The sequence below is a fragment of the Sardina pilchardus genome, chromosome 2, assembly GCF_963854185.1.
Source record: "Sardina pilchardus chromosome 2, fSarPil1.1, whole genome shotgun sequence".
In the NCBI taxonomy this organism is placed as follows: domain Eukaryota; kingdom Metazoa; phylum Chordata; class Actinopteri; order Clupeiformes; family Clupeidae; genus Sardina; species Sardina pilchardus.
In genome coordinates, this window is record NC_084995.1 from 28,594,532 (window position 1) to 28,734,372 (window position 139,841).

The 139,841-nt window shown below is 41.5% G+C and overlaps 14 protein-coding genes across 20 annotated transcripts in view; 12 read left to right on the forward strand and 2 right to left on the reverse strand.

Annotated features, from left to right (window-relative positions):
* Window positions 1-2,626: 2,626 nt before the first annotated feature.
* On the forward strand, window positions 2,627-11,967 carry mffb (mitochondrial fission factor b). Its single transcript, XM_062524821.1, has 7 exons — window positions 2,627-2,992; window positions 3,871-4,078; window positions 5,101-5,270; window positions 5,633-5,721; window positions 7,596-7,760; window positions 11,061-11,145; window positions 11,226-11,967. The coding sequence occupies exons 2-7, from the start codon at window positions 3,871-3,873 to the stop codon at window positions 11,355-11,357; spliced, it is 849 nt and encodes a 282-aa protein (XP_062380805.1). The 5' UTR covers window positions 2,627-2,992; the 3' UTR covers window positions 11,358-11,967.
* A 231-nt stretch (window positions 11,968-12,198) lies between these two features.
* Window positions 12,199-20,554, forward strand: zgc:110269 (probable flap endonuclease 1 homolog). The gene is made up of 12 exons (XM_062524834.1): window positions 12,199-12,374; window positions 12,648-12,723; window positions 12,859-12,961; window positions 13,091-13,151; window positions 13,470-13,531; window positions 13,730-13,866; window positions 14,495-14,555; window positions 14,677-14,808; window positions 14,945-15,093; window positions 15,270-15,411; window positions 15,492-15,581; window positions 20,480-20,554. Exons 1-11 carry the CDS (start codon window positions 12,293-12,295, stop codon window positions 15,540-15,542), a joined length of 1,056 nt encoding a protein of 351 aa, XP_062380818.1. The 5' UTR covers window positions 12,199-12,292; the 3' UTR covers window positions 15,543-15,581; window positions 20,480-20,554.
* Window positions 20,555-20,783: 229 nt separating this feature from the next.
* agfg1b (ArfGAP with FG repeats 1b) lies at window positions 20,784-27,842 on the forward strand. 3 transcript variants are annotated; one of them, XM_062524845.1, is made up of 12 exons: window positions 20,784-21,109; window positions 21,625-21,718; window positions 21,928-22,043; window positions 22,152-22,290; window positions 22,603-22,750; window positions 23,119-23,241; window positions 23,774-23,918; window positions 24,474-24,553; window positions 25,329-25,424; window positions 25,725-25,877; window positions 26,812-26,906; window positions 27,015-27,842. In XM_062524845.1, exons 1-12 carry the CDS (start codon window positions 20,943-20,945, stop codon window positions 27,072-27,074), a joined length of 1,416 nt encoding a protein of 471 aa, XP_062380829.1. In that variant the 5' UTR covers window positions 20,784-20,942; the 3' UTR covers window positions 27,075-27,842. The 3 variants fall into 3 exon arrangements, with proteins under 3 accessions (XP_062380829.1, XP_062380838.1, XP_062380844.1); XM_062524854.1 differs by having other exon boundaries at window positions 25,740-25,877; XM_062524860.1 differs by having other exon boundaries at window positions 21,071-21,109; window positions 21,966-22,043.
* Window positions 27,843-28,431: 589 nt separating this feature from the next.
* On the forward strand, window positions 28,432-31,386 carry fbxo36b (F-box protein 36b). Its single transcript, XM_062524871.1, has 4 exons — window positions 28,432-28,527; window positions 28,737-28,839; window positions 29,001-29,173; window positions 30,954-31,386. The coding sequence occupies exons 1-4, from the start codon at window positions 28,432-28,434 to the stop codon at window positions 31,209-31,211; spliced, it is 630 nt and encodes a 209-aa protein (XP_062380855.1). The 3' UTR covers window positions 31,212-31,386.
* Window positions 31,387-32,760: 1,374 nt separating this feature from the next.
* Window positions 32,761-34,885, forward strand: LOC134069029 (olfactory receptor 13D1). Its single transcript, XM_062524882.1, has 2 exons — window positions 32,761-33,129; window positions 33,620-34,885. Exons 1-2 carry the CDS (start codon window positions 33,099-33,101, stop codon window positions 34,537-34,539), a joined length of 951 nt encoding a protein of 316 aa, XP_062380866.1. The 5' UTR covers window positions 32,761-33,098; the 3' UTR covers window positions 34,540-34,885.
* Window positions 34,886-40,574: 5,689 nt separating this feature from the next.
* Window positions 40,575-44,853, reverse strand: LOC134099041 (transmembrane protein 255B-like). Its single transcript, XM_062551724.1, has 7 exons — window positions 44,790-44,853; window positions 43,924-44,057; window positions 42,240-42,329; window positions 41,711-41,791; window positions 41,525-41,610; window positions 40,982-41,141; window positions 40,575-40,778 (listed from the first exon to the last, which is right to left on the reverse strand). The coding sequence occupies exons 1-7, from the start codon at window positions 44,851-44,853 to the stop codon at window positions 40,575-40,577; spliced, it is 819 nt and encodes a 272-aa protein (XP_062407708.1).
* Window positions 44,854-53,078: 8,225 nt separating this feature from the next.
* On the forward strand, window positions 53,079-59,204 carry grk7a (G protein-coupled receptor kinase 7a). Its single transcript, XM_062555664.1, has 4 exons — window positions 53,079-53,681; window positions 53,966-54,403; window positions 57,952-58,232; window positions 58,865-59,204. The coding sequence occupies exons 1-4, from the start codon at window positions 53,079-53,081 to the stop codon at window positions 59,202-59,204; spliced, it is 1,662 nt and encodes a 553-aa protein (XP_062411648.1).
* A 2,933-nt stretch (window positions 59,205-62,137) lies between these two features.
* atp1b3a (ATPase Na+/K+ transporting subunit beta 3a) lies at window positions 62,138-69,253 on the reverse strand. The gene is made up of 7 exons (XM_062524890.1): window positions 69,010-69,253; window positions 67,694-67,822; window positions 67,410-67,508; window positions 65,927-66,117; window positions 65,755-65,805; window positions 62,873-62,959; window positions 62,138-62,657 (listed from the first exon to the last, which is right to left on the reverse strand). Exons 1-7 carry the CDS (start codon window positions 69,122-69,124, stop codon window positions 62,490-62,492), a joined length of 840 nt encoding a protein of 279 aa, XP_062380874.1. The 5' UTR covers window positions 69,125-69,253; the 3' UTR covers window positions 62,138-62,489.
* A 4,433-nt stretch (window positions 69,254-73,686) lies between these two features.
* LOC134069048 (uncharacterized) lies at window positions 73,687-78,239 on the forward strand. Its single transcript, XM_062524899.1, has 6 exons — window positions 73,687-74,125; window positions 74,227-74,412; window positions 74,514-74,780; window positions 75,071-75,154; window positions 75,284-75,313; window positions 77,575-78,239. Exons 1-6 carry the CDS (start codon window positions 74,050-74,052, stop codon window positions 77,682-77,684), a joined length of 753 nt encoding a protein of 250 aa, XP_062380883.1. The 5' UTR covers window positions 73,687-74,049; the 3' UTR covers window positions 77,685-78,239.
* Window positions 78,240-80,629: 2,390 nt separating this feature from the next.
* xrn1 (5'-3' exoribonuclease 1) lies at window positions 80,630-103,810 on the forward strand. Of its 3 annotated transcripts, none has more exons than XM_062524909.1 (42): window positions 80,630-80,828; window positions 82,099-82,331; window positions 82,496-82,593; window positions 83,134-83,243; window positions 83,334-83,444; window positions 83,552-83,637; window positions 84,312-84,399; window positions 84,856-85,024; window positions 85,411-85,478; window positions 85,565-85,696; window positions 86,083-86,152; window positions 86,295-86,400; window positions 86,520-86,609; window positions 87,482-87,638; window positions 87,996-88,115; window positions 88,752-88,921; window positions 89,238-89,355; window positions 89,511-89,606; window positions 90,063-90,166; window positions 90,354-90,488; window positions 90,612-90,774; window positions 90,896-91,009; window positions 91,248-91,346; window positions 91,478-91,593; window positions 91,983-92,129; window positions 92,269-92,358; window positions 92,652-92,787; window positions 93,281-93,337; window positions 93,824-93,956; window positions 94,344-94,413; window positions 94,736-94,928; window positions 95,083-95,184; window positions 95,296-95,388; window positions 95,646-95,744; window positions 97,109-97,186; window positions 97,305-97,436; window positions 97,645-97,786; window positions 100,578-100,753; window positions 101,128-101,241; window positions 101,476-101,578; window positions 101,798-101,955; window positions 102,293-103,810. In XM_062524909.1, the coding sequence occupies exons 1-42, from the start codon at window positions 80,754-80,756 to the stop codon at window positions 102,584-102,586; spliced, it is 5,145 nt and encodes a 1,714-aa protein (XP_062380893.1). In that variant the 5' UTR covers window positions 80,630-80,753; the 3' UTR covers window positions 102,587-103,810. The 3 variants fall into 3 exon arrangements, with proteins under 3 accessions (XP_062380893.1, XP_062380902.1, XP_062380910.1); XM_062524918.1 differs by having other exon boundaries at window positions 95,086-95,184; XM_062524926.1 differs by lacking the exons at window positions 97,109-97,186; window positions 97,305-97,436; window positions 97,645-97,786; ... (3 more) ...; window positions 101,798-101,955; window positions 102,293-103,810 and adding an exon at window positions 96,239-96,875.
* A 354-nt stretch (window positions 103,811-104,164) lies between these two features.
* gk5 (glycerol kinase 5) lies at window positions 104,165-115,301 on the forward strand. Of its 2 annotated transcripts, XM_062524938.1 has the most exons (16): window positions 104,167-104,707; window positions 104,899-104,992; window positions 105,093-105,168; window positions 105,393-105,486; window positions 105,649-105,780; window positions 106,053-106,128; window positions 107,476-107,537; window positions 109,841-109,914; window positions 110,012-110,072; window positions 110,205-110,331; window positions 110,462-110,566; window positions 110,768-110,862; window positions 111,136-111,239; window positions 111,378-111,437; window positions 111,644-111,777; window positions 112,115-115,301. In XM_062524938.1, the coding sequence occupies exons 1-16, from the start codon at window positions 104,582-104,584 to the stop codon at window positions 112,261-112,263; spliced, it is 1,569 nt and encodes a 522-aa protein (XP_062380922.1). In that variant the 5' UTR covers window positions 104,167-104,581; the 3' UTR covers window positions 112,264-115,301. The 2 variants fall into 2 exon arrangements, with proteins under 2 accessions (XP_062380928.1, XP_062380922.1); XM_062524944.1 differs by lacking the exon at window positions 112,115-115,301 and having other exon boundaries at window positions 104,165-104,707; window positions 111,540-111,649.
* A 441-nt stretch (window positions 115,302-115,742) lies between these two features.
* ppp1r7 (protein phosphatase 1, regulatory (inhibitor) subunit 7) lies at window positions 115,743-121,189 on the forward strand. The gene is made up of 10 exons (XM_062524954.1): window positions 115,743-115,856; window positions 116,686-116,778; window positions 116,864-116,919; window positions 117,027-117,092; window positions 117,178-117,308; window positions 117,570-117,732; window positions 118,623-118,739; window positions 118,832-118,936; window positions 119,389-119,475; window positions 119,639-121,189. Exons 1-10 carry the CDS (start codon window positions 115,748-115,750, stop codon window positions 119,813-119,815), a joined length of 1,104 nt encoding a protein of 367 aa, XP_062380938.1. The 5' UTR covers window positions 115,743-115,747; the 3' UTR covers window positions 119,816-121,189.
* A 336-nt stretch (window positions 121,190-121,525) lies between these two features.
* On the forward strand, window positions 121,526-127,806 carry ubxn7 (UBX domain protein 7). 2 transcript variants are annotated; one of them, XM_062524965.1, is made up of 11 exons: window positions 121,526-121,639; window positions 122,780-122,936; window positions 123,117-123,184; window positions 123,270-123,335; window positions 123,443-123,558; window positions 123,840-123,986; window positions 124,113-124,203; window positions 124,383-124,510; window positions 125,504-125,987; window positions 126,162-126,241; window positions 127,030-127,806. In XM_062524965.1, the coding sequence occupies exons 1-11, from the start codon at window positions 121,570-121,572 to the stop codon at window positions 127,189-127,191; spliced, it is 1,569 nt and encodes a 522-aa protein (XP_062380949.1). In that variant the 5' UTR covers window positions 121,526-121,569; the 3' UTR covers window positions 127,192-127,806. The 2 variants fall into 2 exon arrangements, with proteins under 2 accessions (XP_062380949.1, XP_062380955.1); XM_062524971.1 differs by having other exon boundaries at window positions 123,446-123,558.
* Window positions 127,807-137,518: 9,712 nt separating this feature from the next.
* The window catches only part of tfa (transferrin-a), a 7,032-nt gene continuing 4,709 nt past the window's right edge, over window positions 137,519-139,841 (forward strand). The window contains exons 1-6 of the mRNA XM_062524983.1: window positions 137,519-137,667; window positions 137,805-137,953; window positions 138,128-138,230; window positions 138,328-138,519; window positions 139,390-139,519; window positions 139,631-139,686. Coding sequence (XP_062380967.1) covers window positions 137,628-137,667; window positions 137,805-137,953; window positions 138,128-138,230; window positions 138,328-138,519; window positions 139,390-139,519; window positions 139,631-139,686 — 670 coding nt within the window. The 5' untranslated portion in view covers window positions 137,519-137,627. The remainder of the gene's footprint in view (window positions 137,668-137,804; window positions 137,954-138,127; window positions 138,231-138,327; window positions 138,520-139,389; window positions 139,520-139,630; window positions 139,687-139,841) is intronic.

Consider the following 139,841-nt stretch of genomic DNA (forward strand, 5'->3'; position numbering starts at 1 on the left):
TGTGTGTGTGTGTGTGTGTGTGTGTGTGTGTGTGTGTGTGTGTGTGTTCAGGTGGGGGGGGGGGGGGGGGGTTGCTTTTCGGTGGTGCTGGAGGGGGGTTCTGCGGAAGGGGCTGCTTTTATTATTGCACTGGCGGCGAACTGGGGTGCTTAACCTCTCTTTTTGGAGTGTGTGTGTGGTTTGCTGAGCACACACAAAAGCCAGCAGTTCACTAGGAGTCAAAACCACACACAATGGAGGGGCCTGACCTCTCACCGATGCCTTTGTGTCTACCTAAAAGGAACAGTTTAGAGTCAATGGCATAGGTCAATGCACTTAGTTAATGACAGACAGGGGGTGTTTGTGTAAGTGATTTGGGTGGGGGAGGGGAGAAAACTGTATAGCCATGATGTTCATTTAGGAGAGAGCTGACAAAGTATGTGCAATGATAACTTGTGGAGCTGACAAACAGGGTGAGGCTCATGACGAGTATTCAGTATTTTCTTAGTTGCTCACCATCCTCCAAAGGTCTGATCATCACTCCTGAATGGCTTCAGGTTACAGAGGCACCTTGTAGAGGGACAGATAGGTAAGGATGGGCAGTGTTGTGGAAGGGCCAAATTCTTAGGATGACAGGCGATCATTAAAGTTTCAAAGCACCTTATTTCCACTTCTGTGCCTCACTACCAAAGTGGGGCAGCAACCTCCTCAGTTTGGACAGTGAGTGCAGTCCTGTAACAAAGATCACGTATTGCAAAAAAAATAAGGTACCGGTCTGTACACTGATGTAAAATGCTCCTAAAGTGTGTCTGTCACTCTCTTTCGAATACGTACGGGGCTTTTTTTGTCATTGAACATGTATTGGCATTTTGTCCAAATGACGTGCATAAAAATATCTTCCAAATTATGACCATGCTCCTCATCATGATCACACAGCCCATTGCTCAACCACCTCCCCTTCATCAAAGCCAACACACACCCCTGGTGACCGCAGAGCAACCCCACCCTAGACAGCCATAGAGCAGAGGTGAAAATTGGGGTCTAGGGCGAGTAATCCCTCTAACGGCAGCTGACTGAAGCTAACGGTTTAACCCCTTGTAAGCCATTAAAGGCAGGAAAGTCCCAGATCTGTGTATAACAATCCCTGACCTCTAGCCATGCTCCATGGTTGACATAGAAAGGATGAACCTCTTATCTGAGAGATTTTGTTAACCTTCACTGGATGCTCCCTTTGACATAGCCTACATGCATTCTGACTAATACATAGATGTTATTTTTTAATCAAAAATGAGAATTTCCCACTCTCATACTAAACAAAGCTAGAACATAACCTATGCTGGAATGAAGGTGAATATATCAGAGGAGTACATTATGTAAAGCATATCTATCTATCTATCTATCTATCTATCTATATATCTATCTATCTATCTATCTATCTATCTATCTATCTATCTATCTATCTGCCACCTTGTAGACTGCTAGGTGCAGACAGCCCCGCTCTGTAGTCAGAGCTGTATATATGCTATTTAGCGCCATCTGCTGTTGACATTGCAGGTAGCCAACTTAATTTATTTGAACGGAGGGAACATTTAATTCATTCAAAACATGTTGTAATAAAACACGTTTAACAGGTTACCAAATATTCCTGAAAAGACGGTGGAGTTGTGGAGTTAGACCCCGAAACAGGACAACAATATCGGGGGCGGGGGTGTCAAAGGGATAGATGATGCAAAGAGTTCCCCACATTGCTTAATGCATCCCTCGAGTGAAGAGGTGGACAAGCCCCAGAAAGTAAAGCCCTCCGCGCATAGACATGAGTGCGGTGCATTTGATTACCTGAGTTAATCTTTTTAAACACAGCTTGTGTTTCGTCGAGCTCTTTTGTCAGCGCTACTCAATAAAATCGCAATCAGCGGCCCCTATTTGCGGAGAGCTTTGATGTCATGTTATGTGGTTGATTGCCTGTGCTCCTAGAGGTGATAGCTGATTTACCGTCTGAAGTTGTGCTAAATAGGATCGGCTAATTTTGTGAATAGTTTGCACAAATATGTGTAGGCCTACCTTTCTGAGTGAGTTACGCGACATCAGAGAGGGTTTTGTTCGGAATGTTTGCCTTGAGAGTTTCCATGAAGTACTTGGAAATAGCTTAAACAAGGGCCTGCATCAGCAAACAGCGGTGCATGTTTCAAAGACATGTTTTTACTTTTCACAATTATATTTTCTGGCTGACGAGTTCAGCTACGGTAATTAGACTCAGTGGTTAAAAATGGTTGGAATTATGTGGTAGGGCAGTTCGGGGGACAGCACTTTTGGCCTAGAATGGGTTTGGTTTGAAGACAATTGGTTTTGACAGTTGTTGGTTTACAAACAGGGACGTTTCAATTATTATGTCAAGCACATCGAACACCATTTTAAGCCATAGCCTTTAAGTTGTATTGAAGTCCTTTTAAAAACTGACGCTATCACAACAGAATACAAACTGCCTGGAGAAATCAACACTTGCGTTTTTCCCATAGGGGTTTTCCCTGCGCAACCAGGGATGATTGGTTACTTTATTACCAGTCTCGAATGTAGAGGATGCAGCGGAAATTACCCGCGCAATGCGATTGGTGCATTAGTTAGCCAATTAGAATCCGCGCCTTGAAATGTTGATGTTTAGCAACATTTTAGTTATTTCCTTAGCAACATAGGCTTAGATTGTTGTCATGCACAGCTCATGGTGCCATTTATGATTACTGGAAGGTGGTAATATTTTCAGCTTTGAATTAACAATAGTTCTGGTACCGTAGATAGCTAAGCATCCAAGGACGTAGCACTGTCAACCAAGCTAATATATAGTGTGTGCCAAGATTCAACGTCAGCTAGCTAACCAACCAAGTCTACCATAACGAAGCTGAAATGCCATCTACCAGTGTTTCTGATTTGTTAAAGACGACACTGGTATAGCAATCGTTTTGAGTAGCTAAATTGGTCGCCAGATGTAAGAAGAACGCGACGCTGTCTTCAGAATTAAGTAAGTGTCACCTTTGCCAATGCTAACTTAACGTTACATCAAACGTTAACGTTATGTGTTTTCGCAATGGCGCCTCATTCATAATGTTAGCTCCCAAGTTAGCATGTCTCATTCAATAGACTCGGTTTCAACTCGATAACGTTATAGACTTTAGGCTCGTTTCAAGTTTTCTCTCGGTCACACAAATTTGCCAATAAGATAGTGTACGTAAGATAGTGATATATCTATATATCTATACATGTATTGTACAAATATTGCATGACTATCACAGGGAGCTAGTTGGTGAGATATCTAAAGATAACATAAGTTAACGTGAGCCGCCATCAGTCTAGTAGTGCTAAGCTGTATTATTAAAGTTACTGTGCAACAACGTTAAGTGGCGATAACAACAACTGGTGTTATATGGTGGACTCCATGTTTCGTGAACAATGTTATAAAACTTGAGTGGATGATGTAAAACTTTACTGAATAACGTTGTATTGTGTACCGTTGTTTTTGGTGTAAGACACCGTTCACGATATAGCAATCGGACAAATGTTAATGTTCAGTTAGAGATGATATTTGTGTCACTCGTCTTGTCTCAGTTTTTTAATGCCATCTATCAATGGAAGGCCTCTTCTCAAATTCGCCTAAATTAGGCAGCTCGTCAGCTACGGCAAAGACCATGAGGCTGCAGTACTTTGGCTGTAGCCTAAGTGTAGACGTGATAAACCTGTTTACGCCCACAGATAGCAAGTGTATTGGTTTACATTACTTTACTACGCTTGTTGTGTCGTATGCATCGCACGTGGTAACGTTAATGTTTGATCCCCTTTAAACAAAATTACTTATAGCTGTTGTTGTCACTTTGGGTAACAATTTCCATTTTTTCTTGACAGATGAGTGAAACGGCATACTCACCCTCTACCGATATGGTAGAAATGAATCGCATCCATTATGAGTTAGAGTACACGGAAGGCATCAGTCAGCGTATGCGCATCCCAGACAGACTCAAAGTTGCTGCTGGTGCGATGGAGGACCATCCTGCCCCTCTCCCCGATGTCCCTCTCCCCATGATGCATGTTCCAGAGAGGATAGTTGTGGCAGGTATGCAAGTAACTTCATGGCATGTGTCCCAATAATTGGTTTAAGTTTTTTTGTTGGGGACAACCAGATAACTGAAATGGTTTTATTTGTTTCCAGTGTTCGCATGAGAGCTTGGGCCCAGTGCTCAAGTTGCCCAAGTTTTGTCTAAAGAGAACACACTGACCTTAAAGATTGCATTTCACCTGTGATATGTAAGCATTTTGTTGGTATGATTTTGACAGTCATTGTGTTTTTGCCATTTGCGGGACAGCCATTCCAAGCTTTTTTCATTGCATATCTCCTCTTACCCTGTCAATGTCCAGTTCATATTTGAAACCCTCTGAAGCCATTAAACCCTCTGAAGCCAGATGTCTACGTCAATGCTAAGAGCAGTCACATGTATTGTAATGTAATAGTGGATCTCTGAGTAGGGCTGGGCAATTCATTGAAAATATATCAAAATGAACTTTTAGAATCTCTCTGGACCTAGTATTACTTATGTCAATTAATTGGTTACATTCACTAATGTACTGTATGTGTTACTGTCCTCTGCAAGTGGGAACTTACTTGTTGCCGATGTTGAGTACACATACCCATTGGAGCCACAGACGCTCATCGACGGGCCAGATGTTATCAGACTTCTGACCGTCTGCTAGGTCTGAGTTCACCTCAGTTCAAAACTGGCAGCACAATGGCAAACTGGATAACTACTTGTTGGAGGACTAGTAAATCATTCCTTAATTGTAATTAAGTTAAAACTTTGAAATAATCGTGATTTAAATTTGTAGACATGTTATCCCAGCCCTATCTCTCAGGTTGTCGATGGAGAGTCCACCTTGACCATTTTACTGTTCAGGTGAATCAGAAAAGATGACCACAGTGGACACAATGTGTAATTGTTTTTCACAGTAGTATGTTTGAAGTTACCTTCAAACAACTATGTCATGAGAATGTCAATAAGCTGACCCTCTTAACCTGTGTGCTCTGCAGATAGATACTTTATTGCATGTTGATATTCATAACTACTGTCTCACCACCGTCAGGTGACAATGCTGACTCCCGGTACAGCAGACCCAGGGACCTGGACCTGATCCAGGCCACTCCAGTGGAGTCGGTGCCCCTGATGGCCCCCCCACGGGTCCTCACTCTCACTGACCATTCACTGGACTTCCTTGAGCCAGACCCATCCAGTGCGTCTCAGGGAAATGAGGGGGTGAGTCTGCGTGACCAAATCACACTGCATTCATGTTGTAATAAACCAGAGTTTTACTTTAAAGCAAACTGTTCCATAGTCATTGCTGTTGATTACTATAGCAATGTTGCCTCTCTGATCAATTCATTGATCAAGTCAGAATGAGGAATATAACAACTAATCAACTTGAATGGCTGTACCTGTAGTTTTGATTGTATTCACAAGTATGGTTCAGTATGTAGCAGCACCTTTTGTAATTTGAGTTCATGGCATATTGGAAAAGTCCCTCGCCAGCCATTCAGTTGTGGGCACATTTATGCAGATAGATGGTTGAGGATATTCACAGTCAGGTGTCCTCTTCTCTTCTGTACCCTTTTACACAGACACCATCTCCCACAAAGTCCCATCGAGAGCGCTGCGTGAGTGAGAACTCTGTCATCCGCCACCAAGGGCCTCCAACCAAACATGAGGCGTAAGTTGACTTTACCTGCTCAGTATTGACTGACCTATTTGGCTGACCCACTTGCTCAGCTCAGCCCTGCTCTTGCCATTGTTTTAGCCACCTTTCTTAGCTGTACACCTGCACCATCCTTTTTGAAGATTAGGCCACACATTCCTTCCCTTTTTTTTCCAAGAGACGGACTGTATCCTTTCCATGTAAATATAACCCTTTTAAAGGAACACTTCACTTGGTTTTTTCATATTAAACTACGTCATTCCCTTAACTAAGACGAGTTGATGCATACCTCTCACGTTTCAATGCGTGCACTCACTGGCTCTGGCGTGCGGCGCAACTTTGATAGCACTTAGCTAGCCCAGTTCATTCATTAGGATCCAAACAGAGATGAAATTTGAAGCGACCAAACATCTCCATGTTTTCCCTATTGAAATACAGTAACACGAGTAGTCACACGACCAAGTATGATACATACATAGCTTTTATATAGCGCTTTTCACGGTACCCAAAGACGGCAAAGTATGATGAGACAAAATTAAATGTGGTGCATTTCTAAGCAGGTAAGAGAGATAACTATATTGTGTGGCGCAGTAATATCCTCACTTTTGCACTTTCAGTTTCACTTTGGAGTGAGGATATTACTGTGCCGAGTCTAAGTGTTCCAAGTGTTATTCCGCCTCACAATATAGTTATCCCTCTTACCTACTTAGAAATGCACCACGTTTTATTTTGTCTCACCATACTTGGTCGTGTGACTACTCGTGTTACTGTATCTTAATAGGGAAAACATGGAGATGTTTGGTCGCTTCAAACTTCATCTCTGTTTGGATCCTAATGAATGAACTGGGCTAGCTAAGTGCTATCAAAGTTGCGCCGCGCGCCAGAGCCAGTGAGTGCATGCATTGAAACGTGAGAGGTATGTATCAACTCGTCTTAGTTAAGGGAATAACGTAGTTTAAAGAGACCCTATGCAACTTTTTCATAGTCATAAAATTGCTTAGAAATCGTTGTTTTGCTTGACTGATCAGTTTTATCGAAAACAGTAATATTTCCTCCCGCTCCCAGCGTCCCTATCCGCTATTGCAACCTTGCAGTTTGTTCAGGAGACGATCGCTCCTTGTTTACATCTGGAAGGCTGAGACGCGTAAGGAACAAGAAGAACCATGCTTGCAATTTATATATTTTTATACCACTGCTTGGTCAAATTTCCTATTGTGATGCGCTGTTTGGAACGTGCATTATTTTTCTATAATCGCACGGCTATGAAGTAGTTCCCTACTTTTGGGCTTATTACACTTGAATATTAATTCGCCAATGTCAATGTAACGGTAAAAACAACAACGTTGTATCTAAGACAGCGGCAATATAAACGAAAGTGATAGTAGCAGTGGTATAAGCGGGATAATCAACTCCGCACCGTGCGTTTATAGGAAAATAATGCACTTATCGAAGTGTAAAGTCCCCTCCGCCTGCGGCGTCGGGTCCTTATTACCACTTCGAACGTGCATTATTTTCCTATAAACGCACGGCGCGTCGTTGATTATCCCTTACATATATAGCCTATATATGTATAAATATACACGCTAAAGCTGTCAGGGAAGCTCTGCAGAGAAATATGCAAGCATAAAATGAGCAAAAACGAAACCGAAACCAGAGATGAAATTGCCAATCCTGCATAGTTTCTCTTTAATATGAAAAAACGGTGAAGTGTTCCTTTAACCATAGAGCTGCTTCTTGATCATGGGCGAGTGCATAATTATTTCTAATGTTGCTGAAATGGCATTGTGATGGATAGAAAGAAATGGCATTAGTGGCTTTGTTCTTGGGTCTCTCACCCTGGCTGTGTGTTCACTGTGTTGTGTTGCCCTGCTCTCCTCCATCTCCTCCAGTGTGAGTCCATCCTCGGCCCCTCCAGTGCGCGTGTGCCCTCCTCTCGTGACCCCTGAGGACGGCCAGAATCTCTACAGCGCCAGCGGCATTCTGACCTACATCCAGTGCACTACCCGCCGTGCCTACCAGCAGGTTCTAGAAGTGCTGGATGACCCCCAGCACAGGTGAACTGGCCAACCTTTGCACTCTGACCCCTCTCGTATGAATGACATCGAGAATGGGTGCAAAAAAGCACTGTGTTTGTGTAAGCAAGGCATGTATGAGGGGAGCTAAAAGACTGACGGTCAGTGGTCTCAAACCAACATCTCCGTATTTGAAGTTATTCTTGAGTCAGCCTAGTTGGTTGGATATATAGTTTCCTTTTTATGGGGCTAGAGAGAGGTTACTAATATCTTAGAACAAAGAAAGATATCACCCAATCTACCTATAAATTACAGGAATGTCTGTTTGTCCGTATATCTATCGAATTGTTCCTCTGATTGATTCCAAACTTTTAAAAGCAGGTCAAACTTTCAAAAGCAAGTATCTATCTATCTATCCTGCTACGGACACGAGTAAGTGCAGTGCCAAGTTTGACATTGTTTGGATAGGAAATGCAAAAGATATCGTTAAATATATCAGTAAAAGAAGCACACATTGCCGCTTTAGCCGCTGGCCACTCTCCCATTGCGCACATAGCAATGGCACAGGACCAGAGACAGAGATGCTGAGTTCTGGCAGCATGATTCACTTCACAGCACGGGTGTAAAGTCAAGATGCAAGAGGTTGATGCAGGATGCAAGGTCTCAAATTGAACAGCGCGATAATGGTCCCATTATTTAGCTATAGACAGCGAGTGGTAGACAGAATGTGATGTCAATAGGTTACCAGAGACTGTTTTTGAGTCACATGATCATTGCATATTTCATCATGATGATGCATCATTCCACAAAATGGTTTGTTCTGTATCAAGTTATTCAATAGGCTAAACATCATTCAATAGGGTTTCATCTGGTCCCTTTCCACAGGTGTATGAAATCAAGCACTTTGATTATGATTGTAGACTGCATGGTGCTTGATTACTACACCTGTGGAAAGGACCTTAAAGGCAATCCATAACTCTTAAGGCCCTATCACATAAGCGGCATGCGCTATGAACACCATTACTTTCAATGGGTTGAGAGCGCAAAAGCGGCTCTGCCGCTGTGCTCAGCAAAGCGCAGCGCCGGCGGCATTTTGCCGCTTTGCCGCTGTTGCGCTTGCCGCGGTCAAAGTTGAAACATGTTGAACTTTGACCGTGGCGCGCTGTAAGTGAATGGTCTTTTGCGCGGAGCCCAGCAGTAACCATAGAAATAGGAGCGGTAACAGCAACAAAAATCGTAGAACGTTATCTCAACCAAGAGCAACCTAGCGGTGAGCGCAGCGCATGCCGCTTATAATGTAATCGGGCCTTTAGGCGTATGTCATTTTGATCTGCTACAGAGAACGAGTGGCAGACAGAGTGTGATGTCGCTTATAGGCTACCAGACAGTTTGTCATTTTGATCAAGGCCTATTAGAAATATCACATGCCCAAGTTCTGCTCGTTGTTTTTTTTTTTTATTATAATCTAATATAATATTCAGTATTCATTATTGAATGTCTAGCTGGAATTATAATTTTCCCCTATCATCCCTATTTTTAAAACAGGCCTTCCTGCAGGCATGTAATTGGGCTATGGGTTATCTACAGGAATAGCATGTTTGAATGGGCATTGCACTAGTCCAAAGAAATGCCAATGACCAATGAAGTCAAAATGAACAGTCTCCATGAGAAGAGACTGTGATTAGCAGTGATGTATAAAGTACTAGAGATCCAGACTTGAGTAGAAGTACAAGTGCTCTATCAAAAAAGTGACTTGAGTAGAAGTAGAAGTGCTCTTTAAAAACCGTACTTAAGTGGAAGTACTAAAGTATTAAACATGTTTTGTACTTAAGTATTGCAAGTAGTTTATTTTTTAAAATACTACTCAAGTACTGGAAGTAAAAGTAGAAGTATGTGTAATTAGCTGATTTGCGAACGAGATGGGTGCAAAAGGTATCAGCACAATCGTTCAGTGCAGGCCCCTTGGCAGACACACGGGGGCCATAGCCTAGGCCCTAGACTAGGCTATAAACATGTGGTAGTAGTTAAACAAGGTGAATAAATATAACTGTATGGGTTTCCCAATGTCATTTGTTGGGGTGTTATGACCGATGCAACTCACTTTTAATACAATAATAGGTATACAGAATCATATCTATCTAATGCATCAGTAGCCTATAGCCATAGCATGAAAAATACACGATAAGACTATAGTGTCACAATTGTTTTAACATAAGTTAAGAATTTTGATACTGATTTGATATGGGAGCCCCACCACACCAGTGGAGACCAGACACCAGACATTACAAGGCATAGGCCTACTTCCCCACACTCAGTGAAAAGGTGGCTTCATATCATATGTTTGCATTTCAAACATTTTGAAATTCATATGAAGTTTACAATAGGCCTATTTATGATCTGCACAATTAGTTAAAATACATAGTATGTTGAGTATTTGATATTGATTTTTTATTTTGACTCGCATTTTACACGATTGTCATATTGACTTACATTTATCTTTAATGTCAATTGTCTAATTGAGTGCCTGTCACTTTAAAAGAACATGAGAGTAATTAGGCCTCAGTCGTGGTAGGTTATCCGGCTAGTCTAGAATAGGCATAATGCATAGGAATATGTGGAGGTGATGCTTATGTTTTCTATGTAATCTATGTAGTTTAAATAAATGTTCTAAAACCAAACAAGTGGAAGAACACAATATTCAAGTAGTAGGCTAGTTATTGTGGGGTGCTACACAGACTGAAGTCGGAGACCAAGAAGAAATGTTGCAATTTAAAAACGGGATTACTCGAGAATGACTTGTACAAATGAATGCTTCTCATGTAGCCTAACTTCACCTTGATTTTCTCGCGAACCCTTAATTACAGCAACTATTTAATCCCATTGGAAAGCTAAGATCGTGCTGTCAACAAGTGACACGCATCAGTGTGACTAGGACTTTGTGAGCAATCCGGAACGGATTTGTTTGTGACCGACACACCAGTAACGAGTAACGATGGAGCACATAAAAAATGTATCGGAGTAAAAGTACTATACTCATCGAAAATATGTAGTGAAGTAAAAGTAGAAGTAGGAGAAAAAAATAATACTCCAGTAAAGTACAGATACTGCATTTCAGTACTTAAGTAGAGTACTTAAGTAGTTCTACTTCGTTACTATACATCTCTGGTGATTAGTGTGCAGTGTGCAGACTTGTTCATTTTGTAGTTATAAATGTTATAAATTGGCCATCACAATGTGCGTAAACCATGTTGTTTATCAGGTCCCAGATGTTTCTTTGTCTCCATCAATGCATTTCATTCTTATCCCAATACAACCTCATTGTTGTTTTTATTGCCTTTGAAGAGTTGGCCACCCAGTTTATGACCTAAGTTTGGAATGCACCCCTGAGGAGGCCTCTCTGGTGGACGCTGCTTCACTTCGACGACAGGTATCCGAGAGACAACACACTGTGCAATGCTGATGTTTGACTCAGATCCAGTCCACTAACACTTTGAGTTCCCATTTCAGATCGTGAAGCTGAACCGGCGCCTCCACCTGCTGGAGCAAGAGAACAAAGAGAGGACCAGGAGGGAAATGATCATGTATTCTGTTACCGTGGCGTTCTGGCTAGTCAACACCTGGGTGTGGTTCCGACGTTAGAAATCCACATCAGGTTCATCGAAGTTCTTAATTCCAGTCTGGTGGTTTGGACTGATGTGGAGGCTGGACATGCAAAGTGCTTGAGGAGGTCTGAATCTTCCATCCTGTCCTCATCTGGTTTAAACAATCATGTGTTCAGGGGCGTTCATGTACATATGGTAATGTACTCATAAATATTATGAAACGTGAGAAGTGTTGTGGAACATCAGCATAAAAATACAGCATGCACATGAAAATTAGAAGTTGTTCATGAGCATTTGTGTTTTGCACATTCATAATATTTGTGTTAAATAACAAAACATATATTGATGTGGACAAGACGCTCCTAATGTGCATCAGTCCTTATTGTTAAACAAGTCATTGCATAATCTCTGGAAGTCCAGAGTTGGTCATACTGTGAAAAGGTAAATGTGCAGTTTTGTTGTAAAACATGATGGATGATTAGCATGTTGTCTGTGCAATGTGTTGTGCATATTTTAAAAGAAATATTAACATTCCATGGACTGTGAGCTATAGCAAAGTTACTGCCATTCATGCTCCCATTGACCGTTTTGCTGGGACAGAAACATGTAAATACGTCATAATTTATTAAAGAAGGCGATATCTGGAATTCATTGTGTGTCTGGTATTATTTGCCAGCTGTTGTGCTTTGATAGACAACACTATCTCAACCTGCAGATATAACTAAACATTTCTCTGTGATAAGATAGCAAAATCTAACAAATGTAACTTGCTACAAAAGTTACGTTGTGTCGTGTACACGAGGTCGTACATTCATTGGAAGATACAGTAATCAGCTGGTCACAACAATCTGTCTCGTGTCGCTCTACTGCTTCCGGGTGTTTTTTAAAGCTGTGGTTCCAACATGGTCAGAGCCAGCCTGCTAGGCTATTGAATTCACTCGCAGCGAATCAAATCTTGCATTCACAGTAAACATGGGGATCACCAAGCTGGCAGATTTAATTCGAAATAATGCTCCAGGTGCAATAGCTCATAAGCAGATAAGCGACTACACTGGTTAGTCCCACGTACCTTTTTCCCTCTTGGCTAGAGTTAGCCCATTCACACTACATCAAAGGCTAGCGTAGTTGCTAACCAATAATTACATTGTGGTTCATGTGACATTATCCTTATGTTATCTATTACGTATCGATGATCATATCTTAGCTAGTCAAATATGGCATAATAAGTTTGCATTTGTAATTTTGTGTCTTTGGAAGGAGTCATAGCTAGCACTAGTTAAAGCATATTGACGAGTTAAAGGGACATTTCTGTATTTACTTTTCGTAGGAAAGATCATCGCTTTGGATACTTCTATTATTGTCAATCAGTTTCGCACCGCGGTTCATACAATGCCACATTTGAGGTAGGTCTCTGATCAGAGATATTCGGGTTACTTTGATCTAACTGAATGGATAATATTTTGATACAAAATGTGAATAAAAGAAATGAAAGCTTCTTGGTCAGCTGCCCTTCATACCTTATGATCTTTTAATTGCAGTCCTCTGACAGGACTATTCTTTCGGACCCTTGCCTTTCTCGAATGGGACATCAAACCGGTGTATGTCATCGATGGGAGGCCCCCTGAAGAAAAAAGAGCTGAGGTAGGACCAATTGAACCTTTTCATTTCTTATCTGTGATGAATTAGACTAGTTGGTTACTTTCTTGTAATGTTCATCAGTAACACAGTGTGTGTGTGTTGTGGATATGACTTTATCTAATCACCATGTAGTTGGAGAGAAGAGCTCAGAATGCAGGTTGGAACTCTCCCCCACGTCCACGCTCTAATGCAGGTAAGATTCTATTATTACAGTATTATGCTTTTTTACTACTCTTAATCCTAACCACCACAAACTGATAGGCCTATACCCGCTTTTTCTTGCAGGCTGTGCCTAACAACACCCCTTAGCTGTTCTAAAATCAGTGCTTAGCTGTTCTAGAATCAGGCTTATTGCTTAATTGTATTGTCAACACTGGCTACCCAAACAGTCATGCTAATAAAGCAACTTTGAATTTGAATTTTCCACACATCACTCTCTATTAGACAGTCTGAATTTAGCTGAAAGACATTCAAAAATGTGTAAGTGAACAGCAGCAATGCCTTCTTTCAGTTTCTTCACAGACACAAGACTGTCTGCGGCTCCTTAAGCTCATGGGCGTCCCTGCTCTCATAGTGAGTGTTCCGTCTTCTTGTTCTTTGTTTTATGTTAAACATCACTTGTCTTGTTTTATGGTCATGTTATTTATACACAGTCTAAATAGTAAAGTGATGGAGCACTTGGCAGTATTAATCTCAAGAGATATTTATTTTGGGGACGTACTGTGCTAAATGGACCACCATGACACCATCATCTCTTTCTGTTGTGCCCAGGCACCTGGAGATGCAGAGGCCTTGTGTGCCCATCTTGCGAAGACTGGTGTGGTAGATGCAGTGGCATCAGAGGATATGGACACTTTAGCTTTTGGAGGTTCTCTTCTCCTTCGCCAGCTTAATGCTAAGAGAGACAGGTGAGATGAAGATGGAGCTGAAGTCATACATAGTATCTCCCATCCCATTGAACGTTTGATTGTTTAATAGAGTTATATGGCTGTCTTGATCTTAGAGGCTGTCCACACTGTCAACAAATAACTATAAAGACAGCGATGGCTTCATTTTTTAGATTTTCAATATGGCAGCAAAAAGACCAAAGAGACGGTTGTGAAATATGCACCCCAAAGCTGTAGGGAGAGCTCCGTAGAGGGAAATTGGTGACGAACTGGTCGAATTGGTTACAGACTGGGACTTTAGATTACACAATTCCTTCCAAGTCATTTGGAAGGAATTGTGTAAAATCATTAAGCCATTGTTAAGTAAGGGATAATGCATTGTCCGACCGCCGACCAACAGTATTTGCTGGCTTTCTCTCTCAATGAAGCTCCATTATGATAAGAGAACGGAATACCTTTGGAATGATATGAATGGCATGAATCAGAAGCAAAAACATTTTGCCATTAGCAGTTATTAATTTATTGCAGAGGTGAAATATAACAAATATTGGACATCTGAACGATGGGACTGTCCAGTCATGTCAGTGGAATTTTGTGCAGCATTCCTCAGAGTTGTGTAATAATATTATTTATTTGACTGTTTTTCTAGTGATGTCACAGAATTCTGCTTGTCCAAAATCTTAGAAATGCTACAACTTTCACAGAAGGAGGTGAGACAGATATTTTTCCATAAACAGAAAGTGCCTCATTGAAACATCAGAATTCATTACTTGGTTCAGTACACTGATTACAAAATGGCTTCTCAAATTCATACCTTTTTATCTTAACCAGTTTGTGGACTTGTGTATCTTGCTGGGATGTGACTACTGTGACAAGATCGGAGGTCTTGGGCCCACACGGGCCTTGTCTCTGATAAAGAAACACCGAACAATAGAGTCTGTGTCACATAACATCAATAGAAAGGTACTTGCACCAGTAACACCGCTCTTGTCTGATGGTGTTTTTAATCGTGATTATCAGTGCTGTCTTTTGTAGTCCCTATGTCTGTATTCCTCCATCTATCATCACTAACAATCCTCCAACTCATCCTATTCTACAGACACACCCTGTCCCTCTCAGCTGGACCTATCAAAGAGCCCGTAACCTCTTCCTGGAGAGCCTGCAGGTGGCGACACCTGAGCTGGAATGGAAGGAGCCCGATGAGGAGGGTCTGGTGGGCTTCCTGTGCATGGAGAAACATGTTATAAAGTAAGCCTGGGGGTGATGATGATGACTGATGAGGGAGACTCTCACTCATCAAAAGAGCATATGTCAGACCTATTTACTTTAGTTTATTTGTTCATCTGCACTCACATTTTCCTCCCCCCCCCCCCCCCCCCCCCCCCCTCTCTCTCTCTCTCTCTGTCTTAATTCTATGTTGCCAGAATGGACAGAATTCTTGGACGGATGGAGAAATTCCGTAAATCTCGGGAGACTAAACGGAAAGAAAGAGAGGAGGCAAAAGCAGCTGGGAAAAGTACTCAAACAGGAATTAAAGATTTTTTCCGTGTGACACGGAAGCGACAGGTAAATGTTGGAAATATTTTCAGTATGCTGAAATCAAAATCAGTTGTAGAACTGCCACTGAATCTTATTTTTCTACTCAGGCTGTAGAGGCAGTGTGCCACGGCAAAGAAAAACAACGGAAGACCAAATGACACTGACCTCTGCTGGTTGGTGATGGATGGATGCATATGTGTTAGTCTATGGGCTAGTAGGGGTCCACATGCACCCCCCCCAAGATTAGACTTCATGGGTATTTTCTTGTAGCCCTGGTCCTAAAGTTTAAGAAAAATCATGTTAACAGGAAATCAACTCATTCCCACTATGCATGGCAGACCACTTTTTAACGTGTGCCGCGCGGTAAAAAAATACCGATTTTAAGACATAGGGGAAAATTAAATTGCCCATAGCATCTGCATAGAGTGGTCAATATGAACATATTATACATCATTACGAAGCTTTTGAATAGTTTTATAATAATAAAAGGGTTGAACATGAATTTAGTGAGAAATAATCCATATAATGACCTTGTAATTGCAGCCAAATAGGAAATATTCATAAAATACGATATGGCCAATGGGCATGGCAAAGAGAGATCCACATTATTCCCTCAATACTAAAGTCACAGTGGTATTTTCTTGTAGCCCTGACCTCAAAGTTTAAGAAAAATCATGTTAACAGGAAATCAACTCATTCCCACTATGCGTGGCAGACCACTTTTAAACGTGTGCCGCACGGTAAAAAATACCGATTTTAAGACATAGGGAAACTTATATTGCCCATAGCATCTGCATAGAGTTGTCAATATGAACATATTATACATTGTTATGAAGCTTTTGAATAATTCTATAATGATAAAAGGGTTAAATATGCATTTAGTGAGAAATAATCCATATAATGACCTTGTAATTGCAGCCAAATAGGAAATATTCATAAAATACGATATGGCCAATGGGCATGGCAAGGAGAGATCCACATTATTCCCTCAATACTAAAGTCACAGTGGTATTTTCTTGTATCCCTGGCCTCAAAGTTTTAAATAAATAAAACTCATTTCCACTGAACTGATTTTAAAATAAACCAATTTCCACAGAACCGATTTGAGAATATAGTGATTTCTACAGAACCGATTGAAAAATGAACTAATTTCCACTGAACCGATAGAAAAGACATGAAATCAGACATTGTTACTATAACCAGTGATAAAATTCATATGTAGGTATCACTACAATGTATTTTACAATAATCTGTTGGTTTGTTGTGTATTGACCTATACATTCTTTATATATTTATATAGTTTTTAGGGTGTTTTGGAAGTACAGATAATCTAAAGTAGCCTAAATAATACATTTCTGGAATGTTGTTGGAATGCTTGCAGTCTGTAGATGTCATTATGCTATAATAAGATAGATTCCACCCTTCTGTGTGTTTGATGACACCATATGCCAGGAAGACATCACTGTATACATTGACGGATACTTTTGAATAGTGATAGTTTTTGGGGTGTTGTGTAAGTAGAGATCTTCTAAAGTAGCCTTAATCATACATTTTTGGAATGCTTGCAGTGTGTAGATGTCATTAATGCTATAATAAGCTAGATTCCAACCTTTTCTGTGCTTGATGACACCATATGCCAGGAAGATTTTACCATTTACATTGACAGACACTTTTGAATAGTGGTAATTTTTAGGGTGTTGTGTAAGTACAGATAATCTAAAGTAGCTTAAATCATATATTTTTGGAATGTTTGCAATGTGTAGATGTCAGTTATACTATAATAAGCTAGATTCCACCTTTCTGTATTATTGATAACACCATATGCCAGGAAGATGTGACATTAACGGATACTTTTGAGTAGTGGTAGCTTTCAGGGTGTTGTGTAAGTACAGATGGTTATGGTTATGGTTGCTTAGCAGACGCCTTTGTCCAAGGCGACATACAAACAAAAACAATACAATAATTAAATTTAGCAGTTGATTAGACTAACTAAAGGGAATAGCAGCATAAACAGTAAACAGTATCAATATAAGCAAAGCTAATGAAATAAACAAAGACTAAATAGGAGAATAGTAAATAAACAAGTCATTCAATCAATTATAATAACAATAACTATGGAATAATGAGCAATAATAAAAACAATGTCAATTTAATCAATGGCCTATGGAAACAAAACAATAATATACAAACCATCATCATAAACGCTAATAGACTAAGTGCATATTGAATAGATATGCCTGCATAGAAGCTCCAGTAGAGATGGGGAGTTATGGGAGAGCAGGCTAAGTGGAACTATTTGGTTTGCTACTCCCCCTCCCCAGACACCTCTTAAAAGACTCAACTACCATTGGAGCGAAGAGCACCAGGCAACATGGAACCACTGATGTGAAGGAGTTTGACCCAGCGTTTATAGCTGGTCGACACAGCAGACATTCGTCAGAAGATCGCAGTGGGCGATTGGGAATATAAACTTTGATCAATGACTTAAAGTAGGAGGGGGCAGATCCAGTCAATGTCCTATAGGCTAAACTCAGAGATTTGAATTTAATTCTTGCCACTATAGGGAGCCAGTGGAGAGTAACTAACAGCGGAGTTACAGTACATGTGTCCTCTTTGGCTGATTAAAGACTAGACGTGCTGCAGCATTCTGAATAAGTTGTAACAATTTTAATACATAAGCAGGTAGGCCAGCTAACAGCGAATTACAGTTGTCCAGCTTGGAGAGAACCATGGCCTGAACAAGAAGCTGTGTGGAATCTTGCGTCAGATAATGTCTGATCTTCCTGATGTTGTAAAGGATGAAATGACATGACTTAGCAGTTGAGGCAACATGCTCAGAGAAGTCAAGTCGGTCATCAATTATGACACCCAAGTTACATGTCGATCTAGTTGGAGTCAATGAAGATGAGTCAAGCTTAATGTTCATCTGTTGTGGAATGGCTGTTTTTGCAGGAAACACCAAGAGCTCAGATTTTGAGATATTAAATTGGAGGTGCCGATCCTTCATCCAGATAGAAATATCCTGTAGGCATGCAGAGTCCTCAGGTGGGAAAGATAGAGTTGAGTGTCGTCAGCATAGCAATGATAATTAAATCCATGAGAGCGAATGATCTCACCTGAGGAAGTGGTGTAGAAAGAGAAAAGGAGGGGCCCTAATACTGATCCCTGAGGCACTCCTGTGGTGAGGTCATGGGACTTTGATACTTGTCCCTGCCAAAACACGCTAAAAGAACGCCCTTTAAGGTAAGAGTTGAACCAGTTAAGAGCTTTCCCAGAAATTCCCAGTTCAGATCATGTAGAAAGGAGAATATCATGGTTAACAGTATGAAAGGCAGCAGATAAATCTTGCAGGATTAACACTGATGACGGAGCAGAGGATTTAGCTACTCTCAATGTATCAGTCACAGATAGAAGAGGAGTTTCAGTAGAATGACCACTCTTGAAACCAGACTGCATAGGGTCTAGTAGTAGGTTATGCTGATTAAGGTACTCACATACTTGCTTAAAGACCACTTTCTCCAAAACCTTTGACAAGAAAGGAAGAAGGGAGACAGGTCTGTAGTTCTTCACATCAGTTGGATTAAGTGTACTTTTCTTTAGCAAAGGTGTAACCCTTGCCTGTTTAAAAGAAGAAGGATCTATTCCAGAGCTGAGTGAAGAATTAAACACATGTGTAACTGCTGGTATAACAGTGGGTGCAATAGACTGTAGGAGAGTAGACGGGACAGGATCCAAAAGGGCATGTTGTTCGGCTTTGTTGAAGCAGCTGAGAGACTGGTTCCTCATCAAGAGGAGAGAAAGTGTCCAACGATGCCATCATGGTAACACAAGACAAAGTCCTCCTTACAGGATCATCAAACTGAGCACTGATTTTAGCAACTATTTTCAGATCAAAGTAGCCTAAATCATATATTTATGGAATGTTTTCAGTGTGTACAAGTAATTTATGCTATAATAAGATAGATTCCACCCTTCTGTGTGCATGATGACACCATAAGCCAGGAAGACATCACCGTATACATTCACGAATACTTTTGAATAGTGGTAGTTTTAGGGTGTTGTGTAAGTAGAGATCATCTGCAATAGATGTGCAAGATACAATTTGTGAAAATAGTCAGTTATCATTGGAATAGTTATCATTGGATGCTGTTGAATAACCCTTTTGTAGAAACTCAATCTCCTGTTTCAATTAGCCTAATTATCATTTGAGATTATTTGAAAACTAAAATAACACTGTGTGTTCTGATCAAACTATCAAACAACCTTTTATTTCAACTTTTAAAGATAAAGAAAAACCCTTAATGGTGAACATGTGTGTCTCCTTATGGGCAAAAAAAATATTTCCTGAACCCCACGACTTTAAAAGTTCTGAGAATGTTTAAATATATAAAGAATGTAGGTCAATACACAACAAAACAACAGATTATTGTAAAATACTTTGTAGTGATACCTACATATGAATATTATCACTGTTTATAGTAACAATGTCTGATTTCATGTCTTTTCTATCGGTTCAGTGGAAATTAGTTCATTTTTCAATCGGTTCTGTAGAAATCACTATATTCTTAAATCGGTTCTGTGGAAATTGGTTTATTTTAAAATCAGTTCAGTGGAAATTAGTTTTATTTCTTTCAAACTTTAAGGCCAGGGCTACAAGAAAATACCTCTGTGACTTCAGTATTGAGGGAATAATGTGGATCTCTCCTTGCCATGCCCATTGGCCATATCGTATTTTATGAATATTTCCTATTTGGCTGCAATTACAAGGTCATTATATGGATTATTTCTGACTAAATGCATATTTAACCCTTTATTATCATAGAATTATTCAAAAGCTTCATAATGATGTATAATATGTTCATATTGACCACTCTATGCAGATGCTATGGGCAATTTAAGTTTCCCCTATGTCTTAAAATCGGTATTTTTTACCGCGCAGCACACGTTAAAAAGTGGTCTGCCATGCATAGTGGGAATGAGTTAATTTCCTGTTAACATGATTTTTTTAAACCTTTAGGACCAGGGCTACAAGAAAATACCCATGAAGTCTAATCTTGGGGGGGGTGCATGTGGACCCCTACTAGCCCATAGACTATGTGTTTTGTGTTTACATTTTTGACTTGAGTCAAAAAGATCTGTCCTTTGCTATTAAAAACTGTTTAAAACCCAGAGTCCTTAATTTGAATGGGATTGAAGTTGGACATATCCAGAAGAAGTATATGATCTGGAATTTACTACATTTTGGTACAATATAGAGATATTCCTGTAGATATTGTATCGAAATACTATCATGGAAACAAGAGGTGGACCCAAAGTACTTTTGGTATAGCCGAAAAATGGTAGAACTTCTGTCTTATGACGCACTCCAATACAGCGGGTGGCGGTACCAATCTGGAAAACTATTCCATAGAAGAAGGAATTCTGAGCGATAGCTGTCCCTGCCTGGAAGACTGCGGTGGATGGTGCTAAGACTGGTGTTTGGTCTGTTGATGCGCTAAATCTATCAAGTTATTTGACTGCATCGTCCCCTCCCGCGACGACCAACGCTTACATCGGTCATGGCGGCGAGTGCGAAGAGAAAACAGGAGGAGAAGCACTTGAAGATGCTCCGGGAAATGACTAGCTTGCCTGCCAATAGGAAATGCTTTGATTGCGACCAGCGCGGCCCAACCTACGCCAACATGACAGTGGGCTCATTCGTTTGTACCACCTGTTCCGGGATTTTGTAAGTTATAAACAAGTAGTTGCCTGTTGTTGATGTTTTGTTAATCATCACTCCTCTTAGGGAGATGTCTCAGCGGACAGGAGCGTTAGCCAGCCAAAACAGATTCTTCACCCATTTCATAGCCTACATAATAGTTATAGCCTCGCGGGTGGCCTACTACAGAATATGTTGAATAGGTCTATTAACTTGCAAAATGCAAACAGAAAGTCACTCTAGGTTGGATTGGCTAAATTAAATTATGAGCTATTATAGGATCGCACACTGTCGCCACATAGACGCCATATGTTTTTGACTTCTGATCTTCTGTAAAAACTTTCTCTGCCATTTTCAAGTGCAGTTGGAGACATGCCGACTTGGCAGAGAGATAACTGTAAACTAACGAGGCCGAAACACCTGAAAGAGTCACTTAAAATTTAAGAATGTGCTACAGTTACTTTTCCCTCAAGATAGCCGATGCTGATTGATTATGCAGTGTGCTTGACCAGTGTGCGTAATGCTCGTCCTGTCTCCCCAAGGCGTGGTCTCAACCCACCGCATCGTGTGAAGTCCATCTCTATGACAACATTCACACAACAGGAAATTGACTTCTTACAGAAACACAGCAATGAGGTATGGCGTCTTTCATTCTTTCAACATACTGAGGTATCAAGCATTTTAGGAATAGGATGCATGTGGTTTTTTTTTTAGCATGCTGGCGTTTGGTATTGACGCACAGGCAGTTTTGCAGTATTTCTCGGTTCTTCATATGTTTTCCACTTTCTTTCTGCCATTGCTCATTTATTAATTAATCCCTACCACATATTTACTGCATGGTGCAGGTTTGTAAACACATTTGGCTTGGGCTTTATGATGACAGAAGCTCTGCTATCCCAGACTTTCGTGAACCACAGAAGGTCAAGGAGTTCCTCCAAGAAAAATATGAAAAGAAAAGATGGTAAGCTGTAGTGTGAGCACCTTTGCACCAGTGATCATATTTCTCAGTATGAGCATGGCCGTTTACCCACACCCCCCTCCGGTTTATCTTTCCTTTGTCTGGCTGCAGGTATGTCCCCCCAGCACAGGCCAAAGTCATCGCTTCAGTCCAGGCCTCCATCTCTGGGTCCTCTGCCAGCAGCACAAGCAGCACCCCTGAGGTGCAGCCTCTCAAAACCCTGCACCTGAGCAAGACTCCGTCCAACCAGGTACATGAACTCTCATGGCTCTACCCTACCACTGTTGATCGTGTGCACTTCATTTATTCTCCAAAACGCTATATGCAGACAAACATCCTCCTGTCCGGATTCATTCAAGCTGAGACAGGACCGAGGTTGTCCAGTATGAGGTTTCAGCAAAACATCAGTGTACAGTAGAAAGTGAAGAAGGACTTTGTGGTGCGGAGGCATTGAGGACAGTTTCATATTGTATACTGTGGATCCACAGCCATACTGAATATTTTAATGAGAGTGCTCTCTCTCTCTCTCTCTCCACATGTATTTCTCTCACACCTTAATCAGTCCCCGGCAATCAGCCGTGTCCAGCCACAGTCAGAGAAAAAGTTTGACCTCCTCTCTGACCTCGGTGGAGACATATTTGCAACTCCACCCTCTCAGACAGCAGGCTCCACCAACTTTGCAAACTTTGCTAATTTCAACTGCCCTTCAGGTATTGTATTGATTCTGGCCTGCAGTGGGCGTGCCTGGTATGTCCTATTCACTTAAACACATCTAAAAAGCTATTTGCCCTTGATAGATTACATTAAGTTAAAACAAACCATTGCAGTCTTTGTTTTTCCTTTATTTCTTGTTGAGCTGTGCAAACAGGATACGCTTGATCTCCTAAAATTGCTTAGCATTGCACATGGCCTCCTTTATAAATGCATATACACAAACATGCATTAAAGGTCACACGTATTGTACTGTATGTCACCAGCTTGGTCTCATTGTCTAGTTTCAGTTGGTTTACTTCAGTGTTTTTTGTTCTCATTTTCTCCTCACTTTTGGTTTTATGTCTCGTGTTTGTGACTGCTGCAGCGCAAAGTAACTCAAACTCAGACTTTGCCAATTTTGACTCATTTGGAAATTCCAGTGGGTCCTCGTCCTCACATTTCGGTACCTCAGCCCCCTCCCAGCCCTTCACTCATCCCTGTCATACAGGTATAACCTCCACATGAAACCCAGAACCCCCACCTGACACACTGCATAGGTTACAACAATCATTGTCTGTGGATTTTAGTTTGTTTGTGTGTTTATTGTATGTAATATCACATTGCATGTAAATGTAATTGACTGCATCAATTAATTTGCCATGTGCAATCAGTTAGAGCTTACAGCAGAGTAATATTATGGCTTTTTTCCTGCGAAATCTGCACGTATGGTGATGTTGCAAAAAAAATATAGTATTGTCTTACATAAAGAAATAACACACACATCTATATTGCACATTCTTGCTAAAATGATCATGTACATTTAAACATATATCACAAGTTTTTAATACGACAGTCCCCCTCTGTGTTAACTTTTTAAAGCAGTATTTCCATGGTAAATAGCACTCAACACCTCCCCCTCTGTATCGCAAATAATTTAAGATTAAACAGCCTGCCCAGTTAGCAAATATAACAGCACACTTGTCTGATACTCTCTACTGCCTCTGCTGACTGTGTCTGGTATGTGCTTGCTCTATGTGCAGGTGGCGGGGTGTCCGTGCCCTCGCTCTCCAGCGTGGCGTCGGCGCCCGCTCCACCCGCCACATCCGCAGGGGACCGCTACGCCGCCCTGGCCGAGCTGGACAGCGCCCTCGGCTCCTCGGCCCCCACAGGGAGCGCTGCTCAGGGGTAAGTGTGACGACACAAAGGGTGCCTCTCATTTGGTGTTTTATCCACCCTCCCTTCCTTCCTCGATCCTCGTCCTCACTGATCCACTGTAGATCGAGAATGATGGGGCGGCCACAATGGGATAGTCTATCCAGTGTTAGTTATAGATCAGTGGGAACGCCCCTCCAGGAACGAGCATTGAGGATCGACGAGAGTGTTTGAGAGCCACCCAAACAGAGAGGGTTAAAGCGGAGCGAGAGGCGCACATGTTCGACCATTTCCGCTTTCTGTTTTCGCAAAGGGGAGGGGGGCGAAATCCCCCTTTAAGCAGACCTAGAAAGTGACGTTACATTTGAACTGAACTGCTTGCCACTCTGACAGAGATCGATATCCCACTATGACGTCTTCGCGACACGCCTCTTTAAGCAGACAGGAACTGTTTGAATTTTGCTTCCATAGAGATGCATTATGTTGCTCTATCTTGTCAGTAATGAAGGATCTTTGACCCAAAGAGTGATGCTCATGATGCATCCTTGGGTGACACTTGGTTTGAGCGTGGCTGTCTTGCTGATCCAGGGGCATGTTTGGAGCAGTGCCAGGAGCCACCTCCGTGCCCACCCAGCCACCACTTCCTGTCATGCAGCAAGGCTTTGTTGGTGAGGGCACACATTTATTTTCAAGTAAATGAAACTTATCTCTGAACTTTCAACAGTATTGGTTAGAATTTTAATCTTAAACTTGGTTTATTCACGTAAGGTTTTTTAGAACTTCTCCAACGATATTAACAAGCACATACATTTCTGGTGGAACGTGATCTAAGGTAAAGAAATCTTTTGAATTTCCGCATTGTGAAGGGACAACAGCTGAAAACTGCTGGGTCCATACATTTTCTCAGAACAGTTGAATTTGAACGGTAATTGCATTGTTACCTTTTTCAAGCTCACATCCAGCTCCACTTAATGTTCACAGAGAACTACTTCCTCAGACTGTTTGCAAGTGTTTGCAAACATTCATCAAAAACTCAAGTGTGTGAATCTGTGTGCAAATTGGAATGCACTCCTTTCCCTTCACAATGAGCTTTCTTCATCCTTCACAATCACTCACAAAAAATATATATATCATAAATAAAAGCTATTACTATAAACTACTATACTCTATATCCACTGTATCTACAACTACCTTAACTAGATTACTTACTAAATCAATCTTTTCTGTCACTTAATCTACCGGCGGTGGGCTAGCCCACAAAATTAAACTCTGTGTTCCACCTGAAATGGATGAGTTGGCTTATGATGCTGGCATAGTTCTACTACTACGACTGCATAATAAACCGAATTGATTGTTGTTCTTAATTTATTGGATTGATTATCTGAGTGTTGTTAACTGGTTACATTTCTTCTATCTTATAGATGTGTCTTTCTTTTCTTTTAGTTGCTCCATCCACAAACCCATTTGTAGCTGCTGGTATGGCCCATGAGCCTATGTCCACCAACCCCTTCCAGAGTAATGGCAGAGCATCAGCTCCAGGTACAAAATGGCTATTTGGCAAACTTGTGTACCTCAAAGACATTGCATCTCCGATTGCCACAGCAGTATAACAACAGTGAATAAGCTCTATTATATGAACCTACACATTCTCACATTCATTTGTTTGAATTAATGAGGCATTATGATTAACAAAAGTGTTGGGTCATATATATATATAGTGTAAATTGAAGCACTTTCAGCATTTGATCAACTTTAAAAGTAACGGGGGAAAGGATAGATATGTAAGAAAGAAAACAAAGAAGTGCTTCAGTGTCGTTGATATCAGTCTGAATGTCACAGCCTCATTTGGAACAGGCTCCATGAGTATGCCAGCAGGATTCGGGAACGCCACCAGTTACTGCCTCCCCACCAGCTTCAGTGGGACGTTCCAGCAGCCCTTCCCAGGCCAGGCACCCTACGCTCAGCCCTCAGCTTACCACCAACAGCCCAATGGTGAGTTCTTGGGATGTGGTAAGGAAGATGCACAAGATGTCAAGTACGACATCATTTACCAGTGCTAGTAGCTAATGTTCATCTGTTGTGTTCATCTGTTGTAACTTAAGTGTGGTGTTGATTATTTGCGTAGCCAGCTGCAGATTCAGAAAGAAAAAATCCATCAGGTGGTACTACAGTAACCACCCGTAACAGCCACAAGTTGAACTCTATAAGAGGGCAGGTGCTCTAAATGTCTCTCTGTGAGTTTTAGGTGACCCAACTTGAGTGCTTCATTAATCCTGGTGAGGTTCTGTAGCTCTGTCTAATTGGTTATGTGTCACTCTGATTCAGAACTGACCAACGGCCATCATGTAACAAGATATGAAGGGGTTTGGAGTCAGAGAACATAGCTAAATTATAGTTGGTCATTTAAAGCAACTGTAGGCAGTAGTTTTATCTAAAATTAGCAAGCTATCTCGATAACCGCCTATAAAATTGGCTTCCAATGGCCATGATCAAACAAGTGCAGTTTGCGCTGCTAAAAAAATGAACTTGCCAATTTATTTATACTTATAATTATTTCTGCAAATATTGTTCTTATGACTAGTTCTTATGTCCTTATGACTAGTTTCCAACTAAACAAAATTATGTGGATTTATCAGCTTTCCCTATAACACTTACTAATGTAAATGTGTTTTCAGGACTAAGATTGCTAGGTAGCTAGGCTCAAAATAACTACTAAAAACATACAAAAAACAGTAAAAGATGTTGAGCTATTCAGTCACGATTCACTAAACGTTGTTTCCGCTCTCCATACACATGCTAAGGCATTGTACTCTTGCACACATGATGGTACACATGGTAAAGTAAATCAAAACAATCTTGCTGTGTGATAGCTGGAGGGAGTAACTGACACAATGTGACATTTCATGTCCCCTTACTCCCCCTTTAGGCGCCGGCTTCCCTGTCTACGGACCGGCCAAACCTCCCATGACCTCTTATGGGCAGGGGATCGCAGCCCCTGGCATGTCCAACAATCCATTCATGGTGAGCGTTATTGTCAGAGTAAGATCATGTGATTGCAGTAGTTTCTGAAGGACTGACTGAATTCTCAGATGAGTACTGTATGTGTGCTATTTTTGTTTCCTCTTGCAGGGAGGTGCCCCCGCAGGATCATACCCCTCAGGAGGTTCTTCCACCAACCCCTTCCTGTGATGTTCCCAATTCAAAAGCACAGACGTGACATCCAAGCACTCACATACACTAAAACACACATTCCATGTCACCACGTACTCCAAACACCAAGAAGTCTATAAAGGCAGGTTTTTAGATGCACAGCACTGAGTGTCTTATTGTTTTAAAGGAAAAAAGCCCTGTGATGCAAGTCCAGAGGGAAGCCTCCCTTTCTCCTAGTGTTTTGGGAAAAGAGAAAAAAACGCCCTTTGAACTCACTGCCATGTCATGAAGATATACGTATTTGTTATGTAGCTTCAATTCAAGTTACTTTATATGCTTAGAAAGTAAGCTCCTACTGCATATCAATATTTACAATCCTCTTAAGCACACACTTTGTACAGATTAAACTGTGCTCAGAGCACAGAGAAGACCGTAAAGAGATGTACTTTTAAAAGTGGTCAAATATAATGGTTCTACATTGGGAACCTCATTTCATTTTGTAAAAATAAAACCCACATAGTAGAGGCCTTTCATATCAACCAGTTGGCCTACTTCCTGCCTGAAAGAGGTCAGAAACTCATTATGAGAAACCCATTTTCAGCTTGCCACGAAACTGTTAGAGTAGTAACATGATCGACAAGCAAATGTTCTGAACGTACCAGGAGGAAATGTACAGTATAGTCTCTTACAAACTGCTTATGTCTGTATCTGGACAGCTAAGGCAAAATGTTCTCTGATGTATAACCTTGAAAGCATTTTTGACTGTACGAAGCGCACTATTATGGACATTAAGTCAGTTTGTACATATATAAATATATGTATAAATATATTAAAAGATTTTTAACTATATGACCTGATGTATTTCTTACTTCTAGTGCAACATTTTACCTAAACGTGGTCACATTGTTTACTTGCATATTATTTGTATTACAAGTTTCCTGAAATTGTGTGTTTAAATATGCACATTTTGCATTATAGCTACTCAGATATAATCTTCAAAATCATAAGTAGGCCTATATGTTGTTGGATTTTTTAAAAGGCATTCAGAATATGTTTCGTGGTGGTTATGGTTATTTAGCAGACGCCCTATTTGTCCAAATGATGGTGGAGTTTGTCCAATGTTATTAATCCTAGAGTGTGATGTGAATGTGCGATGAGAAGCCTAGCCTACTTATTGTGAATGTGGATACTGTGTGATTTTTTTTTTTACTGTGTAAATGTTACAATTTGTGAATGAACTCTTTAAGATGGATGCACTCTTTCCGAAATTTCAGTAGCCTAGGTAAACTGCTTTAGACCTAGAACTACTGCCTCCCAAGAGGGCGTGACGGGTCTGGCATAACTCTGCCCCATCGTTGCTATAGTAACTTGGTGCGTCTCTACTGTATGTTTACAAATGGCGAGTCTCATAGGGGGAACTTTGTTCGAAATCAGCGGACAAGGGCCAGCTCCAATGAAGGATTACTTCCATCTTCAAATAACAAAAACAGAAGTGAGTTTTAGTGATCGGCAACATCTATGTAAAATATTCATCTGTTGTCATGAAGTGCCAAAAGTCACATGACTAGCTGGTTTGCTTGAAGCTAATGTTTCCCCTCTATTCTTCATATCGCTTGCACAAACATAAATATAGCATATCGGATAGCTTTCATTTCCAGTTCATAACAAGTGCCACTTAACGTTGACCACCGTGCTTTACAGGTGATTTGGAGATGGTGGAAGATTTCTTTGAGAAGCGAAAGCACAAAACCTGGAGAATTCAGGGAGTCACACTCTGATTATCTGGAGAACAGCATGTTACAGAGTAACGTTAACCTATTAGCTTCTAGCTTCTATCTTTAGCTGAAATTGCTTTTGTTAACGTATATATGCCTGGTTCATGAGGACTTGACGGGCCACACTGCACTTGGTGCTGCTGAGCAAAGATTCATTTAATGGACCCTACCATTGCATGTTTGTCTCCAGGCCAGGTCAGAGTGGCATTCGGTACTCGCATCATGCAGCATACTCAAGCGCTATGTGAGGGACACTTCGATTACCTGGAACGCCTTCCCGAACGACTCCTACTTCGGATCATGACCTACCTCAATTTAGAAGACATTGCACGACTTGGACAAACGTCTCACGCTTTCAGAAAGGTGACAACAAAGCACTGTTTGGCTACTAGGCCTACACTTCATGGGGAAGAGAAGGTTCTTACAGTTTTTTTCAATTGCTTACACACATGCTTTAGCCTATCTGGGGTTTTTTTTGTTCAAAGCTCGACACACAAATTCAATAATTGCTCAAACGAAATGCAAGTGTCCCCTATCTTGCAAAATCAAACACAGCGTTCAAAATATTGTAAACATATCTCAAAAGCAAGCATTTGTCTCACATCATAAACACATTTTCCATAGGCCTATTATAGGCTAAAGATAGGCTGTCATTTACACACTGTTACTCTTGACCAAAGGTCAAACTAAAATGCCAAGGTACACCAATTGGAACAGCTACTGATTATGATGAATGTCAACAGACATTGTTATAATCCCTGTGGCTTATTTAGAGACTGTACAATGTATTGGTTTCCTAAAAATTCTATGGCACACCAGTGTGCCTCGACACACCAGTTGAGAACCACAGAGGTGGAGAAGGACTATAGGGTAGGCTAGGCTTTGTATTGTTATCTTTGGAATAGCTGCTGTAAATTTGGCCTATTTAATGCCAAATTTTCCTCTCTTTGCCAAGACATTCTTATTACAGTTTTTCTCTCTTTTGTTTACGCACGTTTTCTGAAAGCATGCCTCATACTCTCAGAACTCTACACACAAATTCAAAAACACACACACACAATGGGCAATAGCCTACCCCTCAATTCGCCTGCAAAATGAAACCTTCCCTTCAAAACAATGTCATTTCTCCTCAAAATGGTCTTTTGTTCTCAAAAGACACGCACAAACCATCATGATTAGAGCTAGACATTTATATGAACCAGTTGAACACTGATGTGCTCAATGTAAAACACTATGATGAATTGAAAACACTTCTTCTCCATTCATCATATAAAGACTTAAGCCTTTTTTTGTTCAGCGTTACACTACAAACAGTACAAACAGTAGATAAGCTGATACAGTAAGTTGATATGCTTACCCTATATCAATATTTTGAAATATCTCATTGTTTTCTATTATTTTTCTTTATATTTGCTGTAATGTTATGGCGTTATTTTCTAGGACCATGTTCATGATTTCAGTTTCTTGTTCAGGAGACAGAAGCCCTTGTGTTGGTAATCTTTCAGCTGCCAAACAAATAGTAAAATACTGTAAATACTGTGTTGGAATACAAGGTATGAATACTTTTCCCAAATACTTGAAACATACTTTATTTTTACAGTCCTACAGAGTACAGAACAGTCCACAGGCAATACTGTACTACTGTGTTCATTGAGCTGCATTGTACTCTACTATACTGTACTGTTACTGTATTGATACGCACCACTGCAATGTTCTGGCTCGGATCTCATCAGAGATTACGGTCCTTGACCTCCCCGTCCTCCTCCTCTTACTCTCACTCCTCTGGCTCTGCCTCTGCCTTCACTACTACTGTATACTAAAGCTCTGATTGCTAATTGTAAAACTGTGTGACAGGTGTTTGCCCATGTGATGAGTCAGTGTGCATGGTAGGGCAGTTAGCTTTAGAATTTGAATGGCAGTGTGTTCCTTGCGAAAACAAGAGATTTTCTTCATGAAAAAGAAATTGTGCTTATAGTTTAGTAGAATTGGTTCAGGAGGTTGGTGCATGGCCATTGTGTCTCAAGTACCAGAAAGTGTGTGTAAACAATTGAGAAAAACTGTAAGTGTGGTTCTTTGTCCATTCAAACTGATGTGGTTCTTTGTCCCACTCTGACTGCTGTGCTTTTTTTTTGTTTTTGTCTAGCTGTGTGTCTCAAATGAATTTTGGGAACACACTTTCAGGGCTCACTACAACACAGTTCCCGAAGGTGTGGAGATGTTGGCCAGTGAGCTAGGATGGAAAACTGTTTTCTTTACCAGTAAGCTTCAGCTGCAGATGCAAATAAGTCGGCGAAGACAAATGACTGAGGAGGAAAATTGCCAAGATAGGAAAGAGTGCACTATTCCAAGTTTGAGCTACATAAGTGACAATGACCGAGGGGATTGTACTACCCTGGAGTGAGAATCCCTCTTCTCTACATACATATCGTACAGAGAAGATTAACTGGAGCATAAGTATAGATCACCATGACAAAAAATAGTTAAGGTGATTTCCACATCATGTTTTGGAATTGCATACACTGATTTTGTATCCTGAACGTTGCTTGCAGTTGTTAATGAACAAGTTGTAATCCTCATATTTAAGCCATATCACAAGAGCGTGTAAACTGCTTCAGAGTGCCTGAGTCTGATGTTGTTTGCTCCAGTCTGTTTATGTCTCTTTTTATGTATTGTCACTGTCAGATTTTTCTAGAAATCTTTCTGAGGAAAAGTGCAAAAAAGGTCAACACAGATATTTTTATTCATACAAATGTCATACAAATGTTATTACAATGCTCCCTAAGAAAAGGAAAAAAGGTCGCACTTTGCATATAAACGTGTGTTATATTGTTGCACAGACACGTTTCGGCTTAGCGCCTGAGCACACTGAGGAAGGCGCTAAGCCGAAACGCGTCTGTGCAACAATAAAAAACACGTTTATATGCAAAGTGCAACCTTTTTTCCTTTTCTTAGTAAACATGTAAGTTTGGTCTAGCACTCTCAAAGACAAACCAAGAGACTGAGTGAAGCCTGCTCCTACCATACACATTACAATGTTCCCCTCATTTCTATGTAGCCTACTCTTATGTCTCAATTAGGCCTTCCTGGAAATGTGGACATGTTGATTAAGTAATTCTTACTTAGTTGAAACCAGAGAAGGTTGCTGTATATTTTTTTTTTATTCAGCACCTGTAAACCTTTTATTTTATACTCTACCCACATTTGTTTACTACGAAACAAACTTTTCAGAAACACCACAGTGCTTGAATTTAGTTTGATTGTATGAGGTGTGTAACAATGCACAATACATGAGATTTAAAAATATGACTATTATGCTCCATGTTTCATTTCACAGTTCAGCAAAATACCGCAATATGTAGTGTGCACCTCATTTCATTGCAGCGCTACAGTATGTGCAGAACACTGATTATCTGCTTCCCAATGCCCCCATTGGGAGGGTCATACAAATGTTATTACAATGTTCCCCTCATTTCTATGTAGCCTACTCTTATGTCTCAATTAGGCCTTCCTGGAAATGTGGACATGTTGATTAAGTAATTCTTACAGACATACATACAGAAGAGCTCACACACATTACGGTGACAGCTGTGGTGTGACTGGACCAGGGTTGGTGTGTAGTAGCCTACTGGTGTGTGTGTGGGGGTGGGTGGGTTTGTGTGTGTCTAACGAAAGTATGCAAAATGTTCTTTTTCCAATTAACACTGTCTTCTAATGTCTGTCAGGTCATGTCTTAAGAGTAATAGTCATTAGCCTACTAACACATGGCCTGTACCTGGACGTGGTAAATGGACTTTTAGTATAGAGACATCTGTCTGTGAATGTAAATAGTCGAGAATAGGCTACATGCGGAATATGTAAAAATTGTTTTATACATCTGAAATGAACATTTCGACATGTCAGTATCAGGCCTATGTGACGTGTAGGCTAAATGTTAATGACACAGATAACAATTAAATCGCGACTGCTTGATAATTGGGCTACCCAAATTATTCGTTTTTTTAATTCACTCAAACATGTTCAAACATTTGAGGAGCATTGGACTAATTCAGAAAGATTTCATTTCTAATCTGATAACCGGCGGTGTTAGCCTATGCCTAAATTGCCTAATCACTAATGTAATTTTCTAGCATGAGCTGTTACATCACATGCTTCATGAATAAGGACATCCGAAAAGCACAAAGGCTGTCACAGCAAATGGGCAGTCAGCCTCAGCGTATGTCTGAATGTTCTTGTTTGGATCAATTCCCGGACTGAGACATTTACAAGAAACGTCCACTCGTGGTGAATCATGCAAAGTTCAAATGAGAGCGTTCAAACAGGTGAGATGGAATTAAATTAACACGGCATGCACCAATGTGTCACTTTTGTTTGTTAAGCTGTTTTGTCACTTTTTCAAGTTTATGTTCGTTTCGTTTTTAAACATTGTAACGATGTGTTGATCATCCATAGCCTAGTGCTTTAATGGTGCATGCAGTATAACTTCAAGTTCGTGCCAATCAGCACTGTGTAGGCTAGTTCTGTGAAAATGTAACGTAGATCATGCAATAGGCTACTTGAAAGGGCAAAAATGTCAATTTTTTTAAAATATTTTTTTCAGTTAAAGCCTCATGCACTACGCGTGGGGTTTTGGTTAATTTAGGACATGTCATTATGAAAAAAGACAAAAGGAGTGCCTTTTTTAAATCAATAACCTGCATTTAATGCATCAATCAAGTCAAAGGCCAACTATCATCATCACCTAATTCCATCATATTTCATATTTGAGTTCCAATTCGTATAGTTCAAACTATAAAAACTTTGTTGTTTTAGGGCCGACGAACAGCTCAACTCTGGAACAACTGAAGACACTTAACACAGTGAAGACCTATGTGTACTCAGGAGCATTCCTGGTCACTGGATTACTCACTTGTTTAATTCTGGTGACTGTGTTTGGGACCAGAGCTCTCAGGCAGAGGATTTACTACATCCTCTTGTGTCAGCACTGCGTCTGTGTGACATGCTTTAATGTGGCGGGGGCAATGTTGCACGGCCTTCGGGTCCTCCAAACACCAGTCCCACGCCTCGTATGCTGGCTGATCTTCGACGTGCAGGTGGCCCTCGGCCGCTGCCTCATGATCACCCTCACTCTGATGGCAGTCAACGTTTCCCTGTCCGTCTGCTGCCCATTGCGTTACCGAGAGTTCCACCACGGGGCCTGTGGCGTCACGCTGATGGCCTGGATCGTCGCACTCCTTAACCCGGTTCTGTTCACCATACTTACCTGCGTTCAGTCTCCATGGGAGTATGTGGTGGCGCCCGACACCCTCTGCTCCACCGCACTGGGTGGCTTTGGAGCACGAGTGTCTGGTCTGGTAATGCTGTCCCTCCTTGTTCTTCTCTTCATTGTAAGCTATGTGGCCATTTGTGTAGAGGGCTGCAGGGCAGGACACTTCTCACGCTCCAACAAGAAGGCGCAACGCACCATCTTCATCCACACCCTACAGATGAGTCTTCACATTCTCCCAGTGTTCATCATCATAGCAAAGGTGCCGCTAGACCTTACTGGAAGAATTGTAAACTTTTTGATGTTGTTGTTGGCCCAGTCCCTTAGCCCAATTGTGTATGGACTACGTTGCTATGACATTTGGTCTCAGTTGCCACTGTTCCTCCCTCATTTTCTGCTGCCTCTGTGGAACTGGTGTGATTGGAGCAAGTCTAAACACTTGCAGCCCCCACACGCTGCACATTAACATCTCCAAGCACCACTGTTGATTCAGCCTCCAAATCAATGGCTAGTGCACAAACCCTCACTAGTTTTCTGACAGTGTGAGGAGAGCAAAGTGACAGCAGAGAGAGGCAAATATACGATTGAGCCTAAAGTTCCCTTCGCCGTTGGAATTAAAATAACCCCACATCATCACATACCCTTCACCATATAGCTAAAGATTGGCATGGTGCTTTTCCAGTAGGCCTATTAGCCTATTTGCATTGAGCTCAATGACAGATCAATTGTCAAATGATGATTCTATATTCCTCTTTTTAGGCAACTTTAGCATGGTATCAAATACATTTTCTCCCCACTGTATGTAATCAACATCATTGTGTTATACAGGTAGTGTGTTATGGATAGCTTTCATTTAACAAGTGCCACTTAACGGTGACCACCATGCTTTACAGGTGATTTGGAGATGGTGGAAGATTTCTTTGAGAAGGCACAATTTATGTGGTCCACTTTTGCACACAACCTTGTATAACATGTCTTTGCTTTTAAGCACCAAACCCTGTGCTGCAATACCAAATGTGTAACTTGACGTTGTGATACTCACAAATGTGAGTCTGATATTGCCCCCTTGGGACATAATCATGGGGCGTGTTTCAACCGCTACAAGGCATGGAGGGAGGGGGGGGGATGCCTCTGCACTCATTGGATAGACCTAACCAAACAGAGCAACGTAATAGCTTATACTAGCTTATATCTTCTGGTCTTTTTTGAAGTTATTGTGCTGTCAGTATCTTGTACAACACCCAATAGTGAAACCGGAGTTGTACCACATTTTCACTTTGGCCTAAGTTTTCAGAAATAATCGTGTGATAATCAATGATAAAACCTCCGTTTTCATGTAAATAACAGGCCAAACTGCAAGGAAATAATATGCATAGCCACAGTGTTTCTGTTGTAAACAATTTCAACCTATGCATGCTCAGATGAGTGATAGATGAGGTACTGTGCTCTGACAATTTGATTGGTACTAACAGCTCTGGGTTCGAACATACTGTATATCCGCCCCAACGGAGCAATGGCAGACCGAACTGTGTTGTGAGACAAGGTTATGTTCGGCTGGCACCCAGGCTAAGAAATGTGAGGTTTATGGTTAAGGTAAATTTGACCTTTTCAGAATTTGACCTTTGATTAGGATCACTAAAACCTTCAAGAATTTTTCTTTTTAATCTTAAGAACCCATAGAGCAAAGTTATACTACTCTCCAAAAATGAACATGCGAAACCTACAAGCCCCCAAATTAGACTACCAGGGGCCTGCATATCTTTTCTCTTACAGATCCCCCCCCACACACACACACACACCTTCCCTTGCAACAATGAAGCATTACGTGCCATTCTTTGAATATGCTCCTGTGCCAGACAGCTGGCCAAACACTTGTTATACAAGGGGGGTTTAAAGGGTCACTCATTAATATTTATTGAAATTATGAGCAAACAGAATGGCCGTGAGAGGACAATAGCAGTAAGGAGAGAGGGAGGATGTGAATAAGAAAGATGTGGATTTTCAAGAGATTCTTTTCAAATTGCTCTCCACATTAACTTAGAATGAACTCCAATTTCTATCCTGTTTAGTTTAGTGACAGATTACATTCCTAATTCTACAAATTTGTTTCCTTAAATAACTATTTTGGCTATCTGTCCACAACATTGATGTCAATTGAATAAACTTTTTAAAAGCTAGTGTCGGGTAAAATAATATAATAAATCTTTAGGTGTTTGCTAAAAATATTTCACCCTCGAATACCTTCTTAAACGAAAATCCAGGGTAAGAACAACCTAGGGTCTATTTTGGATAATCGTGTAAATAACAAGATCATTTGTGGGAGATTTATTAATTTATCGGAGTAGTTTTGAGCAAGACTATATATGTACAAACAATATAGTATATGTTGAATATATGTACAACAAAATAGCTTATGGCGATAGCCTCGGGGGCTACTTTAATCTACTGGCAAGACTCAAAATATCATTACACTTCTGTGATTCAGTGGAGAATGACTTTTTGTGAGTGTTTGGAAGGGTATTAAAATGACTGTTTGTGCCGTCAGTGTATTACCTAAATTCTTCGAGCCTATAATCTATAAGCCACGCACTCTCAATGGACAGAAAAGGAGGAGAGTTTGGGAACTGACTTGTATAGACTTTCTTCTCTCCACTGACTGCACCAACAGTCCTTTTTATACCCCTGTTCACATTATTTTGGTTTGTCTGTAGGGACCATCTCCACACTACACTGAAGTGGTGATTTACTTTGATGTATATGCTATTTTGTTGTAAAATGTTCCAGTCAAAACTTCTCTGATTCATTGTTTTGGCCCCCAATAAAAGTTTACACTCCCACGTCTGTGTTTAGATCTGAGTTGTCCTATCATACAGTTAAAACACAAAGTTTACATTACAAATAACTTCTATAATTTCACATTTTAAATGAAATAAAAATAAAGTTGTATTAAAGAATTTCAGAATCTTACATGTCATTTCAAAATATTATTTAAAACTCCTTTTGTCATCTGTCCATTAGCTTGTTTGTCAGTATATACAAGCCCAAATCAGAAGAAGTTGAGCAAAATGCAAATAAAAATGGAATGTAATATACACAAATCTCGTAAACCCATATTTAGCTGCAAAAAGGACACAGACAACACATCAAATGTTGACCCTAATTAGTTGCAAAATAATCCTCCTTTGGTTCTCTTTATCATTATACATATTTTCTAGCATTTTCTTAGCACCATCTCACCTTTTATGAAACATGTGACTGGTGGTATCAATTTCAAAATGAACGCATATTTTCCATGAAATAGGCCAGTCATTATATGTCATTTTCAACATTTGGCAGCTAATTGAGTTCCGATATTTGCAGATGATCACATCTGACATTGGCCCAACTTCTTCTAATTTGGGGTTGCATTTAGATTTTACAATCTTGTATGGTAAAGATGCTGGTATACATTTACATTTTGTATTTGTGTTCACTGTTCAGGCACAACCATAACTGATGATCTGCTGATGGCCCCTGCTGATGAGTACTTGTCTCCTTCTTGTTATTTTGATTGCTATAAGGAGTCAGTCGTCATTTTCCTCCATTTGCCAACAATACAATAGAAGGCTGTCAAATTAAAGATTAAGACAGGCATAAACACTGATGTATATTTGTCAGTTATATGCTATATCATTTTTTACATAGTATCTGGTGCATTGTGAATGGATGTATTAAAACTTGCTCTCTGGCACTCAGTTTGTTTACTGCTGCACATACTAGGCCCCCACATGCATCTCCAGAATGTGAAGAGTGAAGAACCCTTATGGACACTGGGGATGGAGTTTTGCACAAACTGCACCATCGGGAAACACCCAGGGTCCTTGGCTGCTCATGTATGACGGGATGCTCTGTGAGGAACAAGAAGAGAGTTGAAGAAGTGAGTATTATATTTTATCCACAGCTTAGTCCTGTCTGACTTTGTGTACTCTTAAACACCCCAAGTAATCTCACTAGGCTTGCTGTTTTTTTTTTGTTTTTTTTAAACCTCACTAGGCCTGCTGTTTTTTTTTGTTTGTTTTTTTTTTAACCTATGTAGAGGAGGGTTATCTTTTATGTACAAAATGGCAGACTAACACATCTCCCATAAATGTACCAACTTGATATAAAGCTCCCTGTCAGTGTGATGTTGTGATTTTATGCATGACGTGGGACAGATGTGCTTGCTAAGCCCATGGGCTAAAACCATGTGAATGGGAAGGTTGTGAATATCAGGGGTTAAAAGGAAATGTTTTGGGGAACTCAAGAGGTTGCAACGTCCATACCACATTCATGTCCATACAGGGGCCCGGGCTTGAGTCCGACCTGCGGTCATTTCCCACCCAATCTCACTCTCTAACTTTTTTCCTGTCACTCTTCACTGTCCTATCTGAATAAAGGCACAAAGCCTGTATCAAACCAATATCAAGACAACACTGATTTCCTCTTTTCTCTTCCACTGATCACATTTCCGTAGCCTATGGCCTATCTGTTGTTGTTTTAGCATGATGCTGATGTTTACAAGTTAAAGGAGTGCGCATAATGTTAAATTCTTTTTTAACACAAATGCTGAAGAGTAAGCTAGGACCGTAAGGAGTGTTTTGCAGAGTGTGAAAACCGTTACAGTCGCAGACACTACCATTCAAGGGACCACGTGGAGTGCTGTAGATTTATCTTCTGTTGAGATTGCGTTATATTTAATAAAGTGTCACATGTGGTGTAAAGTCATATTACAAGAGATGTGTACCAATAGCTCTCTATAGTAAGCTGTTCTTTTAATGCCAGTCAGTCAATGATATCTGGGCAATATGCACTGCCTGGCCAATATAAAGTCACATATTGTAATATTTTGTTGGACCACCTTTAGATTTGAATTCACTGTGGCATTCACAAGCTTCTGCAATGTCACAACATTTTTTTCCGTCCAGTGTTGCATTAATTTTTATCCAAAATCTTGTATTGAATAAGAGAGACACAGACCACTGCGTAAAGCCTTCAGCAGCACATCCCAAAGATTCTCAGTGGGGTTAAGGTCTGTAATCCACGTGTGAAAATGATGTCTCATGCTCCTTCAACCACTCTTTCACAATTTGAGCCCGATGAATCCTGGCATTGTCACCTTGGAATGTGCCCATGCCATCAGGGAAGAAAAACTCAATTGATGGAATTATCAGGTCATTCAGTGTATTCACGTCAGCTGACCTCATTCTTTGTATATATACACATGTTATTTTCCCATATAGGAAAAATGGCAAGATCTCAAGATCTCAAAGATGGATCTTTTTTGAAGGCGAACTTCAGAGGTCTATACCACGCCAGCATTGTTGAGCCCCTCAACAGCGCAACGGCACAATTTGAAAACGATTTTAGTTTGAGCAAATGAAGGGAACCCAGACCATTCTCCACCTCAATTAAGATTTGAGGTCTGATGTCAGCCAGGCTAGTAATGCACACAATCTCTTCCTGTTCCCATGATTTGTCATTATCCAACAACAAGATCCTTCTCATATGACTCTTCCAGAAGTTACATGGATAATGAATGACAAGCTTTGGTTCCATAGCTGACTTTGCTGGCAGCAGCTGTTCAGTTAAAGTCTGCATCTACAAAGCTACAGCTGCCCTCATACAACATGCAGGATGCAATCTAGGCTATGACACGCCCACATGAACCGGGCTATTTCCACAGTTTAAGGTCACTGAATACAGTAAATTTTAAAAATTCGACATTTGTAGACATGGAAAATGACTTATGAACTGATAATTTGCCATTATCGCATTTGTTTGATTTTTTTTTTCTTTCTGATTGCCCATCATCACTGTCTGATTGATATGCTCTTAAAGCGTATCTCTGGAGTAAAAACAACCTAAGTCACAGAAGTTAACAAGTTCAACATTCGATTGAGAGCAGAATAATTGAGTTTTGACCAAGACCGGGGTTTTTTGCATTAACTCTGAATGTGGGCTTATAGTGAAAGATAAGGGGTCCATTAGCACATCAAAAAACAAATGCTATTCTATACCACTGACAATGCTCAACATATAATTACACTTCTGTGGTAGTGTGGTGAAGGTCCCTACAGACAAACAGAAGTATTGTAAAGTTGAAAGTGTACTGAAAGGTTATGACAAGGCCAGTATCAGTATCTGAATGCCCACTGATTTGACATGCCTGGCACGTCAAATCAGTGGGTACGTTCAATATTTCAGCACACTGCACAGATCTGGCTGAATCTTACAATACAAACATGCCTTATGTTCAGCCAGATCTACACAATGCTGAAAGAAGTCGAACGCGCCTACTAATTTGACGCTACCGGAAAACACAATTATTTTTTGAAAATATCCCTTACCTGTCACATCTATTATTTAGATGTGACAGGTTTTTAGATTATTTAGATTAAGAGTTTTGACCAACATTAATGGACATGTGGTATTAGCATGGACACAAGTCTGTTTTAAAATGAGAGCAGAATAATGCTGATGTCTTTAACACAGTGAAATGTGGCATCTGACCGGGTAAAGTGGCTGAAGCATGTGGCCATTCTGTTGATATATGAGTTGCTCCATTGGTAGATGAGAGGAGCTGTCATTCCCATGTGCAGGGAGAGGGGGCGCTGTGGCATTCTGAACCACTTCAGTGTCCCACAGTGGCATCTCCTCTGAAGTTTTGTCCACATCATGCCTGCCATCCTGTATTTGGTTAATATGGGATACACATGCAGAGAAACATTCAGAAATTCACAAAACACAAAATCAGTCCATGATACCAAATCAAAGTTATCACAGTTAACCTATTTCTGTTATCTATGGTTATCTTGAGAGTTAAGTTCCGGTGTTATCTAGACATCTTCCCTTAAATCCCCCTGGATCTGTTTAGCACTCTTTTCTCTTACCAGTGCCTTGATGTTGCCAAGCATGGCTGAGGTGAGGAGCGCCAGGACCAAGGCAAGCAAGTTCATCCCAGCGATAACCCAGACAAGCCAGTACACAAACAACACCTCCTGGCAGCCCTGCACGCCCACAAACTCATAGTGCTTGTCAAGGTATCCACCACTGTCAAAATAGAGAGGGGGGAAGTTAGTTTTGATTGGTCACAGGTTTAACAAAGATGGCATAATATCAGACATGATTCAGACATTGCTCATTCATTAATGTTCATAATATAGAGATGATGGGCCCAAATTTAATTGGCAGGCAAAGTCCAAAGCTTACTGAAGCTATAATTTTACCTTGGTAAAAACCTATTTGTTCATTTAATACAATTGTATCAAGTGAAAATATTGGTGGGGTCTCACACAATAGTTTCAGTTCATGCACGAGACACTTTGCTCACTGCTAGACTTTCCTCTCTGCCTCTCATTTAAATGAGGGCCCGGTGTCTGTTATCCTTGTGGTATGTTGGTATGTACTAGTAAAAAACACTGTAATCTGCTCACTTTGCACAGGCATACAAGTCACAGCAGTAACAGGTCCCACTGCGCACCATCATAAAACAAGACTCCTTCAGACCTTGGCATGGGACCTACAGGAGAAACCAGCGGTCAGTCCAGACAGTAAATTATGAGGGATATAGGGCATTATTGAGGATGACTATGTGTTCTATATGTGCAGTATGGACATACTGTGGTGTAGTGGTTTTCATAGATGAAGCCATGTCCACCTGAGTAGAACTGACACCTGCCAGCCCGGATGGGTCGGACATCCTTTTTTGAAAGAAAGATCAGAAAGCCATTGTCAAGTTTTCATACTATCATTTAAGTGTGTGTGTGTGTGTGTGTGTGTGTGTGTGTGTGTGTGTGTGTGTGTGTGTGTGTGTGTGTGTGTGTGTGCGCGCGCATGCATGCGCGCGTGTTTATATGAATGTGCTTTTGTGCGTGTGGCTATTGAGACCAATGACTATTGAGTTTGTAAAAATTATACAAGGAGATGAGATCTCTTTTGATAATGGGTTTATAAACACTAACTATTTTGGCAAAATGCTTCATAGCTGAAACCTTTAAACCTTTATGACATGTGAAGGAACCCTGTTTATGAGTGTGTAGACTTGATCTACTGACCTCCTCAGACTTAGTATGGTATCCAAATGGGTTGTTGTGAAGCATATTACTATAGGACAAGTAATGTGTGTACAGTGAAGAAAGGTGTATTTACAATGCTGGGGAGAATGAAGAATCCATCCACCACAAGACTTATGGAGGACACTATGATGCCAAGGCTGAAGATAAAGATGGCCGCTCTGAGCTGCAAATATTAGCAGAGAGTGCAGACATATTTAAATGATCCATTGCTTACAATAAAGTATAGTTCACTTAAACTCTGTAAACTTTACCTCCATTAATATTCCACTTCAGTCTACAGTATATCTTAAGTGGCACTGTCACCTTTAATCTCCATTATATCATTAGTTTCAGCATATTTTCTTCAACGCTCAATCCATTTCTTAGAACACCTGGGAACATGGGTGGCGACTCTGACAGAAATGTTGAAGAGCTGTTGATGTATGTTTCATATTATGGAGATTGCCAGGTGCATGCTAACCTGGCCACGAAGGCTGAATCTCTGCCAAAATATGTTACTAATACATCAGGTCTGCAAAAAATATATACGTCCATGCATATACATTTTCTTCAGGCAAATGGCCAGATGTTGTGCTATTGGGTTCAGCGCCAGTGACTGAATGGAAATACAAGATGTACTGTTCTGTTGGCTTGCATATACAACTATTTTCTTTCACTGTGTTGATGAAGGTGTCTTTTACCAGCTGTTGGCGGTTCCACCTCAGAGATAAGCCAAGGAGACCGAGGATGGAGGCAAAGACAAACTGCAAAAAAGACATAGAAAACCATAGGAGAGTTCATCTCTTTTTTTTACATATTGGGAGGCGATATTTCTAAAAGTGAATGTGTCTGTAAAACATGGGTGGGTAGGTAGCCTTGTCAAGGAACTGATATGGGAGCATTTTCATTCAAATCAAACAGCAGCATGCAAGATACAGGTGATCGATAATGAGATCTGACTAAGTCTATAATCATCTGTATGAAAAGGCAGATTATTCAGTGGGCTTGTGTCCATAGCGCAGAATAGAGGCCTCCCGATACAGGCAGCTTGCAGATATACTGTCCACAGACTGGACTGCCCTCAACTGCAATTCACAAACGTTAACAACTGAAGCAGTTGAATGAAGTTAACTGATGACAACATTAAATGGAATTAAATGTTTAGAGATCATGAAATAATACAATAATGTCAACAAGCAGGAAGATAATGAAGAGCAGTAAGTAAGGGATAATGTATTGTCCGCCGGTAATTATCAGAAAATAAATCCCGACAGGATGAACAGAACCCCGATGTGCAGCAGATAGTTTCTATTTAAACTACTTGTGCAGGTAGGACGATTGGTCATAGCAAATAGGAAAGTTTTTTGCATTTTACACTTCTCCGATCTTTTCACACAAAACTCCCACGTTCAACTGACCCTCCTATGAATGCATATGCATGAGACGGAGAAGAACAGACATTCAGACATTCTCTGCTTCCGTGATGTTTGTACATACCTCGCCATACACGCACCACGTTGTGAAACAAATACGCTTTATGTGGGCGCATATGTGTTAGAACATCTGGCCCTATCTTCTGACTATCCAATCCACACAAAAAAGGTCTGTTTCCCCCATATACAATCATGTCTCTAATGTAAATAGGACACAAACCAAGTCATGCACAATTTCAGGCAATCCAAATGTTGCCTATAGAAGAGTGTGGAGCTCAATGATCAACAAACATTCCCCATCGCAGACCACCACTGATCACTGACATCATTAAGGCATTCACTCACAATGAGTCCAGAGGGGCATCCGGAGGTGCTGAGGCTCTCTGAGGCTGTGGAGATGTAGACTCCCGTGGCCACTATGAGCAGGGACAACAGCAACAGGACCAGCACCAGACACAGGGCTCTTCTCTGCAGGGCTTCTAGAGGGACCACATGACTCATATAAAGTGTATTCAATCTTCCAATCCACTCTTTTTAATGGCAGAACAATGTAATTGTGCATTTATCTCGCCTCTGAGGAAAAACTAATACCCATCATAAAGTCTATCATCAACAAGAAAACTACTTTGACCGAGAGCGGTCTTTACAGAAGAATCTTGCTAACCATTGTGCCCACGATCACAAAATTGTGATCAGTCCAACCCATAATTGCCCATTTCTGATCTAGTGCCACCCAGTGTAAGACATTAATGCACAAATCTGGCTCCTCAATCACCAAGACCTTGTGATGAGAAAGTGTGAATCACATGACATTTGTTATGTACAATCATTACGTGCTGGAAGGGGCGTTGCAACTGACATAGCCTAATTATGTATCTCAACAACCTACAGTTGTCACATTTCATGTGTACACATTTGCTCACATCTCTGTAGGTTTTTGTTTGTCTCACTCAACAAAATGATGAAATATTTTTCCCCAGCTTGCCCACATGTATGAAACACTGAGTACAGGGCATTGCATTTCACGCTTCAATCAAAAGTTAAGCTTCCTTTTGTATTTATCTGCAACAGCAGAATGCCAAATGCATGCTTCAAATGAAAAGCATCCCAAAACAGCAGAGCAGAGCACAGCACTAATAGTCTAGTAGAATACCATTTCATCCTATGTAAAATAATCTCGTTAACAGCCTCCAATAATACACAAGTCTTACCTGCGTGGCTCATTTTGGGCGGAGGCCTGCGCCTCACCAGAGGTTCCTCTGTCCGTCTTGACATCTCCCACTGCTGCACACAGCTGGAATTCAGGCGCACCGCACGGCTGGACACCCTTTTAAAACAGAGGGAGGGGAGATGGAGAGGGAGAAGTCAGGCTTTCTGGAGACTGCCCTGGAGAGGCCACATCAACTCTGGTTTAATGTTGCGCTCTACCTAAATTAGACATGGGAAATGTATGGGGCCAAAAACATTGCTTCCAGAGGGATTCAGCATACATGAAGTACTATGTCTACATGCATACTTAAAATGTCCTGAGGCAAAGCAGGCCCAACTGTAAAAGTTTTACACGTCATTTTTAACGTTCCCTATCCGTTGCTCAGGATCAACTGCGGAAATGTGTTGAGGTTGCATCCAGATGTAAACGTGTTACACTCAAATTGCCGGTTTCAGAATTATGATGAAGAGAAATGTGGTTCATTTTCACTAGCCACTCTGATCCACAAAAAGCCAGAACACACGTCTTATAAGAATACTCAGGGCTGCTGAAGTACTCTTGTGGGGTTGTGAAAATAAGAGATCATTAAAATGTCAGTAGCAACAAGACATTGCTTCAAAAAATCTTGAGTGACTGACATCTAAATGGGCTCAGTGAACTACATCAATGTAACATCAACAGGCATAGTGATCTGTTTTCCAAAGTAATTTTGAATTTTAAGCTCCGAATCTCATGAGAAATACAAAAACAGTGGGAATGGTATTGTCATGTACAACATGAACCAGTCCTGTACTGTAACTGACACTGATATCTGAGACCCAAAACTTACGTATTCTCATGCAGTTTACTATCCTACACTTTAAATCAGAGCTATTTGCAACATTGACACAAAACACCCTTCCCAAGCATGCTGGCATAGCCTTTGTATATGATGCCTAGGAACATGTCCAAAAGATTTATATTGCTTTAAATAATTGACACAGAAGTAACTGACTCGAGCGGTATAGTTTTGACAAAATGTGCCTTTGACTTTACAACTTCATTACAACTCAATGTTTAGCAATCAATCAAGTAAACATTTGGAGTGTGTGTGTGTGTGTGTGTGTGTGTCTGTGTGTGTGTGTGTCTGTGTGTGTGTGTGTGTGTGTGTGTGTGTGTGTGTGTGTGTGTGTGTGTGTGTGTGTGTGTGTGTGTGTGTGTGTGTGTGTGTGTGTGTGTGTGTGCATGCCTGCGTGTGTGTAGGTTGCTTTTGGCCACAAGACGGCAGTCAGGGGACATCTGTTAAGTCTCACACTTGACTTTTGACGAAACTCTATTGTGGCCGTAAAACAAATTGCTTATCAAATGAAATCCTTGCCGGTATATTGCTGTTCACATTTCTGCTGCCTTTATGCTTTAGGAGATGTATGGCACCACCTTCACCTTCCTGCTGAAATTCAAAATGATACCTCTTATCTCTCACCATATGCTTTTTATCAGTCCTTTGGCAGTGTACAGTACAAATAGACTTTGGCCCAGCAATGATGAGCAGATGTACTGAAACATAACTTTATCCATTAACTCCAGATGCTCCTCACGGTGATGTACACAATGTTACACAATGTTTTAATGTACACAATGTTTCAAGTGATGATGCTGATACTGACACACACTACATAATGTTTGACCAGATTTGTGAAGAAAGAAAAAAGACCCCGATGGTCCCTGTGGTGTGACTCCAAGGATGACAGAAGCAGATGGGAGACCTGACCCTCCCCCATCCCGTAATTCCAAACAAACAGTGGAGCCAACAGAGCAGATATAGGTAAGGAGAAAACCTGTCAAAGCTGTAAAGAGCAGAGATAACAGGATTGAAACACTCTCGCCAAAAGCCAGAGGTAAGACTAGGTGAGGCACACTGCTTTGAGGTAGGAAATGGTGGCAGAATCAGTTGATAACATTTAGGCGCTGGTTTTAACTTAAGCTAGGTTTCAAACAAACATTCAGACTTGAGAGCCTTTGGATGTTCTAAAGGGTCGTATAATTATGACCGCTGCTCGCGTATAGTGTAGTGGTCATATAGGGACTGATAATTCACAAGAGCAAACACAGACATGAACACACTCAAGCTGAGCAAGGGATGGAGTAGGAGAGGGAGACAAATTGACAAGTGTGATTTATGTTTGCACAGAGAATGTGCTGGACAGAGCGGCGGTCATATTTTTGTACCTCTATGCAGTGCCTCTAGCTATTGAAATCATTACTGAATGCTGTCATGGCTGTCATGGCATTTGCAACATTTGCAGTATTTTGTAACACACACACACACACTCACACACACACACACACACACAGCAACACCCTCAGATTTCAAATCATCAGACATTTTTAAATACTTGAACCAGACCTCTCCTTGCAGCTATTTCAGATGTGAGACACTTTTGGTGTGGATTAGCTTACAATAGCTTAGCTTTAACAGACTGAATTAGCCTACATAGCCACAGAGCCTTCCAGTGTCGACAGGCCACCAGTGAGAGTAAGTTTCTCAAGGTGATGTAATTCAGTCACACGGACGTCACCCAGTCAAGAGGTAAAAAATAAGCAAGTTTTTAAAAATGCCAGGCAAGCAAAATCACATGGACTGTTGTTGATGCACTGCCTCTAACTTTACACTGTTCATGCTCTGAGTGTGTGTGTGTGTGTGTGTGCTCCTAGTGTGTGTGTGAGCTCACTGCTCCAAGAGAGCGTGCACTATCCTCGGATGGGTAAAACACAGAGGACGATACAGGACAGATAATATATCTTAGCTAATGACTGGCAATAACACCACTATGGTTTTGGATGACTGGATCACAGATCCTGCAAAGGGCTCACGGTGGGAATTATTTTTTTTTCTGTTAATAGTTTTGCTTTCCCTTGCAAGAAGTCTCCTGTTCTCTCACAATAGTTTTGACTTTTCAAACGCAAAATCATTGTGCTAGAATTCAAAACCCCACCTCAATAAAAAGGATGGATGGACAATGAAAGTAACATCTAGGGGGCAGTAGTGAGTAGCGCTCCCTCTTATCAGTATAGTTACAGGGCAGCTGTTTGCAAGGGCCAATAATCATCAGACAAAGGAAGGCTTGTGACCAACCAGTTCCAGTCATGGCCAACCAGTTCCAGTCATGACCAAGAGCATAACTAACTATAAAGTGCACTGTAGCAGGTGACAGGCTTGAGCTTAAAGCAAGATGAAATGGAATTTACTAGTGAACATGGCCTTTATAATGGAGACTAAACTCTCACCTGACAGGTATAACTCCTGTACTGGTATGTTTTCCAAGAACTGTATCAGAAATAGACTAGAGGTCTGTAGGGGTCTGAGCTCCTCACAGATTACCCCTTAAGGCCGTTCTGAATCTCTTTTTGCTTCTTGCTTCTTATAACACATCATGGTGGACAATGCATTTGGCATATGTGCTTTAATGTCAAAATGGTCAAAAATCTGTACATTTTCTGTATCTCATTGAAATGTATTGGAAGAAAGATTTAAAGAAATAGAATGTTGTATTGTGTTGTATTTCTGAAAGAAAATCCCGCACACTGTCCATTACACATGCATATTTATTTACAACGTTTCGAAACGTAAATAAATATGCATGCGTAATGGACAGTGTGCGGGATTGTCTTTCGCAAGTTTAACTGGGTAACCTATTCCGACGCACCTGTCCCTACCAAAGAGGTGTGCAAAAGCGATTTGTAAACTGTATTGTGTTGTATTAACATAATTCAAGGAAATGCATTTATTTCATGTATATATATTATACCCTGTAACACATTTTTCCTTTGAAGCACACATAATAGACCTATGTATTTTTTTTATTATTTTATCTTACGTCACCTTTTAGTGTACCCTATGTTTTACCTCTAACAATAACATAGGAAATAAATAACAATAATATCTAAAAAAAAGAAAAACACTTGTCTGATGTCATGTCAAAAGTCATGGCTTTAAAAAATCTTCTATACATTATTGCATTGTGGACACCAGAGTGCACATCAATAGCATATCTGTTAACATTGATAAGATACATAGCACACATATGTCATTGCAATACCAGAACAATTCAACAACTCAAGACAAGTATTGTATAGGTGATGAGAGTACATATCTATTCACAAAGGCTGACGAGCTAGTGATCTCATGTCCTGCGCTGCAGCCTTTCACCTCATTTGAGTCAGAGTAAAGGTGACCAACTCTAAGGTCTCTCTCTATAGACTTAACTTCACCGATGGCTGATGGACTCAGCTGTAGCCCTTAAGGTTAGTCATTCTAAACCCTTGTTAATGCCAACTGACACTTTGCTTCACTCATCGTTCCACATACCTAGTGCAGAGGGAATTTGTGACATGAAATAGTAGCTGAAGTTATTATTCAATTTTGATCTTTTAGAATTTTGCCACCACTCTAGTGCCTGACCTACAGTACTGAAGGTCTTGTGAGACAATGTGTTAGAGAGCATATATGTCTGCACCCAAAAGACCGAACGCAAAGACTGAAAAGGAGTCAAGTTGTGCACTGCCATCCAAAAAATGAAATCTAACCAAGTGTAATTATCTTATATTAAGGTAAATAATCTATTTTGTATTGTTTTAAGTATGAAAATACTTACCTAGTGCTCTCTCAAAAGATAATTTCACTTAATTTAAGGAGACTTTGACTTATTTTAAGGAGTCTTATCAAGATAAATTGACTTACTGCACTGGCAGATAAATTTGCTTGTTTTACGACAAATTTACTTACTGCACTGGCAGATAATTTTTTCTTATTTTCAGGAAGAATTGACTTAAAATAAGACAAATGTTTCTTAAATTAAGTGAAATTATATCAAAAGAAAGCACTAGGTAAGTGTTTTCTACTGAAAACAATACAAATGAGTTTTTTTGCCTTGATATAAGATTAAAACACTTAGTTAGATTTTATTAGACAAGCCATTTTTTGCAGTGCACTGAGAATTTCTCTGTGAGATAAAACAGTATGTGGCAGTGGCACTGTGCAAGAAAGGTTTCTTTTGTGGGTGAGTCATGCAAACCCTCTGAAGGAGGAAACTCTAAATTTGGCGTGAGAAAATAAATTTGTCTCTGCAGCTATGAACAAGAGGCATGGGTTTTTCTGATCATGTGCCAACGCCCACAGACACAAACGGTTCTATCATCTTGACTCATTTGCATAAAGATCCATGTGTGTCAGGAACGCGTGGGCAGTACGTACGTGAGCGGCTACCTGTGAAGGGAGGGAGTGATGATGAAGTTAGTAAAGAGTGACAGCGTGACAGAGATATTTGCATTTGAGTTGATCTAATCCCGCTCTCAAAATGTCTGGCCATGGGAGACACCAGAGGATTAGTAGAGGCAGAGAGAGCAGTGGTGATGGGGGTGATGGGGAGGCTGGGCTGGGACACAGACTCAGAGAGGAGTGTCACATTAACACAACATGTGCAAAGTAATGCTGATATTAATATATCCACACATATATTTATCTAATATCTGCTTTTTATATGGAATATAATGCCTATTTTTGGAAATAAGCTCATTTTCCACCTCCCCTCAAGCAAAACAATTGATATTTACTTTTTTCCGTTCATCCGGCCATTCTGTGAGTCTGGCGATACAACTTTTAGCTTCAGCGCATAGATCATTGAATCGAATTAGACCATTAGCATCTCGCCTGCTAGCATCATGCTTAAAAGTGACTAAGATTTCTGGTAATTTTCCCATTTAAAACGTTTCTCGTCTCAAGTTAGAAAGTGCAATAAGACCAACTGAAAATGAAACCTGGCATTTTTCTAGGCTGATTTGACATGGAACTACACTCTCATCTGGCGTAATAATCAAGGAAAGTTGCAAACGTACCATGGGCGCAGCTTCAAAACTTCAAAACTTCAGAATCTTCCATTAAGCAGCATTGAGGCCATTATCTGCAAGTGGAAGGGAAGATACATGACTGCATAATCAACTGGCCACACAAAGGAGTTCCTCACAAGATTTCTGACCAGGGATAGCCAGAAGAGTGGCCCAAGAGCCAAGGATCACTCAGAGAAAGCTCCAGAAAGACTTGGAGGTGGCAGGTACAACTGTTAAAGAGAAAATCATAGGTAATGCACTCCACTGCCATGGCCTCTACAGTATATGCACACTTACCCCACACAACTCCATTCCCTGAAGAAAAACATTTTGAAGCTCATCTGAAGTTGCAAAACAACATTTGAACAAACCTATGAAATAGTTAGAGAATGCAGTCTGGTCAGATGAGACCAACATTTTTGGAAGCCATGATACGCACCATGTTTGGGGTAGAAATGGCACTGTAGGCTACCCTAAAAATGGCATAACAACAGTGAGGTTTTGATGTGGAGGCATCATGGTGTGGGGCTGTTTTTTGCTTTTCATCTCATGGTATTCTGGCAAACTTATTGAAGGAATGATGAAAGGAGACATTTTTTTCTGGGAGTATCTTGCCATCCAGCCGGATGATAAGGATGAGGTGTTGGTAGACCTTCCAGCAAGACAACCATCCAAAGCATCCATTTGCGGTTAAGTAAACTCTCTCAGTTTCAGAGAAAGGAAATCAAGGCCCTGGTTGAAACCCAATGTCATACTGTATTTCTGGAAGGAGCTAAAGATCAGGATTCACAAGAATGACCCTGGAATCTACACCTGAATACTTTATTTATGGACTCTAATGTTTGGATTTTTTTATTATTATTATTTTTTTTTTAGTAAATGTGGATTACCTGAGTTCATAGTAATGTTAATATTGATAGGTTCAATACTTATTTGCCTCACTGTATGTTTTTCAGGAAGAGAGAAAGTGTTTTTTGCTCTGTTTGTGTGTGTGTGTGTGTGTGTGTGTGTGTGTGTGTGTGTGTGTGTGTGTGTGTGTGTGTGTGTGTGTGTGTGTGTGTGTGTGTGTGTGTGTGTGTGTGTGTGTGTGTGTGTGTGTGTGTGTGCGTGCGTGCGTGCGTGCGTGCGTGCGTGCGTGCGTGCGTGTGTGTGTGTGTACGTTTGCCACACACTCGAGGAGACAGGCAGATTAAGGCCAAGCATTGAGGAAGCTGACTTCTCAGTGCAACAGAAACTAAAGGTCACACCTCAGTAGACACCTGGCACATGCAGATGCCATTGTTTACTCTACTGTTTACATTTCCCACTGCCGTCACTCTATGGCAAAACTTGGGCCTCAGCATTTTTCTCTTGTGAGTGCAGATTTTGTGTAGGACAAAGCCTAAGAGTTAAATGGGATCAGGGTGGGTTCCTCAACCATCACATTGCTGTGAAATAGTAAAAATGTTTGTTTCTATAATGTATTTACTTTTGCAGCATGTTTTGGAGACATTTGATTAACTTTATTTATATTGAGTTGTACATAAAAGGAACTACCAGCATTTGTATTATGTATTTCTGTAGTGTGAGAATTCTTCCTGAATCATCCTTCCTAATTTCACAGACTGAACAGACTTACACCGACTTCATTGACTGAACAGACTTACACAGATTTCATAGACTGTACAGTCTTACTCCACTGACTACTTTAATTCACAGAGTATGTGGGGATATTCGCAAGCCTATTAGCAAGCACAGTTAAGGTGACAGTACACTGATACTCATCATAGTATCATCATAGTATCGCTCATAGTCATCATCGTGTGAATATGCATGGCTTTTCCACAGGCATCACAGGGCCCAACTATAAGACCAGGAAACCACTTTCTCTCTCTCTGTGGCAAAGATCACCTGTGGGTCAGAAGCCAGTAAGCACTCCGGAGCCATTTAGTGCTCTCTGTGTCTCTCCTTCAGTTTGTACATTATCATCACACTAAGCTGTGAGGTTCCTACTGTGCCACTCTCCTTGCCTCATTCTTATCACTTTAATGTTTAGACAACTGACGCCGACGGACGACCATTAGCTTTTTCGCTCTGCACCTGGCTAAATTTAGTCGGCCGAAAAGCCTCTTACGAAAGAACCCTCTTACAAGTTCCCTTCCATGAATAGACTGTGCAAAGATACTTAAGTGAAAATCCCCTACAGGTATTTAATTCTAAATTAGTAATTACTGGGTGTGTCAGTGTGTCTTTGGTGTGCAGGTGCATGGGTTGGGGCGGCTCATTTGCACCTTGGTGTTGGAGCAAGGCGCACTCCCTGAGCCACCAGGAGCACACAAACGCGTACAGTGGAAGCAGCAGCGACCACTGAGCCAACGAGCCTGACCACGCAGGAACCTCAGAGTTTTCAGTTTCTTGGGGGGAAAGACCGAACAAAGCCGCCAAGATGTGTGACATGGGAGGCCTCGATAACCTGGTGCAAAACACCGCCTATCTCAAAGCCCAGGGTGGAGATGACAAGGAGATGAAAAAGCGGCGGCGGAGTCTGTCTCTGCCCAAGCCCGACCAGTGTGCAGCCGTACGCACCCAGGTGGATAAGACCTTTGAGTTCCTCTGCGAGCAGCAGCCCGTGGGGAAGAAGTTCTTCCGTGATTACCTGAAGCAGGCGTCCCCCGACTATGTGTCCGCCGCAGAGTTTCTGGACGATCTTACCGACTGGGAACTGTCACTGCCCGGCGCTGCCAGGGATAAGGCCAAAACGAATCTCATCAACAAGTACTGTAAGGAGGGCTCCAAGAACTTCCTGAAGTTCTTGACTGGAGATGCACTTGACAAATGCAAAGCAGTATCAGACAAGGACTTTGATGAGGTCGTACCTTCCAAAGTGAAAGATGGCACCAGAGAATTCATCAAGGGAAAGCCATTCACGGATTACCAGACCAGCCCATTCTTTGACAAGTACTTGCAGTGGAAAGAATTTGAGAAACAACCCATCAGTGACAAATACTTCTATGAATTCAGGACATTAGGAAAGGGAGGCTTTGGAGAGGTAAGTGCACTTCATGATACAGATAGTTGTTCAGCGTAATTTACAAGCTTCTGAATTTGGCTTCTCTGATGTTGTCATATGTATTAATGTCATAGCCATGAGAAAAAATGTTGCTCTAAATTTGGTAAAGATGGTTGAGAGTATAGATCCTACAAGCACTCCTTTTGTGGAAGCACATCCATTGGATACAAACCTATGCGCTCCAAATGTATGCTCACACATTCTCTCTCGTAGCATAGTTGCAGCAAATAATCTCTGGCATTTACTCCTGTTCTCTTTACCAGGTATGTGCTGTGCAAGTAAAAAACACAGGCAAGATGTATGCCTGCAAAAAACTGGACAAGAAGCGTCTGAAGAAGAAACATGGTGAGAAGATGGCCCTGCTCGAGAAGAAGATTCTGGAAAAAGTCAACAGCCTGTTCATTGTGTGCCTGGCATACGCCTATGACACCAAAGAGCACCTGTGTCTCACCATGAGTTTGATGAATGGAGGAGACCTCAAGTACCATATCTACAGCATCGGCGAGAAAGGTATCGAGATGGACCGCATCATCTATTACACCGCCCAGATCACCACTGGCATCATGCACCTGCACGCCATGGACATTGTTTACCGTGACATGAAGCCCGAGAACGTGCTACTGGACAGCCTGGGCCAGTGCCGTCTGTCTGATCTGGGTCTGGCCGTGGAGCTGCCAGCTGGAAAAACCATCACCCAGAAGGTAGGCTGTCCACCACTGGCTAAATCATATCAGAGGCAAGGGCATGGAGCAGAGAGGCATGCAGGGAGGATGTGATAGTGTTGTATCATAATGTTGCATCAGACTCACATTGCATGGAATCAGTAAATCAGAGTATACCTTTCTCGAGCAGTGCTATGACATTGTGTATGACTTCCCAGAGCTGTGGCTTCTGTCTCTGTGTCTTTTTTGGAGTAAATCTCAAGATTAGACGGGCTGTCTTATTAGAGCCATTATGATGCTCGTTCTTTCCTTCATTACATAACCGGCTTGATCCCTGCAATTCTGAGTTCAGACTTTACCTATTATTGGAGCTGGCACTCGACCAGCTTCAGGCTGCAAGAGGCTTCAGGCTGGATGTGATACTTTCTATCAGGGCGTATTTCTGACAAAACTTTTAAAATCAAACTATCCTACCATTGCACAGTAGCCAGCACCAAATACGTAGCTGAAAATAGGTGTTAACATGAACACACAGAAAACCCTTTGTTCTGTTAAAGATTGGATTTAGGCATTGGGAATGTTTTGAGATGAAAACATGAAGCAAAGAAGCACATGGAATTGCAACTGGAGAGACTGACTTGCATACCTAGTCCTTCATAGGGTACATATTGTTGTTGACAGTGTATGCAATGAGAGATAATATTTTAATGGACCTCCATAGTAGAAATGTGTACCCTAAATTAGACAGGTAGTCAACGATGAGAGAATTGCAGTCAGCTTGGTATTAATGAGAGACTCGTTGAGGAGAGATCTTTTGAACTTGAAGTCCATGAGATCATTTGAAAACTCAAAGGGATTATTATCACCAGATGATTGCTGATGCCTTAATTGCTTTGGCTCAAAAAGCTACAGTATGCATCGCGATGGAATTTGTCATGTACTCGTAGAGGGCGTAACTAAGCCCTAAGGCTAAGTGATCGAGGCAGAGGTCAGTTTGGACCAGCTATATATGGCAGACATACTTGAATGAATGAATGAATGGACAATGATAAAATGTGGACAAAGGAAGCCTGTTAGATGATGAGGAGCCTAGGATTAACCCTGCATGCTGTACAATTCCTCAACTTGCAGCTGTCCTCTGCTTTGCCATTTTCCTGTCCATGCAAAGGAGATCTGATTCTGAAGCAGTCTGGATATTTTAGCCCAGCTCATTTAGTTAGTACTGCCATTCCAGACTCATTCCTCCAAGTCTGTCCAGTTTCTCTAGTCAGCAGTCTGATAATTATGTAAGGCCAGGCAAACACATTTGGACATGCAACAAGCTCGACGACATCAAACATAGCATAGGGTACATGGAGCAACGCAATGATAAGCTCATTATCTTGTGCCCTTCTTGGGCCCACAGCTCTGGGGCTGAGACCCAAGCCTACCTGCTGGAGCTTGCCTGGCTTTGCTACCTTGATCCTCTTACTTAGCAGGCATTACGCAAATCTGTCTCCAATCAGACTACCAAGCTGTGGGGAGAGGGATCGGGAGTTGCAGGAGCTGAAGGATCGAGAGTAACAGAACATGAAGCAGCATAGTGTTGCATATGCAAGTTAGCATGTGCCACCATATGACCAAAGCATTTCATACGCAATATGTCTAATGCACAGAAAATTACTGCAGATAGGCAATGTGTCTCAGTGTGTTGGAGATGACGTTTTTGGCATCATCATAGTGGATTTGACATGGTTCAACACAGTCCTGAGTGCCTGTCTTGTAGTTTGAAGTTGAGGCATGGCAACAGACAGACATATAGCAAAGATCAAAGGTCATTTGCTCAGTTTTCCAACTGACAGACTGCCACTGTCAGTCCACCTCAGTGTAATAATATGTGCATTACATTACTCTATTTGACACTAAGGAGGTTGTACAGGAAATGTGATTGTACACCCCAAATCGCCAACAAGTCTTGCATCCTGAGTGATGGTTTTAAGTAATGAATTGAATGCAAATAACACAGTGTACAGAGTTCACATTATGAAATGTCCGCTATGTTAGCTGATGGTTGTGCAGGAGCACAACTGTACTTGCTGGTTTGCTGCTTATTAACCAATTGGCCCTGAGGTGTAGCTGGACTCATCACTGGCAGGAGAGATATTTGATATTTTGAGTTTGAGTTTGAGTTTGAGCCTGAAATGGAATGAATACTGTACATTTGAATCATGTAGAATATTCCTGAAAGGCTATGCTGAACTTGGCCATAATAGTGCTCTGACAGTTCACCGTAAAAATGCTGCCCTCAGTGCTATACAATCCAAAAGGTTGGATTAATGTGCAACATAGTGTGTGTGTGTGTGTGTGTGTGTGTGTGTGTGTGTGTGTGTGTGTGTGTGTGTGTGTACGTACGTACGTACTTGCATGTATACACATTGCTTGTGTACATACTGTATATGTTGACCTACATGAATTTGTCTCAGTTGTTTTTTTTTTTTAATACCTCTTTGCATTCCGGGGATTTTTTTTGCTGTGTTTGTCTGTGTGTCTCTTTGTGTGTGGATATGCAATGAACAGACAGCAATTAGTAGATGTATAGGAATGCTCCAGGCACGAGGTGTCCACTGAATAGGAATGCATTAGCCTTTCTGTCTACTGGAAATGATGCCTTCTTTATGTAATGGGCCAGAGCAGTGCATCACCATGGATACTCCCATGACTTCTGACAGGTAGCAAAGGATTAGAAGTAAGCTTCTTCGCTCTGGCCATAAGGTGAGGTCAAGAAGGAGCCCAGGACGGAGTTACATAAAATCCCTACCAAGACATCACCGTCCCAGCTTTACCAGTTACTATCAGGTGTCGAACGTGCTAGAAACGGCCCACTTCTTTTACTATACGAATCAGATGACATTAGTATGAGACAATTTGGTTGAGGGATAAGGAAGCTCCCTTCCCTCGCTTACCCTCTCTCTCTCTCTCTTCAAAAACAATGAGCTAGGAAGAATGCACCAATGTGCAAAAAAATGATTAAAAACCTCAAAACTCAAAAATGTCTATCTACTGTAGGCTGTGTTCATCACCTCTGTGCTGATTATGAGGTATAACTGAGCTACATCAAAGGCATGATGGGATGTTTTATCCCACGCCTGATTTGCCAGTTACAGCTGACTATTCATATGCATGTGACAATAAACCTCCTTGTATCCTTGTATTCACTCTCCTCTGGTGTAACTGCAACGCTGCACTGCAGTCTGCAACCTTTGGCCAAAGTGCTAACTTGGACACTGATGTACATGAAAATGTAAAATGCTCATAAGCACATTTTGCTGTTGCAGTTGGTGAGGATAACTCTTAATGGTGGTGGAATTCAATCACTTAATTTACTGGACTCATAGATTGTTTCCTGAAAGGGATTGTTTATGGGCTGGTGTAAGCCTCCATGTTTGTCTCCCATTTACAGTGCCAGGGTTGTGCACAATCATGTACGCAAACACTGGAAGGACAGTTAGAGCATTGTAATTGTCCTGTTTCTGCCAAAACAGTATATAGACTTGTCGGACAGCACCTGCAAACAGCTTTTGTGACCAAGCATCTCATCCTTTTTCCAGGCTGGTACAGGTGCCTACATGGCCCCAGAGATCCTGACCGACATCCCATACCGAACCTCAGTGGACTGGTGGGCCCTTGGCTGCAGTATTTACGAGATGGTTGCCGGCTACACCCCCTTCAAGGGGCCTGAAGCAGACAAGAAGAAGCTGGAGAAGGAGGAAGTCCAGAGGCGCATCATCAACGAAGAGCCCAAGTGGGAGCACAAGAACTTTGATGCTCCCACTAAAGATGTCATCCAGCAGTTCCTCAAGAAGAAGATCGATGAGCGCCTTGGCAACAAGTAAGCCCCACTGTCACATAGCCCCTCGATTACCATGCCTCAGCTCTACTTGGGTGACGGCGAATTACGTCTAGTGTTGATCTTTCACCTGTCTCTCCTTAATCCTTTTCCTCTGTGGTAGCCTCTTGGCCTCTTCCCCCTTGTCAGTGTGGTTTCATTATGGGGGACTTGCTGAGCTGAGGCTACAAATTTAAAAATTTAAAAATTTAGGAATCAGACCTTCCTGCATTCACACACAGGAAGAATGGCTTTCTTGCCATCACCTGTACAATGTACAATACCAGTACATCTAGTGTCAGTCAGTTCTATAGAAAACTTCTAAGCAGGTTAGATAGTCCAGCTACTGTTACACATTTACCTAACATGGCAGTCATTGTAGGTTCTAACAATATTTTATTGATAGCATGGTTAACAAATATTTGTTTGGAAATCTGTAGCTCAATTTACTTATTCAAGTGAAGAACCATTTGCAAATACTTCAAATGCATTTTTTTTTTATGATAAATCTGATGAATGCACTAGATTTCCAGTCATGGAATTGTAACTGGTCATCCTGCTGCACAAGCTGTATTTGTTCTTGGTCATTGGTCTACGATAGTGCACTCACACTAGGGGTCTGTGCTCCTCCACAGGAACAACTGTGAGGACCCCAGGAAGCATGAATTCTTCAAGAGCATCAACTTCCCCCGTCTGGAGGCTGGTCTGACCGATCCCCCTTGGGTGCCCAAGCCCAACGTTGTGTACGCCAAGGACACTGGCGACATTGCAGAGTTCTCCGAGATCAAGGGCATCGTGTTCGATGACAAAGATGACAAATTCTTCAAGGAGTTTTCCACGGGCGCCGTGTCTATCCCCTGGCAAGAGGAGATGATTGAAACCGGACTCTTTGACGAGCTCAACGACCCCAATCGGAAAGAGTCCGCAGGTGGTCTCGACGATGAGAAGAAATCAGGCACCTGCACACTTCTGTGAAGAGAGGGTCTCATTGAAGTATCCCCCTGCAATAACAAATAAATTCCAATCTGTTATTGATAGCAAAAAGCAACAACAATGAAAGCATGCATTACTAAAGATGGAGATGCTGTGCAAGAGATATGTTGCACCCCAACGGTAGGGCTGGGGTGTCCTAAATGTATTTCTTAAACACCGGCAGATGCAAAACCATTGGGTTATGGGGAAATTTATAGAACAGCAGTGTTATGGAGGACCGAGCCTCATACATACATACAAGAGAGATGAAACATCTTGTCCAGGCCGTCATGATTGTCTTGTAAATATGCTAGGCTTAGTTACAGTCGCCAGTCGAATACAAGGGCCAAGGTCAAGGACCAAGGTAAGGAGAGTATATTGCAAAAATAGTCCTCGCACATGGACAGTCAAAATATCTTCTATCTATGCTATCTGATCTGTCAGAGGAAGTCTCGAGAGATATGTTAGCATGAACAGCAGTGCAACCTTTGTAGTGTACTGAGAGATCTGGAGTGACAGCTCAATCTCAGAAGAAGAGTCCGGAACCTTGGGCCACCGTACAACTTGTCATTGTTTTTCGATTGGTAATGTTGAACATTTGAGTGTTGGACATTTAGCTATCTTCTACAGTTACTCATCATGTTTAACTGCATTGTCAACATATATCTGTACTAGTTATTTCTTTAAAAAAAAAAAAGATTGATAATCTGCTATTTTTGCAACACAAATGTGCTTCCAATAAAACTTGTACTTTGAAGGTAACACGTATACATATGTATATACAGTTAAAGAAGCACAACTGTAGATATTAGCCTATGTAGATTTATAATAATGAACGTAACAAACGTTTACAGATATAAAAGACAAAAATGAAAGAGTGTGTGTGTGTGTGTGTGTGTGTGTGTGTGTGTGTGTGTGTGTGTGTGTGTGTGTGTGTGTGTGTGCGTGCGTGCGCGTGCGCGTGCGTGCGTGTGTGTGTGCGTGTGTGTGCATGTGTGTGTGTATGGTCCATGGGGACTTCATGGAGTACAGGGATGAGAGTGTGCATCCAGTAAGGACAGGCCAGCAGAGAGCTGAGATGGAGCAGGCCAGATGATTGCTGTTGCTATGGCAGTGGTGGTCAAAAGATCTGAACAGGGTCATGACCAAATCATACCTCAGATTGTGCAAGCATCATGTAACTGGCCAGGGAGTTCTTCTCCCAAATATACAACTTTGAACAAAGAACCAAAGAAAAAAGAAATCATTCCCCGTTACAATCTGGAATGTTGCCCCTTACTTCCTGTTTTTGTGTTACAGGTGCTGTGAATTATTTGTATCATATAATGAGTTATCTGCATGTTGTTGCCAGTATTCAGTTTTTACAGTGAAGATCCTAAGTATTATTATTAAACATATCTGTAAATATAATTTATGAGGGGAACATTATAAGTGATAGGAATGAATTATTTGAATGAATAAAATATGTGTCTTTTACAGGCAAATGTGTATTTTCCTTCTCTTTACAACACACCTTTCGTTACTACTGTGGTTTCCTTATCTTTACAAAACACCTATTGCCACTGTTTGTAGGTCATAATGTAGCACAATATATCATCTCAATCTTTATATATCAATATTTTTCTGTATGTGTGTCTGTTTTTGTAAATGTGCTTATTACATATTCATGCATTGATAATTATAAGGAAATGGCAGGAGAACGCGCTCTTGCAAAATCCTAAAACCTAAAAATATTGACTCCATTAAGCCCATTAAAGAGTTGACTCTTAGCCTGCCCAGCAGAGCCCCCTTATCTTATAAAGCAATAATCTGCCTGGTGTAAATCAACCTGTAACACCGCCCACCGATGGCCTTCACCATATGTAGCAGAGTTCACCTCATGCATTTCTCTACACCTGTGAATGTGAAGGAGCGACAGATGGACAGGTAGTCTAAAGATAAAGAGCTGACTCTCAGAGGTGCGATGTCTCTCTGCAGAAACATACTGTGGTCTTCGTCTGCTTTCAGTTGCAGTGCCCAATTCCAAAGAACTGGACACTTGTGAAGCTGTTGAAGCTGATGATGTGAAAGCAAAGCCGAGATGGATGTGCATCTCAATAGCTTCACCTGTACCCGTCCAGAATATCTCTGGCCTTTAGTGTATAAAGGCGGCGCTTGCTGTATGTGAAACTAAGGCACTGTGCTCAGATTAGTGACTTCACTCTGAGTAGCAGTGAGCTTAGGATAGAGTCGCAAGGAAGGCGAAAGCAGATCCTTACTTCTAAAACAGCACACGTAATCGGCTAAAGTAATTGACTTCGGTATTGATGGCTATTGACAGCCCTGAGCTCTGTGTCCTCAGTGGCTGTATTTGCCCCCTGGCTTCATCCAAGTCTTTGCATTTACACCGGTGACATTATACTACCCCACTCACAAACAGGAGTTATAGGGGTCACAATCTAAAGCTTTGCTGCAAACAAATGATTTAAGGTGAACATGTTTCTTAAAAACAGTAACAGTCAAATGTGTTGCATTTTCTTAGTATGTAAAGCTCTTGGATGTCTGGTGATGAACCATGAAAGACAACACCAAATTTCTATTCTCTTAAAACAACCTTTTATTTCAGAGGTGGATGGATTTTAAGGCATCTGCACAAAAATAGCACTATTGTGGCAGAGGCTATAAAAATCACTTGGTTTACAAATACATGTCCCTCTGTGTTCAGTACAGTGGTTTAAATAACTTTTGGCACATTCACGTTATTGTTGCTGTTGTCTACTGTGCTTCAATATTGTGCTCTATTACATACGTAGAACTCATACATTTTAAACAGTTGATCAGAGAGCAGAAAAACAAACATAAACATACATGAATATGAACAAACAAACAGGATATACATCGTGGAGATGACTATGATAATTCAAAAGTCTACTTTATTGATCGTGTGTGTGTGTGTGTGTGTGTGTGTGTGTGTGTGTGTGTGTGTGTGTGTGTGTGTGACCCCCGGCCATTGTACGAAGGGATAACGACAAGGCCCAAGGGAAGGAAAAGTTCAAATACAGATGGGGACACTCCTATCTTACCAATACAGGCAATAACAGGCAAATCCAAACATATGCTACAAAATAATTCAAGGTTAATCAAGGTTAATCAAGGTTAATTAAGGACAAACTCTCTTAACCTGGAATTTCCACCTCTGCAAATGACCCGTCCACTCCTGCACGAGGGACAGATCAGAAACGAGGTCGAGAGGAGGGTAAAAGGGTGTGGGGATGTGCCATGCATATTATCTCCACTCTGAGCTGTAAGCTACTCTGTCACCAGGACCCGGAATGTCACACGGCCCAGGGACTTGTCCCGTTCGTCGTTGTTGCGAAGGTCAGACCCATCAACTTTGCACTCGATAGTGAGCTCCTTGTTGTAGTTCTCCTTGGTCAGATGCAACTTCACAGCAACCACGGGCTGGACGTACCTTGCCTACAAATCCACGAGAGTGGAGAGGAGAAGGAGAGAGGAGAGGAGAAAGAGAGAGAGAGAGAGTGTGTGTGTGTGTGTGTGTGTGTGTGTGTGTGGGAATGAGAGAAGGTGAAGCCAAGAAAATAAATTGTTTTCAATTCGCCACCCAAACATCACATCAAATAATCCATCTGATTACTTTATACTCTACCATTTCCCCAGAGCAGACTACTTACATGGGTTTTCTTGCCGTAGTACGGGAAGTACATTTTATCAAATCTTCCCGCACTGGGGTAGTATAGTATCCTCGGAGGATCAACACCCTGAAGGAGTCAGAGAAATACTTTACATCTCTCATACATAGAATTTTAACAAGAAATATACAAAACAAATACAAATGAAATCCTACGAATCAAGACAAAAAACTGAGCACACACAAACATGGTACTGACCCCTGATTACACAACTTCCTGCCCTACTGAAGAGAATGGACTGGTGCCATCGTCCACTCTGTCCAGCAGGTGGCAGGTGTGGGTCGTGTTAGTTAGCGCCCTATATTAGGGCGCTAGTGTTAGTGCTATCCAAAGAGGCCGTTCAGCGGTGTGGGCTTGGCGCGCAGGATTTTAGAACAGTTTTCTGTCCCTGTGCGGCTGCTGCGCGGCAGACGTTTCCAGTGGTCTTTGCTCCGTTAAAAACAATGGCGTTCTAATTTTTTTTATTGTCACGGTGCGCCGCGTACATGTCTGGTGGGCCTTTACTTTCAGCCTCGTATTCTAGTCCCAACCTTGACTAACCTCTCTGCCTTTCCACTGGCCACTAGGCAGCTGAGGCATGAAAGAATCCGAATGGAGAATTGTGTCCGGTGCTATGAGCCAACTGCTATGGCCCATTAATTCCAGCTTCTGGTTGTGGAGTTGTGCTAATTAGTGCATCCAGATGGTGAACACAGAAATTAGGGAGGGGTTTCGCTCACTGAACCCTGCTGTCCCATCTCGTGTCACTCTTATGAAAAGTGGTCCTATTACCACCCAGTGCTACTTTCTGAGGCCTGAAATGCTCCAATGCAGTTCTCTGTGTCAATAATTTAGCATCTACCACACCACCAAAACAATTTAGTAGTGTACCTGCAAGTATGGATGAAACTTAAGGAGGTAGATGAAAAAGTAACAAATAGGACGCGTAGCAATTAATGTACAACCTCAAAGTACAGTATGTGCTTATGGGCCACTGTTATAAAATTGCATCTACATCAGACAATCAAACACTAAAGGGACCTCAAACATGTATGATAGCCTATTTATTGGATATAATTACTGGTGTCTTACACTGAAACTCAAAATCATATCTAATTTTGGAATAGCTACATGAACAGTTAGATCCTCTTAGCCTCATTCCTTTTTAATGCGTGGATCGGCTACTTTCTGTATTTGACATTAGGGGCAATCAGGAGCCTTTGAGACATTTTTTGTCTAAATCTGATACATCTCCATTTAGGATTGTCTTACAGGTTGAAATAGTAACGTAATTTACAGGTAAAACTGGCCAAACAGGATGACATTAACAGCCTACTCTATTAGCATTCCAATTTTGAAGATACCACATCTACCAGTCATTGATTGCCTGAATGGGTTAATCAGGTTAGTAGCCTACATGTCAAATGTTACTACATGATCAACAGCTCCAAATTCTGATACAGGAAATGCCTACTTGGTGAACCAAGATGAATTTGTGAGTGCATATGAAGTTGAGCACATTTGTGACCCTGCAAAGCGGAACCAGTCGTTTCGGTAAAATTTACTAAATTAAGTTATTGTGCTCACGTGAACGGCCATAAACTAAGCTTTCCAACGATATGTATATCAAGGGTATTACACAAACTATCGCTAAGATAACCAAAGTTGACATGGTTCTCCTGTCACGATATGCCAAAAGAGGAGAAATCACCTTTTAAGCGGCGCGTGCACAACGGGAATGACAGCAAATGTGTTGAATCCTGGCGGGTTTAACAGTCAAAACGTATGTTTTTCTGTGAAATGCGTTCACGATATGAAACTGTAGACTGTATACAGTCAAATTATGCGAAAACGTGAAATTCAACATTTCAACCCGGAAGTTTGTTATTGTTGATTTTCTCAAAATAACGATGTGCGCAAAACGACTGATTTAGCTTTGAATGGTCACATTTGTATAATCACCAAAAACCCAGGTACAAATCACAACAGCTCATCTGGCATGGAGCCAGCATGGCATGACAGACAGGGGAGAGTGGTTGGCAGTGTTGTTGAACTCAACCAATAGCTATGCTGATGGCATCAGTATTAAATGCCACAGAGGGTCACAAAGCCTTCATTTACAAGACAGATGGGCTTGCTGTACTCCTGAAAATATTTCAGAAAGTTTAACTTAACTTAATGTAACTTATTGCTAATTATATTTAATTTCACTGTTGGTTATGTCACTTGGATATCAAAAGCAAACTCACAGCATCCAGACCAATTGTCAGTTGAGAATCCTTCTGGTGTCTGTCAGGCTAGTGAGGCTACCTACTGTACAGGCCTACCAGACTTTGATTTGTGAAAGCAGCCATGACAGCAAGAAGCCACAACAAATTCTCTTGAATTGCATGATAATGAGACAATCCTTGCCACACAACATACTCCACTTTACACTTAGGGCCCTAACTTACAAAGCGGGCAAAGTGCAAAGTCTGTGGACAAGTAAAGTAATAAGAATTATACCTGTTGTGATTCATGTGGGAGTTTTGAGCAAAGTCATCCGTGTTTGCGCTTAAGGTCTTGCCCATGGTGTTAAATTATTAACACATTGACTTTGCCTATTAGATTTAGTTAGACTTTGCACTTTGCCTATCATTCTATCATTAGGGCCCTTTGTCTTATGCTTTGGGCTTACCCATCGCCTTAGAACGGATTCAACTGGCAGCATGCAAAGAAACCAAAGGAAGAAACACAAAACTGAAGACAAGACTGAAGACAGCACTCAGGATATACAAAGACAATGACAAAAACTCTAGAGAGAATCAGTGACATAAACAGAAGACTTTTATTCTATTATAGCGTTGTTCATGCACACATGGACTAAAATCACATAGAAATGTTACCTTGGCTGTGCAGTTGAGGTATGGTTCTCCACGAGGTAACAGGCCAATTATCTGAAGAGCAATCAGGCAAAGATTAGCTCAATAAATAATTTGATAATCAATACACACAAACACAAACATTTGAAGCCCAAATGAGCGAGAGCACAGGTCATGACCAGGGTATCTCCCTCACTCTGTTCATCTTCACCAGGACGCAGGGCTTGCCATCAGCGTAGCCGTAGCTGTCGTCACTGAGGCCAGAGCAGCGGCTGAGCGAACTCCTTCGGAATTGACAGGCCTTCTTCTCAACCTCAGGGGCTTCCTGCATAAAGTACTCCCCACGCGCGCACAGCTCATTGGACGCCTGCTCCTCGTCATCATACCCTGAACATAATGGGGGAAGCAATCAGGAGAGTGTAATCTGAACAAACTCTGTAGTAGCTGACAACCCTGTGAACATTATTACACATGAGAGGTGGGAAGACACAGGTTCAGAAAATAAATACATGTTAAGATGTTTTACCCTTCTAATCCAGTGAGCCAGCTGATTTCCCTCATTATTTCTACTTTCTGGTTCAATAAGGTAATTCCACATGGATGACGTTTAAGAATGGAGAGGATCACACTCACAAACGCACTCAAATTTGTTTCACTGTAATGCTGTGGATTTCCATGTCATAGCAAGTCATAGGTGTCTGAAGATATAGCTTTGATAAGTTCTCAAAAACACCAACAGTATTTGCTCACCTGCCTTGTCTCACATGTGAACTTCAGTCACATCCCATCCTTAATCCATAGGGTTTAATATGACTTCGGTCCACCCTTTGCAGCTACAGCTTCAACGATTTTCCACAAGGACCTTGCTTTGTGCACTGGTGCACAGTCAGGTTGGAACAGGAAGAGGACATCCCAAAATTTCCCACAACGTTGGGAACATGGAATTGTCCAAAATCTCTTGGTTAATGCTGAAGCATTCAGAGTTCCTTTCACTGGAACTAAGCCCAAGCCCAGCTCAGGGATGGCTTCTTCCAGTTCCAACATGACTGTGCACCAATGCACAAAGCAAGGTCCATAAAGACATGGATGACAGAGTTTGGTGAGGATGAACTTGACTGGCCTGCACAGAGTCCTGACCTCAACCCAATAGAACACCTTTGAGATGAATTAGAGCGGAAACTGAGAGCCAGTCTCCTTGTCCAACATCAGTGTGTGACCTCACAAATGCACTTATAAAAGAATGGTCAAAAATCCCATTACACACTCCTTAACCTTGTAGAAAGCCTTCCCAGAAGAGTTGAAGCTGTTATAGCTGCAAAGTGTGGACCACCATCATATTAAACCCTATGGATTAAGAATGGGATGTGACTTAAGTTCATATGTGAGGCAAGGCAGTTGAGAAAATACTTTTGGCAACATAGTGTACAATTTGTTTGCAGAGCATGGTGTGTGCATATTTGGGGGGGGGGGGGGGGGGGGGGGGGGGGGCATAGGGCTTTTGCCGCCTACATTCTATGGCATTACCCTATTTTGGCAATACAAAAGTAATGGTGAGTGACATTTAGCATACACAACACAAAGCATTGCCACATGAGCACATTCAGCAGAGCAAAGCTATTGCTAATGGCAAGAGAACCAGAAGAGAGGCCTGTTGAAGTCAGAAGAGAATTGACACTCACTCTGTAGGAAGGAATCCAGGTGCTGAATGTACTGATCATAATTTGCAACATCCGATCGGTTGTAAACTATGTCCAGTGACTTTGGCCTGATGACCAGACCTAAAGAGGAATGGTATTGGGCATTGGGTGAAGACATAGAGGTCGGCTTACAAGATATTTTTTAGCTAGAAAGTCTTTCAAATACAGCGTTAAGTCCAGCACAACAGGGCTTTCACAGTAAAAAAGATTACATTTGTATTCTGTCATTGCTGTAACCATGGACACATAGACATCACTTCCCTCACCTGGACTGGGCACTCTGTCCCTGTATTTTGGAACATCGTCACTAAGAGTCTGCAGCATCGCCCACATTGTGAGACAAAAAAATCCAGCCAGGAATGCATAAAACACCAGGTAGAAGAGGATAATGAGCCCTAAACACACACAAAAAAACTCATTAATGAATGATTTCCTGCCAAAGGAAGTCAATAAATCAGACACTGTAGGTAGCATGCCTGTCCCAAAAACAGATATGTCCTTGTCAGATGCGCAAGCCAGAATCAGCTGTAAAATCATCTGCTGGGGAACAGTGCGTGCGCACCATCTAAAGAGTCATACGCGCTACTTTTCATCATGTCACATTATTGGCTATATGGCCTGGCTATGCCACCTGAATCTCTTATTTCTGATGAGCCTAAATACACACGTGTAGGCTAAATCTATACATAAAAATGTTTTGACACGTTCCTGCATTTATAATGTTAACCATTTCTGCCCAGGAAACCGGTTTGACCTTGAGATGCGCAGTTAGGCTGAATACTAGGCTATACGAGGCCATTGAAAACCGAAGGATGCTGGAGCACGCGCGTCGTGATGTTCCTCGCATGCGATAGAATACGGGTGACATTTAATTTACAGAAAGCAAGAGGCAACACGACGTTTGAGTGCTAGGCATGCGTTTCAAAGATAGTAGCCTAATTGCAGATAGATGTCCCATCATTCTTTTCAATTCAATTGGTATTCAGTCATCATTGCTAAACAGTCAGTCATCCGGTTTCTTTTTAAAGATAGAGGTCTAGATAGTGGCTAATGAAGAATAAACATTCCACCATAGAGTGCATATAGAGGGATAGGCTATATGGGATATTCTGTATCCTACACATATGATATGGCAATGTATTTGAGCCTTTATATGATGGAGTAGCCAATTGTTAATGAGTCGTTTATTACTCCAAAACCGGCAAAGGTTTCAAGGTGCCCTCCCCCTTCTTCTGTATCCCAACTGGCATTTTACATTGGTGTGCAATGCAGGTACATAATTATTTCACGTTCCAATCAGATGAAAGACATTTCACAAAAGTATACCATCAATTTATTAAATAGGACGGTTTTATCATCATTATTTAAGATGAGATGCCTCTTTATACTTAATAGAGTTATTGTTTCCCAGGACCGGATTCCTGGGAAACAAGTATAAAGTATAAAGAGGACTTCTGTAGCCTACTCTATACTTTGGCATTCTTCAGCATCATCTGCCCAGTCTGCCCATCTTCATGCAGCTCCATGCCCAGTCCCGTATAGCTGCTACATTTGAATTCATTCGATTATGAATTTTGCTTACCCCAGCTACGTGCGGTTCGACCCACAAACTCTCCGGTTCTCGAGTTATAAATACTATCCGTCCATGATGTTTTGTACTCTTTCTCATCTCCTGGTTTGACTTGATCCTTGGTCATTTTGATAAATATGCTTTGAGTTTTATTTAATTGATAGCGACAATGTCAAAAGTATAACAGAATGAGAAGCCTGAACACTGATGGAGGGTTATCGACCGCAGTTGTAGTCGGAGAACATTTTTTAGAATTTTTCTTTTCACGAATCACAGCGCCGAATCCAAACTCTCAACCCTGGCGAATCAGGGGCTTCGTTGGGGGAAGGGGGACTGCGCGCAAGCGCAACATTCGTAACTTTCCAATTCCATCTGAAGCTATGCAAAGATTATGTAATGTATGTTCAAGAAATGTGTTTGGACTCAGTGCTTAATTCTCTCGCTGTCTAAAGCACTGCTGCAGCTACAACGATATCCGTGCATCGAAGAGACTTGCTTAGCTCTACCAAATAGTTGATGTGATGTTCGGGATGTTGTTAATCTAATCAATTTAGGGGCTTGAATTGGGAGTCTAGTTGCTAGGAGACATGTAAAGATGATGCCCAACCCCAGTGGCACAGTTGGGAAATCCTCAGTGACACAGTTTCAGTCTCTCTCTCTCTCTCTCTCTCTCTCTCTCCCTCTCTGTGTGTGTGTGTGTGTGTGTGTTTGTACGCGCACATGTGTGAACAAAGAAATAATTCAATCAAACATTCCTTAAATAAATATGTGTTTCAGTGCATTGCATGCATGCATTGCAAACCTTTACCAAAGAGTTGTACTGAAAACAAATTCCACTAGCCTGGCTGTGTGGTCATTTAATCAAATCCATGAGAGAACATACGCAAGTATTTTCACTTTGTGCTTATTAGTACAATGGACCTGGTTGGTATAAGGAGCTTGATTAAATGAGGATGGCAAAAACCTAGCCTGGCCCAGCCTGTCTATGCACTTCCGCTCAATTTCTTTTCCCTTCAGTACTCCGTCTGGAATAGCTCAATCCACTTTCGTTTACACCAGCAACATCTTGCCGGATCACCTGCGCCCAATCAGCGAACAGGGGGCGTTCCTGAGAGCGATTACATTTAAGAAGCAAGCCTATTGTTATCGTTGTGTCCCCCGTGGTTAACATATACAGTACGTCATTACCAAATGTTAGTGATTGAACTCCAATGTTTTCAAACTTCAGACAAGCGTGTACCAACCAGGAAATAAACGTTTGCGAATGGATCTAGGCCAGACTCTCTGCAAAGTCAGAGAGTCATGGTTTTCCAGGCTGGCAAGAACCTGGGGTGGGCACATTATCAGTGACTATACAGACAATAGCCCTGTGTGTATAGCATTCACAATTCTGACGAAAGGTTATTAATTTCAGCTCAATAACCAATGGTAGCTTTATAAATGCGAGACAAACATATTCCTCAGACTGAGTCTTAATAACGGCCAATGTACAAACAGCAAAATAAAAAGATAGAGAAGTGTGAGGAGCAATCAGCTAAATTAGATAAAAGAGTCTATTGGGTTAGAATTATGGGCGGCACCTTCAAGACTTAGACAACAGAACACATAGCTCTCAAATGGTGAGAGGGAGAGGAAGGACAACAGTGATAAATTCTTGCTTGAATGAATAAAAGTGTCAGATAGAGCAAACAGAGTGGCGGAAAAAAACACAGCCTTTGCTTTACTTTACTTCTCCTTCCTCTTACGAACAGCTCAGTTCCTGACTTCATATGACACTGTTATTTAGCAAGTAGCCTCATTCTCCTGGTTTTAACAACAATAAACTTTTTCAATCAACATATCTTGCAGTCACCTGAACAGTAAATTATATTTAATATATATGTATATATATATATGTGTGTATTTTTAAAGCAATTCTAACAACAATTATAGGAAAATGTAAAAGATAGAGTGCAGTAAGAATGAAGAAAATAGAAAGTGACAGAAAATAGTGAAATCTAAAAAGGTAGAGCGCAGTAGGATGGAAAAAGTGCATCAATGAGCGCAACTGTCTTGTCCCTGTCAAGGTTACCATGGTCGTGGAGGCACAATTAGGTGGTAAGTCAAACATCAGCAAGACTAGTTGTGAGTAGTGCTATGACACACTTACTTATGAGAGATTTGTGTTGGGGGAGTTATCGTGATTCATTCTGCAGACCACAGCATGCTTTTGTAGGATGTTTCACACCCATAAAAGCAAAACACTTCTTGTGACTACTAGCTAGTGGTGTATTAACCTATTAAGACATCTTCCAGCGTATTTATGGTGTGTGTGTGTGTGTGTGTGTGTGTGTGTGAGAGAGAGAGAGAGAGAGAGAGAGAGAGAGAGAGAGAGAGAGAGAGAGGTCAATGGGTTATATTACTGCCTATCACTATCTGGAAATGTGAGTGAGCCTCCTCTTGTCCTCCTATTCACCTCTACTGCCCCCTTTTGGCCAATCATCACCAGTAACAGTGAATGTCTGCTTAAATTAATACATTCTACACATTCAACATAGTCTGGCTATCACCATACTAAGCCCAATCTTTTAAGATTTAACATTAGTCTGGGGAGTCTGCGCTTTATTTCTACAGCAGAAGAGGAGTGATCAAGGCATTGTTCAAATGACTGTATGCTTTTGGATAGTCCTTCAACCAATCAGACCAACGATCGGGGTGCACCTTTTGGAGAAGTTAGTTTGTGATTGGACCCAGCAGACGTAGACAGGAAGCAGGTGAGATAAATGTGCAGGTTTCAAGCCTGAGCTGCAGGGCGAAATCCAAATCGCCGGCAAATCAGGCAGGGTTTTAGCCTGGATACCACTTCGCAGAGAGTCTGGCCTAGATCCATTGGCAAAAAAATGAAAAAGTACCCGCACATTGTTGTTGCTGCTCCCGAAGTGATTTATTGACACAACGTTTCGACCAAAGCTGGTCTTTATCAGGTGTACAGGACTAAACGTTGTGTCAATAAATCACTTTGGGAGCAGCAGCAACAGTGTGCTAGCCTGGCATAGCCCTCCGTAAGCTTCCGCTCAATTTTCATATCCCTTATTAGAGGGTTTGGTATGACCAGGTAGTGTGCGGGTACTTTTTAATTTTTTCAGTTTCCATTTTACCCTGCACCTGTAAAAAGTTGGATGTGCATGCACTCTCTGCAACTCTAGATCCATTGGCAAATACTTATTTCCTTGAAATCATTGGAGATTTTTCAAAACACTCACTAACGTTTGGTAATGAAACATGACAACATTTATTTCCTTGAAATCATTGGAGTTTCTTCAAAACACTCACTAACGTTTGGTACGCATGTTAACTGCGGGGGTGGGGGACGGGACGGGAAGTAATTGGTCTCAGGAACTCCCTCTATTTGCTGGTTGGTCTGGATTCCAGGAATCCAAAGTAAACGAGGGCAGATCAAGCTTTTCCAGACAGAGTACTGTAGGGTAAAGAAATTGAGCAGAAGTATGTAGACAGGCAGAGCCAGGCAAGCAGGGTTTATCCAGCCTACATTCAACATACAGCAGTTGCACTGTGATTTGAAATAACAAACTGCAATTACTGCATTGTATTGTAAGCCTCCACACCAAATTTGGGAACTGAGACATAATGTATGTTATGTAAATGAGGTTTCAACATTGACAAGCATCATTATAACATTGTAAGAGTGCCTCGTTCGTTTAATCTATGATGATTTGTCAAAAAGGTGTGTTATTTTTCATCCATACTGATCAGCTTACTGATTGACATCAGGGACACTTAATAGTCATTGTATTCACTCAGGCCCACCAAACTGGTGGTTTGCGCTAAACTGGATGATATGCTGTAGATTAGGCCTATAACAATTTAACATTAAATGACAACATAGCCGTTTTCATAAAATAAAATGTGTCATAAAATATTGTTGTCAAACATAAAGAAATCCAAATCATGTCACTTGAGCTATCTTGATGTTCTTTGCCTTGTTTGGTAAAGTCTCCACCCTCTCTTGTTTAAACACTAACTTCCTCCCTTGTCATAACATTCTGGTTCAACATTAGCTCTGACAAAACCCATGGGTAATGATACTATATGGACCTCACAACCTTTTTGTTCTCATGGCCTTCCTTAAAAGAAATCGCACTGAATAACAATATTTTCAAATGGATATTTTGCCATACATCCATATGTGTAAAGTAAAGGCAGCAATTAGGCTTCTTTCAGACTGCAGTCATGATTAGGCTGCTGCACAATGTGAACATGATCAAGTGAAATCGTGTAGGCCTATCTTCTGTCGATTAAAACCAGTTCTGCTGATAGAAAAAGGGTTCTAAAACACTTTGCAACGGGAACGTACTGTGCTCTGAAACCCGGAAATGTCACGACTTGTGAGTACTGTACAATGAACAGAACAGATAGTCTTGCAGAACAATCTCTCACTCTTGTTTGTTGGAGCGTCATGAAGAAGAACCAGATTAACGCCTCTTAGCTAGTTTTTTTTTCGGCATAGATGGGACATAAATGCGCTATCCATAATCTGACGGCGAAGCAGTCTATCGCCAAGGCTATTCTACTGTAGCCTTAATGTTTCAGGCCTCGTATTTATCATGAACCTACCGAGGAATGGGAATTAGCTAATCCTTTTTATTGGAATAATTCGTCACAATATCCCTGTGTAGGCTAAATAGGTTTTACGCATAGTGTCAGCGCATCTACTTTTATCTGACCAAGTCTAATAGAAAGTCAGTTCAGGATCCTCCCCTTCGTCGTCATAAAAAAAAAAAAACGCTGTGACTAGTCCACCCACAATGTTATTCACTTGAGCATTTAAACGAAAACACAACAAACACTCTTCTTGACACGACCGAGTAGGCTAATTGTCACATGCATTACGCATTACATGCGCACAATTTAAATCCGGGTTTTTGTGGATTGTATAATTTAGCCTAGTGAGTTCAACAGCGACGGAGGAGATTGAAAGTGAAAAACACTTTGATCTGGAGGAGAATACGCACATCCAAATTGGCTTACAGTAGGATAATAGCGTCTCTGAATATGTGGATGCTGCACACCTTTTATTTTGTGTGTCTGACTGCTCTATCTGCAGGATTGCCGGACACGTCTATAAATTGTAAGTTGACTGCAGCATATCATCTATTTGTCTAATTTGTCATGTTTGTTATTTGTCTTGAAATACGAAAGTGATAGTAATTGTTTCTTGTTTTTTCCAAGTTGTCCGGTTGGAGTTCAGAATTCTGATAAGCAAACAACAAACATTTGAGGAGAACATTTACATATATTACGGAACTTCAGGCACACCCAATGGCAGCAGAGATGGTCGTCCGGCTTCGCTCAGCAATAGCAGTTCATCCCTACGCGATGCTCTACTGATTTTTACGAATCGTTTCAACAATACAGGTAACTTAAGACTTATTTATATAGATATATCTTGCTGGGTGATATTTCTGTCATGCTCATGCTGGCAGTTCTGCTGACAGGTTGATTATATTCCCCAACAGAAAACCACACTTATAAGCGTTGTCGAGAGTGCAAATTCATCGGACACCGGTTGATACATGTATCTGACCAGATCATGCACAATGGGAAAGAGTTTTTGTCTCTGAATCAAACAACGGACACCTGGACAGCCTTGGATCGGCAGGCCCTCTCCTTGAAAGAGGCGTTGAACCGCGACTCTGAACGGACTGTGCAGGACAGGATGCGTTTTCAGGAGACTTGCGCTGAGCTGCTGAAGGAACTTACTCAGTCGCACTCTGCTCTAGAAGGTAGGCGTGACTGTAGCCTACTCGTGTTGCTGTCGCTGTAAATGCAGGGTAGGACTGTAGTCCATAGCAACGAAATGCACCTGCAGTCAACATTTTTAAAAGTTAAAGTTGCAGGCTTCTAATTCGCACTGCTTGTGAACATGCTCTTGCAGTCAGACTGTATGCTTGCAGTAGCCTATAGTTTGTTTAGCCTACCTGTTCTTATTGTGGTTACACAATAGCTGGTCATGACACAAGAGGGCTATTTAATGTTAAATGGCAATAAAGCAATATGTTTTGTAATGTTTCAGTTTCAGCTGCAGTTTTAGCTCCCCTCTTGGCAGGCCTTTTATTATTTGGTATGGTCCTTCTCAGCTGTATTTTGGCTAAACAGGGTAAGTATAACACAAATAAGACCCACATTATGAATTGTCATCATTTTTCAGTCAATGTTGCATACAGTAGGGTCAACAGTTCATTGCAACTCACTCTCTCTCTCTGTCACACACACACTTACTCATCAGGTGTCAAAGGTTCTGCTCATCCTGCAGGAGGTAAGACATCTGTTGTTCTGTAGTTCCATATTTATCTTTAAATGTTTAAAGATTTACAGGTGGTTGAAGATTTACTTGAGGAAGTCCTCATTACATTTCCATACGTGCAACTTATGACAACACATGCAAATCAACAAAAGACATGCAAATAGACAAAACACAAACGACTTAGGAAAACATCTTTATCTTAATTTAACACGTGAACATCATTTAGAAAACGCACTACAAATTCAGAAAACATTTACATTTCAGAAACGATTTACAAGCCAATTTACAACACAATTCAGAAACGCGCTCCGAAACGGAAAACAGAAACAGAAACAGAAACACACGCAAATCTGAAAACACATTCCAAAACAGAAGTGTGGTTTAGGATTGAAATTCTATTTCGCATTAGCCAGGCTAGGGTGACCAGAGACAGGGGACAATCTCCGTTTTTTGGTGGCCTGTCCCCGAGAAAATACAGAAAAACTACCCATGTCCCCGTTTTGTGGAGATAAAACTTGTATGTATTTCAATGAGATTGATAGTCAAACTCAAAAAAAACTTTTTTTCACATTTTTGGGATATTCCCAGTTTTCGTCTCGGACATCTTAGCTTAGGCCTACTTCTCTAATTTAACAAAACCTGTGTAACCTGTCTTAAGTTAGGCCTACTCAACAATCATTGTTGCTAAAAAAGTTTCAAAGTCAAATAATTTTTTTGTTGCATTAAAACCTGTATATCCCAATGGTTACAATTGTGACCGAAATTGCTCCTTTAAAAATGCCACTGGATGAATTATCAATGCATTTTTCCCAAAAATAGAAACCTGAAAGGGTCTCAGTAAAATATTTGCAGTGCCAAATAAGTAGTGTAATCACATGGTCAGAGCTGGTTATGTTTTGGTTGCACCCTGACCAGAAAATTTCCATCCAAAAGCTCCCAAACTAAAGCTTAGAAAAGTATGTTTATGTAAACATAGGGCAAAGAGTTTTGGTAATCTTTAAGGTGTCTAGTATGGAGGAATGCTTTTGAAATATGTGACCTTTGTTCAGCATTTGCATGAGTGAACATTATGGCGGTCACAATTGTGACCAATGCAATGGGGAACAACATATTCCGATTTTTCTATGTTTATTGACACATTTCATTGTGCACAATCATCTAATTTCCAATAAATTCCAGTCAAAGATAATATGGGGGCAGGTTTGTTCTTTACATTTAGATTTGTATCACAATACAATACCCAACATTGCCTCTGCAATTATAGTGTGCCGATTTTTCAGAAGTCATATCACACTATTATACATAGCTATTGTAATAGCTGATTTATGCTGTTCTCTATCTTAATTTTTCTTTCAGTCATTTCACATATCAGATCTAACTGACTGCCTCAAAAACAGTAAATCATTGTCCCAGACTATATTATTACATATGTCATATATAAACTATGTGGTGGCGGGTATAATCACTCGCCAGTCAGCTGGTTGAAGGCTGGATGGCTGAATGTATGCAGAGACTAGACATGAACGTTTAGTTTCTGAAATGTAAATGTTTTCTGAATTTGCAGCGCATTTTCTAAATGATGTTCACCTGTTGTCAATTGATGAAGATGTTCTCCTAAGTTGTTTGTTTTTTGTCTATTTGCACGTGTTTTGTTGATTTGCATGTGTTGTCATAAGTTGCACATTGTTTGCACCTGTCGGCCACCACCATACAGGTGGTTGAAGATTTACTTTTGGAAGTCATCATTACATTTCCAGTAGCCTATTATTTATTTATTCATATTTGTTTGGGTTTCTGTGCAATGCAAATGTAAACAGTTTGTTTGACATGATGCATGGCATTATTCATGTTTATGTTCATGCCATGGCAGACATTTTTGTGACTTTTGTGACTTCCACTATCAATAAGCATCACATTAACATTCAAACGAACCATTATACAGTCATATAGAAGATAAAAATGACCAATAGGCTAATAGGAAATGAAAGTGACATTGAATTTAACAGAATAATAACATTGCCCTACGTTGCCATGTATTGTATGTCTAAAACTGTGGTCAGATGAACTGCCGCTAACCATTAATCCGTAGGAACTGACATAAATTTAGCATTAACAAGGCGGCCCAAAAAACGAAACTTTGTGTGTCCCTTTACTGTAATATTGAATTCCTTTATTATTATTATTATTATTATTATTATCATTATCATTATTATTATGTACAGTTCATTATTATTTAGTTTAATCCATGGCGTGTATGCTTGTGTTTCCATTAGGTGTTCTGGGTTCAATAGGCCACTATCCAGCTCCAACTTCAGACGTTGTCAGAGAACCAATCTTACAGCCTTCTCTCTCCAAAGCACACTTGCTGAGCAATATGCCATGAATGTGCTGCCTGAATGTGATACACGCAAGTCACTCAGAGAAGTCTGTATGGCATCAATATGCTGGTTTGCTATCTATTGCCTGTCTTTGGAAACAATGATTTAAAAATGTTTATACCTATAGCCAATGTATTTACTGAAATGCACTGCTATGATGTGTGGAATTACATTTGTTCATTGAACTTGTAGTGTTCAGAACTATGCACGAGACACTGCAGTCAGTAGAATTCACTGATCACTGATACTTGTGCTTTTGCCACTGTACTGTAGGTGCTGTACTGAGCTAAGAGGAGTCGAAATGGCTTCACAGCCAAAAATGCTGGTTTTGATGTAGATATCTTATACTTATCTCAGGCTTTGTTTGATGACTCTGTCATCAATTTTTAAGGTTAAAGTGGTCCAAAGATGTATTTTCTACAAAGAAATGTCTTCTTCAATCAGTGGACATTGTATTTAGATTGCTACCTGATGTCACTGTTGTCTCCAGAATGTATTTGCTGTGTGAGGGATAATGGTTTTGTATTCATTTGTGTTATTAAACATTAAAAAAAATCTTATGTGAGGTTGTATTGAACTCCTTGATTAATTCTTTGAATGAATACTTACCATTGAATAATCATAATCAAAATAGTTTTCAGAATCAGAATAGTTTCTTATGGATCAGGTATGTTGACAAAATCAAGAACTTGGCTCTGGCCATTTGTAGAAGGGAGGTTACATTTATAGGTAACACTGTATAATAACTACACACAATTTATCATCTATTAAGCATTTGTTAACTATTAGTTAATGGTTTGTTCATCATTAGTAATTAATTGTTCATGCATAATTTATCATCACTTAAGCATTTGTTCACAAAGTTATGATTGGTTTGTTCATAGCGAATAAGCCTATTTCTAAAATATGTATTGTTGCTAATACTTCAAATAACATGCAATAACATTTTGTTAATGAAATACTATTCATTATTTAACAGTTGTTACATATGCACTAATGATTAGTAAGGATGTGAATACATGTTTTATAAACCACTTCCTAATACTATAATTCATGATTAACTCAGGAGTTACAAGTCGTTAGTTAAAATGATTTTTGTGAGCTCATCTAAAGTGAGGGCTTTTTATGCCTTGCTACACATTTGCAAATAAGTTGTAAATACTACATTCACATTCATTCATTAAGCTGACAATTTTATCCGGGCTTTTTATGCCTTGCTACACATTTGCAAATAAGTTGTAAATACTACATTCACATTCATTCATTAAGCTGACAATTTTATCCGGAGTGACATACACATGTCAATTAAATTAAACACAACCGCAGAAGATGGGATTTGAACCCCCAACTGAGCAGGTGACAGAATGATAGCCCTGCTCCTTAACCACTACACTACCTCTACTACTACTTTGAAAGTGGATGGGATCTAGTTTTACTTGTTTTCAGAGGACTACTTTCCTGTTATGCGTATAACTACATTTGATGTAGCACTAAGCAGCGCATTGATACAATAGTTAGAGAGTTAAAGAATACAAGTAAATAATTGACGGACATATACGGAAGAGAAGTTAACCAAGTAAAAACATTGTCACTTTACTCTGGTGTTTATTGATTGTTTGTTGTGAAGTGAGGAACATAACATCCGCTCAGTTAAAAACACATATAACTATTTATAGCCACAATAGCCATGGGCAGGGGTAGTGTAGTGGATAAGGCATTGGGCTAGCATGCTGTAAGCTGAAGGATTGGGGGTTCAATCCCTGGGTGCCACCATTGTGGCCTTGCTCTTTAATTTCATTGATAGCGTAAGTCTCTTTGGATGAAAGGGTCTGCTTAATGAATAAATGCAACTGTAACCATTATAACTCATTTGTAAATATGTAGCAAGGCATATACAGTCCTCACTTTAGATGAGCTCACAAAAATCATTAACTAACCACTTGTAACTCCTGAGTTAATCATGAATTACAATATGAGAATTAGCATAGGAGTAATACTTAAATGATGATCAAAGCATTTACTAATAGTTTGTAACTGGTTCATAATAGGGAGATGATTTCATTTATAAATGGTTGTTTCATTATTTATAAGGTATAAACCATGTATTTACAAACATTTGTTTTATTTACTATGAACAAACCATTCATAACTTAGTGAACAAATGCTTTACTGATGATGAATTATGCATGAACAATAAATTACTAATGATGAACAAACCATTAACTAATTAGTATTATTTAAATGCTTAATAAATGATGAATAAATGATGAATTGTGTGTAGTTATTATAAAGTGTTACCATGATATATAGCACTACAGTTAAGGCAATTAGTTAAAAGGATATTGTCATGTGGAAAGAAGCTTTTTCTGTGTCTGGTAATTTTGATAAACAATGTTCCGTAAAGTCTACCAGAGCAGAGGAGTTGATATTCTCTGTCCACTTCCATGTTTAATTCGAATGACCTAAAAATTGGAGGAGAGGATAAAAACAACAGTTATTATTAGGCCTATTGTTGTTGTTGTTGTCATGATAATGATAATAAATTATGGATGAATCATTGGGGCTTTTTGCTTTTACTTCTACTTATTTTTTATATATTTTAGCAAGTCATTTGTTAAATGCATCTGCTTGCATCTAATATGAACTGTTGTGGGCTATCAGAGAAACGACTATTGAATGTAGGCTAGGCCAAAAAAAATGAAGTTGACAAATCATCGTCCGACCGGACTATATTGTTGGTAGCACTACTGGTTAAAAATATATATTCTGTCGTCATACAAGCCTAAGAATCTATCATATCAATGTAAATATATTGTTGTATAACCAATGAGTATGTTGTGTTTATTTTATTGATGTTATGAGTAAATCTGGTCTTTTCCATTTTCAGTTTCGTTATTTATTACGTCACAGGACTCGCCCGGACATTTTTATGTCCTGTACAACACTTGCTAGCTTCAACGGAAAGAGACCCTTTTGCTTGCTAGCTAGCCTCACAAGCAATATTAACTTCTTATGAAAACTTAACGCTCTTCTCCTCTTTACGTTTTTAGAAGTAATTATTTGGAGAGGCAAAGATGGGGGTACCAAAATTTTATCGATGGATTTCGGAGCGATATCCCTGTCTAAGTCAAGTTGTCAAGGAACATCAGGTATGTATTGTCAGCTAGCACAGCTCATTAACCAGTCAGCTAGCTAACGTTAAGTTAGTTAACGTTAGGTTATTTCAACTTGCATCAACATTGAAGGTAGTTGCCAACATTTCTAGCAGAATACAGAACAGGCAACGAATCAGCTATTTTCTAGAGAAATAGCTGACTAACGTTAGCACGCAGGCCTTAAGGAGTTTTTCACCTACACGTAACGTTGCCTCTGGTCCAAAACAGACATGCTAGCGCAGCCCGTTGTTTACATAGACACAGTTATGATGGCATATGTTTCTGTGCCATACAGAAAAGTAATTGTTATATTTTCACCTTTTTAATTACCTTCATTAGCTAGCCAATCGATAAGATCACCCACATTCATTAGTCCTTAAATTAACGTTAGTTACATTCATTTGGAGACTGAGCTAGCATTAATTTTAGTCAAACAGCTAACCTTAGCAGAATGATTCCGCGAGGCAACGTTGTCCATTTTTTTAGTTAACGTTAGCTAACTCGTTACCCAAGTTACGTTATGTCAGTTATGACAATGAGTAACTGTCATGTGATCCGGTTTTGAGCGGTTTATTATTATTTATTACGTGAGAAATAACATTAACTGGTGTAAAGTTGTGTGTGCATGATGCAACCATAAGGGCTTTTGTGTAAGCACCTAGGAGAACAGTCAATGTTAAGGTCAGCTGACTAGCTGATTGTCACAGGCCGACCACAGCAATAATGTCATAATATAATTGTACATTGAGTACTCGAGTACATAATATTATTGATACTGGTACTCGTCAACAATTACACAACATCTATGGGTCATGCAGCCAAGGCAGCAGAGTGAACGACAATGGCCCTAATTGACAAGAATAGGTCTCAAAAGAATACTTTTAAGGGGCCTTAAACTTATTGGGATAGTACCAGCTATCTGGCATTTCTGTTGGTAATGTTTCACATGTACTGAACTGTTAACTAGTTAATCAACTTGCAAGTATACAAAGGTATGAATAGTGTGGTATTGTTAACGCAGTGTTAACATAAGTTTAGAGCAACACACATGAGTACCTGTCAGTGGTTATGGTTATGGACCTACTATGCTTTCTTTTCCTTCTTGCAGTGTCCTCTGAGACATATCTGTCTTGAATCAATTCTTTGTGCTGTTGTGTGTTTCTTATGATGTCCATTAATTAAGCTCTGAATTAAGCTATTGTATTGGTTCAGCCTACAGTTTAGGCTTTTTCTGTCCTCCTCATACATTTGTATTTAACTTCAGATCCCAGAATTTGACAACCTGTACCTGGACATGAACGGAATCATCCATCAGTGTTCACACCCCAATGACGAGGATGTACACTTCCGCATCACAGAGGAGAAGATCTTTGCAGACATCTTCCACTACATTGAGGTTTTGTTCCGCATCATCAAACCCAGGAAGGTGTTCTTCATGGCCGTGGATGGGGTTGCCCCAAGGGCTAAGATGAACCAGCAGCGTGGCAGGAGATTCAGGTACTTTATCACAGTCACACTGCAGGCATATTGCCCGATGAGTGTCCTGTTTTTCCATAACAGTTAACATTACAATCAGTTTGATCTCCGTTATATTTGATTTCATGTTTGTGCTCAGTTGTCCATTTTACTTGAAAGACCTTTTTCTCATTTGTATGGTGTAGATCAGCCAAAGAGGCAGAAGATAAGATCAAAAAGGCCCTGGAGAAGGGAGAAGTCCTACCAACAGAAGCCAGGTTTGACTCCAATTGCATCACTCCAGGTAAGGAACCACTAACCTACTTCTACCCCCTGCCAGTAATGGTGTGCTTTGCTTTTATGACGACCATTTTGGTTTGCCATGTCCTGTATAGATGCTATATTTGAGGTGACACTTTGTAGTGGTAGTGTGTTAAAGCAACACTAAAGAGTTTTCTGTACCTTAAAATAATGTTTCCAAAATCATTTCAGCGGTTCATCAACTCGTAACAGGGTGAACGGCACTTCTGCTTTCACTTCGCGGCCCTCTATCGGCTATAACCGCACTATGTAACTTTACTAGGTGGGGTAGTGTATCTGTAGTTTGATGAAATGAGACATCAGAAACTACAAATTTGACTTGCTTCGATGTTGCAATACATCGTACTTTCATTAAATCATGCAACATATTCTACCTTGTCTGTTATTTGCTGGATAAATAAATAGCTTGTGAGCGACAGAAAAGTGCTTTAGTGTTGCTTTAGACTCAAGATTCGTTTTGTAGGATGCAGGGCTTTTCATCATCTCATCCACATTTTCGCTCGATTCTTCTTGTGTTGTACAGGGACTGATTTTATGGCCAGACTACAGGAACAGCTGAAGTACTTTGTGCACAGCAAGCTGTCCACTGACAGACTGTGGGAGGGCGTGAATGTTTACCTGTCAGGCCACGAGGTGAAAGTCACGCACAGAGCTCACGCGCGGCCGTTTTTCTTTTTTCTTTTCTCTGGGTGTTTAATAACTTCTTCATAACACATTTCATAGACACCTGGAGAAGGAGAGCACAAGATTATGGAGTTCATTCGATCAGAGAATGGCAAACCAGGGCATAATCCGAACACGCGACACTGCCTCTACGGTTTGGATGCTGACCTGGTAAGTGTCTGGTTCCATACACTAGTGTGTATCACGTGACACAACGCTCTTCATCTGTTTGGAGTCTGAGTTTGCGATGACCATATGTGGTTGATTTCTGTCAACAGATCATACTCGGCCTCACCAGCCATGAACCACACTTTTCTCTCCTGAGAGAGGAGGTACGCTTCGGTGGGAAGAAGTCCCAGAAAAGGTGTGTGTGTGTGTGTGTGTGTGTGTGTGTGTGTGTGTGTGTGTGTGTGTGTGTGTGTGTGTGTGTGTGTGTGTGTGTGTGTGTGTGTGTGTGTGTGTGTGTGTGTGTGTGTGTGTGTGTGTGTGTGTGTGTGTGTGTGTGTGTGTGTGTGTGTGTGTGTGTGTGTGTGTGTGTGTGTGTGTGTGTGTGTGTGTGTGTGTGTGTGTGTGTGTGTGTGTGTGTGTGTGTGTGTGTGTGTGTGTGTGTGTGTGTGTGTGTGTGTGTGTGTGGTCACCAAAGGTGACAACGCCAATTATGAACATTTGTAGCAGCAGAATTGTATTGTCTATGCGTCATGCATCATTATAGGCGATCTGAAAGGACTATGATAATGACGTTTTTGGCTCCACGGCGCAATTGTATAAATGATGCAACTGAATGAGAAGCAGGAGAAAGTGAACATTAGGCCGAAATTTTGAAATGTGTGGGAACAATTTAGCAAAATAAACCAACAAAAAAGGTTTAATTCAGACCCTGTAAAGCTAAGGTGTCATTTCACAGTAGCACGATGGTGGTACAGTACATGTACAGTATGGGTTGGGGGGTTGTGGTCTTATTCCTGGTGGCTCATAGCCATACACATAGAAAAACTGTCGACTCACTGACTGTGAAATGTCCGTTTTTTCGTCCCGTAGGATCACTGCTCCCGAGGAGACCACGTTTCATCTGCTGCACCTTTCCCTCATGAGGGAGTACATTGACTATGAGTTCTCAGACCTTAAGGTATGCACGCTGACACATTCATCATGTTATCAATACATATGTGCATTCATATGTTTCAATATCAACTGACACTTACACAGCAAAAGATGTACATGTGTAACACACTCACTCACACGCAGACTCCCACTCATTTATACACACCTGCAAACATTCATGTGCACAGTATAAGACAAATGTATGTGAACGTGTAAATGCTTTTTCATTGCTGTATTTACCATAATTTCCCGACTATTAGCCGCGGCTTATACATTGATTTTGCTAAATTTCTTCAGCTATGAGGTTAATACAGGGGGAGCAGTTAAGATGGTGTTAATATGGTTCTGTTTCTTTTAACTTGCATAAAACACTGTCCTGCGGCTTATACACAATGTGGCTTATATGCGGGAAATTACTGTATAAACAAATGTAGCTGCGTGTTGGTCACCATGTGCTCCCCACCTTGTGCCTCCCCCTCAGAAAAGGATCCCGTTTGAGTATGACCTGGAGCGGGTCATCGATGACTGGATCCTGATGGGCTTCCTGGTGGGCAACGACTTCATCCCTCACTTGCCTCACCTGCACATCAACCACGATGCTCTGCCTTTGCTTTACCGCACCTACATCAGCGTGCTGCCCACGCTCGGGGGTGAGTGGCGCTCCCAACGCCATCCTGGCGCGGCACGCGCAGGTGGCACACACGCAGGCACGCGCGCCGCGCATGCACACTCTTGTGACCTGTATTGTCGACCCCTCACGCGCCGCACAAAACCTTAGCACACAGCACATTTTGAGCACAGCTTCCACTGTCTTCCTGTACACTGACCACTCACCTGAGTGCAGCACAGAGTTGTGTTTATATGTGTAATCAAAGGCAAATGTTTGCCATCTGAGGAGCTAATGTCTGTTTGGAGTGTTAACCATACCAAAACATCATTTGCCTCTACATTGCAAATTTTAACACGCTTTTTGTTTCTGTTTGTTTGTTTTGGCGTTTATATTTTGCTAATACCTGTTGTATGTCACCTTTGGTAGGGTATCTCAATGAGAACGGCTTTCTGAATCTTGCTAATTTTGAGAAGTACTTGGAGAAGCTGTCTGAGGTAAGGTAACAGATCACAGAGTAACCAGTAAATAAACAGAAGGACCTTTTGTGATGTTTTGACCTGTGCTGATCTTTGCTCCTCAGTTTGACCGTGAGCACTTTAATGACGTGTTTGTGGACCTGAAGTGGTTTGAGAGCAAAGTGGGCAACAAGTACCTGAATGAAGCTGCTGGTCTAGCTGCAGAGGAAGCATGCAAAGACATCAGGAAGAGCAAGGTAAGCCTCCCTCAAGCTAACCACTGGAAAGAGATTGTAGTTCCTTGTAATCAGGCCACTGGTGAGACATTCAGGGAAAGTATGTGATCAAAAGAGATAAACTGAAGGGATAAGCAGAAAAGTATTTTTTTTTTTTGTCTCATCATTGTCCCCATCATTGGCTAAGGCTCGCCCCCCTTAGTTATTGTTGCGAAGTCTGGCAGTCTCAGACCGGAGTTAAATAGAACTTCAATGGAAGCCGTATGCCTGTCTGTAAAAGTTACAACCCATGAGGCTTTTTTACTTAGCCAAAGGTGAATTGCTTTGTGATCTGTGTTTCCTGATTTAATGAAGAAACAAACCAACTGAATTTGTGTTTTCCTGCTGTCACCCTTTTTTGTGATCAGTCACAGGAGGATTCCTTATGCCTCGCTGCTCTGGACAGTGGAAAGGACACCGGCAACAGCCCAATCAAAGGTATCCACGCTGCATTCGTCCATTGCTGTCATGCTATGATCCTTCACTGGCCTGCACACTTCAATGTGTTCACTGGCCCGGACACTAGCTGAATGTGCTCACTGTGAGTCAGCGCTGATCCATGTGTCTCCTCATCCCTCAGATTGTGCAGAGGAAGAAGGTGAGGAAGAGGAGCTATTTGAGGTGGAGTTCCGGCAGTATAAACGCATGTACTATATGTCGAAGATGGGTGTGGAAGTCGTTTCAGAGTGAGTGAAATACATTCCCATAGGCGGACTGACAGGCATTTAAAAAAGTAGCATGGTGTGTGCAATTGTCATGTAGTGAAATTGATTCTTATATTGTCTGCAAATGTTTGTCCCTGCAGTGAATTTCTGGCCAGTCAAGCCAAGTGCTATGTAGAGGGAATCCAGTGGATTCTGCATTACTATTACCATGGGGTTCAGTCATGGAGCTGGTAAGAGAATAGCCGTGTGTGTGTGTGTGTGTGTGTGTGTGTGTGTGTGTGTGTGTGTGTGTGTGTGTGTGTGTGTGTGTGTGTGTGTGTGTGTGTGTGTGTGTGTGTGTGTGTGTGTGTGTGTGTGTGTGTGTGTGTGTGTGTGTGTGTGTGTGTGTGTGTGTGTGTGTGTGTGTGTGTGTGTGTGTGTGTGTGTGTGTGTGTGTGTGTGTGTGTGTGTGTGTGTAATACCACAGTTCTACTTTGCCAATTTGTATCCAGAAGTGGCAAGAAATTGATACTTTCATAATTTAAAGTAACCAGAAATAGTAATTGCTCTGCCAAACAGCTGTCATCTAAAGTCGTACTAGTCTCATTTTACCAGCCAGCCTAGCCAAATGCCATAGGTCTCAGTCTAGGGCTGTGTCTTAATCATAAGTACACACACTGGGCAGCGTGCATTTTCCGGAAGTTACGTCAGAATAGACTGTTCGTTTGGCGTGATTTCCAAGCGTGCATCGATGCATCGTGCATTATGGCCTCAGATATCCCATAATCCATTGCGCAGCGCAGGTAAAGCTCCACACGTCATGCTATTCGTCAAGCGACACCCCCCCCCCCCCTCCCCGAGTCAGGTGACTCCAACTAGTTTGTGCTGTCCAAATGTAGGGACTCATACTGAGGAGCAAGCTAACTGAGACGCTACTGGAAAGAGCGGTACTATCCAGCGTGCGCCCTTGACTTTTGGACACGGTCAAAGTCTCAGCCTTGCGCTTCCCTATCTCCTAACCCATAGGGGGCATTCATTTACTCTCTTGTTCTGCCCCCTTTAGTGCTTCTTTGTCTGTTCAAAACTGTCTGTCTGATGATGTCATCTGTGCTTCCTGTGATAGGTATTACCCGCATCACTACGCTCCCTTCCTGTCTGATGTGAGGAACATCCGTGACCTCAAACTGACCTTTGACATGGGAAAGCCCTTCATGCCCTTTGAGCAGCTGCTGGGTGTCCTGCCAGCAGCCAGCAAAGATCTCCTGCCTCAGTGCTACAGGGTAATGTGATTATACCATGCTAGTTATGCATTTACTCATCATCTTGTGTTCAGATATGTGTACACACACACACATATACTTACACATATACACTCCTAATTGATCAATAATTTAGAGAAAATACATGTTTATGCATTTTTATATGGTGCTCACTAGGTCTACATACATAGAATTGTTTTTAGTAGATTGAGCATTTTCTTTCAGTACGTATTGACCTTAATATACGAGCATGCCCACTAGTTGTGACTGGTTTTACCATTTTCTCACCCCTTGCCTGTTGGCATCCCTGTTGATGGGGAACCCAATGCCCTGTAGTGGCTCATCATACTGAATGTTGTCCATGTCTTCTCTGTGCAGCACTTGATGACTTCCGAGAGCTCCCCCATCATTGAGTACTACCCGATGGACTTCAAAACGGACCTCAACGGCAAGCAGCAGGAGTGGGAGGCCGTGGTCCTCATCACCTTCATAGACGAGGTGGGTGACTGAGCTGTGTCTGCTGCCCGTGGGTTAATCAACTTCAACTTCAACTTTATTTTGTCCCCCAAATGGGGCAATTCATGTTCAGGAGTGAAGAGCATAACACAACATACAACACAAACTACTCACATAAAGGGACAGATCACAGATGACAGCCAAAGACAACATAATTGATAAGATGTATGGCTGCTGGAAGAGTTCATCAGAACTTGTAGAAATTAGGTGCTATGTGGTGTTTTCCCATTTCAAAATAAATTCAGTATTGCCTAGAAATATCAACTACATGTGTTTTGACAAGATATTCACTAAATGCCAGGATATTCACAAATATCCAAGATATTCACTAAAGGTAGCATGTAAACCAGCTACTGCTGGGTAGGCTTTCAGAGTTATACTTAAATACAGTGTAAGTCAATTGAAGAGTGCTTTGTGGCTGTGTTCAAGACAGCTAAAATTCTACAGAGCCCCACAAGTTTCTGCATTTTGCTGAACATACAACAGCTTGCCAATTGCATTGATGCTTGACAGCTAGAGGTCTTTGTAGAACAAATATATTTACATTGAAAGAACTTTTCTTCCAGATGTGTGGAGGTTTACCGTTTACATGTGTGTTTGTTCGTGTGCTCTTCTCAGAAATTGCTGCTTGCTGCCATGGATCCTTTCAATGACAAGATGACCAGGGCAGAAAAGGACCGGAACAGGCATACAGAGTGTGCTCTGTACATGTTTGATAAGGACCTGGACTACCGCTACGAGTCCTCGTTAACGGAGCTGTTCCCCCACATTATGCACTGCCATGTAAAGTAAGTGCGAAGCCCAAGTGCTTAGACAGCATCTCAATCCACAATGTACGCACGTGTGCATTGTCTTCTACTTTGTGCACCTGAATCGGCTGATGTGTTGAACAGGAAGAGTTAAAACAAACAGCAAAAAAACATGCAGTCCATGTTTGGTACACTTGTCCAGCTGTGTAAAATGGAGCATTGATATTGGACGACATAAAACAGTGAATTTTCCCAGTGTGTAAACAAGAGATGACAAATTCCTGAATGTATGCCCGATGGACCCTGTCTTTGAGCAGACGCCGATGACTGACCGGTTTTGCTTGTCCACTTTCAGGGTGACCCCAGTGCCCATGGATGCCTGGCACGTATCTCTCAACCACGTGGGCCGCCGGATAGACAGGGGCTCGCTGTACTTCTGCGGCTTCCCCACGCTGCAGCACATTCGCCACAAGGTGAGCCTCAGATCTCGCACCAGAAGCCAGGCTGCACCACAGCTCTGCGAGGGTCTTCGCAGGGGGGGGGGGGGGGTTGTGACAAAATGATGCCGATTAGAGTCCTACACATTCACTGATTGATTGACCAAACTCCTCTTCTCATGGGTCTCCAGTTCTACAAGAAGAAGGCCGGTGTGGTGGTGTTCCAGCAGAGCAGTCGAGGGGAGAACACCATCCTGGACATCTTACCCAGCCAGGAGGGGGAGCCGGTGAGCCATCATTCAATCATAACTCGCCTCTCACCGCGTGAGACATGTTTCGGGTCGCACTACTACTGTTACTGTTACTGCTACTGTACTCTACTAGTTACAAAGTGTTATGTGGCTTTGGTGTGAGGCCACCACCACAGTAATGGTGATTAAAAACAAATGCAAAGTTGTTTTGGCTTTGGTGTTCAATTAGTAAAACCTTAAGTTACAGAGAAGTGCCATTATTTATTTATTTATTTATTAGAAATTAGCCCACTCTAACAAGGCCTTAAGAGATGTGTTAAGCGACTGACGCTAGCGCAGCACCCATGGGTTTAGGTCTCCTTGCTAGCACGTCCGCAGATTTGAGGTGCTGCAAGTCGTGGGTGTGAGCCCAGGCGGGTTGAAGGCCGAGCCGCGTGGTCGAGTAAACACAACGTGGGTCATACTGTACGTGCTCCTCTGTTCTTCTCCCAGGTGTGTGATGACGTGGCATCTGAAATCCTCGGCAAGTCTCTGTTTGTGAACTGGCCTCACCTGGAGGAAGCCCGCGTTGTGGCTGTGTCTGATGGAGAGACCAAGTAAGAGACATCTGACCTCTAGGTTTGGTACACATACACATAAACACAAGCGCACACACACACACACACACACACACACACACACACACACACACACACACACACACTCTCTCAGGTATACCAAGGAGTCTCAAAGTCCTGCTTTCTCACTCTTTTTTTACCTTCCCATTTCTCTTTTAATTAAAAGGTTTTACCTGGAAGAGCCCCCAGGTGTTCAGAAGCTCTACTTGGAGCCCTCCAACCCTCCACCTATTAAAGTGTCTTACCTGAGTGACAAGGAGCAGAAGGACTGGGAGAAGGACTCGCAGGGCCTTACAGAGTAGTAAGCAGCATCCCTGTACTCTCAGCTACCTGTCCTATTTCCCAAGGTCAACTCGGACTTAATGGTGACCCCACTTTTATGCCTGTCTGGACGTGTCTGTAATGCATGTGCTTTTGTGTCCAGTTTTGGCAAACGGAAGGGTGTGGTGATCAATCAGACGGTGGTGGTGTTGTACGCCCAGCTGCTGACGGGCAGGAAGTACGTGCCAGGCCAGGACGGGAAAGTGCATCTGGAAAAGCAGTGGGCCAAGCAGGTCCTGCCCCACCCCTACCAGACCGTTGTTAAGGTTTGACCTCGCCGGACTCTGCTGTTTCTGCCTCTGTAGTGTGTCTCTCACTATTGGTTTCTCCTTTTTGGTACATCTTCTTTTCCCTACAACCCTTCTTTTTTTTTTTTTTTTCCTGTAGGACATCAAAGCCTTCGACTCCTCCACATCTTGCTTTAAGACGCTGGACGAGTTGTTTCCTCCCGCCATCACTGTGTTTATGGTGGGGAACCCGTACTACGGCGCCATGGGAGAGGTCGGTTTTCAAGTCACACTAGCAACACTTTGAAAGTTAAAGTTGATATTTAGCAGCTGATTTTATTCAATTTGACATAGACTCACTGATTGTTACTACCGCTCCACCTCACCTGCTTATCGTACTGCGCCTTCCTAAGCCATTGATAATCAATATGCTAGGGGTTGCCAGGCTGTTTGCATATTTTCCACAGAGTACCTGGGTGTTATTGATTCTGTTTATATTCTTCACGATGAAGGTGCAAGACTCCAGTGACGTCATCAATGAGGGACGGGTGCGGGTGGTCTTCACTGTTCCCTGCGAGCCGCAGCTCGATGCCTTAATCCAGAACCAGCATGTGAGTGCCCCGTCTCTGTCCAATACACCGAGCACTTGGTGCACACTGGTGAACGCTCACCACCCGTTGAAACCGCTGGGCTACGACTGACTTGACTTAACTTAACTCTCCTGTCCTTGTCCCCACGGCAGAAATACTCTGTGAAGTACAGCCCCGGCTACGTACTGGCCTCCCGCCTGGGCATCACCAGCTACCTCGTCTCCCGGTTCTCCGGCAGCATCTTCATCGGCAGGGGCTCCAAGAGAAAGTGAGTGGAACCACTCACCTCCGGTTTGGAGTGGCTGTGGAATAGGGCTGTGCAATTAATCGATTTTAAATCGTAATCGTGATTGTGTTAAAATGGATGTTAAAATGTGAAATCATAGAAACGATTTTTCTGTTTAACTAGGGTTATTACGGTGCAATGTTTGCAAGTGTTGAATTTTGTGGCAAAAGTTAAATATTTGTTTTATATATTAATCACATGAATGAATTATTAATAATTAGTATTGTCTAATAAGAGCAAGATTTGCACTTAAATCCCAGTGGCAAAATTATTTGCTCAATGTTCAATAAAATTCAGCATATTTGAAATAATTTCTTGCCTTTTGTCATTTCACGAAATAATCGTAATCGAATTGGGCTTCTCTTCCTCAGTCCTCACGGAGAGCAGAAGGCCAACGTGGGCCTCAACCTCAAGTTCAACAAGAAGAACGAGGAGGTGCCGGGCTACACCAAGAGGACGGAGAAGGAGTGGGTCTACTCTGTTGCAGTGGAGGAACTGCTGGCAGAGTACCTGGAGAGGTGTGTGTGTGTGTGTGTGTGTGTGTGTGTGTTTGCCTGTGTGTGCCTGTGTGTCAACCATCCACCTCTCTTCATCTGAAAGTTTCCACTCCAGTACATCAAAGTAATATGAATGTTGACATAAATGTGCACTCCCCAGATTCTCAGAAGTGTTTAACACCGTGTCCAGGAACAGTCATGACGACGTCTTCTACGAGGACGACATATGGCCATCAGTGGAAGAGAACGGGTAACCTTCACTTTAAGAACACACTGACTCTTTCCTATCAGTGCAGTGGCTTTACCCGTAATTTCCCGACTTTAAGCCACGGCTTCTACATTGATTTTGCAAACTTTCTTCAGCAATGAGGTTAATACAGGGGGGCAGTTAACATGGTGTTAATATGGTTTTGTTTCTTTTAGCTTGCATAAAACACTGTCCTGCGGCTTATACACTTATACGCGGGATATTACTGTAGTGGTTTGGGTGAGTTACCACGTGCTGAAATAGTGACGGTGAGATTTGTGTGTGTGTCCACTCAGAGCTGAAAAGGTGCAGGAGATCACCAACTGGCTGAGGGCTCACCCGGTCAGCTCCATCTCCCGGGCCTCCTGTGACCTCCAGATCCTGGACGGCCCCATCGTGGAGAAGATCGAGGAGGAGCTGGAGAGGGCCAAGGTTAGATATCTAGACTTGTGCATCATGGTCAGTAGTCTTGAGAACTGCTGTCAGGGTTTCCACGGGTCATGGAATTTCTGGAATATCATGGAATTTTTAAGTGTGCTCAAGACATGGACAGTCAGGTTTTTGGGGCAAAATTACAGAATTTTAGAGACTTTTGTTGCAGCAGTTTAAAATGTACTTGCCAAAATACATGAATACAAATAGATATCCAAGCAGAATCAGTGTTCATTTGGTCATTAGCGTTTTCCATTACTACTTGCTTGAGTGCTTGTGGTTAGCACATGCTTTAGTGGTTGCGGTTAGCACTGTATTTTATAATTTATTGATTTCTTGCTTTATTCCCTGACTTGCCCTGACTTTGACTTTTATATTGGTTTTGAGTGGGAACCCTGTTCTGTGTATGTTTTGCGTGTGTGTGTGTGTGTGTGTGTGCGCAGTGTACACATGCCTGTATGGAGCCATCATTGCTGTGTTTCCTGTTTCATAGGTGAAAAGGAGCAGCAAAAAAGTGCGGGTCACTGTGAAGCCACATCTGCTCTACAGGGTGAGTACCGCCCCTGTCAACAACAACAACAACAACACAGCATTTATACAGCGCGTCTCAAGGCACTCACAGTGAAGGGGGAATCTCACTAACCACCACCACCAGGATAGTGTGTGTGTGTGCATGTGTGTGTGTGCGTGTGTGTGTTTGTGCGTGTGCGTGTGCGTGTGCGTGTGCGTGTGTGTGTGTGCGTGTGCGTGTGTGTGTGTGTGCATGTGTGTGTGTGTGTGTGTGTGTGTGTTATACATTTCTACTGTATTTTCCTTTACCTGCCGTCTTGGGTTCATGCTCTGTGAAGTGCCTTGAGAGCATTTCAATGTGCTACGTTGATACATGGTGCATTAAAATGGCACTATATGAGTTAAGGAATACAAATGAAATGAAACGGAACAGAATTCAATTGTGCCTTGTGGTGTTGCTGTTGCTGCTCTATGGCTGATGTACAGTATATTGTCTATAATTGTGTGTGTGTGTGTGTGTGTGTAGCCTCTTGAGCAACAGCATGGGGTGGTGCCTGACCCTGATGTGGAGTACCGTCTCTTTGATCGCGTGGTCAATGTGAGGGAAGGCTTCTCCGTCCCCCTCGGCCTGAGGGGCACCATCATCGGGATCAAAGGAGGTACCTGTGCTACCTTGTGTGTACATGCACACACACGTACACACACACACACAGACCGATCTACACCTGCATGTGATGTACAGTATAGTAACTTTGTGCCGCGGAAGGGATTATGCATTAAGCGCTTGTCAGAGAAGCACTACCTAATAAAGAAATGGTTTTGTAGGAACCCAATCCCAGTTCATGAGCTTCTGTTGCAGCATGCTCCCATGGAGCTGGATTATCACTTATTGTGGCCAAGACAGAATGTGAACATGAAGCCTTAAGACAAGTAGTTTCTCCTGTCTTTCGTTTCTCACCACTGCTCCTGTTTCGTGTGTGTGTGTGTGTGTGTGTGTGTGTGTGTGTGTGTGTGTGTGTGTGTGTCCACCTCTCTCCCCCGTCCAGCTGAGCGTGAGGCCGAGGTCCTGTACGAGGTGATGTTTGATGAGGAATTTGCTGGAGGACTCACTATCAGGTACGTGCTGAATGGCTCTGTTGTCACAGCCACAGGTATTTGACAGGCTCTGTTGTGCAGTAGGTCCATGTCTGGGAATAGCAGCACAGAGATTGGTGGCCATGATAAAAGCGTGAGATAAGACAGAACCTGCAGTGGAGTTAATAAGTTAGGGCAAATGAGCAGACGTCCCGATTAGATTGCCTTTGTGGGCCTTTGCAGGTGTGATTATGTGTCCACTGGTGTATGCTTGGCTTGTGTGTCTTTCTTGTCTTTCTTTTTGTGATGCTCTGATGTATTGAGCCTAATGTTTCCGTGTGTGTGTGTGTTCCCGTGTGTGTAGGTGTTCAGCAGGCCGTGGCTACCGGCTGCCTCCTAGTGCCTTAATCAACCTGAGCCATGGCTGTCGCCTGGAGCAGGGCTCCCGCAAGCTCACTGCCGTCATCAAGCCCCAGCCCTCCGCCAGCCAGCAGCCACACAAGGGCCAGCTCGCAGGGCTCAACCACTCCCCGCGCTCCCCATTCATACCCACACAGGTCAGACACACACTCAACACTCACTGAGCACCTGCACACGATGTTGCCAATATTAGCTATGTGAAGATGTCTATGATAATGAATTATGGTGTGAGCTTCAGTTGTATTGTGAGGACAGTTCAGTATGTGCGTAAGCTGACTGTGTTCCTTCCAGCAGCAGCAGAATGGCAAAGGCTTTAACCTCAGGGCCGACACTCAGGGCAACAGACACTCTCCTCACAGGGGCCTCAACCAGAAGAACCAGCAAAAAGTCAAGGTTCATGTCCATCTCTTCTGCAATGATTTTTCCCCCCTTTTTCAATCTATTTTTACGGCTACTTATTGTGTGTGTGTGTGTGTGTGTGTGTGTGTGTGTGCGTGTGTGCAGGGTTCCGGTAAAGACGAGGAGTACAGCAATGTATGGCTGGCTCTTCAGAGTTCTGCAATGCCCCAGAAACCACCAGCTCACTGGCAAAATAATGTGAGTCCTTGCTTCCCACTGTTTGCTTGTACTTTACACGGTGTTCCACATGTCTGTAGGTAGACGAGTGGCTGTTTATTTGCACATCTTTGTGAGTGGTGTAAAGTCTGTTTGAGTCAGTGTTTTGGTAGGGGTGCCAGTTTGCACACCACATGACTGTGTGTATGTGTGATGGGGACATTTTTTGCAGATGTGTGTGTGTGTGTGTGTGGGAGTGTCTGCCTTCATTGAGTCATTTCCACTCTTGTGTTCCTTAGGCTGGAAAGGGCAGCTTACCGACGGGGTCAGCCAGTCCACTGAGCCAAAGCAAGGGTCAGGGCAGCGACCCGCAGGGCTTCCAACCTGCCAGCAAACCAGTACGTTCCTCCATTAAACAAACACATAAGTCATCCCATAATCCCATAAACCAAAATTGACTACATTTATACATTAGCACATCCTTGCCATAAAGCATAACCATCAGTTCAATCCATTCCTCAAAATCAAGCCTATAAACTAAAATTACAGAGCAAAGCTGCCAGAGATCAATCTGCGGTTAGTCCCTGTTATCCCACAGAGCAGCTGTCCAGGGTGTTTTAGATCCCACCTGCCCCTCTTCAGACCATTACAGGCACAGCCTCTGTGTAATTCCATTTGGATATCATTAGCCAGCTACTTAACTCGTTAGTGGCACTGCACTTGTGCTTACCTGAGCCCACCCTGTGTGGTTAAAGTTTAGACTGGACTACACTGACCTTCAAAATGTGCTTAGAGGGCAAACGGAGATGGGAGATGTCCAGTGCGTCCAGACAGAGGAGGAAGGGCCTGTGTCTTGTGAGCGAGTGACATGTTTTGAGATGGTATCTTTCAGAGCGAGTGTGTTCTGGAGGCCGATCTGCCAGCAGGACAGGGAGCAGAGCAGGGTGCTGACCCGGCTGCACGCGGCCAGCCGTAGAGCCCTCCAGTCCAGTCCAGTCCAGTCCAGTCTCCCCAGCAGCCAGTCCACCCCTCTGCTATCCTCTGATAGGGGCACCAGCAATAATAAACCAAATCAGCAGCACAGCAACTGCAGTGCAGTCAGACTTTAGATGTGTCGGTTCACTGCAACCTTGGAGTTTTATTATCAAACTCGTTTTTTAACTTATTTAATCAAAAACAAAATCATTAACTTGGAGTTATCCATTTTTAAACCTGCTTAATCAAGAAATGATCTTAAACATGTTGCATAATTTTAATGTGATGTTAATGTGATCAATATATGATGTTTCACCAGTTCTGTAGTGAATATGTTTAAAATGCATATTTTAATATGAAATGTAGTACATGTGCTCTATAAAGTACCTGGAGATTGATGTCTGTGGTGAAAAATACTATACAGTTGTGATGAATCGATCACATAATCCATTGATTAATATATTTATGTATTTATATTCCATCATTTATTCATACATTTCCAAATGTGTTTTGGTCGATTCAAAATAAATAAATGAAATCTCTTGGGGACCAGACAGGTTTTTGTCTACATGTTAATGGCCTCCTAAGTAAAACTGAAATATGTACTCTAATGGCGATGGCCACTCCATAATTCATGAACTGCCCATCATAATCATTATCATGAAAAGCAGCAGTAGGTATTGCTCATTTCTCATAGTCACATTTATCCCTGCTGTTTCTCTTTTGAGTCGAGAGTGAACTCAACAGACCTGTGTAATGTATGTATTTTCATACCCCTACAACATAGAATCCGTCTGGAGGCATCCGGCTGTTGAAGAGAAACGAAGACTTTAATTTATTGCCAGCCCAGAACCAGCAAAGCAAGGTATAGTAACGCCTGGAATAGCAAGCAATGTATTACACACACCTACACAACCGCATTCATCCACAGACTCTAGTGCCGTTGACTCCCACCTTTCTCACTTTACACTGGCCCGTTTCAGGTTTCCTCCGAGTTTGAAGATCTGATTGCTAATCTGAACATCGGCAAAGGAATTGAGCCTGTTACATTAGCTCCTTCCAAAGAACCGGCTGAACAATCGGGAGAGCCTCTCTCGCCACAGTCCTTTGCTATGGTAACCACTCCCAACTGCAGTTCATAAAAATCTGTAGTTTGCTAAGTTGCTTAACCAATATTTGCTTACTCAGACTGCCCTGATTTTTTTAAATCACTTTAGAGTTTGTTTTCACAGTGTGTGACGCTAGATGCTGTGAGGTGTGTGTCTGCTGTCATAAGTGATGTGGTTGATTAAGTGCTTTTCGTTCCTGTGGGGCTCTTTGCAGAAGGGAACACTAATGCTCAAAGAGATGCTCAAGATTGACAGCTCTCAAGTCTCCGCCTCTGCTGATGCACCCAACTCCGCCCACTACAGCTCCCAGCAGCACCCGCAACAGCAGCAGCGGAGACGACCCTCCAAAAAACTAGGTACGCCCTCTTTTAACGCTGAAGAGATCCTCTGTGTGTGCCCATTTCATAAGATTCAAAAGGAGTGGCCATTTAAAAGTGAGTTTTCTTGAGCACAAGTTGTAGTCCAAGAGCATTAGCTCAAAATAGAGTCAAACCCGGAACAAATTAGTAACAAGCTGAATTTTTCAGGATATGTTCAGAATACCTTTAGGAATAACATACTAAAAGTCCCCGTGAATCCCCCTTGTGCTCTCTGAGATATTCAAGATGGCGTCTAAAATGGCCGCTATTTGGAGATTTTTCCGCATCTCAGGCTTAAAACCTAATACAAATGCAATTAATAGGTCAAAATATATGATTTTTAGGGTAAATAAGTCAAGTTCATCATTAGTTTATTGAATGGAGACATTTCATAATAATACAGTTACCTCCATAAGTATTGGAACACATATGCTAAAGTTGACTGTATAAAATCGTCTTTTGGAAATTGATCTTAATGCCTTAAATAGAAAAAATGAGGAAATATCCAACCTTTAAGGACATCAATTTTGTTTGTGAATAAGTAACATAATGGTTTTATTTCAGTTAAGCTATTAGCTGGTTTCATTCTCATTGAGCTCAATGCAATTCAAACCAGCTAATAGGCTAACTGAAGTAAAACCATGCTAATCTCTTGGTATGGTGAAGGGTATGTGATGATGTGGGGTTATTTTAATTCCAAAGGCCAAGGGGACTTTATCAGGGTGCATAGTGTCCTGGATGGAACCATGAAATATGTTTTCTCATACAAGGAATCCAAATTCACCATTGACACACTGATAAAATTAAAGTTAACCAAGATTACAAGATCATTAATGTGACAATGACACAAAATGTACATACAAATTTGATAGTCGACATGATTGTGAGATGGAACATAATGTAACCGTGCCTTGACACCAAGAGTGACCAAAGCTGCGAAATCACCGCAAGCAATTGACTTTGAATGGAGATGAGCGACTAAAGCAAGAAAAGTGACCAGCGGCAAAATTTGGGCGACTAGAGCGACTAAAAAAAGTTCAAAGTAGGGATGTAATGATACACTCAATCCACGATACGATAGGCTACACGATATTAAGGTCACGATACAATACAATTTTATATATTATTATTATTATTATTATTATTATTATTATAAGCTATATAAAATAGCAGATTATCTTACATTTTCTAACAAAAATTGAGTTAAGAGAATTGAAATTGAAGGTTAAAATCTCTCATGTCATGAGCAACTTCATAATTATTATGTAGCAGCTGCAAAAGCGATCTTGCAACTTTGGTAGCTCTTGGTGAACGCACAGTTAGACAAACAATCAGACAGCAATTTTTCCTCTATAACCTTTGTAATATAATAGCACATAATATTATATATAATGCTGACCTCATATAGCATATAATATTATACTTGTACATAATGTCCTAAACATCAAGTAATAAAGCCATTTCATAAACATACAGTATACGAGAGGTATTCATTATGCAAATAATGACTTTTTTTGTCATTTCAATCCTTGATTGTAATTTCTTCTTGGAAACCTACACGCATTTACAGTACTGTGAACATTCTTAAATGTGAACTTGTGAAGTCCTGAGCTCAGTAGGAGTTCACATATAAATTGACACGGTCACAGCCTATAGATATTAGATTTTTGACATCAGTCATTCAGCGACAGCGACGGAGTCATGCATTATGCACGGATTATGTGCAAGTTGGATGCAAAGGAAGGCCAACTCTGTCATCTTTACTAGATGATGAAGAGACTGAAGAATCAAGACCAGTTTCTGATGATGAGGATGATGACTGAAGTGATGTACAGTCCCCTCCGACCATAAGTATTGGAACACATGCTAAGTTGACTATATAAAATCATCTTTTGAAAATTGATCTTGATGCCTTAAATTAAAAAATTAGGAAATATCTTTCTGAATGAATAATGTATCGTAAATAAATAAATGTTTTCCTTAAAATACAGGGGTCATAAGTATTGGAACGCCTATGTTAACCCTATGTGTTAAAATTCCCATAGAGGCAGGACGATTTTTTATTCATTTATTTATTTTAAATAAATGGATCCATCCAGGACACTATGCACCCTGATAAAGAACCCTTGGCCTTTGGAATTAAAATAACCCCACATCATCACATACCCTTCACCATACCAAGAGATTAGCATGGTTTTATTTCAGTTAGCCTATTAGCTGGTTTGAATTGCATTGAGCTCAATGAGAATGAAACCACCTAATAGGCTAACTGAAATAAAAAAAACATTATGATATATACTTATTCACAAACAAAATTGATGCCCTTAAAGGTTGGATATTTCCTCATTTTTTCCATTTAAGGCATTAAGATCAATTTCCAAAAGACGATTTTATACAGTCAACTTTAGCATGTGTTCCAATACTTATGGAGGTAACTGTATTATTATGAAATGTCTCCATTCAATAAACTAATGATGAAATTGACTTACTTGCCCTATAAAACATATATTTTGACCTTTTAATTGCCTTCGTATTAGGTTTTAAGCCTGAAATACAGAAAAATCTCCAAATTACGGCCATTTTGGACGCCATCTTGAATATCTCAGAGAGCACAAGGGGGATTCACGGGGACTTTTAGTATGTTATTCCTAAAGGTATTCTGAACATATCCTGAAAAATTCAGCTTGTTACTAATTTGTTCCGGGTTTGACCCTATTACTACTGGACTATTGTGAGTTGTGCGTAATCCGTGCTTGCGTCTCACCTGGCCATCCCCCTCCCTCAACAGCTGCCAAGATGAACTCCCCGCAGGGTGACGCCCCCGGCCCTGGCCCCGCCCCCGGCCCCGCCCTGGCCCCTGGGCCCCCTCCGCTGCACCACAGTGCCATGGCTGCGGAGCTGGGCCGCGTCTGCATGGCCCGCGGCATGGGCCCGCCCGAGTTCACCTTCCTGCGCACTGCTCAGGTCAGCTCAGGAACCTGCTTGGTCACTCATTCACTCACTACTACTACACACACACACACACACACACACACACACTCATTCACTACTACACACACTCAATACTGCACACACTCACTGCTACACACACACTCTCTCACATGATACACATCTGTGGCTGTAGTGATAAGGTAGAAACTGGTTTATGGAAAGTCCTGATGACGTAATATATTTTCATATTTGGGGGATGAACTAGAATCAGCTCAACCTAAAACCTTTGATGTTACATGTACAATTACTCCCACTCACATCATCCATTCCTCTCTCTCTCTCTCTCTCTCTCTCTCTCTCTCTCTCTCTCTCTCTCTGTGTCTCTGTGTCTCTGTCTCTGGTTACAGGGAGTAACGGTGTGCCAAGTAAAGCTGTCCAGTGGTCTGCTTGTGCACGGTCCCCAGTGCCAGTCTGAGAACGAGGCCAAGGAGAAGGCAGCTCTGTTCGCCCTGCAACGCCTGGTGAGCACAAGAGTCCCTTTACAATGAACAATCGAAATTCCCTGTCTGTTTAGATCCTAGAATGCAGAATTCCATGCTGAGAATGTCAGTTGTTTGTTTGTGGTGTGCTGCAATGCAGTTAAATGGATCATTATTTTTGTGATGTGATGTGGTGAGGTGCAGTGAAATAGATTTGGCTCCGGTGGTGGTCTCCATGGTCTAATGTGCGCTGTATTGATTGTCCTTCCCGTGCAGAGCTCCGTGGGTTCGCCGTTCCCTCTGCCCCCTCCTCTGTTCTCGGGGATGCAGGGCATGCACCCCATGGCGCCCCATCCCTCCATGTTTGCTCAGCCTCCCGGTGAGTGGATTCTGCTTCAGGCCAAGCGGCACAGTCTGATTTGGGGGGGGGGGGGCAATTGTGTCACTCACAGGTTATTTTTATTTCTGTCTGCTGTGATGGTGGACAAGGGCAGAAAAGCTTGTGTGTAGAGGTCGTCAAGATCTGAAGATGTTTAGAGTGCCATGACAGTGGAGTCGTTGTTGTGTGTTGCTCCGCCACTCACGCTCGTTTGCACAGGTTCTCTCCTGATGCCCCCCCAGGCCTACGGTCCTCTGCCATGGGGCATGCCGGTTCCTCACCAAGGCCAGCCCTTCTATGGCGGCACCTTCCCTGGTGCTCGTGCCCCTCCGCCCGCCGTCCCCATTGGATCCCACAACCAGTTTGTGCCTCTCCAGGTCAGGCGTCTGAGCCGTGCTCTCCCCATCACATCCTCACACAACACAAGCTGGTGTGATCAATTTAGTGTGTTAGCATTTCTGCATAGCTCCATGATTCTTCCATGTTCCAGTTTTCCTCTGTGCTTGAAGTTCCTAACCTATACATTCAGTTCGTATGTTGTTGGTCTGTGTAGTCACCTTCACTATTCTTTAGGAAGTTGTGGATCTGCGTGTCTCGATGAATCATTAATCATCATGTTACTGTTGGTTTGGAAAGATAAGGTCATCTCAGGCTCATGGCATATAGGGTGGCTGGCTTTCTCTTACAGTTCTGTATGTCTGTCTCTTTCTTCAGGTGACTAAGAAGCGCGTCTCAGGACGCAAGATGCATGAAACGAGAGAATTTGTCAACTCTGCTCATGCGGCGTCATCGAGCCCCGGGACCTACGCAGCCCTGTCGACCCAATCGGGTCCGCCTCCACCTGCCTCCCCTCCACCAACCAGCACGCAGGACAGCGCTGACAAAACCACCCCGGTGACCCCCAAAACTCCCAAACAGAACCCCAACGCCCACACTCCGGGCTCAGCCTCCAAACGGAAGCATAGGAAGCTGGCAGTGAATTTTGAGGCCACTAAAGTTACAGAATGAAAACCTTGAACAGGCACAGTCGTTATTTTTAACAAGTGTTACTTTTGAAGAGAAGCCAGGATAAAAATGGAAGCCCCCTTTTCTCTGTTTCTTTGCATCTCCATCATGTTTGTAAGAAATCGCTATTCTGTTGGCCCCTCAGACATCACTCAGGCCCTTTTTTGCAGGGTGTTGTTTTTAGTTCCTCTGTGTCCACTGAGAGAGCGGTAAAGCCTCTTTTAAACTTAATTTTCTGTTTTTACACCTGACACCTCCCTCCCCTCCAGCGATGGCTGCTCATGGAAGCTTTTTTGTTTGTTTTGTTTTGTTTTCCACATTTGCCTCCTAACCCCATGTAATTCTGCAAGCTGACATTTTAAGTCCAATCTTAGCTAGTATGACAAAGGGTTTTAAGAAAAGCTTTATTTTCTTGTGGCACAGAAGCTCTAAATATGAACGTCTTGACAGGAAAGGCTGCAACACATCATAGTACCAAACAGCTTCTAAAGAATCAGTATCACACATTACAGCAACATTGTCGTACCACTCACTTTCACATAGACAACTTCAAACAACACTGAACTTCATATGTAGCTGCTGCTGCTGCCAAAGCGGTCCTGATTGTGAACTTGAAGGGACATAATGGTTTACATATTGGTTTAGTCAGGTTGTGAATCTGATGCCTGTGCATTGGTGTCTTGTGCAATGGCAGGGCTCCCTCCTCTATAATATTCTCCCTGCCAATCATGAGGTGTTTTTAAGTTCCTTTTCAATTGAATAATTACAACATAATGATTGATTGAACGTATAATGTATTTTGTACTTAGTGAATGAAGGGACAAGAATCGCTGGATGGTTTTATGATAATGAGTTGATGCTTTTCTCATTCAGTGACCACCTGTAGCATTTTTTTTTTTCAAACCTTGAAACATTTCTGGTTTTACGTATATATTGTCAGCTGCAATCAATCTGTTTGCCTTTTGTTTTCGATCCCATCTGATTCATTGTAGGCCACTTTTGGTACTGTGCTCTGAACTGTCTGAGTGTGGTTTTAAAATGTTCAAAGAAACATGCATCTGTGAATAGAATTTTATTTTAAAATGAAATTGGTAGTTTATTTAAGAATGAACACCAAAGGCCTAAATGTACAGCAGAGCGCATGTCCTAATTTGGGGGCATCCTGTACAGACACGTTTAATAAACACCTTTTGTTACCAACAGGTTGATTATTCTGCTGTCTCTGAGTCTCTGCACATCATTGTTTTATGGGGTGGTTGATGTGGGTGGGGTGGGGAAGTGAATATTTAGGGTACTGGAGTGGATATTGAGATTACTTGTTCTGTCCTTAAATTCGATGCCAAATGTTTCAGTGTTTTTTGTTGTTGTTGTTGTTGTTGTTATTGTTTGTTATTTTTAGTGTATTTTCCCTGGTGTCCAAACAAGTAGCCTACGACCATTTCATTTATTAAATCGATTAGACATCACAAGCCCTTGTAGTACTGTCACTTTAAGACATGTGTGTAGGCACTCCCACTTATCGACTGATATATGACGTCGCCTTCGTTGGGATGCACTTAAGTGACCTCCAGGAAATGAACTGTTTATGGGACTCGAACCACTTGGGAACTTCAGTAGACGTAGTGTAGTAGTTTATGGATTTATTTAGATTGACTGGATGATTACACATACGATTTTGGGAACGCACGGGGAAAAACGTTCGACACGGTATGAGAAGATTGTAAATGCCAGTGTGTCTTCCTGCCCTGATCAAACTGTATCCTCATGGGCAAGTTGTTGAATACCGGTATTTCGAGTACCAGCTGCTGATTGATCAAGGCACTGCATGAGTTGGATTATTATAATCAAAGGTCTTTTGGCCAGAGTTGCTACTAGGTGAACAGAGACGCTCATGTCTGCGTTTCAGTAAAACTTTACCCAGTAACTCAAGTTCGGGGCCAAACCAATTTCATCACCACAGATGTTCAGTTAGATCAATTTACGTTACAGTGAGAAATCATGGGGACACAGAGAAATGGCTACAGAAAGGAAACGTTTATTCTATCTGTGGACGTTGGAACAACTTCAATCAGATGCCATGTCTATGGCAAAGAAGCGAAAATAAGAGGAACATGCACACATAAGGTAAATAGCCAGACTTATGATATTTCAGTTTCGAAGCCATACTTTTCTCTGTGCTACGTCTGACATATAAATTAGCTACGAAATTGTAAATGCTGTGATTTAATTGGACAAATATATGTTTATGTTGCATAGCGCTGTAGGCATTCCTCATGTATGTTCATGCCCAATAGCAGGTGTTTTATTCCTCACAGGTGTCCCTGTTGTATCCTGGGCCAGGACGTGTTGAGATGGACCCAGAGGAGCTCTGGCAAAGCTTCGTCACAGTGGTGAAAGGCGCAGTACAGGGTTGGTGTTGTGTTGTGTTGTGTGTCTTGGAGGAATTTGGAGTAGGCCTACTTTGATACATTGTTGCAGGAGGCTAAGGATTTCTCCTTGCTGTGTTCAGACTCAGGCTTTCAGATGTGGCAGATGGAGGCCATAGGAATCTCAACACAAAGGGCTACATTCACCACCTGGGACAGGTGAGCCATCATGTCTGTACGAGGAGCTGCTTAAAGAATGCTAACTTGCTTAATAGAGTTTTGTTAAAAGAATATGCCATTATGCGCTGCATATCACAAAGACTTCTGCTGATTAAAAAATGAATGCTTATGGTGTATGCATCCACATCCCAGTGCTGTAGGTTGTGTATATTGTGCAGATGTCACACACTCTTACGGCTTATGGCCACATTTATTGTCGTCAGGAAGACTGGGTGTCCTTTTCACAACTTTATCAGTTGGCAAGACTTGAGAGCAGCCGATCTAGTGAAATCATGGAACCAATCCTGCTCAATGAAGGTGAGACTGGATCTCTCACAACGTTTTTGATTCTTTAATCAAGCCATGTTGTTTGTAACATGTAGGCCTATCTGCACAGTGCACATAGCCATATAAGGTGATGTTATAAGGCATTAATATGTGGATAATGTGCTAATGTGATCTTTGTGTCTGTGCTGACAGTCGATCCATGGAGTGATGAAAGTGTTGCACTTTCTCACCAGACAGAAGAGGTTTCTGGCTGCCAGCCTAGTCGTGTTCTCTACGCAGCATGTCTCATTGCGTCTGGCCTGGATGCTCTCCAATTGTCCAGAGGTAAGGGAGATAGCAGGGCTGACCTGCTTTGGAAAGAAAGGAGATGGCGTGGATGACTAGAGATAAACATAGCATGGTATTACTGGGTCAGTGTCAAAGCACGTTCAGAAAGACCCTTCACCTCAACTCAGTAGCTTGAAATTGTTGTTCACTGATTGATCACCAAGATTTGAAAGTAGGCTACCCCTACTATGTTGGATTGTTTCGTCACATTTAGCTGAAAAGGTACATGATCTCTGACTGATCCTCCACTTGTCCCATATGTACCACAGTTGAGGCAAGCGGTGAATGACAACAGTTGCTGCTTTGGAACCATTGACACCTGGCTGCTCTACAAACTCACAAAAGGCAAGGGACAGCCAAAGCTCTCCTTCTACTCTCCCCTTCCTCTGTTTGTGTTCATATACTAGCTGAATGGCAGTGGTGGACACTACTTGAGTACATTTACTCAATTACTGTACTTAAGTCGTTTTTTCATGTATCGATACTTTACTTGAGTATTTCAATTTTGTTACACTTTTTACTTTTACTCCACTACATTTCTAGGCCAAATATCTCACTTTTTACTCCACTACATTTTGTGATAGCTGAAGTACAGCTGAAGTTCCTTTTGGAAAAAAGACTGTCCAAATACACGTGTACTTACATGTGTATTTTCTATTAAGTAAGCTAGGCTTTAAATATTGGTGTTGCCTAACCTAAGTTATTGTTATATCCCTTATGTACCTTGTTGACTTCTTTTCACAATATTGATGTTACCATAACTAGCCTCATGATGCCATCGAGCAAATGATGATAGACAATGATAGACAGATATACAATGATAAACAATCTGACACTATCAAACACAAAAGGGGATGTCTTGATTTGGTCCGAAAGTGTAAAGCATTCTACATAGCAAAAACTGGTGACTTTGAAGTATCTAAGATCACATTCATTTGTTTTTAGTTCTTTCTACATACAACAATTCTTGTCCTTGAATGAAAGAGAAAGGCTCAATGAAGGCCTATGGCTGTGCCGAATAATTTCAACAATAGCAAATGCAACTGTCACAATACATTTCAGGGCTTTTACTTTTGATACTTAAGTACATTTGAAGGCAAGTACTTTTGTACTTCCACTTAAGTGGAAATGTAAAAGGAGGACTTCTACTTTTACTGGAGTAACATTTACCCGTGGGTATCTCTACTTTCACTCAAGTACAGGATTTGTGTACTTCGTACTAGAACAAATAGAACAAATGAGAAGCTGCAGAATTCCTCTGTTGCTGCAGAATTTGTTCTTAAGACCACTCTTCAGTAGCCTGGGTTTCCCATACTGCCTTGCGCGGTGATTTCTTTCACGCTGCTAAGGCAGTCTGGAAACTAACGCCCCCATGTTCGCCTGATGTTGGAGGCCAATCACAGAACAGGGGAGAAAGCAAGACCATGAAGAGCTATGCAGAGACGCATTTGATTGACATCCGTGGCGCCCAATGAACGGATCTGGGCATTTTTTCAAATACGAGACCATGGTTGCCAGACCACGTCTCATTTGAGAAGTGGGAGGCGTTAGCCAGGCTAACTCTTCAGAACATTAATCCCAGGGCCTAATCACCAGTACTGTTATGCAGAAAATCTATTTTGACCTGTGACACCATTTAGAGAGTTAAACCTGTTTACTTGAATTTGAGGAATTTTCTGCTTTCCACTACAGGTTCAGTACATGCAACCGATTACTCAAATGCAAGCACAACTGGAATTTTTGATTCATACCAGGTCAGTAATATTTGGCTTGTTCTGTTCATAGTATCAAGATGATTTGTAGAATATCCAGGCAAGTTTATGCCTGTACCTAGACCACTGGTATAGTACAGTACACGGTAATCACAACAAAGTCTCTCATTGTCCGCTTCCTTTGTTGTCCCTGTCAAGGTTGCCATGGTCGTGGACACCTCGAGGCATGAGTGTCCATGACCATGCTAAGCTAAAGTTCAGAGCTAAAGTTCAGTAGGTTGCAGAGCTAAAGTTCAGAGCTAAAGTTCAGTAGGTTGCAGAGCTAAAGTTCAGTAGGGTGACCACCGCAGGGAAGAAACTTCCTCTGAACCTGCTGGCAAGGAGGTTTGGGTGCGGAGAGACCTGCAAGACCTTCCGGAGGGGGGTGGGATGAACAATCTGTGGTTGGGGTAAGAGCAGACTTGATGTAAGAACAGACAGAGATGATGCTGCACGCCTTACGCAAGCATTGCTTGCCCTGGATGGCCTTGATGGAGGAGAGTGAGGAACCAGTGATGCGTTCCCGTGATGACCCTCTGCAGTTCTTTTCCAAGAGGTAGAGCAGTTGCCATATCATACTGTGAAACAGTAGGTGATGATGTTCTCGATGGTGCAGCAGTAGAAGTTCACCAGGATCTGAGGAGACAGGTGGACCTTCTTGGTTCGCAGAGATGTGACACCCAGAAACAAGCTCTTAGGTCTTTTTTGTGTTGTGAGCCAGGTTGTTGTCATAGCACCACATTGTTAAGTGCTGGGCTGCCTCATCGCTGTTGCTGATGAGACCAATCACCGCAGTGTTGTCTGCAAACTTGACAATGGTGTTAGAGGCATGTGAAGATGTGCAGTCGTAGGCAGAGGAATATATATAGAGTTGCGACGACTTAAATCATGGGTTTTCAGTTTTGGCTTTTGACCCTCTGCTTCCATAGTTTCTGCCTTTCTGAGTCACCAGGGAAATTGTGCAACTGTTCTTCACTTCTCGGTCTTGCACTGCAGTCACACGCCCAACAGTTTTTTTGTTTGTTTGTTTTTTTTTGTAATAAATAATCTCTTTTTTTGAAGAATTTAGATATGTTTTCCTCTGTTGAATGTAGTCAATGGGGATCTGCTGAATGTTGGGATGAAACATGGCGTCCATGAAACATGTGATCACCTCGGGAGCCAATCACTAACGGGATAGCTCAGAACATTCGATTCCCTAGTTGTCGCAACTCTCTCTATATACGGTTCTGGTCGCAGGTAGTAGGTAGGTAGTGAAGGAGAGGGCTCCGCACACAGCTCTGTGGTATGCAGGGTGAGGGTTGAGGAGGTGTGGTTATCTAACCTAACTGACTGCGATCTGCTGGTTAGGAAGTCCTGAATGCAGTTACTGAGGGAGGTATTGATGTAGGCTGGGTGAACCCTGCCTGAACTTCAGGCGAATTTGGATTTTGCCCGGCAGCTCAGACTGGAAACCTGCATAACATCTATCTCCTCTGTTCCCTGCCAGAACCTTTGGCTCCAATCAGAAACTAGCTTATCCAAAAGACGCACCAGATCGTTGGTCTGATTGGCTGAAGGACTATCTAATATTAGCAGTTGTCTGTGATGGCCTGAATGCCTTGGCACATGCGTCAGGGGTCAGAGTTGTTTTTGAAGTGATCCTTGATCCTTAGCTTGTGATTGTACTTGGCCCTTTTGATGCCCCTCTTCAGGTTAGGGCATCACCTGATCTGAATGTGATGTCTCGTGCCTTCAGCAGGAGTCAGGAGCAGAAGCATACACAAAAGCAAACACAAACATGAATGACATGAACATTGACAAGTGTGATTTATTTTGCGGAGATAATGTGCAGGACCGTTATGTGGTACATCTAGTTTATTCTGCAACAGTACAGTAACAGTGAAACAACAAAACAACAAAATAAATAGTATACTAATTGTAGAAATAATAAATTAGTAAAATAATGAATAAGATAACCTGCATAAAATCCAGTGCCATTTCAACATCTGTGGTTTCAGAAGTATCATAGCAAAGAAAGTTGCTATGAAAATAAAAAGGCTGGGCCACTAAAATGTTTTAGATTTCTCTTTGTTACTGTGAGAGATTTAGATTTGTTTATCTTTGTATTTCTTATGCAGCAACAGGGCAAGTTTCTATGTTTTCACATTATTTTGATATTATGAGGTGCACATAAAGGAATTGAGTCTAACAAGTATTCTGTCATTTTGTGTGTGTTTGTGTGTGTGTGTGTGTGTGTGTGTGTGTGTGTGTGTGTGTGTGTGTGTGTGTGCGTGCGCTTGCGTGTGTGCGCTTGCGCCTTTCAGATGTGTTGGAGTGGATTTCTGTGCTCACTCCTTTCTCTGCCTCTCTCCATCCTCCCCAAAGTGCAGAACACAAGGTGAGTATCAGCCACTGCATTACACAGGTGCTGTACTTCCCTTGGTGTTTGCATTGATTAAGCTTGACCTTTTTTTTTCTTTTTATTGACCTTCCAGCCACAACTTTGGTTCATCAGACCCCTCCATATTTGGAGTTGCCATACCGATCATGTCAGTTGTAAGTTGACGTGAATGTTTTTGTTCTGTTGTTTGGCTTGCTGTTTCCTCTTCCTTTCTCTGCTCCGTGCTCTTGAGTGCATGTGAACACTACAGTACAGCCATGAGGACTTGCGTTCTCTCTGCCCCACAGATGGCAGACCAGCAGGCGGCCATGTTTGGGGAATGCTGTTTTGACACAGGTGACGTGAAAATCACCATGGGAACAGGGACGTTCATGGACATTAACACAGGGGCAAAACCACACACCTCTATCGCTGGTAGGATTGGACTGAATGAAAAGTAATGTTGATGAAAACTGAAACTTGACTGGACTGCACAAACAGTCGCTTTTTATACCTTTTCTGTTTCCATCTAGCTAGAACACTATGTACCTCTTCTCTGTAACAGGCCTGTATCCTCTGGTGGGTTGGAAGATTGGGCACAGTGTGGTGTATCTGGCAGAGGGCAATGCTGCAGACACGGGCACAGCCATCAAATGGGCGCAGGAGCTGGGTAAGACCACTCTGGACACACTGCCTGAGAGCAAACAGGACTTTTGGCAGCAGTCATTCATATAGCTTGCACTGTGTATGGCCGTAAAATATATTAAACAGATGCCATACCTTATCTTGCAGTTGTAGCAGATTCACAAATGCAGGAGGTGACTTGAGGTGTGTGTGTGTGTGTGTGTGTGTGTGTGTGTGTGTTTTTTAGAGTTGTTCACTGATGTGAGTGAGACTGAGACAATGGCCAGCAGCGTGAAGGACTCTGATGGAGTGTGCTTTGTCCCCTCATTCAGTGGTTTGCAGGTATGCCACTAGTTTTTACAGTGTTTGGACATGACTCTTTCCATGTTTTCAGGGTGATAATTTTGACTTTTCTTTCTTTTGCCTTTACTGCCTACATCTGTGTCCCAGCTTTTTTTGTAAGTCACAAGTGTGTTTTAGTTGTGGGTGTTTCGCTGTTTTGTTCCTATGTTATCTCAATGAAAACACAGCATCAAAAATGAATGGCTTCCTTTATAGAATATATGATTAACTTTTTATTTATATTGTGTGCCTCTGTGTGTGCATGTATACAAGGCTCCACTGAATGACCCCAGAGCTTGTGCATCCTTCATGGGTCTCAAGCCTTCCACTACTAAAAACCACCTGGTGAGGGCCATCCTAGAATCAGTGGCATTCAGGTGAGTTTGAACCTATCTGTCCTGGTGCCTCTAGCATGGATGTTAGTCCATAGTCCACACATTCACATGCACGTGATAGTAGAATGCATTTGCCACTGAAACATGCCAGCAAACACCATTGTATGTCCACCTTCACAGGAATAAGCAGCTCTATGACATCATGCAAAGGGAAACACGCATTCCTATCTCTAAAATAAGGTATGTTACCTGTGTATGATGCATGTCATCTTTGACGACTTCTAAAATAAGGTATGTTACCTGTGTATGATGCATGTCATCTTTGACGACTTCTAAAATAAGGTATGTTACCTGTGTATGATGCATGTCATCTTTGACGACTTCTACACTCAAGTCTGTCACATGTGTTTATGAGTTATCCCAATTTGTTGTTTATGTGGAACCAGAGCAGATGGTGGAGTCAGCACAAACAATTTTGTAATGCAACTGACTGCTGACCTGTTCGGATGCAAGATCGCAAGACCCAGTCACTTCGACATGTCTGCTTTGGGTGCAGCTTTTATGGCAGGACTGGGAATAGGTACGGGAATAAGGCACCTCGACCACTTTTTCCTCATTCACATTCACTGATATGCCAATGCTTGGATGGACCCACCCATGCGGTAGTTTTCACTCAGTTACATTTAGTCATAAAATAGCTAATGCCCAGAGTGCTATTGATCTATTAGGAATGTTAAGCCAAGCTGCATTGTAAATGTTCACTCGTTCACTCACTCACTCACTCACTCACTGTATAGAGTTTGCCATATGCCAGATTCACTACGTAGAGGTGAATGAGAACACATCTAAAAAACACAGTTCTAGTCTGGTCCTTCACCTTACCGCTGTTGGCTTACCATTCTGACATTACACTTCAGGCTTCTGGAGCAGTCAGGAGGAGCTGAAGAGGCTGCACTCTGTAGAGCGCCTCTTTCTGCCCCAGGGAGGTGCCAACCACTACACGCCTGTCCTCTGCAGCTGGGAGAGCGCACTGGAGCGCTCCATGCACTGGTACAGCAAATTCTAAGGCGGGGATCACACTAGCCAGCGGCAAGCGGCAGGTTTCCTATTGTTTTCTATGGTTCGGCAGCGGAACGGTGACAACGCTGGCGTAACGCTAGCGTTGAGCAAACTGGGAGTTGAACTTGGTTCAACTTTGAAGCGCAATGCTCGGCACATCACAATTAGTTTTAGAATGTTTAGGTATTTTGACCAATCAGATTTGTCTAACAACATAGCAGCAAACAGAGCCATATAAAGAGATATCTTTATATGGCTCTGGCAGCAAAGATTGAACTTAGCAACGAGATAGAATCTCACAGATTCAGAGTAGCCCTGACTTCATTCCAGGGACTCTGAGTACTGCACTGCTGGCCTTTGTACTCCTTTTCTGTAAACCGGGTCATGAAGGAACCTGTTCCACTTGTACCATGGACCAAAAATCATCCTGTGTATCAGATTCTCCTGAAACCCTCGGTTAGCTGAATCAGCTGCATGATAATAATGACAGTAAAAAGAAGTATAATTGTTTTTCAGAACATTTTAATCCCCCCCCCCCCCCCTTTTTTTTTCTTCTTCAATCTCCTGGGACCGTTGGATAGATTTCTAGTAACGATGTCACTCACCAACAGTGCCTAAACATGGATTACTTGATTTCCCATAGTCTTCTTAGACTACCTCAGACCTTCATCAATTTGTTGCCTTTTTTAAAAACTTTAGTGAGGAATAGTGGAAAAGCCATACTAATGACCTGATAGCAAGATGGACAATTGACATCTTGATTTTTTAGTGTGTTTTTGTAACAAAAGCGCCTTTGTAATTTGTGCAGTATGTGATCAGTTTCTGTGATCAGTGATGTTTACACTTGTGCATGTTGAATATACAGATGCTTAGCAACTTTTTGTCATAAAAAAAACAAAACATTATAACAAAAATTACAGTTTTTTACTTAAACTCATGCACTGACTGGATTGATGTGTGTTGACAGGAAGCTAAACTAGCCTGGTACTGTCATGCGAGACATTTCACAGTATTTGTTGTGGTTAGATGCTTTTTACACCTGGCTCAGAAGAAGTTCGGTGGAGGGGTGGTTTCCAGCCTGTTTGGCCTCTGACTGCCATAAACTGCTAGCAAGCTCCAGCCAACATTACTTGCCTGTTGCCCTTCTGCTGAGTTGTATCATTGGCTCTTGGGCATTTTGGTGAACCATTTTGTAAAATACTGACAGCTAGCTTGCTAACACTAGACCTCCTCTCAAATCTCAATTTATTTGCTTAATTCACTTCATAACCACAGTAAAATGAAGATGAAATTGGTACATTGAATTTGGAAGTACAGCAAACACATCTTTCTTGTAAATGAAGTTTTTTTCTGAAACCTGCTTCAGTGAGAAGGTCTCCAGACGGACCTTCAGAGCCCGTTCAAATTTGGCAACAGGTTCATCTTGGTTCACCTAGGCTAGCATTATTGGCGTGCACAAGCTGTTCGGGGTCATCCCTATGTTCCCCAGTCGCAATACATACCAGAGAACATAGGGCCCTTTTTGGGAAAAGCGGGGAACATAGGACCCTTTTTAAAATGTACGAAAAAAAGGGTCCTATGTTCCCCGGTCCCATATAGGGAACATAGGACCCGGGGAACATAGGACCTGGGGAACATAGGTACGCTCCCAGATGTCCATGGGTTGTACAGAGAATTATATTGCATAGCCTCGTAACAAGAACTCAATAGTGAAGGATATGTGACCAATTATTAATAATGTAGAATTATTTTTCAGTGAACTAGAAGATTACTGTAAAACATGATATCATATTTTTAAAGTGACAATATTTTAAAGTGATTTAATTATCATTACTTTGCCTTGGAATGATTATGCACTACTTTCTCAGAGAACAAATGTACAGTAATTTCCCGCATATGAGCTGCATTATAAGCCGCAGGACAGTGTATTATGCAAGTTAAAGGAAACGAAACCATATACACCATATTAACTGTATTAACCTCATAGCTGAAGAAATTTAGCAAAATCAATGTACAAACAGCGGCTAATAGTCGGGAAATTACGGTAATCAGTCAGGGACCTTGCTCAAGTAATGTCAGTAGAAATATACTGTGCTTCCTGGAGCCTTTTGGTCACAAACTGTAAACCACAATTTATTTTTTTGTTATGTAACTGTGTTAGAGCGTATTGTTTATGATGCATTTCACTGCTCTCTTAGCAGTTGCTGATCAATAAAACATCTGCGTCATATTTGTATACATTGTGGTGAAGTTTCCATTAGCTGCTCTTGATGTACGGAAACAGTCAGAACTAAGAATCAAGTTGCCTGTGACCATTGGTGACGGTTATGCTGATGTAAGGATACCTGGATACCTAAACCATTAGAAAGGTATCATGTTGACAAAAGCCAACATTACCCCCGTTTATACATACTATGAACTAAAGTCTCTGGTTTCAACTGTCGTCACCCTGCTGAGGGCTCAGTCCCAGGCCTCTCCCAGACCACAGGAAAATACCTGAACTCGAACTATGTTTGTCAAGGGAGAAATTATAATCTGCTCGTGTTTTACTATAATTTTTGAAGCCTCCATGCGAGAAATACAGTATTGCCAGTTGTAGAACAGTACAGTTAATGCATGGATGTTTCTGTAACATGGGATATTTGATGCATTCTCTGATGGGATGCACCCACACCCCCTGCTTAGATAATGGAGATGCCCTGGTGATTTGTGAGATTCCAGATGAATGCCATTATGTTTAGTTGTTATTGTTTTTTTGCTCACTGCCTCTGCAGGAAGCTTGGTCTCTCTGGCCTCTCTTTCTCTTTCCTTAGTTTTGGGTTTGGTCTTTCTTTTACTTTATGTTTGATGAATTGTTCTGATATCTGATGTATTTAACATTCTAACTTGTTTTGTTTAGGTTTGTTGTTTTCTTCAGCTTACTTTGTTCTTGTCTTACTTTGTTACAGTATAGGCTATTTACCTGAGGCTTGCTTTACATTCAATTTAAGTGATATTGGTCACATCTAACTTTATGGTTTACTGGTTAATAAATTGTTAATTTACCCACCGTTTATATATTTCTTCTCATATGCCATGCCACTCTGCTATAGTTGATAAACTACTTTGTAATTATGTGAGGTCAAGGTCTTCGTTTTATGGAATCAGATTAATCATGGTTTCTCGTAGGCTAATACCACTGCACCAGTCTGTTCAATTGTTCAATATATTTTAAACCTGTGATGGCCAACACAATTCTCATCCTTGAAGAGTGTCTGTGCCCCCCGGTGCCCCGCCTTACCCTGATGACTTGTGAGCTGCACTGTAGGCTAAAGTGAAATCCAGTGGAGGTAGCCCACCTAAATCAGTGGGTTGGTACAGGGAGGTTATTCCGAAAATGAATACATCAATACATTACAACCAATCATCAATGCAAATTAAAACAACGAACATTAACACAACAAGTAATATATTTCTATATTCTATTAATTATATTAATGCCCTACGAGTCTATGAACTGCTCTTTTTGGATTGGTTCAAAGCAATGTCAATCATTCAGCAGTGGGTGGATTCAGGAAAAGATGGCTACCTTGACTGTTGGCGAGCCTCAAGAAATGGAAGGTGAGCCCACACTTATGTATCTGACAGTTTCTAATTTCAGTTTGAGCTGAGATTAAGATCAGAGAAACGTTGTGCTCGTTTTTTTCTCTTAGATTTAATTCATTTTATGGGGAAATTATAACCATTCTCCCTGGATCTCCTCCATTAGCTAAACCATTCATTTCCATGCACTGGTGATTGTTTACGCTTGCAACACTCCGCCTGCTGGCTATCTATTTAGCCTGCTAGCTACTTAGCTTTTTAGCTCTAATGTTAGCTCAACGTTACGTAGCAAGGAAGCGACGTTGATCGTGTTAGCGATAAAGTTGGTGTCATGAAAATGTGCTATCTGTAAATCTGTAACTCCAATAGTTATTAATAAGAGCTGGTTTGCTAATAACGCTAACTAGGCAGCCTGCTTGACAATTTACACAGCATGTCAGGGTTGTAACGTTAACGTTACTTTCATCAAGGTACCCCTACCACACTCAGGCTGACGTTGTAAACATCGTGGCAAGATTAGTCGTTATTTTTGACAGGATACCACTTTACCATTTTAAACACGAGACTTGAATTACTCGTTTCGTGGTAATTTGATCGTGTCAATATACCGGAACAGTTGTGATTTACATCTGTTAGCTGACAGTCAGGGTTAGCGAGCTAATTGCAGTGTTCCTTGTGCCTGCAGTTCCTGTCCTCATCTTTCTAGAAAGCAAATTGTCATTGTAACATCTTCCGAAACATTGTTCTGTAATAACGTGCCAACTGCCAGCACGACTGTGGTATACATGATATTAAGTGATTATCAGTCCAGTAATCGGTGATGATCTCAACTTGTCCCTTGACGCAGTCGACAGAAGGGGAGAGTCAGAGGAATCTGGTGATGATGAGACTAAGAGAAAGAGCATCAATGGGGAAGTTTGCCCTCAGCAACCATCAACAGGTAATTTCAAGTCCTCCCAACCCCACAAACACACACATCACAAACAAAATATTTTCTGGCTTAACTGCTGAACTGTATCTTCTAGATAAAGAGGAGTCTCCTGTGGATATGGACACTATAACCCTTGATCCAGAAGAGGAGGTGAGCGAATAGATGATCTGGTATGATGTACATTCAGTTCCTTGGTTTTATGTTTCACCAGCGTAATAAAAACTCATCTGTCATCTCCCCATCTTATCCCATCACAGGATGTAGATCTAGTCCATTGTCGAATTGGCAAGATTGAAGGGTTAGAGGTGTTACAGAAAGTAAAGGTAGGTTCACTTTTGTAAAAGAAGGCCTGTGTGTGTACATTAGCTTCCTGCACTGGATAAGATATTGCCCTGTTGTCTCTGGCAGACACTTTCTCTCAGACAAAACCTCATCAAGCGCATTGAGAATCTTGACAGCTTGGTCTCCTTACGGGAGCTGGACCTCTATGACAACCAGATCCGCAAATTGGAGAACCTTGATGCACTCATTGAACTGGAGTAAGTAGTTTTACATGTGTTCAATGTATATTCAGTATAACTTTATTCACAGACTCAACGTCCAGATAAGAAAACTCACACATCACATTGCATAAGCGGCACTTACACTATAACACATACTGTACATACACGTTGCACCCATACCACATACAGACAGACAGACGTACATGCAATGTATATTACTGTTTTCGCGACGTGCTATTGATACGCTGCCACCAAATATCAATATTTTTAGTAAAATTGTACTTTTCTTTTTCCAAGGCAGTTGGACGTGTCCTTCAATATGCTGAGAAAAATTGAGGGTTTGGATAGACTCAGTAAGATCACCAAGCTCTTCCTGCTTCACAACAAGATTGCCTCCATTGCCAACCTCGATAACCTAACCAACCTGGAAATGCTGGAGCTTGGGTCCAATCGTATTCGAGTAAGATCGAGGAAGCACACAGCCTACATTTAGCACACATTACAGTTGACTATGTTTACTATACACTATACATGGTGGTCTCCATGGATATGTCATAAATCTAAAAATGATCAAATAAACTTACTTGTTTGTTTTATCTATTACTGTAATGATTTAAAAAAACAAGTACGTTTATTTGACATTTGTGTTACTTTTACACAAAGGAGGAATGCTTGTTATTATGTTCAATGAAATGGCTCTATGGAGAGAGAGAGATGCCGCACACGGTAACGTTTCGGCCTACAGCCTTCTTCAGATCGCATTGCGCATTGCGATCTGAAGAAGGCCGTAGGCCGAAATGTTACTGCTTTTATAATAAATAATCTGCTTGTAACTCGGAGTGTGCGGCATCTCTCTCTCTCTCCATAAGTTTATAACAGTTGCCTGCACCTTGATTTTGGTGTGCGTTTGCACCTCTCCTTCAATGAAATGGCTCTGTCTATGAATGGTATAGTATCCCTAAACGGCTCTCTTTTCTCCATCACACCTTTCCTTTTTTAGAATGTTCAGTCGCCATTCACTAAATGAGCGGTTGCCAGATTAGCAGACCCATTCCGTATCAAGGCCTCCACCACACCCAACCCTCTTGCAGAGTTTTCACATTTCTTTCCATCATCGCACATGATCCAGCCTTATTTGCTAATAGTTTTCATTTCAAGTCATTTAAACTAGGGCCTGAAGTGTGCTTGTGCTGTCATCCACTGCAGCTCAACTACTTGAGCAAATTGCTGGCGCTGCCAGAGTCATGACCTCAGTTCCGAGGAAACACAGCTACTAATAAATAATACACTCTTGATTATAAATCAAGTACCATAAAGATTGAGATTGATCAGTGCCATTGTGTGTTGCAGATAATAGAGAATCTGGATTCGCTGTCTTCTCTGCAAAGTTTATTTCTCGGAACAAATAAGATCACCCAGTTGCAAAACCTTGACGGTCTGCATAATCTCAGCGTTCTCAGCATTCAGGTATGTTTGGCTTGTTTTTGATCATTTATATTTTTGCCTTTTGTTTACACAAAATAAAAATGCACTCACAAACATATATTTTTCCTCCTCAGAGTAATCGGATCACAAAAATGGAAGGTTTCCAGTGTTTAGAGAACTTAAAGGAGCTATATTTGAGTCACAATGGAATTGAAGTTATTGAGGGATTGGAAAGCAATGTAAGTTATTAATGATGATATGAATGAGGTTGTCAGTGGTATGTATACAAACATAACAGGCAATATAGTTTAATTAAGGTTTAATGTATTTTTTGTTATGATTTGTTAAGAGAGTTGAATAAAAGTAAAGTTAGCTAGGTAATAAGCTAAATCCTGAATCCTGTTAATTTTTTAATAGGTTATTAAAATGTTACACAACAGTTGAACACAACTGTGTATTAATTAACATGTGATGCTGATATGGCATTAAGCTGAAATTACTTAATGACATTTACATATGAAAATAACTGAAACAGATTAAAAATAGTTCTCTATCTACAGATATTCCAGTGATAATGTTTTGTATCTGTGCTTGACCCAGTTAAATGTAGTTCCTTTTAAGTACTTAAAAATGTTTCCATAAATAGAAGTGCTCTTATGTTTCTGTGTGTTCTGTCTCTCTCGCTCTTCAGAAAAAGCTGACAACTCTGGACATTGCTGCCAACCGGATTAAAAAAATTGAAAATATCAGTCACCTGACAGAGTTGCAGGAGTTCTGGGTAAGGATCACACAGTCAGGAAGAAACTGTCTCAACAAAGCTAAAGATGCCAACTTCATAGTTATACAATCAAACATTCTAAGCAAGTGTTTTTATTTTTTTTTACTTATCCTCTTTTTTCCCCTTTCTATCTTTCCTTCTTGATGCTCATTCCACGTACAAGATGAATGATAATCAAATAGACAACTGGTCAGATCTTGATGAGCTGAAGAATGCCAAAGGCTTGGAGACAGTTTATCTGGAGAGGAACCCGCTACAAAAGGACCCTCAGTACAGACGCAAGATCATGTTGGCCTTGCCCAGCGTTAGGCAAATCGATGCCACCTTCATCCGCTTTTGACCCCCCACCCCCCAGCAGATGATGTGCAGCTTGCCTCCCGATGCCAGTCTTGCTTCCTGCCTCGTCCCCACGTGCACTACGTCTGATACGCACTCCCATTCTAAGGGTCACTCATGTAAACACCTTTACCTCCCTTCTCTTAATCACACCTAATCCCCGCCACCACCTTCTTTATCGCGGGCAACACACAAACCCACGCAAAGGTGCACACAGAGACTGTAGTCTTCGCCCGTGCTTTTTTGTGCGCTTTTGTTCATCAGCTTTTTTCCGCTTCCTTCTAAATATCTGCACTGAGAATCGTGGAGAGAGGTGGTGTAGGAGGGGCTGGCTTTGCAGCTGCCTCAAAGCTCGTGATGTGAAACCTGTGCATGTAAATATGGGAATGGTGCTTTGGCATTCCACCCACATCCCTCTCTCCCTCTCACCTTGGAGCACAAAATGAGTGTGATGTAAAGATTTCTAGTGCTCACTCTGATGAGGGTAATTTTCTTTTTCTTTTCTTTTAATGTTGTTTTCTAAATGTGTCTAGCAGATATCCCCCAGATTTGAATAGAAGTTAAGACAATCATTTGTCAAGACTTCAAATTAATTGCTTTTATTTTAGCCCCATACTCCCAAATTGGATCTTCCCAATAGCAAACACTACAGTGACAAAGTGCTTTGTATTTTCTGTACAGCTGCTTTTTGCATTCTGCAAAACGTTGCTAAATTTGCATCAAAATGGTTGTTATGGTTACATCATAAAACACCCTCCTAAGCAGACACCCACACCACTGAAAAAAATACAATGCTGTTGCCATTAACTGTATGTGGCACCACGAGGTAATTTTGTTGAAGTAATTTTCTTTGGTAGTATCTAGTATCTGAATGGCAATGCACTTTGTTTTCACTGACTAGCAGACTGTCGTAATAACAATAATAATAATAACAATAATAATGATAATATTTGGTGTGACTAAGGGGTGTGTCCATATCATTGTGCAACATTATTGCATAGGTGAAACCTTCTGGTCAGATCTGGGCACTGCCCTAGGAACTGTTAGTAAGGATTCACTGTCACAGAGTGGCTCAGGTATTCAGTATTATCTTAGCAGGTGAACTTATGGAATTGGCAGGAATGATGTCCAGTGTTGGTATGTACTATCTCTAATACTCAGTGGTAGAGTTTAGGGAAAGGAAAGGTTTGAGGAAGTACTGCTCCGCTGGTACTTTCTGGGAGAGAGCTGCTTAACAGGAATAATATGATGAACAATGCATCGGGACTAATATTTATTTGCTTGTTTATTTTTATTTTGGTTTTACAAGTGCTTGGTTCACTCTTTTGAACTGAATGTATTATTAAAGAAACAGATTAAACAATGAAGTTCATTTGAACCGTGCATTGTGCTACTTTTTAACCTTATTCATCTTATAAACAAATACTTAAATTAACATATTAATTTTGATGAGACAGAGATGCTCAGTCCATTTGGACATTTTTGCACCTTCATTTATAACATATTTGCAGTGAGCAGCATATTAGAGATACATGTAAATACTACAATGACACTAACTGCAAATGAGAAACAGATCAATATGTCTGTTCTTGTGTAACTGAATCAGATTTCTGGTCCCACACATGTTTTAGCTGTAGAGGATAAGAATACATTACCCACAATAAAACTGAGGCCATTCGTGACGGATTCGCCGAGGCGGCGTAAATATTGGTGAGCTCTGCGCAAGCGCATTACTGTGTTGTTGTTGGTGGCGGTAAGATGGCGACGCTCGGAGATGCATCGGCACCGGGGCTTAATGGGTTAATACAACAGTTCACTGCCATAACGGGTAAATATAGTGTTTTGAAAAACTGATAGCAGTTCGTATTTGGTAAGGTACTGTGATACAAAGGAGGTACATTCCTGTTCTACAGAAATTGCGCATGGAACTTAAACGGGGCATCACTACCTAGCTAGCGTTACTGCCCCCTCTGTCATGCAAAGGGAAAAGACCTGGCTGAGAAAAGGAGCTAGCTAGCAAGCTAGCTTGCTAAGGATACTACCATAGCACTTACTGGTTGTTATAAAGAATTGGGCATATGGGGCTCCATAAAAACCCATACTTGACCCAAAGTTCATGAAACTAACGCATTTGATATCCAGTTTAGCGTTGTACACTTCATGCCTGCAACTCCATCCTGACAGTGTGTTTCTCACAGCCTTGTCTATTGACGTCGTTGTGTGCAACATATTCCTGCAAATATGAAGCTAAGTTAGCTAGTAAGCTCACTCAGGCTCTTTCTAAGCGAGTCCTGAAGAAGCAGATATGTCTTGCTGATTGCATGTTATTGGTCAGGACATGTAACGTTGTAAACAGAAGAAGCAAACGTTACTGTATCGTCAACCTGTTTGCAACTTTTTAACCCTCTTAACCCTTAACGTTAGATCGATCTTAACGCAAGTTCCCATACCATCCAGTCAACCAACAATATGGCGGTATAAGGCAGAAATTGTATCAATTATCCTTGTATATGTGTCTGAGATTTAAATGAAATTAGTTGCGTAAGAGTGTATGGATAATGATAACAAATTGTGTGCTCTTCAAAATGGGGGTAATTCAGGTGACTTCTCAATCTTGTGCAAGTGTTACGTACAAGTTTCACTTTGCAATATCCAAAACCTGAGACCAAGAGGCCTGTAACTGTAACTTGGAAGACGAGCATGTCAGCTGTTTAACGCATGCGCAATGATAAGGACCCTCGTGGAACGCTTGCTGTTAAGAGTTAGTGTCAAATGGATCACAAAAGTCCATCTTCGTATTCGTTGCCCGAAGATTGTCATGAAATGTATGTTTGTATTTACGAATTGTTTGCAAGGATAGATCATCTGATTGATTTCCCACTTAAAAAAAAAAAAAAACCGTTGCATCTGGCTGTGAGGAGGTTTTTGCTGTCATTAATGTGAATGTGTACCATCTCACTTCCCACAGGGGCCACCGAGAGTGTAGGGAAGCATATGCTTGAGGCATGTAGCAATAATTTGGAAATGGCGGTGACCATGTTTCTGGATGGAGGTGGGATTGCAGAGGAGCCAAGCACCAGTTCTAGTTCAGCAGGAGCTTCGAGTCATCCAAGTCACCCCGCAGAGTGAGTCAATGAGTTGGGCAACAGATAACCACCTGTGTTATTATGTATATCTTTAAATTTTTTGATAGGAATTTGGCTATATCACAGACCCTAACCTAACTGCTGTTTAGTGGGTATGTAGTGTGCCTGTACCTGATCGTCACTTCCTTTATTGCTCTGCTGACGTGAGTGTTTCCACAGAGATGACGTGCGAGCACCAATCCCACAGAAGCAAGACATACTGGTAGAGCCAGAGCCATTATTTGGAGGTAACTGCGTCATGTTCATGATCTTGGCAAGAGCTCCATACACTGTACAGACAAATTCACAATATCCCTCTGTCCCTTAAAACAGTTCCGAAACGACGAAGACCAGCCAGATCGATTTTTGATGGCTTTCGGGACTTCCAGACAGAAACCAGTAAGAGACTCTCCCTGACTGTAATTATTTGAAGTGGCATATTTCTAAACTGCACAATTGGTCATTTGGAGGTGCTTTTGCTGACAGTCTGTTTCTTCATCTTTGAGCAGTCAGGCAGGAACAGGAATTGAGGAACGGCAGTCCAATGGACAAGAAGCTGAGCACACTGGCTGACCTCTTCCGTCCACCGATCGAACTGATGCATAAAGGGAGCTTTGAGACGGTAAGCCATTCCGATGTTTACCAGTAGAGGGGGTAATAATACTTTTATGTCACTGTTGTGTTCTGGTTGCCAAGTGTAGAGCAAGTCCCAAACTCATTCTTTGTAAAGCAGTATGCTTAAATGTATGTTGAGGGAATGTAATGTATAAGTGAAAATATAACGCATATTTTCCAAAAAACATCATTTCTATGTAACTGCCGTGTTGCTTTTTATGTTCTATAAATAATGAATAGTAGTAATGTTGTCTTGACTCTGTGTTACTTACATGTGTGTAACTGTAGGCAAAGGACAGTGGACAGCTTTCCAACAAATGGCTGATGATCAACATTCAGAATGTGCAGGACTTTGCCTGCCAGTGCCTAAACAGGGATGTATGGAGCAATGATGCTGTTAAGTCCATCATTAGAGAGCACTTCATATTCTGGCAGGTGAATATATATATGTACATATATATATATGAATATATATACAAACGTCATCTCTGTCTTTCATCCAAAAACACACTGTGAATCACTTCTCTGATTCTTCTCTCGTGTCCTTAATTGCATGCACAGGTTTATCATGACAGTGAAGAAGGGCAGAGGTATATACAGTTTTACAAACTGAACAAATTCCCATACATCTCCATATTGGATCCCAGAACAGGTAAGAGAGAAACCCATTAGACTGTCGGTGATATGTTGTTTACTGTTAATGTTGCTAACTAATACTTTCAGGACTTTTCTCTGTGGTAGATACAGATTGATCTCTCACTAGCTCAGAATGAAAAGGTGTGATCAATAATGTATACGACCGCAGTAACCTTTGAGCTTTGTGACTGATAGGTCAAAAGATGGTGGAGTGGAATCAGTTGGACGTGTCCTCATTCCTAGACCAGGTGACGGGGTTCCTGACCGAGCACGGACAGCTGGATGGACTGTCCTGTCAGCCCCCTGCAAAGAGAGCGCGCTCGGTAAACCTTCCCCCTACTCACCTTCCTCCAGTAACTGTTGCGCTCTCTAACAAACTCAAACAGTGTTACTTCAGTCAAACTGACTGCATTAATTGTTGTGGAATGTAGGAGTGTGTGTTTTTCTCAGTGCGTGTGTTTAAATGGACATTAATATTCCGATTATGGACCTTATTCTGAATATGACAAATATTCAGTTTAGTCAACATTTGACACCTTTTCAAAATACTACTCCCATTGTCCATCAGCAATGTTGTCCATGAGTTTTTTAGGATAGCAGTACTCCCAGGCTTACCGTAACAAAAATTGGCCGAACCATGTCTTCAAAACCAAGGTACACAAGAAACTGTGATTTTTGTGTACCGTTTCACCACTAATAATAACTGATACAGTTGTGAAACTACCCATGTAAATAAGTGCTGAAGTGCCGGAGTTAACCATCAACAGACTGCTCTGACACACCTCATTTTTGTGTGTCACTACTTTGATCCTATACAGACAAATATGCAGCTGAATTTACTGTAGTAATTTATGATATTTGTCCAGTTTAGGGCAACAATTTAGGGCAATTAAACAGCAACATATCTGATAGCATTGTGTCCGGTTTATCAATACGAATGTGTTGTTATAGCTAACTTTACATTATATCTCATTGCATATACCAGTACTTAAACATAACATTTAATCATCACAGTAGTTACATTAAACAGGTCATATTTATGGAGTGGAATAGGTACTTCTCTACTGAAAAAAAGTTGAAAAGTTCCTAATGTGCAGAAACACTATTTTAACGTCTGTGTAAGAAAGCCTGTAAACTCAGTTCAGATAATGCACAGCAGAAGACCAGTAGTGGTGTTGTTGGAAATATGTTGAGCCCCACGCCCTAATCTTAGCTACCCTCAAATTAACTCACTAAAGCTATGACTCATAGTGACACCCCTATGCTGCTCTCCTGTGTCATCACTCTTCTCTGTTCCATCCACTTCACACTCTCAGGAGAGTCTGATTGACGCCAGCGAGGACAGTCAGCTTGAGGCGGCTATTCGGGCCTCGCTACAGGAGACCCACTACGAGTCCGCTGCAGACCGGCCAGACTCGCGCTCCGACGACGACTCTGACGCAGAGCCTTTCTCTGACAGCGAAGGCCTCATTTCAGTGGACGGCTCGGATGACGAGGGCAGGGCAGGTGAGGACTCATTGGATGGTCACCAGTCGCCTTCAGCTGCCCCTGCCCCTGCCCCGCCCACAACCATAGCGCCGCCCACCAGGCCAGAAAGCCCCGTCCAACACAGGAAGTCCCCACATAAAGAGTCGAGTCACAGGAAAGAGGAGAGCAAGAAGAACCACCTTGAGCCCAGCTCATCGAATCAGCAGACCAAGCCCAGCTCAAACCAGCGGCACCATGGGGAGAACAACCACTTTTCACCAGACCAGCACACACAACTCCCCGAGACCAGCGCCAGTAAACCCGACGACAATGGTATGTCCTGACTGATAAACCTTTACATTGGGTCATAGGTTCAGGGCAGTGTCCATGTCATCCAGGGATACATTTGTTATAAATTGGGTTCTGTGTTGTAAATCTGATTGAAATGAGTGGTCCATATTTGTTTCATTGACTGTGGCTGTACTATACACTTTCTTTTGACTACAGGCCCCAAGGCACGACTCATGTTGCGATACCCAGATGGACAAAGGGAACAGATAACGCTGTCTACCAAGGCTACGCTAATGGTGAGTACCAGCAGTTCTAAGCTCTGTGTTCCAAATCAAAATGTTTTTGCAATAGGTCACTCGGTTATCATGTACATGAAGCATCTTTGTTTTTCGAGTGAATGTGAGGTATTGACTTCTAAAGCGCTTTGAGATGTAGAGTAGAACAAATCTGCTGTCCATTTAGCATTCCACTGTTAAACGTGGTATATTTCACTATAGCCGCTTTCAGACAGACGTGTATTTCCGCCATGTTCACAGACATTTTACGGTAGTTTTTTTTTCGTTGTGCTGACTGAATGCAAATGTCCGCATATCTACTACCGGAACTTTTCCTGCTGCCGACCTAGTCATGTTTCCGTAACGTTGGCATCACAGCTGCTATGTGAATGCAATCGCAGGAAAAATCTGCACTCAGTAATGATCAAGGGAAGTATTACGTGTATTTAAAGCACCCGATATCACTGAACAGTTAGCCTACATCTCTCTAACACGCTGCAGATATGTTTCGACCTCACTCTGACCGTCACTACGGCCTAAACAGGGATAGTGACGGTCATTTCTCGGTCTCACAGATCCATAGTTACCTTCGTAACCTACGGTAATGCAGCAAGGCTACTCCCGGTGTGGCCGTATACATTTCGCATATATGCTTCATGTCTGAATGTACCGTCAGAAATGCGGCAAGCAATTATCGCAAAATGTGCGCAAAACCTGTCTGAAAACGGCTTATGTCTATCTGGAAATAACATCCATCCAAATCAGTTCATTTGTTCTAAAAGTCAAGTTTCTCCCGTTTGTGTCCCCAGGTGCTGGTGAGGCATGTGCAGGCCAAGGGTTACCCCAATGAACGCTTCGAACTTGTCACCAATTTCCCTCGACGGAAACTTGCCCACTTGGACTATGACATCACACTGCAGGAAGCGGGACTGTGTCCACAGGAAACTGTTTTTGTGCAGGAGAGAAATTAGACCCCGCCCTCCTCTCTCTTCTAGTTCATCCACATGCCCCCCATTCCTTTCCTCCCTCTGATCTGGACACAGCAACCTCTTAAAAGACCTGGGAGGACTACAAATGTATAGAAGCCCCTCTTTGTTTGGCGTTCACCCTCAGTCACTTAATGCACATGAGCCTGATCGGGTCCAAGCGTTGCCAAAACCCATGGTGTAACGTTACCAATCGGAGTCGAGTACTCCTAGATGAGTGATGGAAGTTCAATGGAAAAAGGTGGTAAGGTTTGGTGTCTGAAATTATGATGGAACAAAAGATACGGTCTTTTAACCCTTTGTCCCAAGATGTCACAAACATTTGAACTTGACATAGGATGGAGAAGATTGAGCTTTCCCCATGGCCTATAGCCAACACTGATGTCTGCCGTTAGGCTAATACCAAAAGAGGCTGGGTGGTCCTACGAAAAGGTATTTAGAGGATAAATCCTCAATTCTAAAACCTGCACTGTACAAAGATGGTGTAGAGGTTGACATTTAGTCATAGTGAGTTTGTCTTTCTTTTTTTCTTCCTTTTTTATATTCTGTATCATTTCCAAAAAAATGTTGATTCTCAAATATAATCATCAAACAAAGGGATTCTTGACTGTTAATAGAGTTGTTTTTCAGAATCTTTAATTTGCCAAGTATCGGGAATACAATTTTTCTTTTTTTTTCTTTCTTTTTTTTGTGATACAGGTGTCAACATAAATAATAGGTCCAGGAAAATGGTCTGAAATGATAAATAAACATAAAATAAACCTAGACTACACACAAAAAGTAACTAAAGGTGAATAAGCGCTCAGACAATGGCCTGTAGTTTACGGCAAAGGAGTTGTAGAAGGGTCCTTGCTCCGAGGGAGTATGGACCAGGGGGAGGATGTGGCGATTAGTATGAGTGTTTCTCTCTCTTTCTCACCGGTTGTAGCTTATATTTGATGTGCAAAGGAGCAGAGCTGAAGCAGGCACAGATGGAGGCTGTGATAACGTACTGAGCCAGCAGTGTTTGTGGCAACCCAAATGCCAGGGAGGAATTTGGGGATCTTCATTACGTCAGTAAAGTGTCTGTCCCATCTTGGCTCCCGCTGAGTGGTGGTGCCCAGGAGTTTGTGAAACGTTGCCCTGCTGACCATGGAACCATGTGTCTCCAGTGGGGGCAGAGCGGTGCGTTTCTTTCTCAAAATCAGTGATCGTCTCCATAGTTTTTTGTGTGATACATGCTGTTATTCAAACTCGTCAGCCATACCAGCCTGAAATGCTGAATTGCGTTGGATGAATGAATCAACGTTTTTCATGACCCTGAATTCCTTGACAAACTAGCTACCCAGCACCTGCCAAAGTAGTCTGTATCTGCTTTATATTTAGCATATAATTATAAATCTCATAGTATAACTCACTAACTTGGTTCATATTCAAATGACATGTTGTAAACCAATCAGTGAATTTCCTTTGCTCCATCTTCATTTTTTCCCCTGGGGCTCACATTAAAATGATGTTAGAGGTGTTGTCATAGCTAATTGGGTCATTTTATTTACTGTTCTGGAAGAACTTATACCTCCATCAAGGTAATGTTTTCAGGTCTGATTGTCTGCAGAATAACACAAACTACCACAGCGATTTCCAGCATTTCTTTTTTCACTTTCCTTTCTAACCTTGCAAGAAGGGGTATTGTATGCCTCTACACTGGTCTGAAGCATTGCCTTTGAGTTATCCTTGCATATATCTGTCCATTTCATTATTCTGAATTATATTAATTGGGAAGGGCTCAGAAATGCAATAGATTCGGTGATTTTGGTGGTCAAAGGTAAACTTCAAGGCGATTGTGACGTTATTCTCTTGAACATGACATTTTGGAACACCTTGGGAATTTGTTCAAATGTGTTACACATTCACTTGGGCTCAAAAATGAACTTATTAGGGATGTAACGATTCACAATCTTCAGTTGACGATGCGATTTTCACACGATTATTTTAGTTGAATAAGCTGTAAGATGTTTCCTGTAAGACAAATGTTAGTTAATGTGACTGGGGGGAAGGGGCATACACTTCAAAAGTATTTGCTCATCTGTCTTGACTCGCATATAAACTTCAGTCAAATCCCATCTTTAATAATTACTGTAATAAACCTTAATCCATAGGGTTTATTATGATGTCGGTCCACCCTTTGCAGCTATAACAGCTTAAACTCTAATGGGAAGACTTTCCACAAGGTTTAGAGAGTGTTTATGGGATTTTTTGACCATTGTTTCAGAAGCACATTTGTGAGGTCACACACTGATGTTGGATGAGGAGACTGGCTCTCAGTATCTGCTCTAGTTCATCCCAAAGGTGTTCTATTGGGTTGAGGTCAGGACTGTGCATGTGGGGGGAGGCTACTTCTATTGGTTACTCTTTGTCTAAAGTAGCGCTAGCTCGACAATGAAAGCGCTATGAGCAATTATTTCATTAATTTTGGACAACGTAGTTGCATCGCATTGCATTGCATATTTTTTTATATATAAACCAGTTGTAATCGATTTGTGAATCGATTTACAAATTATTACCAGTTGTAATTTGTTATTAACCGATTCACAGTGATTGTTACATCCCAGGAACTGAAGATGGTTAAATGTCAAGGTCACTGTGACCTCACATTGTTAACAAAATATTATCAGGATCATCTTGAGGGAATTTTTTTAAATGTAACAAAAAGGTTCAATTCACTGTCACTTCACCGAAATGTATGTCAGACTGAAACTTAACATTGCATCTACCTTTCAGGAGAGAAAGACAAGGGAGATAGTACTAGAGTGGGGTAAACCCAGCCCAATCTGTCGGAGATTGGATTTTGCTCGGGCTGAAAACCTGCACATCTATCTCCTGCTTCCTGTGTCCACGTTTGCTGGAACCAATTTACAGCAACTCCACCAGGCGCACCCGAATCATTAGTCTGATTGGTTTAAGGACTATCCAAATGTGTACAGTCATTTGAACTATATGCCCATTGAACATGCCTCTTGTGCCGTAGAAATACAGCGCAGACTTAAAAGATTGATCTTAGTCTGGTGATAGCCAGGTTAAGATGGTACCATATTGGGCAGTTGGTTTAGGCTATATAGGCCTACTTTTCTTCTTAAAATAACACATCACCTTAATTAGCTTGTTTGCTGCCTAGATAGATATACTTTACCACACACCATTCTCTTCTCTGTGTGCCAATGAACATGACTAGAGAAATGAAAGGAAAGAGTTGCTTGAGGAGATCAGAAAGGACATTACAGGCAAACATGTTAACCTCTCCAAGCACCTTCATGTTATGGTGACTATAGCTGCACATATGATTAACAAGTTTATGGTGCACAGGCTCTAGCTAACCTTGCTTTCTGGATGTGGCTGCAAGAGAAAAAATGTCCCTAGACTTAATAGAAGGATTGGAAAACAAAGAGCCAAGAAAAACTTCCAAGATGAATCCTAAGGCCAAGGTAAATCAGGGTCTAATCATTGGTCACGTTTTGAACTATAGTGGGCTTTGAGAAGGACTCCACTGAAAAAGCATAAATAAGACAAAACTGGAGATTTTTGTTGTTCACAGGCCAAAAATGTGTCCGGAAAAGAACGCCATAGCCGACCTATTTTGGTGCTGTTTTGTTGAATCTGGCCCTGAATCTGTGCAAGGCTCCATGAAATGTGTCAGAAAGCTCAGTTAAGTCTCAGGTAATGTGTCCTCCAACAGCACAACCCAAAACACACAGCTAAAAGCACCCAAGAATGGCTGAGGAATAAATGGTGAATTCTGTGGCATACTTGGTTTATTTGTTGTGGCACACTGCTTTGTACTAATTTAAAAACCCTTTAACCCTTCAACTATGTCAGACTTAGCCTGATATTAGTGAAGTAAGCTAGATTCTTGCCACTTGAATTCCATTAAACATCTCTGGGGAGAGCTGAAACTTGCAGTCTAGAAAGCACCCTTCAAACTTGAGACAGCTGGAGCAGCTTGCTCAGGAAGAGTGGGCAAAACTACCTGTCGACTGAAGCAAGAGTCTCATTCTCATTTTCCTTGCCATTTTCATAAAGTGTTAAACTGTTTGTCACTAAATGTTATGTTGCCTGAAGGTTAAAAGCCAAGTCTGATTTGCATGAATAACAATGATAACTTGGCCATATTGATGCTGATTTCTTCTGTCCGTTTACATTTTCTTTGCTACAACTGTAGATGTTTATTGTTAATTGTTGAGTCACAAGGAACAAATGCTGGAAACTGTTGGCATTGGACATACAATGGAACAGCTATGGGCTCTTCTCATTATATCTTTTTATCTATCCTCCCTCCCTTCCTTCCTCGGTCCTCCGGCTTGTTCCCACTGATCTAGATAAAGAATGATGTGGCGGCAACAATGGGATAGTCTATTCAGTGTTCTATATAGATCAGAGGATCGAGGAGAGAGGTTACGAATGGGCCTCTGAAACAAAAGGCAAAGATTATTATTACGCAACGCTATATGATTTTTGACAAAAGGTATTTTGTCTGACCCAAAACAAACTGTCCTCTTTCTAACACAGTCTGTCTGTCGCTACTGCCATCACAAGGTGTTTCGCAATTTTAATCTTAGGGCAACCACATAACTGGTTACATGTTTTCTGATTGGATGATAATGGCAATTCACTTATTGATGATTATGCAGTTCCCGCAGACGACGCAGAAAGAAGAGCCTGTCCAACTGTCTTTGTCACCATACCAATATGGTGTGTCCAGCTCAGATCCTCACTGATGTTTATACCCAGGAGTCTGAAGCTTTTGACTCTCTCAGCTACACTCCTAATGTTAATGGGTGAGTGTTCTTCTCCTTGCAACCGCCTGTAATCCCACTATCAGCTCCTTGGTCTTTGTTACATTGAGCAGCAGACTGTTATCTTGACACCAAGATGTCATTGTTACCACCTCTGCTCTGGAGGCAGACACATCACCATTCTTGATGCAGCCAATTATGTGGTGTCATAAGCAAACTTAATGATGGTGTTTGAGCGGTCAGTGGCTGCACAATCATATGTGAACAGTGAGTACACAACCCTGTGGAGCACCAGTACTACTACTAGAGTGTTAGACTGGAGGAGGTGATGTTACCTAGCCGTACTGCCTGTGGCCTGGCTGTTAGAAAGTTTAGAATCCAGCTGCACATGGAAGGACTGATATTCAGGTCTTGCAGTTTTATGATGAGCCTAGATGGTATGGTGTTGAAGGCGGAGCTGAAGTTGATAAATTGCATCCATACGTACGTGTTGTTCTGATCCAAGTGAGAGAGAGCAGTATTAAATGCCAAAGCAACAGCATCATCTGTAGACCTGTTTGACCTATAAGCAAACTGGAGTGGGTCTAATACAGTAGACAGACAGGATGTAATGTGGTCTTTGACTAACCTCTCAAAGCACTTCATCACAACAGAGGTCAGAGCGACAGGGCGGTAGTCATTTAAACAGCTCACTGATGGTTTCTTAGGGACTGGGATTATGGTGGTACTCTTGAAGCATGTGGGAACAACTGTAGCAGTGAGAAGTTGAAGATGTCTGTGAATACCTCTGCCAGTTCAGAAGCACAGGCCTTAAGAACACGCCCTGGGATGTTGTCAGGTCCTGGAGCTTTGTGTGCATTCACTCTTCATAGGGATTTATTTTCCCCTGTACTGTCTCTTGGCTAATTTAATGGATTTGCTAATGGATTTGCTAAAGAGCACTAATACACAGGCTTAGGCCATACCATGTTGGAAAGATGGAGGATTCCTAAACACTGGTAATGTGAGTATGTGACATGGATTTATGAGTGAGATTGGTTGCAAAATATATTTCAACATGCCACAACCAAAATATCATTCAATGTATTAAGATGCTTTACCACTCTGACAGTTGTCTGAGTTGTGTTGCCATAAGACTGTAGTGGTGTTTGTTATAAAAAGCTTTTCTGGATCCCTTCAATTTCCTTTTTGGATCTATTTGTCTATTGCCCATGAAATAAAATATTTTCTTCATGAAAATAAGTTTAAAGAGGAATAAATGAGGAATAATATGAATTTGGGTATGTCTTTGTGTTGTCTTTTACACTACACATGTCCATACCTTGTTTGTAACCCAAGGTATGTTATTATCCCTGGTGACAATCTTCATTTGAGCACACATATGGTCATAGGTCTATGGAACATGTCTTCGTCAGCTCTTGCTCCACTTACAGACATTTATCTCAGTGTTGAGTTTGACCCACTGAGTTGAGCCAATTCTCGCCTGCTGAGATGAGTCAGCAATAATGAGTTGGCTATAACTAACCAAGTCTGGGAGCACATTGTTGTGTGTATCACACAGGGGCTTTCATGGGTTTGAGGATACATACTTTCAATCAAACATTTCAGCAACAAAGGGACTGTCTTGTGCCATTACCTGATATGTAATACCTGCACCACATATGCTCACAATGATGACATACTAATAAGCGTATATTGGAAAATAGATTATATATGTAACAGAAACTAGAAGAAAACCTTGTTGGGACTTCCTTTGTTAACATTATGGCATATTATATAGCGCAGACTGATGTATGGTCCTTTGTCATGGACTTGACTTGTAGCTTTTCTTTCAACACAAAGGGGATTCTGTTCAGTATTTCTCGGAAATAATGTGATTATGAACAGTGCTTATACTGTACCTGCATACTTGACCCCAACTTTTAACGGGAAACTTGCACAAGACAGCACACAGGATGTCTGTCTATTGTTGATTTCAACCAATGTTTGATTTTCACAGGTCAAGTGCAGTTTCTGTTCAACTATGTTGATCTGAAAGAAAGTGTTCTTCAGTTGGCCGATACTAAGAGAGTTGTTTTTCCCAGGGCACTGAGAGAAGACAATGGGCATCATTCAGTGTTTGCCAATGGCCTACAAAACATGTTTTTTTAAAAAAAGAAACTGAACTATACTTTTTAAGCTTGTTTAAGTGGAACAAAAAGTTAAGGGCCTCTACACGAACACTCGAAACACAGTTGTGTCAATATTATGGTGGTGTTTTTAATTGTTATTATTGAATAAGTGATGTGGAACAAAGACCTCAGGCTTTATTTGGAGAAAGTGACAAACACTGTGACATCTCCAGTGTTCAGTATGTGATGGTGTTTTCTCAAGTCAGGTCTAGGCTATAAAGTGCTGAAATTAGATTCAACAAGAATATCTGCATGCTATACCAGGAGTGTTTGTTTACCACCTTTTTGCTGCTGAACCAAATATTTACAGATCTAAATTTATAGCTCTCCGAAACACATGGGTGAAATGCACAAACTTTGACTCCAAAGCGACAGTGATTTGACACTTTTCCTTTCAAAAGAGATATAATTTCTAGAGGTGACGAGGTGATCTTAGAGATGATCTTCCATATAATGGTCATACAATTCAAGGTCAAAATCAAGTCTTACATATAACAAAAGGTATTGCTACTGCCTCATAAGAAACTGTCCTCTTTCTAATCCTTTGTGCTATCTGTCATTACTTATGCCACACCAAGGGGACAGTGTCTGAGACTATTTCTCTCATGATTTATCAGTGGCATTAAGCTCAGAATGCTTTGCACCTGCATTGTGGAAAGGTGAAGTTGCAGACCGATTGAATGTAAAGACAAATTACATATTTACACATTATTGTACTTTGTTATTTTATTATTATACATACTTTATACATTCCAGAGAGAAATTAGGACTCTGACCCTGTGTGAGCAGTGAGCAATGACACACACACACACACACACACACACACACACACACACACACACACACACACACACACACACACACACACACACACAGAGCAGTTTCTCATCTCAGAACTGTTGTTGTGGAGAAAAGTCTGTTGTACAAAGATTAATGCATCTGCGCATCAGCATTCATTAGTATTAGATCTGATGTCTGAACCAGCTTACTTAATCTTGTCTTCTCATGTCATCTTGAACCTGAAAGCACTCAACCAGAATGCTACAGTATAGTCCGATAACAGACTGAAGACACTTCTGCTTGTGTTGAAGTGAACAATATTTCCTTAGATGCACGTGACGCCACCAGGGAAAAGAAAGCAGGCCGGCAAGAACTCTTGAGCGCGTGGCACAGCATGCGGCGCAAGATTGGAAGAAATGGAGAGATCTTAACGTTTTTTTTTTCATATTTGAAGGATGTATTGTTTAGCATTGACTTATTGATCTTTGTTTGTTGTTATTGTTTATTTTATTTTTCACAGCCTGACCATGTCCTTGTTGTTATTTGGCACAGGGAATGAAGAAAGAGGTACTGTAATCCTGCAGCTGTTCAAATAGACAGGCCACTGACCTCAAATTACTTGATACAGACACCCTCAGTGACCCTTTCAAGAATCAGAGAGAACCTGTCAGTCCTCAGCTGACTGCTAAGCGTGTTCATGTTGGTGCATGGTCCACTGGTAAATGATAAGGTCTTTTCATTGGAGCCTGGATCTAGATAGAGACTGTCATAGGAGAGGTGACCATATATCTCATTACCTTGACCATCTGTGCTGAGAGTCTATGCTTCAGCCAACTACTTCCACCATTCCTCTTCACCCTTCCTGGAAGCCAGTTAATGTGTGACTGTTTGCAGTTGCAGCATTAGTTGGAACACCATAAAAAAGATTCTGAGTGTGACACACAGTACATTATACTCTCTATCATGTTTTTTTTGTTTTTTTTAGGTTTTGAACAAGTCAGTCAAGTCATCTTTATGTAAGTTGTGGTAATGCAAACGCTTAGTTCCACTTGTTCATAAACATCTGAATCTTGAGCTCATCTGGAGGAGAGAGTGACGGAATCATTGATTGTAGTTCCCTGTTGTACCTTAACCTGCAAACAGTCTGCAAATGCACCGCAGGTCAGTTGCTTGTGCAACATGGGAATTCTGCCTTGGCCAACTGCTCATATAGTGCAACTCAAAGTGAATGAAAATTAAATAGGTCTTTTGAGGATAACTGTCTATTTGGCATTAAGCGTTATCCTATATTGCCCTCAAACATGAACAACCTTTCCTAGAAGACCACAGCAGTGTACACCCCACATTCATGTGATTTAAGCCTTACAGATATACACCAGGTATATTGAAATGATTGCTAAAACAGTAGCCGATTTGTATTTTGGAGAAGTTGGATATATTGTAATTGAGTCTGTCTGTGTGTCTGTATTTCACATAACTAAGGTTATCATCATATCTCAGAACCCCGATGCAATGATCCAGATCAATTTTGGACATTCATTTTCATTAGTATCATATATATATATATATATATATATACAATAAAAACTGCCCAATTATAGAGCAAGGGTCTGCAGTTGCCTGAGTGCTTTTGTGGCCTATATGACAATGGTTGACTCATGGTTGGTTACCTCACTTCATGCTGATTAAGTATGAGTGTGGGCTAAAAGGTGAAAGGTCATGTTTGACCAGTTGGATGGACTTCACTGCCGCTGACTACTGTCCTCTGCATACTGCATTGCTGTACAATCAGTCTAAACTGAGTAGGTGATATGGTGATATATGATTATAATATAACATTAATCAAATGAATGGTGAATGTAATGCATAATTCACATTCATTGACCCTGAGGGACAGAACATTTCTAAGGTGACTCAACATATGAAACCCTTCTTTTTGCAATGCCCCCCACTCTTTCAAAAAAATCAGTCAAGGTGTGAAACCCTGAATTGCACAACTCACTAGGCCTGTTGAACTTGGCTGTGCATTTTCTGAAAGGGACACATATGAGAAGGACAATATTCTGTTATTGATACTTTAGATGTTGCAATGCTGGGAATTCAACACATGTGTTATCAGATATCATTATATTGATGATTACCTATGATTACCTACTTCTTTCTTAGGCTAAATGATAAGAGTGTTCTTTAGTGTTGGAATGAAAAACCTAATATTGACTCTGCACACAAGACAAATGTGTGTCACTCAGTAGGCTACATGGGACAAATGTGTGTCACTCAGTCCCCAGATTAGTTAGCAAAGCAATGCATGTATTCAATGGGAAAAACGTGCTAGCACAATACATTAAACGTTAGATGTAAGAATAGTGATGAAACTCACCTCACATTAAAAAAAAAAAAAAAAAAAAAAAGGCCTACTCCAAAATGAATGGTGAGAACATACTTACATTTATTTAAAAAATAAATTGAGTTACATTAAGTTTCCAGTATTTACAGCCACCCAACATAGAGAGTGCCATCGTATGATAGACCATCTCATAATTACGCCATCCTGGAAAATCCCGAGCACTGGACAATCAGCCCTTGGCTAGCTCCACCTGTCATGTAACTCAGCCTCCAAACGCTCTCTGCTCTATATAAACTCCTGTCTCCCCACATTCGACCTGTTCAGTGTTTCTCGAAACACCACCCAGCTGCCAGCATGCATACATTCCTACTGTGTACTCTTTTGGGATGCCTAGGTAAAGTACAAAATTCCCATTCAAACTCTATTGGGCAAAACTCTTGAGCTTGTATTCTGTAACGGCTACATCTAGCCTATAATGCGCATCAGAATAACTTATTCTACTTATATCCTGCATATGTATTTCCATCACAGCTTCTGCTATGGCAGCTCCCACCGACGCCAAAGTGAGATGGTGCATAAAGTCGGACGCAGAGATGAAAAAGTGCAACGAGCTTTCCAAGACAGCGGAGTTGATCTGCATAAAGCGCGAGGGGTCGGAGGATTGTATCAAAGCTATCAAAGTGAGACGTGTGACAAGTGCAATTCAAGGCACTATGTCGTAGCCTATAAGCTAGTGCAATGGGCACGTTGCCCATGTCAATTGATGGTAGCCTAATACAGATTGTAATACAATTATTCCGTGTGTAAATTGGTCAGCAACTCAATCTGCCTCTCCTAATACTTTTCTTACCTAGGACAACGTAGCAGATGCCATCACCCTGGATGGTGGAGATATCTATGTAGCCGGACTTGAAAACAATGATCTGCATCCCATCATTGCAGAAGATTATGGCATAAGTAATAGCCTATAAGATTGTTATAGCAATTACGCTTTTAAAAATATACTCATTCTCAGCCTGGTAAAAACAACATGCGTCTCATCTCTTCTTTGAAGGTTCTGACACATGCTACTACGCAGTTGCGGTGGTGAGGAAAGGTGCTGATTTCGATTTCAAGACTCTGCAGGGGAAGAAATCTTGCCACACTGGTCTTGGGAAGTCTGCTGGTTGGAACATTCCCATTGGCACCTTGATAGCACAGGGCCAGATCAATTGGAAAGGCACGGAGGACAAGCCAGTGGAAGAGGGTACGTGAAGTTTGTAAAAGGAATTAATATATTATCATTATTATTATTATTATTATTATTATATTAATTAAATTAGGGGTGATGACATGGGTGATGACATGGGTTTTTTAATTAAGCCTTGTTGACCAAAGTTACGCCCACACACATACATTTAGCCTAGATGACGGCATTATACACAGAAAACTTGCTGTAGCCTAGTCTATGCCCTGCAATACCTCGACATGCGTTTTGCCACAAATTATGAAATGTTAATTGAAGGCTGGCCTCTAGGAGGCGCCCTTATCATTCTTAATAATTCTGGTAACTGTTGCCTATCTAATTGGATCACTTTATGCACGGCGTTACCCTCTCCCCCACCTCCCCTCAACATATATCAATTGTATGCACCATATTGCTATGCAGCATAGAAGCATTTCTTTAAAAAAAAATGTACAATCTGTATAGTGCTTTACATTGTCAGATTTTGTCATATTATGAAATGTGGTCAGTTCAGAGATACTTGCAATCCGCCAGGAAGAGAAAAATATATTCTAGCCTCTGAAGTCCTGTGTCAGTACATCATACAGTTATTCTGATTGTCTGTAACTACAGTGTCTCAGCTTTCCAAACTCATCAAGCATTTGATTATACTGTAGGTCACACTAGTTGGGAACAGCGGCCTCTAAAGCAGGCCCTGAGCAATTACAGGCAAAAAAACCAAACAATTGGCCCTGCACCAAGTAGTCCATTCTTGCTCATTCTCTCTCATTCTCTCTTATTGTGGCTGTCATATCATGGTCTCCAATGCATTAGGCTATGTGTAGGTCACTCACTTGTATTACATAAAATGTTGTGCGTAGCTCATCCACTTCTGTATTGCTGTTGTTGCAGCTGTGATGGAGTATTTCTCTGCAAGCTGTGCCCCTGGAGCAAACAAGGACTCCAAACTGTGCAAGCTTTGCAAGGCTGACTGCACTCGCTCCCACAAGGAGCCCTACTATGACTACCATGGTGCCTTCCAGTGAGTGGATTTGGACTTCATCCATCACTGGAAACATTTCTCTTTTGGTTGATATTATGCTACTTTTATGTGCTGGGTTAGTTGATTCTACTGTTTTCTGGTGTTTCTCAGGTGTCTTAAAGAAAAAGCTGGGGATGTGGCATTTGTGAAGCACCTGACTGTTCCTGGTGAGCCACAGCTTAGAGTTCCGTAACTGACATTTTAATACCAGTTACTGTATATCAATTAACTTTTTTCTGTGTAGTCAAAGCCAAGTATACAGTGTAATACTTAACTTGTACACAGTGTATGAGGATTTGTTCAGTCTGTGCAAAGCACTAAA

Bases quoted from the DNA above. Each gene is read 5' to 3' on its own strand.
- LOC134069029 (XM_062524882.1), top strand. From the start codon at position 33,099: ATGCAAAGTTCAAATGAGAGCGTTCAAACAG. The intron at 33,130-33,619 runs GTGAGATGGAAT...TTGTTGTTTTAG, and splicing joins AAATGAGAGCGTTCAAACAG to GGCCGACGAACAGCTCAACT.
- LOC134069048 (XM_062524899.1), top strand. From the start codon at position 74,050: ATGTGGATGCTGCACACCTTTTATTTTGTGTGTCTGACTGCTCTATCT. The intron at 74,413-74,513 runs GTAACTTAAGAC...ATTCCCCAACAG, and splicing joins GAATCGTTTCAACAATACAG to AAAACCACACTTATAAGCGT. The intron at 75,155-75,283 runs GTAAGTATAACA...CTTACTCATCAG, and splicing joins CTGTATTTTGGCTAAACAGG to GTGTCAAAGGTTCTGCTCAT.
- agfg1b (XM_062524845.1), top strand. From the start codon at position 20,943: ATGGCGGCGAGTGCGAAGAGAAAACAGGAGGAGAAGCACTTGAAGATG. The intron at 25,878-26,811 runs GTGAGTTCTTGG...CTCCCCCTTTAG, and splicing joins TTACCACCAACAGCCCAATG to GCGCCGGCTTCCCTGTCTAC. The intron at 26,907-27,014 runs GTGAGCGTTATT...TTCCTCTTGCAG, and splicing joins TGTCCAACAATCCATTCATG to GGAGGTGCCCCCGCAGGATC.
- ubxn7 (XM_062524965.1), top strand. From the start codon at position 121,570: ATGGCGACGCTCGGAGATGCATCGGCACCGGGGCTTAATGGGTTAATA. The intron at 123,336-123,442 runs GTAAGAGACTCT...TTCATCTTTGAG, and splicing joins GGACTTCCAGACAGAAACCA to CAGTCAGGCAGGAACAGGAA. The intron at 123,987-124,112 runs GTGAATATATAT...TTGCATGCACAG, and splicing joins AGCACTTCATATTCTGGCAG to GTTTATCATGACAGTGAAGA.
- xrn1 (XM_062524909.1), top strand. From the start codon at position 80,754: ATGGGGGTACCAAAATTTTATCGATGGATTTCGGAGCGATATCCCTGT. The intron at 91,594-91,982 runs GTGAGTGGAACC...TCTCTTCCTCAG, and splicing joins GGCAGGGGCTCCAAGAGAAA to TCCTCACGGAGAGCAGAAGG. The intron at 97,787-100,577 runs GTACGCCCTCTT...CTCCCTCAACAG, and splicing joins ACGACCCTCCAAAAAACTAG to CTGCCAAGATGAACTCCCCG.
- grk7a (XM_062555664.1), top strand. From the start codon at position 53,079: ATGTGTGACATGGGAGGCCTCGATAACCTGGTGCAAAACACCGCCTAT. The intron at 53,682-53,965 runs GTAAGTGCACTT...TCTCTTTACCAG, and splicing joins GAAAGGGAGGCTTTGGAGAG to GTATGTGCTGTGCAAGTAAA. The intron at 54,404-57,951 runs GTAGGCTGTCCA...TCCTTTTTCCAG, and splicing joins GAAAAACCATCACCCAGAAG to GCTGGTACAGGTGCCTACAT.
- gk5 (XM_062524938.1), top strand. From the start codon at position 104,582: ATGGGGACACAGAGAAATGGCTACAGAAAGGAAACGTTTATTCTATCT. The intron at 107,538-109,840 runs GTCAGTAATATT...TGCGCCTTTCAG, and splicing joins GAATTTTTGATTCATACCAG to ATGTGTTGGAGTGGATTTCT. The intron at 111,778-112,114 runs GTACGGGAATAA...ATTACACTTCAG, and splicing joins TATGGCAGGACTGGGAATAG to GCTTCTGGAGCAGTCAGGAG.
- zgc:110269 (XM_062524834.1), top strand. From the start codon at position 12,293: ATGGGGATCACCAAGCTGGCAGATTTAATTCGAAATAATGCTCCAGGT. The intron at 13,152-13,469 runs GTAAGATTCTAT...GCCTTCTTTCAG, and splicing joins ACGTCCACGCTCTAATGCAG to TTTCTTCACAGACACAAGAC. The intron at 14,556-14,676 runs GTGAGACAGATA...TATCTTAACCAG, and splicing joins TACAACTTTCACAGAAGGAG to TTTGTGGACTTGTGTATCTT.
- mffb (XM_062524821.1), top strand. From the start codon at position 3,871: ATGAGTGAAACGGCATACTCACCCTCTACCGATATGGTAGAAATGAAT. The intron at 5,271-5,632 runs GTGAGTCTGCGT...CCTTTTACACAG, and splicing joins CGTCTCAGGGAAATGAGGGG to ACACCATCTCCCACAAAGTC. The intron at 11,146-11,225 runs GTATCCGAGAGA...TTCCCATTTCAG, and splicing joins CTGCTTCACTTCGACGACAG to ATCGTGAAGCTGAACCGGCG.
- atp1b3a (XM_062524890.1), bottom strand. From the start codon at position 69,124: ATGACCAAGGATCAAGTCAAACCAGGAGATGAGAAAGAGTACAAAACA. The intron at 67,823-69,009 runs GTAAGCAAAATT...GTGTGTGTTTAG, and splicing joins TCGAACCGCACGTAGCTGGG to GGCTCATTATCCTCTTCTAC. The intron at 65,806-65,926 runs GTGAGGGAGATA...ATTGCTCTTCAG, and splicing joins TCCTGGTGAAGATGAACAGA to ATAATTGGCCTGTTACCTCG.
- LOC134099041 (XM_062551724.1), bottom strand. From the start codon at position 44,853: ATGTCAAGACGGACAGAGGAACCTCTGGTGAGGCGCAGGCCTCCGCCC. The intron at 44,058-44,789 runs GTAAGACTTGTG...TGGTCCCTCTAG, and splicing joins GCCCAAAATGAGCCACGCAG to AAGCCCTGCAGAGAAGAGCC. The intron at 41,792-42,239 runs GTAAATACACCT...CTTTCAAAAAAG, and splicing joins TCTTCATTCTCCCCAGCATT to GATGTCCGACCCATCCGGGC.
- ppp1r7 (XM_062524954.1), top strand. From the start codon at position 115,748: ATGAACTGCTCTTTTTGGATTGGTTCAAAGCAATGTCAATCATTCAGC. The intron at 116,920-117,026 runs GTGAGCGAATAG...ATCCCATCACAG, and splicing joins CCCTTGATCCAGAAGAGGAG to GATGTAGATCTAGTCCATTG. The intron at 118,740-118,831 runs GTATGTTTGGCT...TTTCCTCCTCAG, and splicing joins TCAGCGTTCTCAGCATTCAG to AGTAATCGGATCACAAAAAT.
- fbxo36b (XM_062524871.1), top strand. From the start codon at position 28,432: ATGGCGAGTCTCATAGGGGGAACTTTGTTCGAAATCAGCGGACAAGGG. The intron at 28,528-28,736 runs GTGAGTTTTAGT...CGTGCTTTACAG, and splicing joins TTCAAATAACAAAAACAGAA to GTGATTTGGAGATGGTGGAA. The intron at 28,840-29,000 runs GTAACGTTAACC...GTTTGTCTCCAG, and splicing joins GGAGAACAGCATGTTACAGA to GCCAGGTCAGAGTGGCATTC.